General features: G+C 48.0%; 1 protein-coding gene across 1 annotated transcript; it reads right to left on the bottom strand.

The window, feature by feature from the left end:
• Window positions 1-50,608: 50,608 nt before the first annotated feature.
• On the bottom strand, window positions 50,609-131,209 carry OTOG (otogelin). Its single transcript, XM_049891415.1, has 56 exons — window positions 131,098-131,209; window positions 130,611-130,671; window positions 130,398-130,458; window positions 126,547-126,622; window positions 125,427-125,519; window positions 125,092-125,246; window positions 123,675-123,793; window positions 121,951-122,156; window positions 120,407-120,537; window positions 120,044-120,150; window positions 119,547-119,656; window positions 119,074-119,202; window positions 118,147-118,255; window positions 117,821-117,867; window positions 117,181-117,326; window positions 114,476-114,608; window positions 113,457-113,634; window positions 111,647-111,771; window positions 110,373-110,585; window positions 108,427-108,619; window positions 104,985-105,059; window positions 104,683-104,726; window positions 103,052-103,205; window positions 99,618-99,725; window positions 97,233-97,371; window positions 95,206-95,340; window positions 94,786-94,932; window positions 94,377-94,496; window positions 92,462-92,578; window positions 91,871-92,027; window positions 88,985-89,011; window positions 86,276-86,443; window positions 80,938-81,216; window positions 79,480-79,597; window positions 78,381-78,460; window positions 76,102-77,867; window positions 75,498-75,666; window positions 75,118-75,263; window positions 74,431-74,520; window positions 72,199-72,382; window positions 69,039-69,259; window positions 68,567-68,705; window positions 64,375-64,569; window positions 63,950-64,162; window positions 63,265-63,369; window positions 62,952-63,059; window positions 62,391-62,492; window positions 58,963-59,061; window positions 57,760-57,800; window positions 56,313-56,388; window positions 56,036-56,214; window positions 55,143-55,247; window positions 54,792-54,911; window positions 53,558-53,603; window positions 50,926-51,005; window positions 50,609-50,809 (listed from the first exon to the last, which is right to left on the bottom strand). Exons 1-56 carry the CDS (start codon window positions 131,207-131,209, stop codon window positions 50,609-50,611), a joined length of 8,757 nt encoding a protein of 2,918 aa, XP_049747372.1.
• Between the last annotated feature and the right edge of the window lie 1,783 nt (window positions 131,210-132,992).

Raw genomic sequence — 132,992 nt, 5'->3', positions numbered from 1 at the left:
CTTGGACTCCTGAGCTCATGCATGTAACCACCATGCTGTGCTACCTAACAGCCAAGGTAATAGTCATTTCATAAATCTGCCTTGATTTTGGTGAGCTGCCTTCTTTGAGCCCAGCACTGGGGCAATCGAAAGAATAGGATAGTTCTTGCTATCTCATAGCTTCCATTATAATGTGAGAGGCAGATGGATAACAGATAGTCACCACCCAGGGTGAAGAGAGCTGTGCCTGGGTGTTAGCACTGGGGTACAAGGACATGGAAAGATCTGGTTCTGGCTCTGGTTCTGGCCAGCTGGGTGACCTTGGGCAAGGCAGGTAACCTCTCTGAGTCTCTGTTGCCTCATCAGAAAGGTAGGGATAATAATAACCACTTCTCAGGACTGGTTGAGGAGTCAATGAGATAATGTACATATAGTGTCAGACACTGTGCAAGACAGATAGTAAGCACTCAATAAATGGTGGTTGTTATTATTAACAATACTGAGGGGTGGGAGGAGACTGAGGAAGGGGAGGATTCTGTAACTTATCTGTGTATGAGTCCTGTTCTTGCCTAGAGGCTGGCCCGCTATGCCCAGCCCTCTCTCCACCCCAAGTCTGTCCAGGCACCTGCTGTGGGTCCTGGCTTCCCTAGGCGGGGCCAGGGATGGGCCACAGTGATGCCAGGAGGGCGGGTGAGGACAGCCCAGCCCAGATCCTTGATGCTGGGGAGCCTGGTATAAAGGCAGGGCTGCTCCTGGCAGCTGGAGGCCTCCCTGGAAGGAAAGAGGGCATGTTTATATATGGGGGAGTGAGTGGAGGCAGGGCTGGGCAGACCTTTCTGTGCTTAGAAATGAAGCACCCCTGCCCCAAGCAGGCTCTTTCTAGGAGTCTGTGGTAGGGGTAGGTCAATGGTTCTGCCTGCCCAGTGCCTCAGTTCAGTAAGCATTCCCTGCCACATATCACGTGTCCAGACCTTGTCTGGGCCTTGGAGAAGGGGGTGACTAAGGACATCAGAGAAACCTATGCAAGGCATGATCCAAGGTATGCAAGGAAAGGGAAGGGGTGGGGGAGTGCTGAAGGGAAGGCTTCCCAGAGGAGGCACCTCTTGAGCTCTAGGAAAGGAGGGTCTCCTTCCGGGTAGAGGGAATAGCAGGTGCAAAGGCCCAGAGGCTCATCTGTGCAATTAGATGAGAAGAGCTCAGTTCTAACATAAGTTTTATTCAGGTCCAATTATTTTGGGGAAACCTTGGTGGCGTAGTGGTTAAGTGCTACGGCCGTTAACCAAAGGGTCGGCAGTTTGATTCTGCCAGGCGCTCCTTGTAAACTCTATGGGGCAGTTTAACTCTGTCCGACTCGACGGCACTGGGCTGGGTTTTGGGTTATAGGGTAGCTATGAGTCGGAATCGACTCGACAGCACTGGGTAGTAGTAGTAGTAATTATTTTGGTAGAGAATGGGCAGGCTAAAGCAAGTTTGGGGGTCCTGAGCTAAGCCTGGGTCGGGCTTGAGCGGCCAGAACCCCCCTTTTATGGCCTTCATCTCAACACAAGGAGTTTGGGCATCCTGAAGGGTACATAGCTTAGACACTGCTGCAGGGAAGAAACACCCCAAAGGTTGTTGTACTCCAAAAACTCTATCTCAGAGAGAACTCAGGCAGCAGGGCTGAGGAAGGTGGGAGATCTTCCAAGGAGTTGAGCAGCTGTAAGTAAGGCCCTTGCTTCTCTTCCCTTCTCCCCTTCTCCCTGTTGTTTTTATGTGCCATTTAGTCAATTCCAACTCGTAGTGACCCTATATGACGGAGCAGAATTGCCTCATAGGGTTTCCTAGGCTGTAATCTTTACCAGAGCAGATCACCAGGTCTTTCCCCGCCCCAGAGTGGCTGGTGAGTTCGAACCGCTCACCTTTAGGTTAGCAGCCAAGCACTTAAACCACTGCACCACCTAGGCTCCTTCCCCTTCTCCCTGCTGGGGTGTAATCAGGTGACAGCCCCCTAAACACACACTCAGTGTTCCATATCCACTCTTGTACAGAGACACTCACAATAAGGGCTAAAGTCCTGGACGGTGACACACAGTCAGCATAGGCACTGTCATATCAAAAAGGCAACTCCAGGTATCCCAGTGAGACCCCCAGGGTTCAGACCTGGGGTGACAACTGCTCACAGAGGCACACAATCAAGCGGTCCTCACTTGATGCCTAGAGCCCTGACACACGGCAGGACACCTTCAGGACGCTGCCCCTCGGCAGGCTCACTCCAGGGGCACGCTCAGGCCCGCGCAGCCGGTGGCCGTCAGCGACAGCCGCAGGGCTCCCCTTAGCCCACGTGCGCACGCCGCCCGCAGCCGCACACACCCGCGCACACGCCAGCGCGGGCTAACGAGCCCGGAGCCCTTCTCGGCGGGAGGGAGCCAGTTGTCGGGCGGGGCCGCGCGGTCACACAGCATTAGCCCTGCGGCCGCCCCGCCAGGTGCGGCCACTGCCCCTAATCCCTGGCCCCGGCCCGCTAAGCCAGGCCTGAGCGACGCCACAGCTGGGGGCGGCCGGCCACGCGCCGCCCCTCACCGCAGCCTCAGCCCCGCCCCCTCTCAGGCCACGCGCCCGCCACCGCGGGGCCCCTCCCCACAGCTCCCCTGGATCCCACCTCCCGAGCCCTGCCTGTGCAGCCTTGCCGGTCCCTACACCACTTCCTGACCCTGTGCTCGCATCAATCCCTTAGCCCCGCCCCACTATCCCGTTCCCCACACCCCATTTGCCCAGTTCCTCCCCCTATTTGCCCACCAGCCTCTCATACACCCACCTCCATCTCGTTTCCCAGGCAGGCTAGAGCCACAACCCCCATTGGTCTCTTACTGCAGAATCTCCAGTACCCAGCCCTACCCCAGAGCCACCCACCTGACAGTTTCCTGGCTGCCCCTCCACTGATTCATGACCGAACTCAACACCGTTACTCTTCACGCCTCTTATGTACCTGCTCTGCCCCCTTCAGCGGGCCCCTTGGCCTCCCCCCCGCTACCTGGATTTGTAAGGCCCCAGCCAACTCCCTCCTCCCCCTCCACACACATTTATAGCCTCCACCTGTTCCTGCTCTGCCCAGGCGGGAATCGCCTCCTCTTAGGGCAGCCACACTTCGGGTCTAATCCTCTAACTCTTGTTGGACCCTCAGATGGGTCCTAGGATCTTTGGGGGAATCCCAGGGCCCTTTGAGCCTTAGTTTTGTTCATTTGAACAATGAAGAGCTGTTATTAGGTGACTCCCGAGTATCTATTTGCCACATTAGCAAGGTCGTATTTGTCCAGTCATCTGGATTTTATGGAGGGCACCCACTGGTCACCAGCCCCCACCCCGTCCCTTCCCATCACTTACCTTTCAGGGTCTGAGCTGACCAAGGCAGCCTTAAGCCTCTGGTGTCGGGGAGGGGAGGAGGAGACAGGGTGGAATCTGGGTGCTTAGGGCTGGGCCAGAGCTTGGGGCTGGCTGTGGGGGTCTCTGCCGCCTTGGGATGCCCCCTAGAAGGATGTGTCTCTGGGACTGGCCTGCTGGGGGTCCTGTCCTTGGACACTACAAGCTTTGGTGCTGATGGACAGCTCCGGCAGGTGGGAGCTGTCTGGTCACCCCCGACTGCCCTGCCCACCTGTCACCCTTCTGCTCGGGTGACCAGCTGCCTGACCCGACCCACTGACCAACTTCCTGCAGCTTCCCAGTACCCTGGGCACTATGTGAGTGGGGCAACAGTGCCCTACCCCCTGCCCTTCAGCTTTTCTCAACAACCTGCCAGCTTAGAGCACACAGCACAGAAATATCACATGCAGATGCTCACTGCACACACAGGCACATGCCTAATACAGGGCTGCATACATGTATGCCCACATCTGGGCCTGCTTCCTGCTCCTGCAAGCTGAGCCAAGTTGCTTCTTCCCAGGTTGGAGAATATAGGCGCTGCTGTCCAGGTGGCAATAGAGCCCTGTATTAAAGTGAAGGCACTAAGTCTGGACTGCCGGACACCAGTCCTGGTACTGTGATATACTGTGTGACATAGTCAAATTATTCAACCTTAACCTTAGGTTCCTCATCTGTCAAATGGGGCCGATTAGAATAGTTTCTATCTCATAGGATTGTTTTGAGAATCACATAAGGAAATACACGGAAAGTGCCTAGAAGAGTTCCTAGTACAATGCAAGTTCACAATACATGTAAACTATTAATATTATTATCCAGTGAGATGCCTGGGAACACCCTAGTGGATTATGGTCTTTTAATTAGTCATCTCTGTCCATACTGTTCCAATGGCTGCAAATCAGCCTAATAGAATTTTATTCCACTTTCTACATTGGGAGAGGCTGTGTCAGTTCCCCAGATGGAGTCAAGATATGCTATTTCCACAGCCTGACCTAGATCCTAGCTATGATTGCTCATTCTGTGCTGTTTATACAAGGCTAGACCTGAGTTGTTTAGTGAACCCTGGGCTGTCTTCTGGGGCTCACATCTCATCTCTACTGAATCTGTTCTAAACCTTTTCCCTAGATCAACATCAGGATGCTATTGGTATGTCTCAGAATCCACTTTTTTCTTCCTTGAAATGAGGGCACCGTTTGCCCCCTCCAACAATCTGGCCCCTCTCAGCCCCAGATCTTCTCAAGGACTATCAGCAGCGTTTTGATAATCTCATCCCACATGCTCTTCAGCCCTCAGAGTGGGATTTCTTAGGGCTGAAAGAAAAGAATGTACTTAACAGAATTCTGCTCTAGAACAATCTCCCCCAACATCTCCTTCAATCTGCTCTAATCAGGTCTAATGCCACCCTTTGCAACTTTTGGGAAATGAATGAAGTAACCAGAGGCTCGTTCCCCTCTATGGAGATAATAAATGCAGATGGAACTGGGGAGTTCTTCCACTTCGCCGCCACTTTCAGCTCCAGTGGGGAGCTGTCTTTGTTCTACTTCCTGTTCTAAACAAAACTCAAGTAACCCCTTTTCAACGCCTTTAGCGTTTTTCCAAGTGTCATATTACACAGGACCTCTCCCTTCCTGACTTCTTTCTCTCAAACCCTCTCTTTGGTTCGTCCTTGGGTATATTAGTTGTCTATTGTTGTGTAACAAATAACCCCCAAATTTAGCACCTTCAAAGAACGAACGTATTATCTCACAGTTTCTGGGGGTCAGGAATACAAAAGAAACTTAATTCTAACTGTGGCTCAGGGCTTCTCACAAGACTGGAATTGAGGTGTTGGCTGGGGCTGCAGTCATTTCAAGACTTGACTAGGGAAGGATCCATGTCCAAGCTCGTGCATGTTGGCAGCCCTCAGGTCCTCACTGGATGTTGCCTGGAGACATCAATTCCTTGGCATGTAGGCCTCTCCATGGGGCAGCTCACAGCATGGCAGCTGGCTTCCCACAAAGCAAGTGAGTCTAGAGAGAGCAAGACAGAAAGCACACAAGACAAAGCTGCAGACTTTTTATAACCTAACCTTGGAAGTGACATCTCATTATTTCTGCTGAATTTCACACTCAAAGGGAAGGAATTACATTACATCAAGAGTCATGGTCTTTGGGGGTTAACTTTGAGGCTGCCTACCACATCCCATCTTGCTTCTCTCTCTATTATTACACCTAGCACAGTGCCTGGCACATAGCAGGCACTCAGTAAATATTTGTCGAAAGAATGAATGTGGTCATCAGAGGATACTCTGCAGTGGTCATATTTCAGAACATTTTCATTACCTTCTTCCCAAAAACATGTACCCATTACTAGCCACTCTCCATTCCCAGTTCCCCTCATCCCCAACAATCACTATCCAACTTTCTGTTTCTGAATTTGCCTATTCTGGACGTTTCACATGGGTGGAATCCTACAACATGTGGCTTTTTGTGACTAGCTTCTTTCACTTAATACAGTGTTTTCAAGGTTCATACATGTTGTATCATGTATCATGCATTTTTATGGTAGAATAATATTCATATATATAATTTAAATAACAAAAACAAATAATAAATTTAATAAAATGTATAATTTTGTTTATCAACTCATCAGTTTTTTCCACTTTGTGGCTGTTATGAATAAACAGAACCAGATATGAACATTTGTGAGCAGGTTTTTGTGTGGACATATGTTTTCAATTTTCTTGGGTCTATATTATACCTAGGAGTGGAATTGTTGGGCCATATGGTAACTCAATGTTTAACTCTTTGAGAAACTGCCAGACTGTTTTCCGAGTGAATGCACTAGTTTACATTTCCACTAGCAATGTATGAGAGTTCCAATTTCTTTATGTCCTTCCCTACTCTTGCTATTATGACCCATCTTTTTTTTAAAAACCATTCTAGTGGATGTCAAGTGGTATCTCATTGTGATACTGGTTTGTATTTCCCTAATGAGTAATGATGTTGAATGGGTATTGCTTTAAGCCTCTAAATTTGTGGTAATTTGTTACAAGGCAACATAAAACTAATACAGGTGCTTTGTTACACTCAGGTGGCAGAAGTGGAGTGGTCATAGAAGTCAAAAAATGGCATTCTCATAAGGAGGACCTAGACAGCCAAGGGGGTGGGGCAGACATCTGAAGTCAAGGTGTGGGGCTAAATCAAGAATCAGAGGAGTGACCTGGCTATGAAGGGATGAACAGGGCAGCAGAAATGGAGTGAACCAGAGGAGTGTTGTTGCTGTTGTTAGGTGCTATTGAGTCAGTTTCAACTCCTAGCAACCTTACGGATAACAGAACAAAAGGTGGCTGGGTCCTGCACCACCCTTACAATCGTAGCTATGTTTGAGCCCATTCTTGCAGCCACTGTGTCAATCCATTTCAGTGATGGCCTTCCTCTTTTTCGCTGAACCTCTACCAACCATGATGACCTTCTGCAGGGATTGGTCCCTTCTGATACCATGTCCAAAGTATGTGAGACGAAGTCTTGCCATCCTCACCTCTAAGAAACACCCTGGCTGTACTTCTTCAAGACAGATTTATTTGTTCATTCTTTTGGCAGTCCATAGCATATTCAATATTCTTTGCCAACACCATAATTCAAGTTGCATCAATTCTGCTTTGGTTTTCCTTTTTCATTGTCCAGCTTTCTCATGCGTAGGAGGCAATTGAAAATACCGTGGCTTGGGCCAGGCACACCTTAGTTTTCAAAGGGACATCTTTGCTTTTTAACACTTTAAAGAGGTCTTTTGCAGCAGATTTTCCCAGTGTAATGCGTCGTTTGAGTTCTTGACTGCTGCTTCCATGGGCGTTGATTGTGGATCCAGGTAAAATGAAATTCTTGACAACTTCAATCTTTTCTCCGTTTATCATGGTGTTGTTTTATTGGTCCAGTTGTGAAGATTTTTGTTTTCTTTATATTGAGGCATAATTCATACTGAAGGCTATCGTCCTTGATCTTCAGTAAGTGCTTCAAGTCCTCTTCACTTGCAGTAAGCAAAGTTGTGTCATCTGCATATCACAGGCTGTTACTGAGTCTTCCTCCAATTCTGATGCTACATTCTTCTTCATACAGTCCAGGTTCTCAGATTATTTGCTCAGTGTACAAATTGAATAAGTATGGTGAAAGATACAACGCTGATGCACACCTTTTCCAATTTTGAACCAACCAGAGAAATATTGGAATTAAATTGCTTGCGGTTATTGCCAGTTTCTATTGGATCAGCCATAATTACGGCTTTATTAAAGGCACCTCAAGTTCTGTGACATGTTTGACTTTTAGCCACAAGTCCCTTGTAATAGGATGTTCAGATGGATGGAGCCCCATCACTGCTTAAATGGATCTGAAAGATCTGGGCTGAAGATAGAAATTTGACCTGTTTTGATAACTGAATCTCCATTTCTCTAATCTAGCCAGAAAACTTTAGAAGACATCACATTCCTTCTTTGATTCATTAACTCATTCATTCATGAACGGGCCAAGTTCTGACCTAGGCACTTGGGATACTGCAGTCAACAAAATGCAGATCCTGTTGGGTTGACCTTCTAGCTGGCAGAGACAGTCACATAGAGATAATAAATGAGTAAATTATATACACTGTTATTAGCATATAATGTTATTTTAAAGAAGCATAGATCAGGACACTGGAGGAAGGAGACTCTTGTTGCAGTTAAAGGGTGATTGGGGAAGGCCTCATTTAAAAAGTGAGATTTGAGCAAAGACTTGAGGAGACAAATAATTAGGCAGGTAGATATCTGGCAGGAAAACATTACAGGCAGAAGAAATAGTTACAGCAAATGTTCTAAGACAAGAACACATCTGTCAGCTTTGAGAAACAGCAAGGAGATCAGTGGACACGGAGCAGAGCAAAGGGAAGAGTAGGAGATAAGTTATAAGAGTTAATGAGACCAGATCATGTAGGACCTTGTAGGTATAGCAAAGACTTTAGCTTTAGTTTGAGGTAAATAGGGAGTCCAGTGAAGGTTTTGAGCAGAAGACTGACAAAATTTGACATTTAAAAAAGGATTCCTCTGGCTGCTGTGCTGAGAATAGATGGGGTGGACATGGTGGGGTGGGGGAGGCAAGGGTAGAAGCAGGAGGACTTTTAAAGAGGCTACTGCGGTAATTCAGGTGAAAGATGATCATAGCTTTTATTCACAGTGATCCTTCATGGTGACAGTGGATAGAGTAAGAAGTGGTCAGAGTTTTTATATATTTGAAAGCAGAGTTAATAGGATTTCATGACAGATCCTATGTAGTAGGGTGGGGGAGAAGGCAAAGAGAAGATTCAAAGATAGGGTCAAGGTTTTTGCCTGAGCAACTGGAATGATAGAGTTGTCATCAGCTGAGATGTGAAAGGTTATTTGCAGAGTGGGGGCAATTTGAGGGGGAGATTAGGAGTTTAGTTTTGGGTAGGCTTGAGAGGTCTATTGGATATCCAAGTGATGACGTCAAGTAAACTGTTACATATGATCCTGGAGTTCAGTTGAGAGATCTGGGCTGAAGATAGAAATTTGATATTCTTCAGCATATAAATGATATTTAAAGAAAGACTGAATCAGATCTCTGTACATAAACGTTGATGGTTTTGACATATAGCATTGATTGTCCTTGCCGCCGAACAGACCCATTTTCTTTGTGCATGTGAAACACTTCCATCCTGTTTCCAAGGGGTGAGTCTCATTCCATTATGTCTTGGTGAAGTGTAAAAGATGGTATTGACTTTGCTGACTTAAAATCTTGGCTTCGTGGGGTTTACCACCCTAGTGATTTCCACATCCGAAGTCACTGCATTATTCACTAACCCCTCCTCCCAGGTGGCATCTCTGAAAAACTGGGCTATGTTCCTGTATTGCTCCTCTGTCTAGGTCATACTGGTGGATAGTTTTATCTGGTTGTCTTTCTTTCTTCCTTCATCTTCAGTTTGTTGGTAGATCGGAGTCAGATCTGGAGGTACTTGGTGTGGACTTCAACATATTATATGCAACAGGGAGCTACAGATGGTATCTTTAAGTTGGAGAGTAATTGAATTTTAGGGTCCATCCTGTAGATTGTGCCCTCAGAGGCAGGAAGCAAGAACAGCTGTGGAAGATGCTACCACCACAGCCCCTCAGCATGGGGATTTGGGAGGGGCCCTGAAGTGTGGTGAAGCCCCGATGGTACAGTGGTTAAGAGCTATGGCTGCTAACCAAAAGGTCAGCAGTTTGAATCTGCCAGCTGCTCCTTGGAAGTCCTATGGGGGCAGGAACCTAACTGACTCAGTGGCAATGGGTTTGGTTTTCTGGAGTGTGGTATCTCCTACCTTGTCAGCTGACTTTGCCCATTTTAGAGATGGGGACACTGCAGTCAGGGGTAGGTGTGGCATGTGAAAGATATGGTATTAGGAAGACAGGGCACGATGAGAAGCTGATATTTGGGTTCTCATCCTACATCACTCTGACCTAGGGATTTGGGATCTCCCACAGTGTGAGGAGGAAGATGACTGAGCTAGACACTCTTAGATGCCTACTACTTCCCACAAACTTCTGCCCTTTCCTTCTTCTGGGCTCTTATTTCCCTCTTCCCTCAGGCCTGGTTGTCCCTGTCTCCTCCTCCCCCACCCTAGGCAGAGAGGGGCCAATTCAGGGCCCTATGACTCAGGCATGGGGTGGGGGAGGATGTTTTGGATGCCGCTCTGCTGACGCTGGTGCCCTCTGTTCTTACATCCTCCTTAATTTACTGCCTGAGGAGGGGGCCAGGGCTCTGGAGAGGGGATTAGATGGTCCACACTGATCTAAGGCAACAGCTGCTGGGCTGGCAGCCGAGGAGTGAGCAGGAGGCGGGGGAGTCTCATGCTTCTACCAAGGCCGGAAGGGAACCGGGCGGGCATCCGGATGGGGCTGTTAGATGAGGGTGGCTCTGGAGAAGGATACCCTTGGTCCAAGGGGAAGGGCTGCAAGGTTTGCCTAACCAATAAAGTCAGCCCTACAAATCACTGGAAGAAGGCTGAGGTGGCCATCTGGTCAACCATTTTGCTAGCTCTCTGGAGAAAATTGGGAAGTGCTGTCTTTAGCTTCCTAACACCCAGAGAGGGGAAGACTGGCTCTGTGGCCTGGGCCTGAAGGACAATCTTATCTATTCCTAGGTTGCCACGTAGTCATGCCAGAGACCCCTAAAGTCAATGCTGCTGTATACCAGTTGGAGCAGCACCTTAACCCATGACTGCATTCTCTTTTCTGTCACTCACCTTCTATTCTCTGTTCTTCACAAGGCAGAAGACAGACCAGAGAGTGGCATGCCCATTTGATAGATGGGGAAAGTGAAACTCACAGAAGTCCCCTGCCTCTTCCCAGGTCACCCTTAGGGTCAATAGTATTGACTGGTTGGAGCCTAGGGTTCGTAACTAAATCACTTTGCCTCTTGAATACCAGAACACACACGTTGATATTTAGCAGTGGAGGCTAGCCTTTTTCCTTCCTTCTAGCCTATAATGGCAAGTGATAGCCTTATTTAATGAATAATGGCCCAGCCACAGGAGCCATAAGTCTGAACTCTTTGAATCAGTTAATGTCCCCTTTTGGCAACTTGTTTTTCTCATCTGCATAATGGACTATATCTTGACTAGCCCTATGACCAACCTTAAAAGCCTAACAGATTCTTGCCTACCAAGGACAGGAAATGCTTTGGGATCATTTAAAAAGTTTGAGTGAAGATTTGGGCTCTGGAGTCAAAATATCTGGGATCAAATATAATCTCTGCCACTTTACTCTGTTATCTTTAGTAAATTTCTTCCATCTTTGAGCTCAATTACCTCATTTTCCAGAGACAAGGGGTAATAACACCTCCCACATGTGACTGTTATGAGAATTGAAAGATGCAATGCATTTTAAAAGCCTACCATTGTTCTTGGTTCAAGTTGTTTGAGTTGTTAGGTGCCATTGAGTTGGTTCCAGCTCATAACGACCATATATACAACAGAACAAAACACTGCCCGGTCCTGTGCCATCCTCATAATCATTGTTAGGCTTGAGCCCATTGTTGCAGCTGCTGTGTCAATCCATCTTGTGGAGAGTCTTCCTCTTTGTATTCCTCATGGTTCATAGTAAATGCTAAATAAGTTACAGAAAGAGTAGTAGCAGCAGTAGTTGTTGATTGTGAACTACCTCTTGGTTTCTGATACAGGTAGCTACTAAGATTGGGTCAAGTAAAGTAGCTTAGGGCAGTGATTCTCACCCCTGGCTGACCAATCAAGATTACTACATTGGAGAATGATGCTTATCAAGGTTGCTAGGTGACCCTGAGGATCAGTTGGGGTTGGTAATCACTATCATAGAGGACCTGCTTTGACGGCCAGATAATTGACATATCAGTTGTTTGTAGGTAAACAGGTGCTCAGCCATTTAATAGTTTAAACACTTTCCCTGATTGGCACTATTCACTACTAATTAACTCCTAACAAGCCCTTCCTTCTCTGGGTCATGAGCAGGAATTCCCCACTGGGGGTTCCCAATTAATGAGGTTTACCCGGCTGTGGGGACCTCTGGGAAGCAGGCAGGACTAATTATGCTCTAGCCCTCCCTCCTGCCCCCAAACCCTGGCCAAATCCTCTCCCCGTCCTTCATCAATCTTGTCCTGGCCTCCAGCTGGCTTGCATTAGCTCTGGTTTTCCAGCCCCCATGGCTGCGGCTGTAGCCGAAAAGGTTGAGCCAGTCCAGGCTGGATGGATCTGTCACCCGATCCTGGGTCTGTGCTGCAGCCAGTCCTGGAATCTGGGGCAACGTGATCCTGCCCAGCGGGAGCCCCCAGCCAAGGCCCAGGACGCCATGGCGGGGCTTGGAAAATCCCAGCTATCCAGGGGCATCTGCCTAAGCCCCCTAAGATCACATCCACAGAGTCACATATTACCTCCTGTCTAAGCCCCTCACCTTAAAGAAAAGGAAACTGGGGCCCAAAGAAGTGAGGCACCTGCCCAAGGTCACCCAGCCTGTTCACACCAGAGCCTGCACTTGAACCCTAGCCTCCCAGCCTGGTGCTCCTCCAGGAGAAGTTCTTGGGCATATCTGTTGTCTGGGTGATGGTGTCTGAGATGGGGGCTCCTGCACCATCCCAGACCTCCAAGACAGAGAAGGTCAGGAGACTGAGGTTTTTGGACTAAGGCACATGATTAACTAAGATTAAAGATGTCAACTTTCAAGTCATTTGAAGGAGAAATTTGAGGAGTGGTAGGAATGCAAATATGAGAACAATTGATGTAAGGGCAATAATAAATGTTTACAATTTCTTATAGACATAGCCCCACTAGCACAATTCAGGAACACAATGGCTAAACTTGGCACATTGGGACACTCACCCCTGCAATCTGTGTTTGCTTAGTACAATGACCTGCTTGCTTTACTCCAACATATGAAAACCTAGATTACAAACCAGAAAAATTCATAGAGGAAAGCTAGCAATTTTCTCTTCAGTTGTTGAGGGAAATGTCAAAATAGTTCTCCAAAGACGGATCTTTTCTACATCATTCCTTTTTTTTTTATGCCTGAATTTTACATATCTCGTTCAGACCTGCTTTCTTTGTAGCTCCTAAATGGTCTGAGCCAAATCTCCATAAGTGGTTATGTTATGGTTCCATATGGCTCTCTGGCCTTGGCCTTAAAAGTGTCAGAATATCAGGCAGCTCTTGTCCATAGAAGGTGAAATGGCCCCGTTCCCTCAGAAACAGCTTGGAGCTCAGAGGTGGCTCCTGGCATGAGTCTTTGAGGGTGTGCAAAGTGTGCCAGTCCTTTAGTAAAAGCTGCACTATGTTGAGAATGGGTCTACCATGTCTCAAGGGCTTTGTATACAGCTGCTTTATAAGGTAAGTATTTTTCTCTCCATTTTACACTTAAGGAAACTGAGGGTTAGAGCAGTCAGGTGGCATGGCTAAGATTCCTAACCTAGTGGCAGAGTCAGGATTTGAACCCAAGTTTGTAGGATTCAAAAACCAGTAAGTACATTTATCCCCAGTATCTTTTGAACAAAAGTGTGGGATACTAGAGACGTCAGTTTGGGTGAGGTAAACTGGTTCACATTCCTTGCTTACTTAGAGTTTTTTTCCCCTATTCTCCCTCAGGAAGGACAGGTTTCAGGAAGATTCCAGTCAGTGTGCATAGCCCCTGGCACCTGAACCACAAGCCTCTGGCCCACCTCTGATTTCGATCACAACTACGGTGTGATTTCAGAACTGCTGCCAAAATGGCATCTCAAAGAGGAGCCAGTCTTTCTGAATTCTGTTTCAGGCTCTCTCCTGTGCTACAGGAGTTTGCTTACGGCCTACAATCGATGCCTGGAAGCACAAGGGAGTTGACATCTCTAGGAACAATTTTCAACCTGTGAGGGAGGGGAACTGGTGGGTGAAGACTCCACCTATCATCCCTGAGGTGGACACTCCCTGAAGCCACTCTGTACACTTACGTTTTAGGAGCTGTGGCAGAATGCTCCCATTGCTCCCAATGGCTACAGAAGTGACCTTAAGGAAATACGCCCTCATCTTGGCTTTTCCTGTTTCCCTGTTTCACTCTCCCTACTCCCTCACTTCCTCCTGGGATCATCTTCTGAATAAGCCACCCCCATCAAGTTCTTGTCTCAGGTTCTAGCTTTGGAGGCATACAAATCAAGATGGTATGCCTGTATCTGGAAGGCTGTGTGAATTGTGGAGCAGTAATGCAGGTATGTGTGAGTGGGTGCGTGGGAGAGGGGGCACGGGTAACATGGTGGCAACAGTAGAAAAGAACATGGAGCAGAGGGTAAACTCTTAGGGACACAGCAGCCAGGGCCTCTTTTCCTTCCCTGGAGAATCTCCACACAAAATACCTGAAGCTCTTGAAATTTCTGTCCAAAAGTGTGGTGCCACTTGGTTTGCGGGAGTCAAAAGTGACATGTGATCTCTTAAGATTTGTGGGCAGGGGTCATCACTCCATGGGGTGTTTCAGGATGAGGCTGTCCCTGTCACAAGTTAGGGATATCCTTCAGTCCTTGATGGTAACTTCCTCAACTGTTAATGGGGCTGTCTGAGGCAGTGATTTTCAGCGAGGCTTCCCTTTGGGGTGACTCTTGGCCATGGTTTCAGTGAGCCAGTTTCATTAGTCACAGGTTCTGGATCTTGTATGAGAGGGGCTGTTTTACCTGGCAATAACTTTGGACCTGATCTCCAGCCACATTCTAAGCCTCTGTATAAAAACAAAGGAGGGCATTTAAACAACTGGAAAAATCAATTTAAATGCTTACAGAGAGACAGTAAGGCCTGCCACTGCTGCCTCATTTTCATGAGGTGAGTCACTCAAACCGTTGACCTCATGGCTGATCTATGAGCAAAGGCGCGCTGGCAGTTACCGCTGGCACAGGAATGCCTCAGACCTGCTTCCTGGAACCCTGGCGCCAGTCAGAGCCCAGAGCAGCCTTTTGCCATTATGAACTCTGATTCCATCTCAACGACCAAGTTCCCAACTCAGGGACACAGGCCTAGCTGTGACTCCTTGATTGGCCAGTTTGACCAAATAATCCCATTTCTCAGTTGGCCAGTCACACCATCCTCCAGTCACAATATGCAACTCTCATTAGTCAGGTCTACATATGCTCTCCGAAAACCTTATTCTCTGATTGGTAAGCCCCACCATCCAGTCAACTGAAACTAATCTCTGAGTGGTAACTCTCACAAATCTTCCATCCAGTTTCTATTTAAAGGTTAATTTTTGCCATGATGTTCTGAATTTGTGCTACTGTCATAGGCCAGTCTGAAATGACCAGCCTTATGCCTCTTTCCCGTTCTACAGGGGTAAAAACAAAGGCTTTAGAATTGGATGAGATTTGGATTTGAAGCCCAGCCCAGCCACTTACTAACTTTAGAACTTTTATGCTCCAGTTTTAATAACTAAGAGTACTAGAGGTAGATGGGCTCACAGCACAGCTTTATTGCTTGCTGGCTCTGTGACTTCAAATACATTACTTAACTTCTCTGAGCCTCACTTTCCTCAGCTATAAAATAGGGATGGTAGTAGTGCATAAGGAGTCCCTGGGTGGTGCAAATGGTTAAACACTTGACTACTAGCTGAAATGTTGGCCAGTGGAACATACATAGAGGTGCCTCAGAAGAAAGGCCTGGCAATTTGGTTCTGAAAGGTCGTAGATCCTTGAAAACTCTCTGGAGCAGTTCACTCTGCACACAGGTCACTATGAGTCAGAACTGACTCAACAGCAACTAACAACAACAAATAGTACATACCTCAAAGATTTGTTGTGAGGATTAAATGAGATAATAAATGTGAATATTGGACCCATAGTAACTTCTCAGCAAATGTTAGCTATTTCTATTGTCTATTAGAGGGACCCCCACACGTCTGTCAGTATGTCATACTGTGGGGGCTTGCATGTTGCTATGATGCTGGAAGCTATGCCACCAGTATTCAAATACCAGGAGAGTCACCCATGGTGGACAGGTTTCAGCTGAGCTTCCAGACTAAGACTAGGAAGAAGGACCTGTTGTCTACTTCTGAAAAGAATTAGCCAGTGAAAACCTTATGAACAGCAGTGGAACATTGTCTGATATAGTGCCAGAAGATGAGCCCCTCAGGTTGGAAGGCACTCAGATACGACTGGGGAAGAGCTGCCTCCTCAAAGTAGAGTTGACCTTTGTGACATGGATGGAGTCAAGCTTTTGGAACCTTCATCTGCTGATGTGGCTCAACTCAAAATGAGAAGAGATAGCTGCAAACATCCATTAATAATAGGAGTCTGGAATAAATAAATTATGAATCTAGGAAAATTAGAAATCATAAAAAATGAAATGGAACACATAAATATCAATATCCTAGGCATTAGTGAGCTGAAATAGACTGGGATTGGCCATTTTGAATCAGACAATCATAAAGTCTACTATGGTGGGAATGACAACTTGAAGAGGAATGGCAGTGCATTCATTGTCAAAAAGAACATTTCAAGATCTATCCTGAAGTAAAACGCTGTCAGTAATAGGATAACATCCATATCCCTATAAGGAAGACAAGTTAATATGATTATTACTCAAATTTACACACCAACTACTAAAGTCAAAGATGAAGAAATTGAAGTTTTTATCAATTTCTGCAGTCTGAAATTGATAGAACATGTAATCAAGATGCATTGATAATTACTGGTCATTGGAATGTGAAAGCTGGAAACAAAGAAGGATCAATAGTTGGAAAATAAGGCTTTGGTGATACAAACAATGCCAGAGATCCCATGACAAAATTTTGCATGACCAACGACCTCTTCATTGCAAATGCCTTTCTTCAGTAACATAAACAGTGACTATACACAGTGGACCTCGCCAGATGAAGTACACAGGGATCAAATTGACTACATCTGTAGAAAGAGACCATGGAAAAGCTCAATATCATTGGACAGAACAAGGTCAGGGGCTGACAGTGGAACAGACCCTCAATTGGTTATATGCAAGTTCAAGTTGAAGCTGAAGAAAATTAGAACAAGTCCATGAGAGCCAAAGCATGACCTTGAGTATATCCCACCTGAATTTAGAGAGACCATCTCAATATTAAATTTGACACATTGAACACTCACTAATAACCGAAGACCAAATGAGTTGTGGAATGACATCAGGAAAATCATACGTGAAGAAAGCAAGAGGTCATTAAAAAGACAGGAAAGAAAGAAAAGACCAAAATTGATGTCAGTAGAGACTTTGAAACTTGCTCTTGAACATCGAGTAGCTAAAGTGGAGAGAAAAAATAATGAAGTGAAAGAGCTGAACAGATGATTTTCAAAGGATGGCTTGGGAAAACAAAGTGAAGTATTATAATGATATGTGCAAAGATCTGGAAGAAATACAGCCAGAATGCTCCTTAGAAGCAAGGATGGCAAGACTATGTCTCACATACTTTGGCCATGTTATCAGGAAGGACCAGTCCCTGGAGACGGACATCATGCTTGATAGACGGTCAGCAAAAAAGAGGAAGACCCTCAATGAGATAGATTGACACAGTGGCTGCAACAATGGGCTCAAGCATAACAGCGATTATGAGGATGGCCCAGGACCGGGCAGTGTTTCGTTCTGTTGTACATAGGGTCGCTATGAGTTGAAACCGACTCCACGGCACCTAACAACATTTAGAGGGAGGGAAGCTTGAAAAACAATAAAGACCCAGCCTTGTCCTTTGGTGGCTAAGGAATCAGTTCCAGAGGTCAGACAATGTGCACACATAGGTGATAGTGATCTTGTGGATGCAGCTGTTATCTTCCTGAGTCAGGACAACCCCAGCACCTGGTCCTACCTGGGCCTATCCCTTATGATGTGCAGGCAAAGTCTTCAGGTTGCAAGTCAGAGACCTGGGAGGGGCAGTAGGAAGTGGGAAAAACATTGCATTAAGACCAGTAGCTTTAAGAGACCCACATGAACTAGAAGTGGCAAGAGCATTGGTTGAGGCTATTAAATATGCTAAAGCATTTAAAAATTAGCATAAAAGCACTAGCAAAGAAAAAAATGCATACTTACATAGGATAAATTCTGTCTGCGGTATATTAAAATGCATCTTTATATTATTCCATTAATACAGTTTTCTGTCTGGACTCAAACACAACTACAACAGGATTAGGGTTGAGGTTAGCAACTTAGAGCAGTAACTCTGACAAAAGAGGAGGTAAAATCTGAGATGTATTAAATACATCTTTATACTATTCCATTAATACAATTTTCTGCCAGTTGCCCAATAACACTTAAATACCACTCCTAGCGTTTAATTGGTTAGTTTGTTGTTGTTAGGTGCCGTCGAGTCGGTTCCGACTCATGTCGACCCTATGCACAACAGAGCGAAACACTGCCTGGTCCTGCGTCATCCTTACAATCATTGTTATGCTTGGGCTCATTATTGCAGCCACTGTGTCAGTCCACCTTGTTGAGGGTCTTCCTCTTTTCTGCTGACTCTCTACTCTGCCAAGCATGATGTCCTTCTCCAGGGACTGATCCCTCCTGACAACATGTGCAAAGTATGTAAGGTGCAGTCTTGCCATCCTTGCCTCTAAGGAGCATTCTGGCCATACTTCTTCCAAGACAGATTTGTTCATTCTTTTGGCAGTCCATAGTATATTCAATATTCTTCGCCAACACCACAATTCAAAGGCGTCAACTCTTCTTCGGTCTTCATTATTCATTGTCCAGCTTTCACATGCATATGATGTGATTGAAAATACCATGGCTTGGGTCAGGTGCACCTTAGTCTTCAGGGTGACATCTTTGCTCTTCAACACTTTGAAGAGGTCCTTTGCAGCAGATTTGCCCAATGCAATGTGTCTTTTGATTTCTTGATTGCTGCTTCCATGGGTGTTGATCGTGGATCCAAGTAAAATGAAATCCTTGACAACTTCAGTTTTTTCTCTGTTTATCATGATGTTGCTTATTGGTCCAGTTGTGAGGATTTTTGTTTTCTTTATGTGGAGGCGTAATCCATACTGAAGGCTGTGGTCTTTGACCTTCATTAGTAAGTGCTTCGAGTCCTCTTCACTTTCCGCAAGGAAGGTTGTATCATCTGCATAACGCAGGTTGTTAATGAGTCTTCCTCCAATCCTGATGCCCTGTTCTTCTTCATATAGTCCAGCTTCTCATATTTGTTCAGCATACAGATTAAATAGGCATGGTGAAAGAATACAACCCTGATGCACACCTTTCCTGACTTTAAACCAATCAGTATCCCCTTGTTCTGTCCGAACAACTGTCTCTTGATCTATGTAAAGGTTCCTCATGAGCACAATTAAGTGTTCTGGAAGTCCCATTCTTCACAGTGTTATCCATAGTTTGTTGTGACCCACACAGTCGAATGCCTTTGCGTAGTCAGTAAAACACAGTATTCTCTGCTTTCAGCCAGGATCCACCTGACATCAGCAATGATATCCCTGGTTCCATGTCCTCTTCTGAAACCAGCCTGAATTTCTGGCAGTTCCCTGTCGATATACTGCTGCAGCCATTTTTGAATGATCTTCGGCAAAATTTTGCTTGTGTGTCATATTAATGATATTGTTCTATAATTTCCACATTCGGTTGGGTCACCTTTCTTGGGAATAGGCATAAATATGGATCTCTTCCAGTCAGTTGGCCAGGATGCTGTCTTCCATATTTCTTGGTATAGATGAGTGAGCACCTCCAGCGCTGCATCTGTTTGTTGAAACATCTCAATTGATATTCCATTGATTCCTGGAGCCTTGTTTTTCACCAATGCCTTTGGAGCAGCTTGGACTTCTTCCTTCAGTACCATCGGTTCCTGATCATATGCTACCTCTTGAAATGGTTGAATATCGACTAATTCTTTTTGGTATAATGACTCTGTGTATTCCTTCCATCTTCTTTTGATGCTTCCTGCGTCGTTTAATATTTTCCCCATGGAATCTTTCACTATTGCAACTCGAGGCTTGAATTTTTTCTTCAGTTCTTTCAGTTTGAGAAACATCGAGCTTGTTCTTCATTTTGGTTTTCCAACTACAAATCTTTGCACATGTCATTATAGTACTTTACCTTGTCTTCTCAAGAGGCCCTTTGAAATCTTCTGTTCGGTTCTTTTACTTCGTCAACTCTTCCTTTTGATTTAGCTGCTTGATGTTCAAGAGCAAGTTTCAGAGTCTCCTTTGACATCCATCTTGGTCTTTTCTTTCTTTCCTGTCCTTTCAGTGACATCTTGCTTTCTTCATAGATGATGTCCTTGATGTCATTCCACAATTCGTCTGGTCTTCGGTCACTAGTGTTCAATGTGTCAAATCTATTCTTGAGAGGGTCTCTAAATTCAGGTGGGATATACTCAAGGTCATATTTTGGCTCTCGTGGACTTGCTCTGATTTTCTTCAGTTTCGGCTTGAACTTGCATATGAGCAATTGATGGTCTGTTCCACGGTTGGCCCCTGGCCTTGTTCTGACTGATGATATTGAGCTTTTCCATCGTCTCTTTCCACAGATGTAGTCAATTTGATTTCTGTGTGTTCCATCTGGCGAGGTCCATGTGTATAGTCACTGTTTATGTTGGTGAAAGAAGGTATTTGCAATGAAGGAGTCGTTGGTATTGCAAAATTCTATCATTCGATCTCTGGTGCTGTTTCTATCAGCAAGGCCATATTTTCCAACTACTGATCTTTCTTCTTTGTTTCCAACTTTCGCATTCCAATCACCAGTAATTATCAATGCATCTGAATTGCATGTTTGATCAATTTCAGACTGCAGCAGCTGATTTTGGTTTACTGGGTGGCAGCTGACAAAAATCTTCTATTTCTTCATCTTTGGCCATAGTGGTTGGTGCATAAATTTGAATAATAGTCGTATTAACTGGTCTTCCTTGTAGGCGTATGGATATTATCCTATCTCTGACAGCCTTGTACTTCAGGATAGATCTTGAAACATTCTTTTTGACGATGAATGCAACACCATTTCTCTTTGAGTTGTCATTCCCAGCATAGTAGACTATATGATTGTCTGATTCAAAATGGCCAATCCTAGTCCATTTCAGTTCACTAATGCCTAGGATATCAATGTTTGTGTGTTCCATTTCACTTTTGATGATTTCCAATTTTCCTAAATTCATACTTTCCAGGTTCCGATTATTAATGGATGTTTGCAGCTGTTTCTTCTCATTATACATTGCATAATAATTGAAAACATCAGTGTGTTTAAAAAAGTGGGGTTGGGGTACAAAAAATTGCTGTTTTGGTCCAATTCAGCTTTTGGAATTCACGTTTTATTTTGTTGAAGAATGTTTCTTATGTGTGTATTACTCTAAAATCTTTGGATTAGGTTCTACTATGTCTTCGGTTTCTAATACACAAAAGTAATATACGTATATCTGGTCAGTACATTAGGAGGCCCTATGGAAAATGTTTGGTCATTGCCTGCCCTTTGCTGGAAGAACCTGGAAGTTAGTTTGAGCATCAGCTGCTTACTAGCCTTTGAGACCTGGCTGCTTTTTGGATGACAGTACATAGACATCTTTGTCAAAATTATATGACAGAGATCATACATATTTTAAAAATACCACCTAGTGTGTCTTCTAAGTGGTTTGAGTTTGTCCCTGTAGCATTTCTGCCACCAGCCTTCAGGCCTGAGGCTGAAGTAGGAAAGGAGAAGGATATGATGTAAGAGAAGTTCCTGTCAGATAGGAAGAGGAAGCAGAAAGCTTTGGTTGCTAGGAAATGATAAGATTAAGCTCAGGATACTGCCTGAGCCCTGAGATGCAGGGGAGAGGGAAGATAATAGAGACCCCAGTAGAAACACACACCCCCACAACAGGTTCAGGGAAATGCTGAAAGCATTTGTGCTGTTGTTGCATTCTCCCTGCCCCATCCACATGTTGTCATGTACAGCCTGAAGCAGTCTTCTTTTACTATGGAAGATATCCAGAAGTATCCGCATGACTGTAGGAAGCAGAGAAGATGATTGAGGATTAAGAACCAGCATACCTGCCCTAAGGTTGCCATGGTTTAGAGGTATGAGGTGTCCCATAACAAGAGGTTTCAGGTAGGCAGTCCAAAGCTGAGAGCCTAAGTGGAAGTTGTAGCAGAGTTTCAGGGAGTCAGCAGCTCCAACAGGAGCCCAGTAGCAGGATAGTACCATCTCCCAGAAGCAATCACCAAGTGAAAGCACAGACTGAGATACCCAGCCATAGACTCATCAACACTGGATAAGGAAGGACAGAGGCTCATGTCCAAAGACCGGGCGGGTGGAGTTACTCTCACCTCCAGGTGAGCAGGAGCCACGAGCTCAGACAGAGGCCCCACTTCATGCCATCAGGGAATGAGCATCCCTCTCTCTCAAGGAGCCCCTGTCCCACTCAGGGAGAAGAGAGGGAGGAGGATGTGGGGAGTGCCTTGAAGAACTGAGTTGCTACCCCAAAGAGAGTAAGTGAACTCAGAGTCTGTTTTAAACTGGAAGGGTTGGACTATAAAGTTTTTCCCCCCACCTTCAGTTGGCTAACCAAACCAAGCCATTGCCATTGAGTCAATTCTGACTCATGGCGACCCCATGTGCTACAGAGTAGATCTGCTCCATAGGGTTGTCTTGGCTGTAATCTTTACAGGAGCAGATTGCCAGGTCTTTCTTCCATAGCACTACTGGGTGAGTTCGAACTGCCAACATTTAGGTTAGTAGTCAAGTGCAAACTGTCTGCGTCACCCAGGGACCTTAAGTGTCTGGCTGCTGAACAAAAGGTTAGCATTTCAAATCCACCAGCTGTTCCTTGGAAACCCTACGGGGCAGTACTACTCTGTCCTATATATAGGGTCACTATGAGTCAGAATCGACTCGACAGCAGTGGGTTTAGGGGACTTTAAAACAAAATAAAAAAATACAGAGAACAATAAAGAAAATCATATTTTTTTGCATATCCGAACTGTAATGGATCAATTGTAATCCAGTTACAAAATATACAGTGGATGGTGTCATTGTCCTAAAGGTTATGTAAAAACCGACTGTTTTAAATCACGTTTCCAACATCGTAAAACTCTCTTGGTTGAAAGGATAATGCTTAAAAGATTTTTTCGTCATCTGCTCCAGAGTGTATGATGACTCTCTGATCTGCAGATTCTTTAGGGGAAGGGATTATAGTTCATCATTTTTCATCCTGTAATAGATACAGTAACTGCCCATCCAGACACAAGATTCCAGAGGCTAAGTATAGCTACTGGCTCTGTTTGCATTTCTTACTCCTGTGCCATTAAAAATGGTGAAAAATCCAGTGTGACAGACACACCAAAGTCATAAAAGAAATTCTCAAATAACCTATCAGAAGTGTTATCAATGTAATTATGGCTTTGTGTAAAATCATTAAAAAGCCAAACCAGCAAAAATTAAAACTGAATTTGCTGAGGTGGTTACTGTAAAATATTACAATCTAAGTACAGGTTTTTCCATAGTGTGTATTCTGTGGTTCCAACAATTCCTATCACTTTTGATTTTGGAAGATGTTTTTCTCCAAATTTAAAATAATTGTAAGGCCCCTTTCCGACTTGACGGCACTGGGCTGGGTTTACGGAAGTATAGGAGGCAGCCCCATGTGTGAGTGTAGTACAACTTATCCAAAAGCTTATTACCCTCAAACAGCTCAAGGTAAAAACAAACAACAACCCAGGAACTGCAAAATCAGAACATACCCTTTGTAATTTGCTTCATAGCAACAGAATATTGATTGTTAAATTGTCAAGAGTTGTTTTGTATCTTCAGTTTTTTCATGAAGTGTATTCTTGTTTTAACCAATAAAACCACAAAAGGATGGGCTATTACTAAAGTTTTGCACCTAATTATTGTAATAAGGAAACCCCGGTGGCGTGGTTGTTAAGAGCTACGGCGGCTAACCAAAAGGTTGGCAGTTCGAATCCACCAGGCGCTCCTTGGAAACTCTGTGGTGCAGTTCTACTCTGTCCTATAGGGTCACTATGAGTCAGAATCAACTCGACGGCAACGGGTTTGTTAGTTCAGTTTTGTGCCTAGTTATTGTCCTAAGCTGTTTATATTGTGCTCAGTGGTGAGAGGAGGTACAGTACACTTTGCCCGAGGATCTGTTTTTCCTACCAGAAAGAAAAACATCTTTTGTTCTTTTATTTTTTATTCTTTGTGACGTGTGCTCACCTGGGCAGTGGGGGTGACACAAGATGGAACCTGACAGGAGAATGACGTAGGAGGCAGCCACAGACATGGCAAAGGAAGCACTTTTATTGAGCTCTCACAGTGTACTGGGCCAAGCTCTTTATGGACATATCCCTGCCCACCCCCCCACCTTTTTTTAACTGAAGTGTAACATACATACAGAAAATGCACATGAGCGTACAGCTTGATAAATTGTCACAAAATGAACACGCCTGTGTAATTAGCACCCAGATCAAAAAACAGACTATGACAGTGCCCCAGAAGCCTCCTAGTGGCCCCCTCTGGTCATTCCTACTCTCTCAAAGACAACTACTATCCTGACTTCTAACACCATAAATTAATTTTGCAATTTAAAATTTTTTTTGAATAATCTTAGACTTAAAAGAAGTTGCAAAAATAATACCAAGAAATCCCGTGTACCATTTACCCAGCTTCCCCCAATGACATATTGCAGAACCATGATACATTATCAAAACCAGGAAACTGACATTGGTACAATAATATTAACCAAGCTCCAGGCCTTATTCAGATTTTACCAGTTTTACATGAACTCTTTTTTCTTTCCTTTTTTTTTTTTTTTTTTGGTGTGTAGTAATTTAGACTCATGTAATCACCATTACATTCATTGATGTAATCGCCCACAATGAGAATACAGAAACATTCCATCACTACAGATATAGAAATGGTACCATTTAGCATCCTCCATGTGTCTGTCAGTTTGTTGTACTGTGGAGGTTTGCATGTTGCTGTAATGCTGGAAGTTATGCCACCGGCATTCAAATACCAGCTGGATCACCCATGGCGGACAGGGTCTGAACTTCTAGACTAAGACACGCTAGGAAGAAGAACCCAGTGGTCTACTTCTGAAAAGGATTAGCCAGTGAAAACTTTATGAATAGCAGCAAAACATTGTCTGATATAGCGCCAGAAGATGAGCCTCTCAGGTTGGAAGGCACTCAAAAGATGACTAGGGACGAGCTGCCTCCTCAAAGTAGAGTCAACCTTAATGATGTGGATGGAGTCAAGCTTTTGGGAGCTTCATTTGCTGATGTGGCACGACTCAAAATGAGAAGAAACAGCTGCAAACATCCATTAATAATTGAATCAGGAGGGTTCAGTCCCTAGAGAAGGACATCACGCTTGGTAAAATAGGGGGTCAGCGAAAAAGAGGAAGACCTGCAACCAGATGGGTTGACACAGTGGCTACAATGATGGGCTCGAGCGTAAAAATGATTGTGAGGATAGCACAGGACCCGGCAGTGTTTCATTCTGCTGTACCTAGGGTCACTATGAATCAGAACCGACTTGATGGCACCTAATAGCAACAACAACAACAGCCCTATACTATGTTGTCATTTCTGGCTTCTTTCACTGAATATGATATTTGCAAGATTTATTTTGTTGTTGTGTGTAGCTGGAATCCGTTTATTCTCATCGTTGTATTCCATTGTGTGCATACACCCTAACGTATTTACCTGTTCTACTCTTAGTGGATATTTTGGTAGTTTCCAATTTTTGTCTATTATGAATAGCGCTGCTATGAACATTCTTGTATATTTTTAGGTGAATATTAGCACACACAACATAATGTGTAAGAACACATTTCTGTTCAGTATATACCTATGAGTGACATTCCTGGGCCTTGTTGTTACTAGGTGCCCAGGAATCAGTTCCGACTCATAGCAACCCTACGTATAACAGAATGAAACACTGCCCAGTCCTGCGTCATCCTCACCATCGTTGTTATGCTTGAGCCTATCGTTGCAGCCACTGTGTCGATCCATCTCATTGAGGGTCTTCCTCTTTTTCGCTGACCCTCTACTTTACCAAGCATGATGTCCTACTCTAGGGACTGGTCCCTCCTGATAACATATCCAAAGTACATGAGACGAAGCCTTGCCATCTTTTCCTCTAAGGAGCATTCTGGCTGTACTTTTTCCAAGACAGATTTATTCATTCTTCTGGCAGTCATTGAGTATACTCAATGTTCTTCACCAACACCATAATTGAAAGGCATCAATTCTTCTTCAGGCGTCCTTATTCATTGTCCAGCTTTCACATACATATGAGGTAATTGAAAACACCATGACTTTGGTCAAGTGCACCTTAGTCTCCAAGGTGACATCTTTGCTCTTTAACACTTTAAAGAGGTGTTTTGCAGCAGATTTGCCCAATGCAATCAATGTGTCTTTTGATTTCCTGACTGCTGCTTCCATTGGCGTTAAATGTGGATCCAAGTAAAATGAAATCCTTGACAACTTCAGTCTTTTCTCTGTTTATCATGATGTTGCTTATTGGTCCAGATGTGAAGATTTTTGTTTTCTTTATGTTGAGGTGTAATCCATATTGAAGGCTGTAGTCTTTGATCTTCATCAGTGAGTGCTTCAAGTCCTCTTCACTTTCAACAAGCGAGGTTGTGTCATCTGCATAATGCAGGCTGTTAATGAGTCTTCCTCCAATCCTGATGCCGTGTTCTTCTTCATATAGTCCAACTTCTAAGATTATTTGCTCAGCATACAGATTGAATAAGTGTGGTGAAAGGATACAACCCTGATGCACACCTTTCCTGACTTTAAACCACACAGTAACCCCTTGTTCTGTTTGAATGACTGCCTCTTTGTCTAAGTACAGATTTCTCATGAGCACAATTAAGTGTTCTGGAATTCCCATTCTACGTAATGTTATCCATAATTTGTTATGATCCACACAGTCGAATGGCTTTGTACAGTCAATAAAACACACGTAAACATCTTTCTCATATTTCCTGCTTTCACCCAGGATCCATCGGACATCAGCAGTGATATCCCTGGTTCCATGTCCTTGAACTCGGCTTGAATTTCTGGCAGTTCCCTGTTGAAGTGTTACTGCAACCACTGTTGAATGACCTTCAGCAAAATTTTACTTTCATGTGTGATATTAATGGTATTGTTTAGTAATTTCCATGTTCTATTGAATCATTTTCTCTGGAATAAACATAAATATGGATCTCTTCCAGTTGGTTGGCCAGATAGCTATCTTCCAGTTTTCTTGGCATAGACGAGTGAGCACTTCCAGCACTGCATCCGTTTGTTTAAACATCTCAGTTGGTATTCTGTCTATTCCTGGAGGCTTGTTTTTCACCAGTGTCTTCAGTGCAGCTTGAACTTCTTCCTTCGGTACCATCGGTTCTTGATCATATGCTACCTCCTGAAATTGTTGAATGTCAATCAATTCTCTTTGGTGCAGGGACTCCATGTATTCTTTCCATCTTCTTTTGGTGCTTCCTGCGTTGCCCATAGAATCCTTCAATATTTCAACTCAAGGCTTGAATTTTTTCTTTAGTTTTTTCAGCTTGAGAATGCCGAACATGTTCTTGCCTTTTGGTTTTCTAACGCCAGGTCTTTGCACATGTCGTTATAATACTTTACTTTGTCTTCTCAAGCCACCCTTTGAGATCTTCTGTTCAGCTCTTTTATTTTATAATTTCTTCTGTTCACTTTAGCTACTCAACGTTCAAGAGCAAGTTTCAGAGTCTCTTCTGACACACATTTTGGTCTTTTCTTTATTTTCTGTCTTTTTAATGACCTCTAGCTTTCTTCATGTATGATGTCCTTGATGTCTTTCCACAACCCATCTGGTCTTGGGTCATTAGTGAGTGTTCAATGTGTCAAATCTATTCTTGAGATGGTTTCTAAATTCAGGTTGGATATACTCAAGGTCATACTTTGGCTGTCTCAGACTTGTTCTAATCCAGCTTCAACTTGAACCTCTATATAAGCAATTGATGGTCCATCCTGCAGCCACTCCTGGCCTTGTTCTGATCGATGATTTTGAACTGTTCCATTGTCTCTTTCCACGGATGTAGTTAGTTTGATTCTTGTGTATTGCATCTGGTGAGGTCTACGTATATAGTCACTGTTTATGTTGTTGAAAAAAGGTATTTGCAGTGAAGAAGTCATTGGTCTTGCAAAATTTTATCATGCAATCTCCAGCATTGTTTCTATCACCAAGGCCATATTTTCCAACTACTGATCCTTCTTTGTTTCCAACTTTCACATTCCAATCACCAGTAATTATCAGTGCATCCTGATTGCATGTTTGACCAATTTCAGATGGAAGAAGTTGGTAAAAAAAAAAAAAAAAAAAATCTTGAATTTCTTCATCTTTGGCCTTAGTGGTTGGTGTATAAATTTGAATAGTAGTCGTATTAACTTGTCTTCCTTGTAGGGATATGGATATTACCCTATACTGATGGGGTTTTACTTCAGGATAGATCTTGAAATGTTCTTTTTGACGATGAATGCAATGCCATTCATTTCCAGCACGGTAGACCATATGATTGTCTGATTCAAAATGGCCAATGTCAGCTCACTAATGCCTAGTATATCGATATTTATGTGTTCCATTTCATTTTTTATGATTTTCAATTTTCCTAGATTCATGCTTTATTTATTCCAGGCTCTGATTATTAATGGATGTTTGCAGCTGTTTCTTCTCATTGTGAGTTGTGCCACATCAGCAAATGAAGGTCCTGAAAGTTTGACTCCATCCATGTCATTAAGGCTGACTCCACTTTGAGGAGGCAGCTCTTCCCCAGTTGTCTTTTGAATGCCTTCCAACCTGAGGGTCTCATCTTCTGACAATATATCAGACAATGTTCTGCTGCTACTCATAAGGTTGTCACTGGCTAATTCTTTTCAGAAGTGGGCCACCAGGTCCTTCTTCCTAGTTTGTCTTAGTCTGAAAGCTCAGCTGAAACCTGTCCCCCATGGATGACCCTGCTGGTATTTGAATACCAGTGGCATAGCTTCCAGCATCATAGCAATATGCAAGCCACCCACACAGTATGACAATATGACAGATGCATGGTCTTATGATATACATATGTCCATAAATATTGCAAATCAAATCTCCAATGTGGTTGTACCAATATATATTTTCGTTAGCAGTGCACAAGAATCCTGGTTTCCCCATTCTTACCAAACCTTGGTATTTTCTTTTTCATTTTAGCCATTCAGTGGTATTGCATACGGTGTTGTGTGGTGGGTTTGATCTGCACATCTCTAATGACTAGTGAAGTCGAGCATTCATTTATTGGCCACTTGGATATTATTTTTTGAGAAGTTCCTATTCAAGTTTTCAGTTTTTTCCTTTAAAAAAAAATGTGTTGTCCTCTTTTTTTTTTTTTTAATTGATTTGTAGGAGTTTGGGTATGAATGCTTTGTTGTGTCTATGTATTGCAATATCTTTTCCCACTCTGTGTGTTGCCTTATTACTCTCTCAACAGCATCTTTTGATGAACAGACATTAATCTTAGTATGGCCTAATTTATCAAAATGTTTTCCTTTTTTGGTTAGTGCTTTTTATGTTCTATTTAAGAAATTTTTGCCTACCCCAAAGTTGTGAAAATGAGAAGATGTTTTCCTCTAAAAGCTATGCTCTAAATTTTTACCTTATGCACTTTGTACATTTAGATTTGTATTATAACTGGCGTTTTTGTGTATGGTGTGAGGCAGAAGGTCAATCTTCTTTTTTTTTTTTTTCCTTTGTGGATAGCAAATTAACTCAGCACCAGTTATTGAAAATACCGTCACTTACTCATTGCACTGTAGTGACATCTTTGTTATAAGTCAAGTGTCCATATATGTGTGGATTTTTCAAACATATCTATTTTATTATTTACAACAACTCTTTGTAAGAGGTGGGAGCTCTGGATTCAGAACTTCCGCCCTCCGGTCATGCTCAGAACATACCTATCCTGAGACTGGCTGGAAGATGGAACACTTGTGTCACAGTAGTTAATACTGTGGGTTTGGACTCTGGCAGATCCACATTTGAGTCTTTGTTGTATGGTTTTGAAGAAACTGGTTAACTTCAAGCCTCAGTTTCCACATGTTTAAAAAGAGATAAGAATACCATTGTGACACTGTTATTTGAAAGGCTTAGCCAATTAAATGTATATCATCATCATCATTATTGTTGTTAGCTATTATTTTAAGAAAGGTGATAATTAGGATAAGGTGATTTTACTGCTTCATTTCAGTGCCTTAGTCTCCTCCCCCCCGCCCCGCCCCATCTCCCTCAGAAATCCCCTAAACTGATGTCCTTGTGAGGACAAAGGAATAAAGAAGACTTTGAAGGGATGCCTCTTGGAAAAGGCTGTTGCTTCTCATCCTCAAGACTTCTGCGTTCTGCACCATCTCTGCTCTAGGCTTTTTCTGTTCCTTCCCGAGATCATCTCCAATCTCCCAACTTGGTAACTGGTAAAGTGTAGACATTTCCAAGGCAGGCATGGGATACAGGGGCAAGAGCAAGGCCTGGCAGTCAGAAAACCTTAGTTCTTAGGCCTGGCTCAGTAGTTAATGAGCTGTGCAGTCTTAAACAAGCTGCTCCCCTTTCCTGGGCCTTAGATCCCTACCCACAGTGGGGTAAAATCATTCCATCTTATCCCCAAATTTCCTTAGCTCTCATATCCTGTAACTTCTTAATGAGATGTGACATCAGTGCCCCCTGCTTTGTGATAAGCTCCAGGATAAGTTCTCAGAGCAGTTGCAGAGGGGGCTACACACCTGAGGGGGTCTATCACTCCCCAAGGAAAAGGCAGATAGATGGACTGCTGTTCTTTCTTATTTAACCGAACGAAATAATCCAAAATGTAGATATAGTTTTATTCACAAAGTTGTTCACCACGGCATTGTCGACCTGTTTGAAAATACCCAGTTTTGAAATAATTGCTCTGCCTTATGCTTCATCTGGGGCAGGTAAACTGGTCCTCAGAATTCTAGATTTGGCACACAGAAATCCAGTGTAGACTTAGGTTCAAGGATCCACAATATCTGATGTAGACTCATTTATTTGTTCATCAAACATTTATCCATCACCTGTTTTGCTCTAGGCCCTGCACTACGAAGTGTATGTAAGAAGATGATTCAGGCACTATGTCTGCTCTCAGGGAGTTCACAGTCCACCCAAGGGAGCAGAAATATAAGTAGTGAAGTAAAAGTCAATACAAGTGCTGTGTAAGGGGCATGAGAAAGATGTCATGTGAGCCTAGAGAAGAGCGATAGTAATTTTTCTTGGAGGATTAGGGGAAGGCTTCCTGGGGGAGGTGGCATCTGGATTTTCCAGACAAAGAAGCTGGAAAATAATTTCAGGCGGTAGAAGCAAAGGCATGAAGAAGGCAGTACATCTGTGTAGTTGGATTGTAGGGTGTGTGGGATGGTAAAAAAAAAAAAAAAAGGTATAAGGGGGAAAGTACAGGAGAGGTAGGACAGCAATCAGGACAGTAGACTAAGGCAAAATGTGAAGGACCTTGAATGCCAGGCTAAGTAGTGATGAGCAGGTAATTTTTTTATTATTGTAAAAAATTTAGACAACACCACATTTGCCAATTCAACATTTGCCACATGTACAATTCAAAGAAACCAGTCAGAAAAGACCAAGAGAGAACAGTGTTCTGGGACATGGAAGGCATGAAAGAGAGGTTCCAGAAGGAGGGAGCTGTCAATACATCTTACAAGGCTGAAAGGTCCAGACAGTTAAAGGCTGAGAAGTGTCCGTGAAATTTAGCAAGGAGGACATCAAAAGAATATAGTTTCTGTGGGGTGATGAGAGTGGAATCCAGACTGCAAGGGGCTGAGGAGTGAGTGGGAAGTGAGGAGGTAGAGGACAGAGAGTGGAGACCACTACTTTGAGGAGCTTGGCTGGAAATGGAAGGAAAAGGATACGGCAGTAACTGGGCATGATGGAAGGATGAGGGATGGTAGTCACAACCATCTTCGCACCAACTTCAGCAAGTGTACAAGGTCAGAGTCTGCTTTGGGACCTGTTTCCTCTGGGCCAGACTTCCCACGGAAGACTGTGCCTAGAACAAATATCTGCTCCCTTCCCTTTTCCATGTGAGTGGCTTGTGGGCATGTGTCACATGTGCCAGCAACTAGAGCAAGGAGCTACCGGGTGAGGGCTCTGGCTCCTCACCTGGCCTGGAGACAGCCCTGCAAAGCCCCAAGTTTCCTGAGGAGCCTGGCCAGCATCTTTTTTTGAAAATAAGAACTAGGAGTTGGAGGCAGGCTGTAGACCATCAGGATCTGTCAGCAGCCTCTGCAAGTCTGCCCACCATCTGGGCTCTATCAAACAAGCCGGACTTTTCCTACATTAATCTCTGATGAGCTTGACCCAGCTTTCATTTCAAAGACTCCATGTCCTTTCTCTCTTCCACGCAGCCCCGTCTTTACATCCCCTCCCCAGCACGGGGCTAAAAATTACGCTTTCTCCCCTTCCTTCTTTCTCAACCCAGCTGGGGCTGGAGAAAACTTTGAAATTGGAGCAAGGCTTAGGATGGGGACAGAGGGGATGCTGATTTGCTTGTTGGCTTAGCTGGTGGGGAGGGACTAGAGTAGGAAAGGACCAACAGGGCTTCCAAGGGAAGGGGAGAGAACAGAGATCTGTTTGTGAACAACCAGCTCTGGCCGGCCAGGATTTACAACCTTTTTATTCCCATGACCCACCAACTACCCATCTCTCACCCAATCCATTCTCTCTTTGTTCCACATCCCCGGAAACCATTTCCTCGCACTTCTATTCTTCCTCTTGGTGTCTCTATGAACTAGGCCGACTCTTTTGGCCTGTCAAGGAGTGAGTCAGGGAAAAGGCTACTCTGTTATACCTGAAACCAGAGACTCCCAGGGCCACGAGACAGAGGCTTTGGGAACTTGGTCTTCTTCTATCTTCCTCCGTCAGCATTCATCCTACAGTGCGGGAGACCAGCACTGAATGACTGCCAGTGCAAAAGGGGATGTTCAGTTAACCAGAACAGACGGAGTTTCATATATCTCAGAGTCAAAGAATCCTGGAATGCCCAAGGTAGGAGAGACCTTGAGACATCTAGTCCAGACAAATTATGGTATGGAATACAACGCTAGGGCTCAGAGGGGAAGAGTGATTACACAGGAAGTTGGTGATAGGATCAGGATGAGAACCTGGAAGACAGGCTCTCATGTATTGATCTGTCTAGTGTAGAGTCTTGCAACAAGCAGATAGGTGCTTTACTGTCATTCAAGGGCTGAGTTGGATTCATAGTTAAAGTGGGCCAGAGTTGTCTTGATGGTGTCTCATGATAGGTCTGGGTACTACAGATTGGAGATGAGGGGTGGATAGGAGTCAAAGTCAAGGACCACTTTGTAAGAGGATTGGAAAATAAGGGGAAGGATAAGAAGTTCGGGATAAATGACAAAGTTAATGGCAGTCCAGTTGTATTAAGTTTCTGCCTGTGTGAGTCTCTCTGTTTGCATGAAGTAGAGATGCACTCAGTAATGGAAGGCTGATCATAAGGGAATGCCATAAATTTGGCTACAAGCAACAGAAAACCCAACTCAGACTGGGTCATACAATAAGAGCATTTATTAACTCACTAACATGAAGCCTAGAGATAAAGTAGGCTCCGGCGCTGGTTGATCCAATAGTTCAACCGTGTCATCAAGGATTCAGATTCTTCCCATTTCTTAGCTTAGTATTACTCCAAGTTGTAAGATGGCTGCCCCCAGGTCATATCTGCTAGCAGCAAATGGGGATTCCCCCCGCTCCCTGCCGCCACCTTTGGTGCAAAAGAGGAAAATAATCTTTGCCTAATCATGGAATATAAATCCATACTTCTCTTAAGTCAAATAGAGCAACTTGAAGTCACATGCCCATCCCTGGGCCCACAGCAGTCACCAGAGGAGCCCCGTGCTGACTGGTAAGACCAAGGGTTAGCCACCCACCACTCCTCTAAATCCAACTAGCCTGATTGTTTGCTAAAAATTGTTTTTGCTTTTTTTTTTTTTTTTGCCCCATCTGGCCCTTGGGTTCCATGGAATTTTTACCTTTTTAAATGATTACTTTTTTAAAAAATACTTTTTTTGTTGTTGTGATGAAATATATGTAGCAAAATATATGCCAACTCGACAATTTATGCATGTATAATTCAGTGACATTTGATTACACTTAATAAAAAATAGTTACATTTTAATGGGTGTACAAATACCCATGTGCAGGAAACCCTGGTGGCGTAGTGGTTAAGTGCTATGGCTGCTAACCAAAGGGTTGGCAGTTCGAATACGTCGGGTGCTTCTTGGAAACTCTATGGGGCAGTTCTACTCTGTCCTATAGGGTTGCTATGAGTCGGAATTTACTTGACGGCACTGGGTTTGGTTTTGTTTTTTTAAATACCCATGTAGTAGTTTCCATGTTGCTTCTTAGCTCGCAAAACCTAAAATATCTACTATCTGGTCCTCTAAGAAAAAGGTTTGCCGACCCCTGGCTTAGACTAATCAGTATCTACCCCTGAAGTTGGGTTGAGCTCAGTTTTATGTATTTTTTATGTATGTATGCATTAAAATATATCTGTAAGTTTATATGTAATGTTTCCAACCCCCAAAGACAAATAAAGAACGGATTTATAAAGATACTGATAAAAAAGGCAATAATAATGAAAACTCGAAAATAAAAGAGGTATTTGACTTACATCAGAGCTGACTTACAATGGAGTAGTTGGAACAGAACCCCATCATTAGTCAGGGACTACCCGTAAAATATTTGGAAAACAGACAGAAGCCATAACTAACCTAAACTTGGACACAATATACCATCACTTCTGCCATATGCTTGCTATTGGTTACACAGACTAACACTAGTACAATAGAGGAGGGAACTACACAAGGACGTGAATACCAGGGAATAGGGATCATTGGAAGCTGGCTACTACAGATGGGTTCAATAAATTGTTATAATTTTTGTAGTTAATGCAACTTTTTCTTTTTTGTTCAGCTGGAGCAAGAAGCAATGCTCTTTCCAGCTTTCTACAACCTAGGCGGAGGCAGGGATCCTGAGTCTTCCTATATTTAAATTTATACCTTATTCTTCCCACCTCTTTGTCCTGTTGCACTACATTTTGAGAGAATTCCTTGGCTATCTTCAATTCTGTTAGAAACGAGGATGGCGAGACTTCCTCTCACTTACTTTGGACACGTTATCAGGAGGGACCAATATCTGGAGAAGGACATCATGCTTGGTAAAGTAGAGGATCAGCAAAAAAAGAGGAAGATGGAATGACACAGTGGCCACGACAATGGGCTCAAACATTGCAATGTTTGTGAAGATGGTGCAGGACTGGGCAATGTTTTGCTGTTATACATAAGGTTGCTGTGAGTCAGAATCGATTCGACAACACCGAACAACAGCAACATCTTTCAGTTCGCTGTTCATTCATTCTGTCTGCAGTATGTTCATCAGCCATTCCATCATTTTTTTATCTCACCAACCATGATTCAATTTCCAAGAATATTTGAGAGTATTTAAAAGAAAAAAAAAAACCTATATTACTGTACTATTACAGGATTGCTCAAAGTGAAGAGAACTTAAAGCATTTACTAATGAAGATCAAAGACCACAGCCTTCAGTATGGATTACACCTCAACATAAAGAAAACAAAAATCCTCACAACTGGACCAATAAGCAACATCATGATAAACAGAGAAAAGGTTGAAGTTGTCAAGGATTTCATTTTACTTGGATCCACAATCAACACCTATGGAAGCAGCAGTCGAGAAATCAAACGACGCATTGCATTGGGCAAATCTGCTGCAAAGGACCTCTTTGAAGTGTTGAAAAGCAAAGATGTCACCTTGAAGACTAAGGTTTGCCTGACCCAAGCCATGGTATTTTCAATTGCATCATATGCATGTGAAAGCTGGATGATGGATAAGGAAGGCCGAAGAATTGATGCCTTTGAATTGTGGTTTTGACGAAGAATATTGAATAAACCACAGACTGCCAAAAGAATGAACAAATCTGTCTTAGAAGAAGTACAACCAGAATGCTCCTTGGAAGCAAGGATGGTGAGACTGCGTCTTATATACTTTGAACACGTTGTCAGGAGGGATCTGTCCTTGGAGAAGGACGTCATGGTTGGTAAATTACAGGGTCAGCAGAAAAGAGGAGGACACCCAATGAGGTGGATTGACACAGTGGCTGCAAGGATGGGCTCAAGCATAACAACAATTGTAAGGATGGTACAGGACCAGGCAGTGTTTCGTTCTATTGTGCATAGGGTCACTATGAGTCAGAACCAACTCGATGAACCTAACAACAACAAGTTACAGGGTTATTTATGCATACTTCAGTAACAAAAAGTTCTAAAATCAAAATAGTTTATCATAGTAAAGATTTATCTTTCATTTGCGTAAGAGTTTGAGCAGTCTGATGCATATTGGGTAGCTCTCCCAGAAGCTCTTCTCCAAGGGTAAATCAAGGATCCAGGCTCCTCCACCTTTTGACGCCCTGTAGTCAATGTTTGGTTGTTGGATCATCATAAAAAGGGAAGAGAGAGCATAATCACACATAAGGTTTTCATGGCCAGGCCTAGAAATGGTGCACATTACTTTTGGCAACTTCCCATTGGCTGGAACCCAGTTACATGGCCCCAACCTGACTGCAAGAGTGGCGGAAAATGTAGTTTTCCTGTATGCACCAGAAAGGGAATGAGATTGGTGAGCTGCTAATCAGTTTCTGTCATGTATTATTTCACAGATATGATATCCTCTTAAATTTCTCTGAGGAGAGTAATTAGAAATGTAAGTTCTTTTTTATTGCCTTCATTAGCTCTGTTTTTGGAGGAATTTCCTGTGCTTGTTCAGTTTAATTACTCGATTTTATGCTGTTGTACCATTCCAATCTGTCTATATTTTCCAGAAAATTCTCAGGGTGCATAGGCCATTACTATCCTTTCTGGTTTTCCAGGGCTACTGTGGTTTTGTTCTGTTTTTCCACTTATTCTGTCATTTCAATAGGATTTTGTTAAGAAGGCAAGTTAAACACCTGAACTTGGTAGAGCACCATAGCCAGAGGCCGTAATTTTTATAAGCTTCCAAAAATCTGACCCTTTGCTGTCAAGTCAATTCTGACTCATAGCGACCCTATAGGACAGAGTAGAACTGCCCCATAGAGTTTCCAAGGAACAGCTGGTGGATTCAAACTGCCAACATTTTGGTTAGCAGCCAAGCTGTTAACCACTGTGCCACTAGGGCTCCAATTTATGTATTATTATATTATTGACTTTTATTATCAGTATCTTTATAAATCCAATCTTTATAAGTCTTTGGGGGTTGGAAACATTACATATAAACTTACAGATTATTTTAATACATACATAGACAAAAAATGATGTCATTTGTGAATAAAGATAATTTTATTTTTGCCTTTCCACTCCGTGTGCCTTTAATTTATTTTTCTTACTTTATTCCACTACTAGAACCTTCAGTGCTTTGTTTAATAGAAGTGGTGAGGCCAGAAATCCTAAGTTTACAGTCTTAGGGATATGTTGCTAGATTTTGTTTGCTAGTATTTTGTTAGGAAGTTTTCCATACATGTTCATGAGAAATATTGGAATGTAGTTTTGTTTTTTCATTATGTCTTTGTTTGGCTTTGCTATCAGGTTAGAACTGGCTTTATAAAATAAATTGAGAAGTTTTTTTATACTTATCGCTTTTCTAAAAGAGTTTGTGTAGGGTTTGTGTTATTTGTTCCTGGAATGTTTGATAGAATTCACCAGTGAGGACATCTGGACCCAGAGTTTTCTTTGTAAGATGAGTCTTAATTATCAATTCAACTTTTTTTTACTTGATGGAGGTCTAGTCATATTTTCTATTCCTTCTTGAGTCAGTTTTGATAATTTATTGGTTTCTCAGAATTTTTTCTTTTGTTTAAATTGTCTCTTCGCTACCCAGAATTTATTCATAATGCTCTCTTTTAATTCTGTAGAGTCTACTGTGATGTCCTCTTTTTTATTCCTAATTTTGGTCATTTAAGTTTCCTTTTTTTTTCCGCCTTGGTCAGTCTCATAAAAGGTTTATTAATTTTGTTAATCTTTTAAGAATCAATTTTTTTGTTTCATTTAGTTTTGCTGTTGTTTTCCTGTTTTTCCATTTTATTGGTTTTTTATTGTTGTAAAAATATAGAGAACACGTTTTTGTTGTTAGGTATCATCCAGTCAGTTCCGACTCATAGCGACCCTATGTACTACTGAACAAAACACTGCCCGGTCCTGGGCCATCCTCACAATCGCTCTTATGCTTGAGCCCATTGTTGCAGCCACTGTGTCAGTCCACCTCGTTGAGGGTCTTCCTCTTTTTCATTGACCCTGTACTTTACCAAACATGATGTCCTTCTCCAGGGACAGATCCCTCCTGACAACATGTCCAGAGTGTGTGAGATGTAGTCTCACCATCCTTGCTTCTGATGAGCATGCTGGTTGTACTTCCTCCAAGACAGATTTGTTTGTTCTTTTGGCAGTCCATGCTGTATTCAATATTCTTCACCAACACCACAGTTCAAAGGCATCAATTCTTCTTCGGCTTTCCTTATGCATCATCCAGCTTTCGCATGCATATGAGGCAGTTGAAAACACTATGGCTTTGGTCAGGCGTACCTGGTCTTTAAGATGACAATACCCTGGTCTTCAAGATGACATCGTTGCTTTTTAAAGCTTTAAAGAGGTCTTTTGTATCAGATTTGCCTAATGAAATGCGTCATTTGCTTTCTTGGCTGCTGCTTCCATGGGTGTTGATTGTGGATCCAAGTAAAATGAAATCCTTGACAACTTCAATTTTTTTCTCCGTTTCTCATGACGTTGTTCATTGGTCCAGTTGTGAGGATTTTTGTTTTCTTTATGTTGAGGCTTAATCCATACTGAGGGCTGTGGTCTTTGATCTTCATCAGTAAGTGCTTCAAGTCCACTTCATTTTCAACAAGCAAGGTTGTGTCATCTGCATAACACAGGTTGTTAATGAGTCTTCCTCCAATCCTGATGCCCCATGCTTCTTCATATAGTCCAGCTTCTCAGATTATTTGTTCAGCATACAGATTGAACAAACTTGTCGCCGTTGAGTCGATTCTGACTTGTAGTGACCCTAAAGGACAGAGTATAACTGCCTCATAGAGTTTCCAAGGAGCACCTGGTAGATTCAAACTGCCAACCTTTTGGTTAGTAGCTGTAGGTCTTAACCATTACACCACCAGGGTTACCACAGATTGAATAAGTATGGTGAAAGGATACATGTACACCTTTCCTGACTTTAAACCACATAGTATCCCCTTGTTCTGTTCGAATGACTGCCTCTTGATCCATGTACAGGTACCTCATGAGTACAATTAAGTGTTCTGGAATTCCTGTTCTTCACAATGTGGTCCATGGTTTGTTATGATCTACACAGCTAGAGAACATAGCATTTGCCAATTCAATATTTTTTATTGTACAGTTCAATAAAACCAATTACAGCAATCATGCTGTATAATCACCACCAATTTCAGTTGCCAAGTTTTTCATCTCCATAAATGAAAGCTCAGTGCTACCTACACAATAATTCCCCCTCGCCCCATCCCTCCCACCCCTGGTAACCACTGTAAAACTCTAACCTCTACACATTTGTCTGTTATAGGTATTTCATATTAGTGAAATCATTTTATTGGTTTCTGATATGATTTCTATTGTTAACTTCCTTCTTGGAGTTTGACTTGCCCTTCACTTTATAGCTTTCTGAGGTGAAAGCTTATGTTCACGATTTTGGACCTACCTTGCTTTCTACTATGTGTTTAAAACTGTGTCTATCCCTCTAAGCACTACTTTAGCGGTGTCTCACATTTTTTTATGTTTTGTTTTCATTTTATGTCAGTTCAAGGTATTTTCTAATTTCTTTTGTGATTTTTCTTTATTTTTTTTAGAATTATATTGTTTAATTTCCAAATATTTAGGAATTTCCCAGACTTCCTTCTTTGGTTGTTTTCTGATATAAATTTATGGTGTTTGGAGAATGTACTTTACATTATCACAATCTTTTTAAATTTACTGAGACTCATTTAATAATGTGTGAGCTTGGAAAAAAAATGTTTATTCTGCTGTTGTGGGGTGGTGTGATCTATACATGTCACTTAGGTCAACTTGGCTGATAGAGTTGTTCAAGCTTTCTGTATCTGTTATGGATTGAATTATGTTCCCCTAATTTGGTCCTTGTACCTATAGCTGTGATCCTGTTTGAAAATAGAGCTTTTCTTTTGCTGTGTCATACTAGTATAGGGCGGGTCCTAAACCTAATCACTCTGGACTTATATAAGGCCAGAATAGACACAAAGACACACATACAGGGGAAGACAGACACCATGTGAGGATTGTCTATAACTCAAGGGCCACCAAGGAACCAAAATAAATTCCTGTTCTTTAAAGCCATTCACTTGTGGTATTTGTGTTACGGCATGACTGGGTAAGTAAGACAATATCAGTGTTGATTTTCTAGCTAGATTTTCGTCAATTTATGAGAAATATTAAAATTTTCACTTAAAATTGTTGAGTTGCCTGTTTCTCCTTTTAATCATGTCAGGCTTTGCTTCATAATTTTGGGGCTCTGTTGTAAGATGCTTTTATAATTGTTATATCTTCCTGATGTAGTCAATATTTTATCATTACAAAACATTCTTATTTGCCTCTAGGAATATTTCTTTTCATAAAGTCTATTTGTCTGCTATTAATATAGACTCTCCAACTCTCTCATGGTTATTATTTGTGTAATACACAATTGTATGTATATATATGTATATATATCCTGAATGGAAACCCTGGTGGCAAAGTGGTTAAGTGCTATGGCTGCTACCAAAAGGCTGGCAGTTTAAATCTGCCAGGCGCTCTGTGGAAACTCTATGGGGCAGCTCTACTCTGTCCTATAGGGTCGTTATGAGTCAGAATTGACTCGATGGCAATGGGTTTTTTTTTTTAATTGTATATTCTGAATATAAGTCACTTAACAGATATATGATTTGCAAATATTTTCTCCCACTCTATGAGTTATCTTTTCACTTTCTTGATGGTGTCTTTTGAAGCACAAGTTTTTAATTTTGGTGAAGCCTAATTTATCTATTCTCTCTTTTGTCATTTGTGCTTTTGGTATTATGTCTAAGAAGGTTTTGCTTAACCCAAGGGCATAAAAAATTACTCCTATGTTTTCTTTTAAGAGTTTTATAGTTTTAGCTCTTACCTTTAGGTCTATGATCCATCTGGAGTTCATTTTCACTTAAGGAAGGAGTCTAACTTCATTATTTTGCATGCAGATATACAACTGTCTAAGTACCATTTGTGGAAAAAGATTATTCTTTCCCCATTGACTTGTCTTGGCATCCTTGTCAAAAATCAAATGCCAATGATTCTTAACTGAGTGATAATATTTATAATAAGAGTCAAGATTAATCAGAACTGGTACACAATGTGGGTTCTCTTAGCAGTTGTGTAGGTGGGTAGCTGAAGGAGACACATACTATAACCATCCACTCACTGAGCAGTGCTGATTTGTGTGGTTATGCTTCTCTGCTGGTGGGATCACAGGGAGGTTTCCCACACATGATCACTTCTAATCCTCACATAATTCTTACAACTCTTGTAATTATTATTCCAGTTTTACAGTTGAGGAAACTGCAGCTCAGAGAGGTTCAGTAACTTGCCAAGGCCACAGAACTAGTGAGGTAAGCTATGAGGATAAGAACTTAGGTCATCTGTCTAATCTTTGCACTATGCTGCCTCCTGTTTGCTTTACGGCTTCCAGTACTTTCATATTTCTGGCCTATTGATGAAACTCTTCTGTATTTTCCACTATAGTTATAGGTATTTTCTAGTTTTGAAATTTCTTTGGTCGCTAGTGAGGGAGGAGAGTATTCATGACATTAATTTTTTAGTCTTGAAACTGTGGCCCATAACCTTTTTTTCCATATTACAGACTATTTCCTTAAGTTAAATTTCAAGGAGTGGGGCTAGTGAGACAAAGGAATAGATATTTTTGAGGGACTTCATACATACTTTAAAAATTAAATTGAATTTGCACAAATTTTACCAACACATTTCTACCAGCACTGTATGTGAGTGCAAGCTTCTCCTTGGTGTGTACTTTTTAGTTGGTGTCTCTGGAAGACCCTAAGGTCCTAAGATGTCTAATGGTGGAACTTGAGGCACAGTGACATATGGGCATGGGAGATATTTTTGGGAGCAGTCCCTTCCTGTACCTCCCAAATCCCTTACAGACCCCCTTTCACTTTGGGTGCCCCTCCTGCACATGTTGGGGGCAGGGCCTGGGCTGGGGGCACCTCTGCCAGGATCCTGCTGATCTATGTTCTTGCCTGACACTCAGCAGCTGTCGTGGAGGCGTGGGCTGCAGGCGCTGTTCCCCACGGGCCGTGTGCAGGCTGCAGGCCGGGGATCCTTTCCCGCCTAATCCGAGGGGCACTGGCGGTGGGAGGGAGACAGCTGGGTGTAACTGATCTGCAAAGGAATGGAATGGCGCAGGCCTCCCAGCACTGGGCTGGGCCGTCTGCAGGCCGCCTGCCCCAGCTGCCGAGCCTTTAACCCTTCCCTCTCTCACTTCTCTATCCCCTCTATCCTGGCAATGTCGCCCAAGTACTAGGAACCCCCTTGAGAAGTCGGATTCCCTGGCTGGATCTGCATACCCTGCAGGAGACATGGCACTAGACAGTTACAATGGGGAGGCCAGGGCAGGAGCAAGAGGCTTGGGTCCTACCTGGGGAGCTTCTTATGTTGGGAGGAGACAGGGACCTGCAAGGCCCAGTGGGTGACTCAGACAGTAGAGGCTGTGAAGTCCATGCAGGGAAAACCAGCACAGGCCGGTACTCAGGGAAGACTCCCTGGAGGTAGTAATGGAAGAAGTATTGGGTTTGGAGTCTGGTGCTGCCTCCACCTCTGCTCACTTCGTGGTGAGACCTTGGGTAAGTCACTGCCTTTCTGGAATCAGTGTCGTGCTCCTGAAAATGTGGAAGTTGAAGAAGATGACCTTTAAGGTCTTTCTATAACAGTAACAATAGCTCCATTCATTAATTGCCTACCATAGGCCAGGGACTTTATCTATAAAAATTCTCACCATCATTTTATCAGATGGTCATTCTCATCCCCACTTTAGTGATGAGGGAACTGAGATTTGAAGAGGATAAAGCTCACAGTTGTCCAGAGGCAGAGCTTGACTCCACAACCTAGGTTCTTCCACTGCATCCTGCTGTCTCTCTGGCTTCAGAGTTCCATAGACTGTGATTTGGCTCAGGTGGAACAGAGGCAGGATGGTATGGCTGACTGGGGAACAGTTGAGGCAAAGGCTTAGAGGTTAGCCCCAGAACCTACCGGAGGACATGTGGGCTATGTCCAGATCAGGCTCTTTGCTCTTGCTTTCCTCTTGCCCTGGACGGCCTGGGCTGGGATCTTCTGCTTCAGCTGGGCAGCCTCACACGTGGGCACATCCCTCTAGTTTGCCCAGCTCTTTCCCACCCATCATCTCACTGGACCCTCATGCCAACCCTGGGTGCAGAGCCTGTTGCTCCTCCTCACAGTGGGGGACTGAGGCTTGAAATTTGCTGAGGTCCGACAACTGGTAACTGACCAAAGAGACTAGAATTCTCTTTCCACAGTCCCTTTAAGTTTCCCGGGTGAAGGAGCTGGAGCCACCAGCCAAGCTACCAGCCACCCAGAAAGCCTCTTCATGCTTTTTCCTGTTCAAGAAAGAAAGTATGAGTAAACAGGTACAGGCTCACATCCCGCCTCCTCCAGCTGTGCAAGTTGCTTAGCCTCTGGAAGCCTTAGTTTTCTCATCTGTCATGAATAAAAGTGTGGGTGAATAAATGAATGAATGGTGAAACCAGGGCTGCCTCCCCCTCCCCTGAACACTGCATAGACACAGGATCGTATGTGAGGCCCCAGACAAGCAGGACATAGGGCTAGAGGGAGAGCGAGAGGCCAAAAGGAGGGGTTCCTGTGTGCTGGGGTTTTGCAGTGAGGTGGGACCCAAACCTGGTCAGAAGTCTAGGCAGGAATTTCCCAGGGAGAGGGAGGAAAAGGGCATTCCAGGTGAGGTAAGTGTGTGGAAGCAGGAATGGGTGTCTTGTGGGAGGATCAGGGACAAGTTAGGATTTAGCTGACTGGGGGCAGACACTGGCCCAGAGGCTGGTGGGGCCTTCATGACAAGTGGTGGCTGAGCTGCAAGCCCGGAGAATGGATCAGCTCTAGAGAATGGTTCTCCATGTGTGCAGGAGCTGGACCAGTTACCCACCATGTTGCCTACCCATCTCCCCACACCCTCCGCCCCCAAGCCCCTGGGCTGCCAGGACCTCTGGACAAGGGGCCGGGTGAGGGGGGTGCAGTTCCAGCTTGAGAAAGACAGCTGTGCAGGCCTCCTGCCTGCTGCAGAGGATTAACTGGCACCGCCACAGTATGTTGGGGGGCACCTGGCTCCCCGCCTCTGCCCACCCTGCACTTTTTAACTCGCTGTTGTCCGGGCTCTTCATCTTCAGGTTTAGGGGCATGCCATACTCATTTTCCAGTGTCCTGTGTTAGATAAAGATCAAGGGCAGGGTCTACCCAGCTAAAAGTGGCTTTATCCATACTGTCGCCTTTCATGCTGCCCATGGGCCCCAGACTCTCGGAGGACTCTGGCACCCTTAATTTGTCTCCACAGAAAACCCCTTCTCTCTACTGGCTCCTTCCAGGACATATGTTCAAATTACTGCCTTCCCCAAGCCATCAGACAAATAAGTCCGTCCTTGACTTTCTTCACTTTGACTTCATGCCTTCCTCTCTTGTCTCCTTCTCTGCCAAACTTCTCAAGAGTTGCCCTCATCAGCTACGCTTTCTCACCAAGACGAGACTGCCCACCAGACCCCCTCTTCTTCTTCCTGGGCACCCAGCTGGACTACATTTCCCAGACCCCCTTGTGGCTAGGTGTGGCCATGTACGTGAGTTCCGGCCGGTGCAACGTGCATGGAAGAGAGCAAACCACTTTCAGCTCGGCTCCCGATAAGACGTTTGGCGCATGCTCTCTTGGCGCTGGCTTGGTGCAGATGAGCTCAGCGACCGTGGAAGGCTGCCGCAGAAGATGGTAGAACCTCAGGATAGAAGGAGCGAGCCAGAGTCTCTGAATCATTTTGGACGCAAGGTTCTAGCTACTCAGGATTTTTTATAGGAGAGAGAAATAAACTTTTATCATGTTTGAGCCACAGCGAAGATCTAGTTTGCTCTGCATGAAAAAAAAAAAAGAAGAAGAAATTCGGTTCTTTCTCTCCTCTCCACTTCCCCACGTGGGACAATCCAGGAAATCAGGAGAGAAAAAAAAGGAGACCTGGAATTCAGAAAAGGGGTGAAGGGAAAAAATTCTTCTTCAAGGAGGGAGCTCTCCTGGGATAAAACCAAAAACCCATTGTCCTGGAGTCCGACTCATAGCGACCTTAAAGACAGAGTAGAACTTCCCCCTAGGGTTTGCAAGAGCGGCTGCTGGATTCGAACTGCTGACCTTTTTTGGTTAGCAGCCGGAGCTCTTAACCAATGCGCCACCAGGGCTCCTCCTGGGACAGGATGTGGCCAGTGAACTTATATACAAGCAGCAGTGTTTGACCTTCAATTTGAAGTTGTTCCTGTTCGGTGCTGTGATTGCTGTCTGCCATCGTCGCAGTACCATGACAAGTCTGTGAGGCCCCAAGGCTTTGTGTGGTCAGAGCCTTGGGAACATGTAGAAGGCAGGGCCACGTGGGTGAAATGACCATGGGGACCTGGGCTTGGGGGTGCGAAGGAGATGGTGTAGGTGATGACAGGATGTGAGTGTGGAGGAAAGGGTTAAAGGGGCCTGTAAGTGGATTGGCTCCCCTCTCAGTGAGGGCAGTAAAATCAGCATGTCGCCTCTAATTTGCTCTGGCCTGACCTTGAACATGAATCATTCCATCACAATGTCCTTATTGATTTCCACAGGAAGAGGATTAAGTCCAGAAAATCAGGGCGGGAACTTGAGCCTGCACCGCGGAGAATGAGATGGTTCTGGGGCTCAAAACCCCTCGTGTTTACAAATATGTCACGGGGGGCTGCAGGCCGGGCCACCACCCTGCTTGGCCACCAACTCTCTGAGTAGCCAGGCTGGTTTCCTTACCTGTGGAGTGTGTGACCGCAATGTTCCCTCAAGCTTTAAGTCATGTGCAGAGAGTGGGGAGGAGACAGAGGGGTGGGGGAGGTGCTCCAATGCCCCTTGGGCCCTGAGTCTCTGCTGGGTGGTCCACTTCATCCTCCTGCTCACAGTGTCTGCCCCTGGGACCCTCAGGACCAAACAGGTCATTCCAGGACCAAACCTGCCACCTAACCAGCTGGCCCAATGCCAGGAAGGGCCTCTTTGGTCCTGAAAGCCCTTCGAGGAAATGACACCTATATAGGTGTGTGTGTGTGAGTGTATGTATCATCCAAATAGACCCATAACTTCCTTTCTTCATGTAACATGTCCTGAAGAGTCCACCATGTCAGTACCCAAAAGGGCTACCTAATAGTCGATAGTGTGGCTGTACCAGGTTATTTAGCCATTCTCTCTTGATAGGCTTTAAAGTTAACAATTTTTTTTTTTTTTTTTAATTTAGGCAATGCTGCAATAAACATCTTGGCACATGCCTGTCTGTATGGATTATTTCTTTAGATGATGTATTATTTTCCTATCACTGCTGTAACAAATAACCACAAACTTAGTCACTTAAAACAACACAGTTTTTTCTCTTACAGTTTTGGAGGTCAGAAATCTGACATGAGACTCACTGGGCTAAAATCAAGGTGTTGGCAGTGCTGCCTTCCTTCTGGGGGCTTTAGGGGAGAATCTGTTCCTTGCCTTTCCCAGCTTCTAGAGGCCCCCGACATTCCTTGGCTCATGGTCTCTTCCTCCATCTTCAAAGTGTATCACCCCAACCTTTGCGTCTGTCATCACATCTCCTTCTCTGACTCTGATCCTCCTGCCTCCCTCTTAGAAGGACCTTTGTGTTACTTTGGGGCCACCCAGGTAACCCAGGATAATCTCCCCATCGCAGATTCTTAATCACGGCTGCAAAGTCCCTTTTACCCTGTAAGGTAATATATTCACAGCTCTAGGGATTAGGACATGGACATCTTTGGAGGGCCATTATTCAGCCTACCACAGATGCTTAGACATATAGCTTAGTGAAAAGGTACATGTACTTTTAATTTAAATTAACATATCCAAATTGTACTGATGAACACTCATATTGGTACTGGCTTTTTAGAGGGCAATTGGGCAACACTGATTAAGGTTTAAAATCTTCGCCTTGTCTTGTCTTTCCCACAGTGTAGATCAGTGTCTCATACTGGTTGGTGATTTGCCTCTTCTTTGTTAATCTCTCACTCCAGTGTCTTAGCCTAGAAGAGTTGGTTTCTCCAGGGAAATGAGGAAATTGGGGGAATGGAACTGGGAATTTTAGTCCAAGGGTTGGTATGAGAGGTTGGCTTCCAGGAGGAGCAGAGAAGAAGGGGTGCCTCGGTAGGAGTGTAGGTGAGGTGGGGATAAACATCCAGGAACACTGGGATTCCAACAATAGGGTGTCATCATCAGGAGCTACAACCACCTGTGAGTATATGGTGGGGGTAGGGCAGGTGAGAGGGGAACTGGAGCCCACTGGAGTCAAAGAGCACCAAGTCACCAAAACTGGGTCCCTAGGTGGTACAAATGATTTGCACTCAACTATTAACCTAAAGATTGGTGGTTCAAACCCACCCAGTACTATGATGGAAGAAAGGCCTGGGAATCTGCTTCTGTTAAGATGTTGTTGTTGGGTGCTGTCGAGTCAATTTCAACTCATATTGACCCCATGTGACAGAGCAGAACTGCCCCATAGGGTTTTCTTGGCTGTAATCTTTTTAGAAGCAGATTGTCAGATCTTTCTCCCATGGAGCCAATGGGTGGGTTTGAACTGCCAGTCTTTTGGTTAGCAGCCAAGTGCTTAACCATTTGTACCACCAGGGCTCCTCTCATTAAGATTACAACCGAGAAACCCTATAGGGTTGCTATGAGTTGGAATCAACTTAACAGCAATGAGTATGTATGTGTAGTAACAGACTGAATTGGGAAGCAGGTGCCTGAGAGGGAACACCCCTCTAAATGGAGACTGCAGAAAGATGTTAAGGCCAAGGCTAGCTGGTTTGACCCAGTGCCCTCTGCCCACACAACAGGTGACTCAGAGTAGTCCTGTTCAAAAGCTGTCTTCTCATACCTGGGCATAAACAGATGGAAGTGGAGATGAGGTGAAGGATGACCAGCCAGGTACACTCAGATTCCAGCAGTGGCTAAAGGACCACTTTATGTTTTAGTATAAAATTTGTGCTGTATAATAGAATAAGGATTTTACATCAGTTCTCTTTAAAGGTATATTTAAAATCATATTCTGCTGAGTTCAGGTTTCAAAATTTTCTGTGAAAGCGACTGATATGTAATTCAGGGAGTGTGTTGTGTCTAAGGAGATGAATGGTTACAAGCCATTGATTATCATCAAAGATGATGAAGTTTGGAAGCCTTGTTTCTGGCTGCAAAGATAGAAAATTAAGAGTATTAAGTATGCATTTAAGGATATAAATGTCCCTCTAAGTGCTGCTTTAGCTGCATCTCACAAGTTTAATATGCCATAATTCCATAATCACACAGGTCTAAATATTGTGTAATTTACATTCTGATTTCTTCTTGACTCACTGCTTATTTAGACGTATGCTGTATACAAGGCCGTAAAATTTCTTTCTCTTTAGAAAAAGGCAGTCCCAGGGGTCATGCTAGTAGGAAGGGAAGAAGCTGGCTTGTGAAATAAAATCAAAGCCTTCCAAATTTTAGCTTCAAAAGAGTGTTCTCCAGGTGAAGTTGTGCTCTTACACCTTAAGCACCAACTCAGGAGCTAGGAGTTTCTCCCCTTTCTTCCTCCTCCCCACACGGGTGACCCAGGAAAGCACCCTCCTGCTTCCCCCTTAGGTGTGTCAATGATGCTTTAAAGTTAAGGGTCAATAAGAACCCCATTCCTGGATTCTCCCTAACCCCAACACAGCTGACAATGGCTGCAAAAGCTTATTGTGCTTTGTGAGAGAACAAGGAAATGAACACAGAAACGCTGAGAGATCAACAAGAAACCCATCTTGAGGGCCTGCCCCACCAACGTCCGGTGTGGGAGGCATCCGTCCTGGACCCAAAGAGCTGGGGCCACTTCTCAGACCCCTCACCTGGGCACTCTGCTCCAAAGCTCCTAGTCAGTTCCATTCCAATCAATAGGCATTCACTGAATGGCATGGAGCGTGATGCTGGGCACAGGTGTACAGAAGTCAGGGTGACCTCCAGGGTCATAAAATAAAGTCTTCTTTCCATAGCTGACGCTCCTTAAGTTCAAAGCAAATGTGAAACCCTCAGAGATGCCAAGAGTCCTGATGTCTTCCTGTGGTTTATTGGATACATAAACAGAACACCGATACAGGAGCAAAGAGCCTGTAAGAACAGCTGGGGGACCATCCTGGCACAGATTCCTAACTCCAAGAGGTGCTGGGGCAGCCGCACATCTCCAGACACACAGGGCAGTGCTGGGGCCTGAACAACCTCATAAACATGTCCCTGGGACCCAGTGGCACAGAATGACATGGGCGGGGGCTGCAGTGGGGTGCAGAGGGGGCTCTGGCCTTGGCTTTAGGGAAGACGCTAGTTCAGAGATAAGTCTTGGGGCCTATGGGGCTGCACATACAAAGGCCCTGCATTTTCCATTGACAGATGCTCTCCCACTAAACAGTCCCGTGGAGCAGAGTGCCTGGATTTGCCCCCCCAGGGACTGACTCTACTATGTCTTCGGAGAAAAGGCACATTGCAAGGCCAGGAGCTGCACTTGAAGTTGAAGGTACCCATTCAACAACCCAGGGCTCCTGTAGGGGTGGGTTTATCCACCAACATTGGAGATGAGTTGTGCTGGATCCTTGCTGGGAAATTTACCCTCCCCACTCCAAGAGCCATCCCACCTGCTAGGAAGGCAGGTTTTATGGAGGGACGGAGTATCGTACAGAGCACAGGCATGGGTTTGCTCCTCTAAGCCCTTTCGTAAATTGCAATGTCAGTAGCAAAATATCAGGACTTCAGAGAACTTCAAGGTCACTGAGTCCACTTGGTCTCTGCGCAGAGGCATGCAGACCCCAGCCTGACCTCACAGACCTGGATGAGATGACCTGGACCCAGGGAACCCACCCTCTGGCTTTTACAAAGTCCTTCTGAGCATCTACATATAGGCTTGCATGTTGCAGTTGAAGCTTCCTTTCCTTTCACCTTGTCTGTAGTTCTGTCGTCAAAAAGGCCAAGAAAGAGAATGGGCCACTGTGTCCTGACCCTGTGCTTGATCTTGGGTCCAGTTCCAGCCCCATCTTCTCAGGAGAGCTCTCACCCCCTCTACCAAACCTGGCAGCCAGAGTCACAGATGAGCAAGGCTGCTGCCCGTGGATCAGGGGCCCATTCCCTGACCTCGAGCCAGGGATGGAGTTGAGTTCCCTGAGCCCTCAGCTGTGGCAATTTCCCATGGATGGGGGATGGGAAGCCCAGAGAAGGAGCCAGGATGGGTGGGTGTGGCCCCTCTGGTCACCTTGTGTGCCTCTGCCTACCATTCCACGCTCAGCACATACTAGATCTCTACCACCCATAATGGCCCCCTCCTTTGCACATGCACACACACTGGGCCAGCTGGACCAGAGAGTGGGAGTGGCAGAGGTGGTCCAGCCAGCCCCAGGCCCCAGGCCTCAGGACCACTGGCAGGCACAGTCGGTGGGCTCCTGCACTGTGTAGGGCACCCAGGTGGCATTGGTGGCGCAGAAGAGCTGCACAGAGCGCCGCTGCAGGCCCACCTCACGGCAGCACTTGCAGAAGCGGGCATAGGTGTTGATGTTGTAGTTGTAGATGCTGGCAGATGGGCACCTCCCATCGCAGGACACTAGGTTCACCTGGGAATGGACGGGCCAGTGAGGCAGCTAGTGTAACTCCCGTTCCCCAAAGCTGCCTCCACCCCAGCTTTGGCTACCTTCCCCCTAACCCCCACCGTGATGTTGGTGCCACGCACAGGAGTGTTGCTCCTGCAGTCGTTCTTGCGGATGGTCATGCGGATGGTCACCTTCTTGCAGGAGCGCCCATCCTCCTTACCTGGGGGGAACAGGGTGAGTGAGGCAGCCATGGCCAAGATGAGCTCCCTGGGGGCAGCAGGATGGGCCAGGCTGCGGCAGTTAGTGTCATGCTGGAGGGTCCCTCTTCCAGCGTTAGTGCCCATGCATAAGAGCCCCACCCCATCAGGGGAAAGCCTTTTAACCCACATGCCCTGGAAGGAGGTGGAGTCAGGGAGGCAGAGACAGAACATCATGAGCAGGTGAGACAGAGGAAGGTGCCTGGGATGGCGGGTATGGCAGGCCTCGGGGGCCATGAGATAGGGAAGGGGAGGATTTGAGGATGGGGCAGCCTGCCACCCACCCCAGCCCCAACACCTGTCTCTAAGCCCTGTCGTTGACCCTGGGCATGTCCACACCCCTCTCTAGCTTCATCCCTCCTACTCTGAAAAGGCTTTTAGCATGAAGATTCTGCAATTTCCTGAAGGAATGGAAACCCCAACGCCCAATACAATGCTTGTACATAGCAGGTTCTCTCAGTTTCCACATCTATCAGTTGGGGCCAGGGGTTTGCCTGTCTCACAGAGCTGTTCACCAGTTGCCCCAGAGTCGACTCCAACTCGTGGTGACCCCATGTGTATCAGAATAAAACTGTGCTTCATAGGGTTTTCAGTAACTGAGTTTTTAGAAGTTCTTCACTAGATCTTTCTTCTGAGGCTCCTCTGGGTGGACTCGAACCTCCAACCTTTGGGTTAGCAGCCAAGCAGGAAACTTCTGTTTGAATGGTGCTTCCCACAGACAAGCCAGTACTTGGTTTACTCATACCCTCACCTCCTCCAGCTCTTTGCTCCAGTTTCTCCTCTGTGAGGGCTTTCCTGATCCCCCTTCTTGAAATTGCAACTCTCTCCCTCCACCCAGTGCTGCCTCCCTGCCCCCTCCCCTGCTTTATTTTATCCAGCGCATTATCACCATCCTATCAGAGAACACCGATAACTACGTGGTTGAAGCTTAAGCTTCAGAGCCCCTCTTTTGCACAAGTTCCTTCCACAATTTGTTGTGATTTCTTTTCTCCTTCTAAATAAATATTCACATTCACACCTATATTTGGATTTGTAATTATACGTTTTTTTCCTTAATTAGGACACCCCCAAACTGCATAAGCTTCAGCACCCCCCATACTTGATGCACCCATCCTATTATGTGTTTTACTTGTTATTCTGTCTCTCCTACTCAGATGTAAGCTGCATGAGGATCGAGATACTTATCTGCCTTGTTTATTGCTTTGTCTATATGCCCACGACAGTGCCTGGCACATAGTTGGTGTTCAGTAAGTATTTGCTGGGTGCGTGGACTCTGTAACCCCAGGTGCCTGCTCGAAATGGTGTAGAATCCCTTCTTCTGGTTTCTGGGCCTCACCACAAAAGTTTCCTACCAGCCTGGCTGGAGGACTCCTGGCCAGAGCTATGTCCACTTTGTCCTACTTTCTACTCCCAGAAGGCTCCCTCTGGGCCCTGGACCGTGACAAGCTGAGTGACAAGAGGAGCAAAGAGGTGGCAGCATTGGGGGCCAGCAGGTGGGCGCCAGGTGAGCAGCCACTGCTGAAGCATACACATGCAAGCCCAGGGGAGGCGGCTGGCTACCCAGCATGCACTGTTGGCTGACTGCCTTTGCCAGAGGCAGGAACAGGGCTATCGCCCTCCCCCGCCCCAGAGCTGAGGGCCACCTAGAAAAGGGAATTGTTGGAAATAGCAACGCGGCTGCCGGCCTCCAGATCCACGGGGTTCTGAGAGGAGTACCTGGGCGGCAATGGACACTAACCCGTGGAGGAGAGGCGAGGCTAACGGGGACCACGGGGAAGCAGAGTCCCCAGGGAACCTGGGAAGAGGGGACATGGGTCACAGGTCACATGGGAGCACGTGGGGAATTCAGGGAGCCTGAGGTTGTGGATCAGAGATCAGCTAATGAGGCACTGGGCCCAGCTTTCTCATAGGATGTGTCAGGGATATAAAAGGGTCCCAAATTGTACGGCCCTCCTAGGAAGGGGTCTGAGGGCTCTAGGGGCATGTGGGAAGAGGCCCTAAAGCTGCCTGGGACATGTATGTGTGTGGTTGGGGGCTGCTGGCTCTGGGTGTGCCGGGACCCAGGAGCCAGGGTGTAAGGACAGACACAGAGCTCTCACTCAGACTCAGTCGGGGACCCTATAGGCCTGAATCCACCTAGGAGGTACTTCTAAGACCAGTGTTCCTGACCTCAAGAGAGAATTCATGTGGGGAGTATCTGGGCTGCAGGTCTTGGCAGGGACAGGAGAAGGCAGAGTGGCTGGTGAGCTATTGACCTCCTGAGCCCAATGCCCCCTGGCTGTCTCCAACAAGAAGCAGGGTCTTGTGTTGGGACAGGGGTGTGAGTGTGGTCTCTGCCGCCTGCATATTTGTGCCAATGTCTGAGCCCTGTGACAGGGGTTATCCCTCATCGGCTGTCCCCTGAAGAGCCACCATTGTAGGTGCCAGGCCAGGAAGCTGGCACTCTGAACCCTAGCATGACACTCTATTCCCCCACTAGAGACCCTCAGCCCTGGCTTCGACCACAATCACTCACATGTCCGACAGCACCCTTCCAAGGAAGGTACCACTGAGCCCCCGACCTAGAAGAAGAGGAGGGGAGGTGAGTGGAGAGCCCCTTGGGCCAGATGCCAAGATCCTAGCAAATAGGCAAAAAGAGTCTGAGGGTCCTGACTCTTATGCTCCCATGATGCCTTAGGGCAGAAGCTCCAGGCCCTGCTGTCCGTCAGCCCCTGGCCAGAGGGGCTTTTCTGTGGCGGCTGTCATGTCCCTCACCGCCTGCCCCACTGCCATCAGTGCTTCCCTGCACTAGGGACGGTGCTTTGAGTTAGCAGCCTGGGCTCTATCTCAGCTCTGGATAAGTCACCCTTCCTCTGGGCTTAGTTTTCCCATCTCTAAAATGGGGACAATTATCCTTTACAGCCCTTCTCTATTGTGAAACAGATGAAACAGTGGATGTGACATTCTTGTAAATAAGTGTGTGTGAGTGTGGGTCTGAATATGTCTGTGCATGGTTTTTTGAAATATGTACGTGAACATGTGTGTACGCACATGTGTGAGTGTAGGTCTCAGTAGGTGCTCAGTATGTGATTTTCCAAGCATGTATGTGACAGTGTGTGTGCATATATGTGTGATTTGAGTGTACACATGTGATCGTATGTATATGACTGGGTATGTGTGTATTTGTTTTCTAGGTAAGAATCGGAAATGGTCAAAAGTCCAATATTAATCTCAGGAAGTTAATAATTCAATGCTATCCCCAAGCCTTCCAGGAAATCCTCTTCTTTGAGGTGTGCCCGCACTGACAGCTATCCCTGCTAGTGTCACGCACCCAACAGTCTATCACAGGACTGGACCATGACATCTGTGTGGTGCATGTGTGTGTAGGGGTGAGCCTGAATGTGCACCTTGGTGTGACTGTGCAGAGTGTGTGTGCCAGCATGCTGAGTGTGCATATATCCCTGTGGGGGTTGTGGTATTTGTGAGCATGGCAGACTACCTGTGCTGGTGTACATCTGAGTCTGCCTAGACATATGACAGTGTATGTGTGAGTGCATCTGTGTGTGGTCACGTGATGTGTAAGGATTGGGGTGTGACGTGGTCAGAGCAAAAATGCAAGGACAGATGTATGGGTTGGGGGTGGTGATGGGGCCCGGGCTCTCGGGAATCCCTCTTTCCACCGCCCTGCAAGCAGGAACACCCCTCCCCCAGTAAGAAAGCTGAGGCCCCCGCCTAAGGCCATGCGGCAGGAGGAGGAGGCAGGCCCTGACCTTGGCGCACTCGGTCTCGTTAAGTGGTGGGCAGCTGATGGGTGAGCGGACGAGCACGGCGCCCAGGGGAGTGTTGCTGCAGTGGTGGCGGGCACAGTCTGTGATCCAGGATGCCCCAGGCTGGAGGGCACAGAGGTGGGGAGAGTCCCCATGGATGGCCTAAGTGAACTGATAGGGTACAGTTCCGAGGACAGCTGCAGTCCAGGATCTGGCACTGCCCAGAGCCCATCTGTTCCCAGCCCTGACCTGGGAGCCAGAGAGGGCCCTGGTCATAGATGTGTCTAACTCCTTGAAGTCTCAATTTCCCTGTCTGGGACATCTTCCCAGGTGGGCAGTTATGAGGCTGCTTACCAAGAACAGAGAGGTGGTGCCATTGGGGAAGGTGAAGAGGCAGGACACGTTTCTGCAAGAGCCACAGCAGGCTGCCAGGTCCCGTGGGTGTTCGTACTCCTGGTTCTGCAGGAAAGGGTGGGGTCCTTAGCCATGTGTCCACCTGACCCCTCCACTCTCTTGCCTCTTCCACAGTCTTGCTTGTCTCAGAGCCCAGAGAAGGGCCCCCATAGGTGCTTAGGAAGGGGAACCCCAGCCTCCTATCTCAGGCAGGCAGGATGTTCTTAATATCCACTCTCGGCCTCCCTTACTGCTGTTGCTGCTCCCAGCCCTAGTGGACCCCTTGAGAGGCAGCACTTCTAGTGATTGAGGGCATCAGCTTGGGTTCCAGATAGACCTCAATTTGAGTCCCAGTTCCCATGGAATTTTGACGTGAGATTGAACCTCTCTAAGGTTCAGCTTTCTCATCTGCAAAATGGGAATAACTCCAACGCCATTTATTCTTTCATTCAACTAACAGTTATTAAGCCCTTACTACAAGCCAGTCACTGTCCTGGGTACTGGGCATGCTGAATTGCTCAACCAATGGCAGCAACACAAACACATAATCCGAAAGCATAGGGAATGTACAAGGTGTTGAGTAGGTGCTTAACAAATGTGTGTTCTCTGTCCAATACCCACCCTTTCCAGGTCTTAAACCTGTGTTTTCACTCTTGCTGTTTCTCTCCTGGCCTCTCCCAGGCCCCTTGCCCAGAACCTTCTACCGAGATCTCTGAGGTTCCCTTTGATGTCACTTCCTATACTTGTCTGAGGGAGCTTGGGGCAAGGAAGGGCCTGGCTGAGCCTTCTGATCCCTGGAGCACCTAGAGCCTTCAAGGAGAGCCTCCCCACGCCGCATCCCGCATTGCGCCTACCGCCTCACAGCGGACGTCACACAGCACCGAGGTGGTGTTGATCTGGTAGAAGCCGGTCAGCGGGTGGAGCACGTCAGTGCAGCGGGAGGTGTGGCAGACACCGTCAGCCGAGAGCTCCACCACTGTCTGGCCCGGCTGCATCACCCCCAGCTCACGGCTCAGACACACAGGGGCCTTCACTGGAGAGGCATGCAGGGTGGCAACAGTCACTGAGAGCCCGGCCACCACACCCGCCCCAGCCTGCTGGCCCCAGCCCTGGCTCACCGACCCCACTCACCGCACTCGTACTTGGCGCAGCCACACACGTTTTCCACACTGCGCATGAACTCCTCGTCCAACTGGTACTTCTCCCACTGGGGCGGGGAGGGAGGGGGGGACGAAGAGGCTGCGGTCAGCACCCTAGTGGGGAGGCCTGGCCCCACCCTCAGGGGGCAGTGTACCGCCTGGGCCCCTGTCTGTGTCAGTCATCTCCTTGCAGTGGGCAGAGAGGGGCTGGCGGGCCTGGGGGCTCTTGGTACCCTACAAGCTCAGTCACCCTTCTGCCGCAGAAGGCAATCCAGAAAAGGTGAAGTGTGGCTCTCAAGCCTCCTCGCTGGGGAGCACTCCCTGACGTCCTCTCCCAGGGCCACAGGCTTCTCCTTTCATCCTGAGTACCCAATGGCCACATCAGTGAGGGGGCGTTGAGTGGCTATGGACCCGTGGCCCTTCTTGGCTCACACTTTTTCCCCTTCTTCTTCACAGTTACAAGGAGAAGAAGGTGGTAGGGCAGAGGACAAAATGAGAGGAAATGTGTATTGTGTGTGTGTGGGGAGGGAGGTATGTAAACCAAAAAAAAAAAAACAAAAACCAAACCCGTTGTTTGGAAGTGAATTCTGATTCAAAGTGACTCTATAGGACAGAGTAGAATTGCCCCATAGGGCTTCCAAGGAGTACCTGGTGGATTCGAACTGCCAACCTTTTGGCTAGCAGCCATGGCTCTTAACCACTACACCACCAGGGTTTCCTGGGAGGTATGTGTAAGCCAGAAAATGATAGAAGCATAACGTTGCATTTCTTATTTTTGCTTAAGTGCTCAACTACTAACTGAAAGGTCCACAGTTCAAACCCACCAGCCACTGTGCAGAAGACCTGCCTATGAAACCCTGTGGGGCAGTCCTGCTCTGTCATATAGGCTTGCTATGAGTAGGAACTGACTCAACAGCAGCCAGCAACGACAACCACGGTGGCCATGTAGCTTGGAGGTTAAGGGCATGGTTGCTGGAGGCAGATTTCCTGGTTTCAAATCTTGGCTCTGTGCTCTACTGGCTTCATGAACTTGAGCTTCTTTGTCTGTATAACTGAGGTAATCAGAATCCACCTCATGGGGTTGTCATGAGAATTAATGTCATATTACACATAAAAGGCTTAGAAACGTTCCTGGCATATAGTTAGCTCTCAGTAAACATCAGCTACCATCCTAATTATCATCTTCGCCATCTTCATCACTATCATCACCATCATCACTGCCATCTTAATCCTCCTTGTACTTAATCCTCATCACAACTCTGAAGCATGATCGTGCCCATTTTACAGATGAGGACACTGTGCTCAGAAAGCCAGTGGTAAAACGTGGAACAAGCATGCCAACTTGCAATCAAGGGCTTTTTGTAAAGGTAAGGAAATAGGGTCTCTAGGGGAGGAGGCAGGCAGGAAAGGAAAGGTGGGGAGGAGCAGAGTCTCCATACCAGATGGCACTGGGGCACCGGGATTGTGTCGCAGTCACATTCTGAAAAACAGGAGGGGCCAGGACTCACCTCACCAGAGATGTCCAGGTGGAGGGCCCCTGGGCCTCCCAGGCCCCTCACTGCAGGTACAGCCCCTTCTCTGGCATAGCCCCAGCCCCAGCCTAGGGTGAGGGAGTCGGGGGAGTGAGGAGCCAAAATCTCAGCCTCCCTCCATCCCTGAGTGGGAGCTGCAGCTCCCTTGGCTGGCTGGATGGGTAGAGCAGTAATGGGTCTTAAGCACCAAGCTCCGCACCCAGACTTGGGACAGGCAGGCAGACAGACCAGTCACAGGTTTCTTTTTGTCATCTGGGATTCATCCGCCTGTGGCCCTTCTAGAACAGATGTGAGGCTTCTCCAGGGATAAACATGGCAAGGGCGAAACTTCTAACCAACTTATATTTCCCAAATATATGTTCCAGAAAGCTCAGCATTGCCTCTCCAAGTCTTACCTGTGTGCAAGCTGTTTGCTGAGGCACCACTAACTGATATAAGGGATATACCAGCTCTAGCTTCAAGGACTAAGAGCTCAAGGTAAGTGTGACTGTTGAATACTCTTCTGAGTCACTCATTCAGGCAACAAATAGTTTTAAGTGCCTACTATATACTGAGCTTTGTTCTGTGCTCTGAAGACACAACAATGTATAAAACAGACAAAAAACCCTGCCCTCATGAAGTGTATATTCTAGTAAGGACTGAAAAAAGACAAGCAAAATATCTAGATGCAAAACAGCGTTTCTCACACCTTTTTAAAATAACATTTTTATATAGAACTCACTGGCTTTCATTATTGATCACTGATGTTCCCACCTGCTTCCCAAAAGTGTTTGAGGTGAATTTTAACAAAAAGTCTGTTTGCTGTCAGACAATTGCAATAAAGACGTTTTAACGAAGGAAAACCTTTTTTGAAACAAGGGACTTTCTCATGTCCTTCTTTTATCCTTGGAAGAAAAGGATGTGAGAGTGCTCAGCACTCAGAGAGTGGATACAGGTGGGAAGAAGGCAATTTGGTGCCTTCCTCTGGTGACTCTGGAAGGGGCTGGAGCTGGGGAAGTTTGACAGTGGTGGGGCCTAGTTCCCTCCCCACCCCCGCCCGGCCACAGCAGGGGCCCAGCCTGGATCTCCAGCCTTTGTTGGGGGTCGGGGGGTTCCTGGCTAGGGACTTACCACAGGACTTGTAGGGGCAGCACCGATCTGGGCTCCACACCTCTACCAGGGTCGTGCCCAGGCCACACTGCACTTGGGGGCAGCGGAAGCTCTCACACACTGGGAGGGAGGGGAGGCAGGAGACACATCAGCCCAAGGCCCCTTGAAGGGTGAATCCTCATGAATGTAACATAGGCTGAGAAGGGGTACCTCCCAGCTCTTCCTTAAAAAACCAAACCAGTTGTTGTCAAGTTGACTCTGACTCATGGCGACCTAGTGTGTGTCAGAGTAGATCTGTGCTCCTTCAGGTTTTCAATGGCTGAGTTTTTGGAAGTAGATCTTCTGAGATACCTCTGGGTGTACTCGAACTTCCAACCTTTGAGTTAGCAGCTTAGTGTGTTAACCGTTTCCACCAACCAGCTCCTCCACAGGCCCTGCTACTGCCCCCAGACACCCTCTGGGGCTGGAGTTCAGGGGAGGAGTCTGGGCTCTCCCAGTATCCCTGCAGAACTACTTTTCACTTGAGAGGTATTAACAACAATGGCAGAACTTTAAACTCGCTAAACTGGGCCTCCCTCCCCTGGATTCTCTGTCACCCTGAGAGCCTGTGAGACATGACCCAGTGACCATGGTAAGCTCTGCTGCCAGGGAATGCCTCCCTCCATAAGGCAACACGACTTTTCATACCCTGTGGAAACACCATCATTTGTAGCTGACCCAGAACTAGCCCTGCTTCAGCTGATGCTACACTCTGGGTTCCCAGTCCTTTCTTCTATCCTTTAGGCTGACTTCTCTTAGTTTAAGACCCCTCAATCATTCTCATTTATCGAGAGACAAATGCAAGGAGTGAGGGAATTCTCTGGGCACCATTTTTTGGTGGGAACGGGAGGTGCAAGCGTTGGCCCTGAAGGTGAGGGTCTTGAAAACTGTAAGATTTATTAATAAAATTATTGGCACAGGCAAGGATTATTGATTGGTGCTTCAAAAAAAGTGAGGTGGTGGGTGGAGGGGAGCTGGACATTTGTACAGTGTCAAAGTAACAGGTTACCTTCTGGTCAAAAGAAGAAAAATGTAAACATTAGATGGAAGGATCAGACTGTCATCACCCTAATCCAGGGCCAACATTAACATCAGTGCCCCAGTACCATCTGGTATGGAGACCCTGGCCCTCTCCGCCCTTTCTTTTCCTGCCTGCCCCCTCCCCCAGATAGTATGCATCTCCTGATTTGATGATGTTCTATGAAGCTCACATACTGTCTAGTCAGATATTTTAACTTGAATCCACTAAGCCTAGCTTCCAGTTTACAGAAAACACAGAGGATAGAGAAACGATGTCAACAGCTCCTAGAGAAAGCAACTGGACGAATCCAGAGGTGAGACTTTCTGTAGGACCACAGCCCAGGCTGTAAGATTTGGATTTACGAAGAGAGAGACCTGTGCTAAATTAAAAGAGACGTAAGAGACATAATTATGATGTGTGGTTCTAGATTGGATCCTGGATTGGACAAACCTGGACAGACATGGACTGGGTATTAGATGAGTTGAAAATTTATTAACATGGAAGGTAAAGACCATTAACTGAAAACAGCAGGCTAAAAGAGAGCATGTACAGTACGATCTCATTTTGATAAAACACATACACACATATAAAGGCACAGAGACTATCTGGAGGGACATGAACTACAGTGTCAACAGTGGAATATCTAGGAGGTAAGGAAGATTAGTGTTTTCATTTTTTTATGTTTACTTGGATACTGTACTTTCTACAATGTGCATAAAGTGCTTTTATGATAATAGAAGTATAATAAAGACTGTGAGCAGATACTACTATCAATAGCCTTCTTTTATTAAGCACCTATGCTAACGGCTGTTAAGTATTTCGTATATATTACCTCTGATCTTCACAGCAGCCCCTCAAGGTAGATACCGTTAGCACCATTTTACAAATGAGGGGCCCTGGCTCAGAGAGTCAGTAACTTGCCACAAGTCACACAGCTAGTAAACAGTGGAACTGGGACTCAGAACCACGACTGGCTGACTGTGTGGCCTGTATTCATTCCGTCTACCAGGCTACCTCTTGGGGAACCATGGAAGAGAACATGAAGAAGAGATGGGGCTGGAGAGGAGAGAGGATGAAGGATGGTGAACCTCTGCTCTGATAAGTTTTGTAAACACTATGTGACAAGTCACTGAGACTCCAGTGGGCACTGATTGGCAGGTGTGCCCATGTCATTTGGGGAATTGTCCATGGGAGTCTACCTTGGTGCAAAGTTGGTTCTCAACATTAAACCAACCAGAGTTGCCCTTGGGGTCCCTGGCTGAGTTCTCACCTATACTGCTCTGTGCAAATTGAGGCTTATGTGGGGGCGAGGGGGTTTCTATAATCAGTGTGCAAAGCAACTTTTGTAAACAGAATCATTTAAGTTTAACCATTTTATTAGTTGTCATCCATCAGGTTTACTTAAGGAGCCCTGGTGGCACAGTGATTAAGCATTAGGCTGCTAACCAAAAGGTCAGTGGTTTGAACCCACCAGCCGCTCTTTGGGAGAAAAGTGTGGCAGCCTGCTTCTGTAAAGATTTACAGCCCTAGAAACCCCATTGGGCAATTCTATTCTGTCATATAGGGTCTCCATGAGTCAGAATCGACTCGATGGCAACGGATAGGTAGGTAGGTAGATTTACTTAAAAGTCCATAATCCTAGCTGTACTATGTTTAAGTTCTCAGTGTCCAGTAAAAATATCAGAAAGGGCCCACTTTTATGTATCATTGCAAAATAAAAGAGCTTCAGAGGCTTTAAAATGCAGCACCTTCTTGTATAGGGATCCCTGGTGGTGAAGTTGTTAAGAGTTCGGCTGCTAACCACAAGGTCAGCAGTTTGAATCTACCAGCTGCTTCTTATAAACCCTATGGGGCAGTTCTACTCTGTCCTACAGGGTCCCTATAGTCAGAATCGACTCGACAGCAACGGGTTTGGTTTGAGTTTTGGTTCTGGTATACAGCCCCCATGAGCAGGAACTATGGTAACACAGTGAGGAAAGGGATCCTGAAGCAGGGGCCTTGGACTCAGTGCCTGAGAACTGCATGCTAGTGCTGGTGGGGGCTGGGGGATCTAATCATTTGTTCCTCAACCGAGGCCTCCACCTGCCCTTAGGGCCTCCATGGAGGGGGCAGTGAACCTCTTTATCAAGCCTCACAGCCATTTATATCAAAGCCAGGACCCTCTACCAGCCAACCCTCATGGTCTGGCCCAGCTTTTTCATGGCGCCTTGGGTTCATCATGGCTTCGCTCCTCTGTGCTTTGGAGTTCAGCATCTGGGGGCTCCCTCTCACTCCCTGTTTGGCTCCCATTGGTCCTGGGAGTGAGGACTTTGTGTAGGGGTCCAGTGGGCATATGGAGGTCCATGTTGCCCCCTTCCTGTTGAGGCCCCGGAGTCCAGCCACAACTCACCACAGTGGTACAGAGGGCAGCACAGCTCTGTGGTATTCCTGTCCACGGTGAGCACCTCCCCTTCCTGACACTCGGGGATCGGGTCTGGACAATCGCCACAGGCTGAGGGGGAGGAGGGGCCGCTGCTGTCACAAGCAGTTCCCCTCATGGAGGGCTTGGTACAGAGCAGGTTGCTGAGTGAGGGGAGGCTCCTCAATGACCCACGTGTGACAGGAGCTAAACTGGTGACAGCATTTCATGGCCTCATATGACCTGTCCTGGAATCAGAATCTGGAAGTTCTTCCTCACAGCCACCCAAAGTCTCTCACAGAAACCAAGCACCATCTCCGCATGCTCAGTAATCTAGGGGGATAAAGAGGGTCCAGTTTCCTCTTCCTCCTACACTTCTTTCCAGACAGTGATCTCACCCTTCTTCAGGTGCCCATCCCACCTGAAGACCCCCGCCCTGTCCTCCCAGCAGCCCAAGGAAGCAGGGGTGAAGAATGGGGGGCTGTGATCTGGGCATGCCTGCTGCCTGGAGCAGACATGGTAAGGGGCTGGCCGATGGCTGTGTCCACCCACCACAGAAGTGGGAGGTGCAGCATGAGTCTCCCAGGCGGCCTGCAATCAGGATCTGGTCCTGGCGGCAACTGGGGATCACGTCCACCTCACACAGGTCTGGGTCACATTCTGGGGGAGAAGACAGACTTTAGGGGCTGGGAGGAGAGCCTGCCTGGCCATGCTTTGACCCTTGCCCTAGCTCTGCCCTAATCTCTACCCAGAGCCCAGTAGGCAGAGGTGTCTTTCCTCCTTCACCCTAGGCCCTCTCCCCAGGCTCCAGGCCCTGCTCAGGCTCCCCAAGCTACTCCCGCCCCCCTCCACCCAGGTCTCTTACCACAGCTGTAGCTGGGGCAGCAGGAGTCCTCCTGGAAGTGGGTGAGGAGCCGGTGTCCTGGGCGGCAGGTTGGGGCGAGACCCTCACACAGAGTCTGGTTACACACTGGCCCAGGGGCCACAGGACCAGTCACCTTGAGGCCAGGATGGCTCCAGACCTCCAGCACTGCTAGACACCTGGCCCCCATTACTCCTCCAGCCCCCAGGATCCATACTCCAGGAAGGGGCCTTTACGGGTTACACAGAGGGTCCAGGACAGAACAGAAGAGCAATAGAAGCTAATATTCATGGAGATGTGCCACGTGCTAGGTGCTGTCCTAAATCAGTGTTAACTTACATAATTCTTATGACAACTCAAAGGTAGGTACTATTATTATCCTCATGTTACAAGTGAATCAACTTAGACTCAGGCTATTTGATGATTTGCCAGAGGTCACACAGCTACAAGGTGGTAGAATAAGAGTCCACCCAGGTGCCTGGCCCCAGCGTCCATGCCTTTAACCACTACCCCATGTTGCCTTATAACCCACAGCTGCTGCACAGACTGGGGTTCTCCGCTCCTCCAATCTATACCCCACAAGACACTTTGATTTCCCAAGCCTTGTCCAATCCATTAAGTCAGTGGGCAGGTCTGAAGTCCATAACCCCGTCTTACAGCTGAGGTTCAGGGATGTAAAAGAACTCACCACAAACAGCTCCCAGGCAACAGGGATCCTCAGTGGGCTGGAGCAGGGCCACCTCCCCGAAGCGTGGGCAGCTCTCAGGGCGGGGCCCCGGGCAGTCCAGGTCCACAGGGACAATGGTGTCTGGAGCTTGGCACTGGTGCTGGCAGCAGCCACTAAGCGAGCTGTTCCAGGTCTCCCCCAAGGCTCGTGGCACCCCCGCACTGTCAGTGCAGGCTGCAGGGGTAGCAAGGGGGCAGGAGACTGAGGAAGGTGAGAAGACCTAGACAGCCCCGGGCCAGGCGAGACCCCCTCTGGTACACTAACCCCTTGAAAAGCAAATCCAAAGGGATAGCATATAGGCCTTGGCCATGGGCAGAGGAGGGCATAAGAGACCTAGGGTGAGGCCAGCTTTGGGGAGCATAGCCCCAAGGAGGGGAGGAACCTACCACACTTCTCCTTGGGGATGCAGAGTGCTGAGTGGCGCCGGTGCAAGATGGTGCTCTCAGAGCAGATGCAGCCCTCGCCCAGCAACTGGCACTGCTCTGAGTCCAGCGGGCCCAGCATCCCATCCTGGCAGGTGTCTGGGGGCTCACAGGCCACCACACAGGCCTGGTATGTAGAGTCACTGGAGCACAGGAAGGCTGCAGGGGCACAGTGGACACCAGGGCTAGCTCAGAACCCAGCCAGGTCTTCCCTCCAAGGGCCAAGAGAGCGGGAAAGGGTGGGGAGGGGATCAGAGCATCATTGATGCCTCCCAGCAGAGACCACATAAATTGAGGGTTTGGGCATCATTGCCTGCTTCCTCTGAATCAGGAGTCAGCAAAATACATCCCACAGGCCAAAACCAACCTGCTGCTTGTTTTTGTAAGTAAAGTTTTATTGGTGCACAGCCATGCTCACTCTCTTACGTATTGTCTATCACAGCTTCCTCTCTACAATGGCAGAGTTGAGTAGCTGTAACAGAGATCACATGGCTCACAAAGCCTCAAATATACACTATGTGGCCTTTTACAAAAAAAGTTTACCAACTTCTGCTCTAGATCAGTGCTTTTTAAACTTTCTTGACTGTAAAAATTATATTTTACATTGTGATCCAATATAGACATAGGGCAGGACAGTGGTCCTGAAACCTGACCACAAAAACTCACCTGGGAGCTTTTAAAAGACCATTGCCAGGACTCCATCCTGGACCAACTGGATCAAGGTCTTTGGTTGTGGGGCCTAGGCGTTAACACTTTTGAAAGCTCCCCAGGTGATTTCAAAAGGGTAGCCAGGATTCAGAATTACTGATACATTGAAATAAAAAACTTTTTCACATAATAATAGTTCATCTTTCTGTGTGTGGTACACATTAGTATGTTCTGTCCTCTTCTAATGCATTTTTTAAGTGCTAGTGCTAACCTTAAAAATGGATTTCATGGCTCACCAATGCATCAGGATTCACCGTTTAAAAAATATTACTCTGGATGATTTTCATCACCTGTCATATGAGAGATGTGGTCTTCCTGTGAGCTGTTGCCAGCCTTTCTGAAATGTGTTCACTTTTATAAATCAAACTACTCAATGCTAATCTAATTGAGGGAAAGGGTGGGGATGAGGCGGATCTCAAGTCCATCCTCCAGGAATGAGGGGAGAGATCGAAAGAAGAGAAAGAGGGGCAAAAATTAACAGAAAGGAACTACAGACATACCTCATTTTATTGTGCTTCGTAGGTACTGTGTATTTTACAAATTGAAGGTTTATGGCAACCCTACGTCAAGCAAGTCTATCGACACCATTTTTCCAACAGCACGTGCTCACTTCGTGTCTGTGTCACATTTTGGTAATTCTCACAATATTTCAAACTTTTCCATTATTATTATATCTGTTGTGGTGATCTGTGATCAGTGATCTTTGATGTTACTATTGTAATTGTTTGGGGTGCTACAAACTGCACCAGATAAGACAGAGAGCTTATCTGATAAATCTTGTATGTGTTCTGACTGCTCTACCAACTGGCCATTCCATCTCTCTCCCTCTCCTCAGGCCTCCCTATTCCCTGTGACATGATGCTATTGAAATTAGATCAATTAATAACCCTACAATGGCCTCTAACTGTTCAAGTGAAAGGAAGAGTCATGAGTCTCTCATTTAAATCAAAATCTAGACATGATTAAGCTTAGTGAGGAAGGCATGTTGAAAGCTGAGATAGGCGAAAAGCTAGGCCTCTTGTGCCAAATAGTTAGCCAAGCTGTGAACGCAAAGGAAAAGTTCTTGAAGGAGATTAAAACTGCTACTCCAGTGAACACATGAATGATAAGAAAGCGAAACAGCATTATTGCTGACATGGAGAAAGTTTTATGGTCTGGTTAGAAGATCGAACCAGCCACAACATTCCCTTAAGCCAAAGCCTAACCCAGAGCAAAGCCCAAACTCTCTTCAATTCTATGAAGCCTGAGGGAGATGAGGAAGCTGCAGAAGAAAAGTCTGAAGCTAGCAGAGGTTGGTTCCTGACGTTTAAGGAAAGAAGTCATCTCCATAACATAAAAGTACAAGGTGGAGCAGCAAGAGCTGATGTAGAAGCTACAGCAAGTTAACCAGAAGATCCAGCTAAGAGAATTGATGAAGGTGCCTACACTAAACAACAGATTTACAATGTAGACCAAACAGCCTTAAATTGAAAGAAGATACCATTTAGGACTTTAATAGCCAGAGAGCAGAAGTCGATGCCTGGCTTACATCTTCAAAGGACAGGCTGGTTTTCTTGTTAGGGGCTAATGCAGCTAGTGATGCCAATGCTAATCTACCATTCGGAAAATCCCAGGGCCCTTAAGAATTATGCTAAATCTCCTCTGCCAGTGCTCTACAAATGGAACAACAACATCTGTTTACAACATGGTTTACTGAATATTTTAAGCTCACTGTTGAGACCTGCTGCTCAGAAAAAAAATCTTTTTCAAAATATTACTGCTCATTGACAGTGTACCTGGTCACCTAAGAGCTCTGATGGAGGTATACAAGGAGATTAATGTTATTTCATGCCTCTGACCACAACATCCATTCTGCAGCCCATAGATCAAGGAGTAATTTTGACTTTCAAGTCGTATTATTTAAGAAATACATTTCGTTAGGCTACAAGTACCATGGATAGTGATTCCTCTGATGGATATGGGCAAAGTAAATTGAAAACCTTCTGGAAAGGATTCCTATTCTAGATGCCATTAAGAACATTTGTGATTCATCAGAGGAGGTCAAAAAGTCAACATTAACAGGAGTTTGGAAGAAGTTGATTCCAACCCTCATGGTTCAAGACTTCAGTGAGGGAAGTAACTGCAGATGTAGTGTAAATAGCAAGAGAAATAAAATCACAAGTGGAGCCTAAAGGTATGACTGAATTGCTGAAATTTCATGATAAAACTTTAACGGATGAGGAGTCACTTCTTATGGACGAGGAAAGAAAGCGGCTTCTTGAGATGGGATCTGCTCCTGGTGAAGAAGATGCTGTTGAAATGACAACAAAGGATTTAGAATATTACAGAAGATTAGTTGCAAGCAGTGGCAGGGTTTGAGAGGACTGACTCTAATTTTGAAACAAGTTCCACTGTGGGTAAAATGCTATCAAATAGCATCGCATGCTACGGAGAAATTTTTCATGAAAGGAAGAGTCAATTGATGCAGCAAATTTCATTACTGTCTTATTTTAAAGAAATTGTCACAGCCTCTCCAACCTTCAGGAACGACCACCCTGATCAGTCAGCAGCCATCGATATCGAGGCAAGACCTTCTACCAGCAAAAAGATTATGACTTCCTGAAGGGTCAGATGATGGTTAGCATTTTTTAGCAATAATGTATTTTTTAATTAAGGTATGCACATTGTTTTTTTAGACATAATGCTTATTGCACATTTAATAGACCACTGTATAGTGTAAACATAACTTTTATATGCAATGGGAAACCAAAAAATTTGTGTGACTCGCTTTATTGCAATATTCACTTTATTGCAGTGGTCTGGAACTGAACCTGCAATATTTCTGAGGTATGCCGGTACGGTATTTTTACACAAATAACACGCACCTTCTACATTTGTTTTCCAACCACTCCATCCCCCTGGGAGGTATTTTCATAAGCGCCACTATGCCAATCTTTTTTACTTGTTGCTGTAAAAAAATTAGCATGTGCATTTACAAAAATACCTCGGAGGAGGAGGGAGCGGTTGGCACACAGAAGGTGTGTATTTATTTACGTAAAAATACAGTGATATTTACTGAATAGTAATCAGGTGATGGGTGTGTGTTTGGCACCCTGCACACATTATCTCCCATCATCTTCGAAACAACCCAGAGAGGAGACTATTATTGTTGTCCCACTTCACAGGTGAGGCAAAAAGACTCAGAGAAGTGACATAATTAAATAAATAACTAAATCATATCTAATTTATTAATATAAATTACACTAAGCTTTATTGATTGATTTTAAATCTTATTTATAAAATCTTTATAATCTATTAATTAATATAAATCTATGAATGCACGAACGAATCATTAAACCTGTAAAAACCCAGTCTTGGCCTGCGGTCTGTGAGCCTTTTTCCACTCTACCGGGGGTGGGAACCACAGTAGCAATGGAGGAGACCCCTCCGCCGCCCCCACCACACTCACGGCAGTAGTCCGAGCGCCGCCATTCGATGCATACGTGGAACTTGTGGCACATAGCCACGTACACAGTCAGTGCCACGCAGGGCTGCTGCACGTACTTGGTGTCCCGAATCCACAGCTCACAGAAGGACTCCGGGGGGACCTGGGCACATGTATCAGGAGTGCTGTCCCTGCCTCCACCCCCACCCCCACCCCGACCCCCACCCCGACCCCACCCCACCCCCATCCCGACCCCCACCCCCACCGCTACCCCTACCTCTACCCCTACCCCTACCCCTGGGCCCAGATCTTCCCAGCCCTGCCCAGAGGGAACCACAAGCCTGCGCATGCTCCCAATCTAGTCCCGAGCTCAACACCTCTGGGAGCTCACCCAGATCAACGCTTTCCTGCCCTTGCCACTGGCCCCTGTGCAGATAAATCCTGCCATCCCCAGCCTAGGAGGTCTCCCCCGACTCTGGACCCAGTGGGCACGTACAAAGCGGTGGCATGCGCTGAAGGTGCGGTTGGACACCATGCGCAGGCATGGCGAGCAGTCAGCTGTGGCGCAGCTATCCGGGCGGAAGCGGGTCTGGCCTACAGAGGTCAGGGAGCTGGGCACCTGCCAGCTGTCCAGAAAGGGAGCAGGGTCCTCGGTCCCACCCATCACAGAGCCGTCCTTCAGGGTGAGGTCATTAGCTGCATTCCCATCACAGATACCTGAAAGGGGCAGGATGGTCCCAGCAGTCACAACAATCGCCACCGCTCCCAGGACAAGCGCTCACTTTGTGCATTCCTCACAACAAGTCTTTGATGCCGGTATTAGTGTTATCCCCATCCATTCTACAGATGAGGGAAATGAGGCACAGAGAAACTAGGAAACCTGCTGTGTAAGAAAATGTCTTTGTTCTTAGGAAATACACACCAAAGCATTTAGGGATAAAGGACACAATGTCTCGAACTTAACTATCAAATGGTTCATAAAAAATGCATATATATAAACATAACACACCTACACAACACAATTCATACATGGGTATGTGTGTATGTATATATACATGTAGCAGAAAGAGAGAAGCACAAATGAGGCAGAATTTAAACAACTGGTAAATCTGGAGAAAGATATATAGGAGCTCCTTATACTAGTTTTGCAACTTCTAAGTTTGATATTGCATCAAAATAAAAAGTTACCTCAAAAAAAACTTGCTTTGTATTACAACCTTCCTTGCAAAATAAATAATTTTTTCAAGTTCAAAAATAAATCTGCTTTGGCAGATTGCTAGCTAGTCACCACCCCTGTTTCCTCTTCTTCCTGGTCTCTCAGCTGGCCCACTTTTCCCAGCCTCCCTTGCAGCTGAATGAGACCATGTGACTGAGTCCTAGCCAATGGAATGTGAGCAAAGTCACCACTACTAGGCCTGGTCCATAAAAACTTCCCATGCATGATCTTCCGTATTTCTTTTCCCTTATTGGAGTTAGAAACTCTGTGTTGAAAATGGCAGAGCCTCAAAATGGAAGAAATCTGGATCTCTGAATTACTGCTAATCATTTTGGACTTCATGTGAATAAGAAGTAAACAATTGTGTTAAGGCACTGAGAGGGGGACAGGGTGAAGTTTATCTGTTATAGCAACTAGCATGACCTTAACTGCCCTTCTGGCTTCATCTCTTACCTCACCGTCTACATATTCTAGGCTCCACAAGCACACTTCCCTGCCCATGGCTTTGCTCGTGCTGCTCCCTCTCACTGAAATGCTTCCTCAGAGGTCCTTCCTTCAAGGCCCCCCCACCCCCATGCAGCCATCCATGACCTTCCCAATTCCGTATGACAGTTATTGCTTTGCAGGTCTCCCTTTCACAAAAGATTTTAGCTCTCTGAGGGCAAAAACTGATTCTCACTGATCTCAGCATTTCCCAAGGCTCCTAGCAATGTGTCCAGGACACCAGGTATTAGTTCAGATAGAGATATAAATTAAGTGACATCTGTTCTGACCACCAGCCACGGGCTCTGTGAACATAAAGCATGATTTAATAAGAAATTCTCAGATTTTATCAGTGGTCCCAATGGCCAGCTTTTTGGTCTTGGCTTTGAGTCCCTGAGGAGTCACAAATGTGTCCTAGAGAGGAGTTGGCTCACTGGGTTACTGTTGACCACAGCACTCTTTGCCAGAAGGAAGTGGTGAGAAAAAGATTGTATTTGGCGTCTGTAAGGACAGGTGTCTGTGTAAGAACGGCTGCTCCGTGAAACTAGAATTTTGTCTGTTTTGCTCACTTCCTATGCCCAGTGACTAGGAATAGAAATAAGTGTTGCACAAGTGGACGAATGAGCCTGGAGCAGACTTACATGTGTCAGTGTGTGTGGAGAGTATTTTGAGTGCAGGGGCGGAAGTGTGAATGTGCGCATAGGTGCTGATTTATGTATGGATGGAGGACGTGCACATGTGTGTGGTGTGTGAGTGTGTATATAACTGTTTCTTTTTTCTCATTTCATTTACTCATTTATTTTTATCAAAGTTATACATGTATTTAATAAAAGTAATAGAAATAGATTTACAAGGCTTGTCATGAAAAGCAGCAATCTCGTGCCCCACCTCTCCCCACCCCTGATTTCTGCTCCCAAAGGCAACATCTTTCAGTGCCCTCTGCTGCTTTGGCGTTTGCATCTGTATTTCTAAACATCTTTGTACTGGTACTTCTTGATTTTTGTTCAGGGCTAGGTGTTATATTTTGACTTTCTACTAGGGAAGCGGGGGCTGCTTGCTTAATTTTCCATTCCTCTCACTACTGCATCCTCAGATTCTCTGGTGAAAGAATTTTTACTCTCTTAATACTTTCAAACACACTAGGTACCTAAAACGTGCATTTTTTTCTAGAGACATTTCTCCGGGAGCTGCCTTCCCCCTGCCCTAAGCTGCACAGCCGTCACCCGTCCTCCTGGGGCCTCCCTCAGCCTCATTCCTGTGCTGGAGCTGCTGTTTCCCCGATTCATGTCTTCCTCTGCATTGCTGTAAGTGGTTCCGTGTCACTCGTCATCACAACCATGGCAGTCTGTCTTGGAGTGCTCTGTGGGTGCCCAGGTGCTGTGCCCCTGCAAGGAGCAGCAGGCTACACCCCAGACTCCCCCGTACCATTTTTCCTATTAAAACATACCCAGCGCATCAGGATATGCTCTCTGCAATCACGCTGTGGTCAGAAGAGCACTAGTCCTATGTGTTGTGGCAGCTCTGCTGTGTGACCTTAGGAAAGCCACTTCACCTCTCTGAGACCCCTTTCTCTTCAGTTCAATGGAGATACTAATGCCCACCTCTCAAAGCTGTTGTGTGGATGACCCGGAACAAGTGAGATCAGAGTATGGAAGTGCTTTGTAAAGTGCCCAGGCGCATGCAGATGGGAAGGATTATCTGGCATTAGGAGGCTGTCAGGAAGCTGACAGACAATTCCGGCTAAGGTGACAACTGGCCGAGGCCAGAGCCCTGCACCATCTCCTTGCTGGCAGCTCCAGCCCCAGAACATAAGACGTTAGGCTTCCCTGCCCCAGCAGCCCTGCTAGTGTTACCCTCTGGCCTGGCATCCTGTCCCAGCCTTCCCTGGGTAACCCGTGTCTGGAGGTGGAGGTGAACCCAGGCAGTGTCCCCTCCGCCCAGCTGGACCCCACCTCACCGCACAGGCCACGGCCCTGGACCTCGCGGGCTTTGCTGGCCTCCAGGATCATGAGTCCTGAGCTGTGGAGCCACTGAATCTGGATCTGCGAGGGTGTCCGGATCAAGTACATGTGGCCTGTGTCCTCAATTCTGAACCCGTGCCTGCTCACGGGGGGCCACACAGGCTGTGAGTCCACCGTCACCTGGAAGGGGGTATTTGAGCACAACTTTTCCATCCGTCTGTCCATCTGACAAACATTTATTAGGCACCTGCTATGTGCCAGGCTCTGTTTCAGGCACATGCAGCCAGGATACAGTCCTAGATGACATGGGGGAATTTTGAAAATATTTTTATAAGAAACAAAGAAACAAGAAATGCAAGCAGGAGGCAAGCCGCATCTCAATGCCAAATAAACACAAATCCTGAGCCCTTCTACTCCCTGTCTTCTTTCCTGATTCAGCTCAGATCATTTCCTCTGGGAGATTTCCCTTAAATGCCCAGCATCTGCTTCGAGCATCCGTCCCCTAGGGTCTCCCCATCCCTGTGCTGACCACTGAGGCAGAATCTATTTGTTCCCTCATCAAAGTCTCCAGCAGACCGAGTTTTCCAAGGACAGAAATTATGTCTGATTCATCTCTGAATCTCAAGTACCTGCCCCTGGGCCTAACATAAATTGGAGCTAAATCAATGTTTATTAAATACACAGGGAACCCAATTCTCACAAACAACTGCATATTGACAAGATTAAGTTTGGTTGTATCATGGATTATTAGTTCTACTCTGCAAAAATGTGAGATGAAAAGATTAGAATTTTAAAATATTCATAATGACTTTGTACCATCCCCCCAAAGACTCACTGTATTTTATTAATCACTTTGAAAATTATCCAGAACATGAACCACTGTGTTGGAGTACAGAGAGACCTAGCCTGGGAGCCAGAAGACTTTGTGACCTTAGAAATGGTTAAGTGCTGGGTGGCACAATGGTTAAGTGCTGGACTACTAACAGAAAGGTTGGTGGTTCGGACCCACCCAGAGGTATCTCAGAAGTAAGATCTGGAGATCGACTTCCAACTGCCTTGAAAACCCTACGGAGCACAGGTCTGCTCCGCACACAGGGGGCCACCATGAGGCAGAGTCAACTGACGGCAGCTAATAGCAACAACGACATAACGACTTTCCCTCCTCCCTATAGAATCCTTATGTTTTATTAATCACTTTGCAAATTCTCTATAGAACATGAACTTCTTCTGGGTTGGAGTACAGAGAGTCCTAGCCCAGGAATCAGAAGGCTCTGTGACCGTAGGAGGAGCAAGGGTAGGCGCTCTGGGTGGGGGGTAACCCATGCAGGGGGGAGGCTATTGCTGGACTCCCCAACCTTCTTGATAGAGGTGGATTTAATGTTAATGAAACTTAAATTTCAGGGCTTTTCACTTGTACAGGCCCCTAGTGGTATGGGAAGACCCTAGTAGTATGTTCACATGGCCATCTATTTTTGTAAAAATTGCAAACATTATTAATTATTTTAACCATAATAATCAAGGCCATGTCTCGTGCCATTCCAACTTCCTCTCTGTCACACTACCCCTCTTGGTCTACTTCCTCCCCCGACATTAGGGTGGCCACCAGCATTCTAAACATATATCCACTTGTAATTAAAATCATTTTTCCATATACATAATTTTGTATTAGAGATCCCTGGTGGAGCAGGGGTTAAATGCTCGGCTGCTAACTGAAAAGTTGGTGATTTGAACCTACTCAGCAGCTCTGTGGGAGAAAGACCTGGCTATCTGCTCCCATAAAGGTTACAATCAAGAAAACCCTATTAGGCAGTTCTACTCTGTCACATGGTGTACCTATGAGTCAAAATCAACTCGATAGCATCTAACAACAATTTTGTATTGGAATCCCTGGGTGATGCAAATGGTTGATGCATTCAGCTGCTAACCGGAAGACTGGAGGTTCAAATCCACCCAGAGGAGCTTCAGAAGAACCATCTGGTGATCTACTTTTAAAAAAACAGCCATTGAAAACCCTATGGAGCACAGTTCTACTCTGACACACATGGGGTCACCGTGAGTCAGAATTGACTCAATGGCAACTGGTTTAACTTTGTATTATTTTTCTTTAAGAAGGCCCCCCTACCCCTGCCTCCACCTATGTGTAAGCCTCAGGCCCCACCACCCTGGACACCCTGCCCCTCAGCTGACTATTGTCCTGCCATAGAGGGCTGGCTTTTTGATGCACTTACCTTCCGGCTGAAGCGGTCGATGGTGACCTGATGTGTCAGATAAGTCACGTTCAGCATCACTGGACAGAATGGGGGCCAGTTCAGATGTCCCTGCAGAGAGAGCCCCACTCATCATCCTGGAGCCCTGTCCCGCTTCCTGTGCCAAGTGAGCAGATACAGCAAGTGCGAGTATGCTCTCCCCTCCCCACTATGCCAGGGGCACCCAGCGGGACTGTGCAGATGGTGCACAGAATCCCGTGGAACACTTCTAGCTCCACATGTAAAAAAAAAAGAAAAGAAAAGGCTGCCTCCTTCCACCTGGCTCATGGGGGCATCCTAGTAGGCAATCCCCTGCAGCTGGCCCCCACTGACCACAGGACACATCCTTGGAGTGTGTCCCAGCTCCTCTGCGCTTCAGTGCCTTCTCACCCTGCCCTAGGAAAATGGGACAAGCTGGGAATGGTGCAGGCCTCAGAAAGGGCCAGGAGGTGGCGCACTCCACTCAAACCTTTCCCCATGGTCACCCAGGGAACCCTCACCTGGTCTGCAGCTGGGAAGCTGCAGTCCATCCTAGGAGACTCCACGGGGAGCTGCTATGGGAGCTTCCACATATGTCCTTGCCTCTGGCACCCCTCAAAACCGAACCCACTCCCCCAAACCTAGTCAAATCCCTGGGTCCCTGTAGGAAGGGAAGCAAGGGGCAGTCACCAGGTTGGCACTTTTGCAGTCGAGGACGTGGACAGTGGTTATCTCATCTGGGCTCTGGCTGAGGATGTAGATGGCCTCCTTGAACAGGGCTACGTGGCTCCCATCAAAGGTCACGAAGCTCAGATCGGGGAAGATTGAGCATCGGCCTGGAGGAGTGGGGCAGGGGACAAGGAGAGGCCAAGGCTGCCATTGGCAGGAGCCCAAACCCTTTCCTGGGTGATTCCGTGGCCCTGGGAGTCTGGAGAATCACTCACAAGGGTAGGAAATCTATGGGGTCAGGGTTACCCTGAGCTAGGGAGCACACAGGCCAGGGGTAGAGGTCACTCCAGGGTAGGAGCACAGGGAGGATAGGAGAGGCTGTGGCTGATGCCAGGACTCACAGGCACACTCCCAGATGGGGCAGCAGCGGTCCCCGCCCACCCGCACTGCAAGGCCCAGGACCCCACAAGGAGGGGGTGCAGCGCCCTGGGGACAGTGCTGTGACTGGTTCACTCGGATCAGCTGGCCCTCCAGGCAGATGTGGCGGACGCAATCCTGCTCGGCAATTGGCTGGGGACAGAGTGGAGGGACTGCGTGAGTGTCCACCCTAGAGGCTACAGCCTCTCACCCCAGCTTGCCCCCCAGGCCATGAGGTCATTCCAACCTTCCCAGTGTAGGTTCTAATGGGGCAGAGGTAAAACCACTAGGGAATAAGACCCTCACTCTCCAGCCACCCAACAAGCCAACTGGAGCCTGGGGCTGGGCTTGGGGTGAGAACTGGAGACCAGGGGAATGAGTCTCAGATCTCTGCCTATCTGCCCAGCCTGTGCTGAGAGCTCCAGGGACACAGACATGTACACTCACTAGCTTATGCTCATAGAAGCCCAGGTACACCTGCACACACACACACACACACACACACACAAATGGAGAGACACACGCCATCTCACAACAGTTGCATCACACATACACTAACACATCACACACAGGAGACAAGTCACTCACGACACAGGTGTCAGATGTGTTAGCTTTGATGTCAGTTGCCAAGGCCTCGGCCGGACCGTCGGGAATGCTCTGGGCTGAGGCTGAGCGCCCAGACTGCTCAGTGGTGGCCTCACCCACTGGCTTTGCTGGGAGCTGAGGTCCTGCTGAGGTTCCACGGGCCTCCACCAGCTGAGGGAGCAGAACCAGTGAGCTCTCCCTGGAGGCAGTCCTGGCTGAGACGTGGCTCGGGGGATAGGATGTGCGCACTGGTGGCACTGTGACAGCCTGGGGGCCCTCAGCCTCGGTTGCCAAGGTGTCAAGAGTGAGCTCTGTGGGCCCACCCAGGGCAGAGCCATATGTCGAGGTAGACAGAGACACTTGCTTGGACAGGATGGCCATCTTCTCCGTGGTACTCTTTCCTGGGGTGACAGATACTGTGGAGGCTGTCTCAGCCACGGCCACGATTCCAGAGGTGGGCAGTGTGGCTCCTAGAAGCAGGCCTGGAGCTGTGCCTGTTGTCTGGGGGGCTGTGTGACTCGATGGGTGCACCTGGGCCACCACAGCTGGGCTGAGAGGCAGGGTTGGGCTGAGTGTCCAAGCAGATGGTGTCGTGGCCACAGCCAGAGATGTGGCCTGCTGCTGGAGTGGAGAGATGGTCACAGAGCTTTTGGGGCCAGGCGTGGCCACTGCGGCAGATGTGCCCACCTTGGCCAGGGGCAGGCTGGTGTCAGGAGGCAGGCCAGAGAGGAGCTGGGATGGCTGAGTTGAGTCCAGAGACACCAAGGGTGTGGCACCCAGCCCATGAGCAACTGTGGTCAGACTGGTAGCAGCCAGGGTCCTGGCAGGCAGAGCTGGAGGCCTGGTGGCTGTGGTGGCATGCTGAGCTGGGAGGGGCAGGGCAGTGGGGAATGGGCTTGGCTGTGGCAGGCCCACGGGCTGGCCATGCCCATGTTCAACCTTCTCTGTAGCTGGCACGACCTTTACTCTCTTGGTCGTGAAAAGACTGATAGGAACCTGCTTTGATGGTGTTCTAGCCATTGGTGGGGGCATGCTGGGAGTTGAAATGCTCTCGGCCAGGGTGGACTGGCGGGTCTCTGTCCTGTTTGAGACCTTAGTTATTGTAGGTGTCAGTAAGGCTTTGTGGGATCCTGAGGAGGTGGAGGGCCTGGAGGTCACTGCAGGGGAAGCCACAGGCCTGGAGGAGGGACTTGCTGGCAACTCTAGGCTAGGGAAGGGCTGTAGGGGTGTTGTTCCAACAGGCAAAGAGCCATGGCTTGGGACTGTCACAGCTTTGGTCAAGAGTGGGAAGCGAGGTGCAGGGGGCGACTGGACAGAGATTGTGATATTGGGGCTCCCTGCTAGGGTCACAGTCACCTTGGTTGTCTCCATGGCACCAGACCCTGTCCCAGGTATGGATGTCTGTGGTAGAAGGTGGAGAGATGAGGATTCTGGGGTGTGGAGGATGGCCAGGTGGCCAGCAGTCATCCCCTTGCTGGCCAGGGCCTCAGTGGGGTGGACAGGAAGGTTAGATGCAGTTAGCCCCAGTGGCTGCTGCAGGGTAGATGGGGTGGAGCCTGGAGACAGCATCGACCCCTTGGTGGCTGCCGTCGGTGGGCTCAGGGCTGTGGTCAGTGGGGCAGTTGGTAGGGCTGGCCTGTGGGTGGGGTCCCTGGGAGTTTCCTGTGAAAGCTGCAGCTCCTGGACACTGGGGGTGGGCAGCTCTTGACTGGGAGTCAGGGTCTCGTTGTCAAGTGCCTCTGTGGGAACCAAAACCAGGGGCTCCACACCTGGGGAAGACAACAGAAGAAGCTCAGACAGATGGGGGACTGCTTCCCCAGGGGGTTGTCATTAGGCAGGGTTGTGATGAGAGGCCCGTGGGCTGCATCCCTGGGTGAGTCGGGGGCAGGCTCTGCCAGCCAGCCAGTCTGCCTGACCAACCCAGGGGCCTCTGCCACATGAATTTTGATGACTTCAGAGAATCCAGTAGGTCTGGACTTTGCCCTAGACCTTGAACCCTGAGCCCACAGCCAAGAGATTCAGCTGTAAGTATAGCTGCCCAGTGCTCTTGCTAATGATTCTCAGCCAGTACCTTCCCCACTCTGAGTCTCATTTTTTCTCTCTGTGAAATGGGTGAATGGACCAGATGGGGTCCTAGCCTGCTCTAAAGAGTTCTCATTCCAGAGGACCTCTATGCTGACCCCGCTTCTCCAGGGCTCTGGAGGCTTTGGACAGTGCCTGGTCAGTCAGGCCTGGAGAGTTACAGGAAACAGAGAGAGGGGAGAGAAATCCAGGCCACTTACAGTCCTCCAAGTAGACACATCTCTGTGTGACTTCATCTAGGACCTTGGGGGCGGGACACACAGGGACACAACCTTCCACCCTGAGAACAGAGCAGGGAGCAGGTTAGTGGTCTGGGACGTGGAGAAGGTCGCTTCTTCTTACCTGGATGGAGCACAGGCCTCATCTTTTTCTTAATGCACACACTCATGTGTGTGTTTGTGTGTGTGTGTGCTTATCATATACACATGTGAGCCTCCATAGAGACATCTGTACACATGTATACGGGAGCACACTACCCAAATGTGTATGTTGCACACTCCTGAGAGGAACTCACACCAACAGGGCAACACACACGAACAAGGTTCAGTTATGCACACACTTGTGCACATGCTCACACATGCTCATGGGTGTCTCCTCAGAGGCGCATTCTCACACAGCCTCACGTCCCACTTGAAGCAGGCAGGACTCAAAAACATTCACACATACGTATACATATATACATACACACATACAACCCACAAGCATCAGAGTGGACACCTTTGTGCACACATACACCTGCACACAACACCAAACACACACAGCTCACCCATGTACATATGCACAGTTGTATGCCAAAACTAAAAAAACCAAACCCATTGCCGTCGAGTCGATTCCGACTCATAGCGACCCTATAGGACAGAGTAGAACTGCCCCATAGAGTTTCCAAGGAGCGCCTGGTGGATTTGAACTGCCGACCTTTTGGTTAGCAGCCGTAGCTCTTAACCACTATGCCACCAGGGTTTCCACAGTTGTACGCAGTCCACGCATATTTGTACACACTAACACTACACACACAGCTCAGGTATATGTACATCAACCATAAACAAATACGCACATATGCCCATATTAAGGCACATTCACCCTGGTACACACATCCCCACACACACAGCACATGAAGCACTCACACACAGGTATACACGAGCATACATAAACCTCAATGCACTCTCATACATATGCCCACGGACCACATACAAGTCCATTCACACATTCATACGTGCGTGAACACAGGTATGCTCAAACACGTGGATGCACACACCTTGACTCCATGCCCGCAGCCCCTCATCACCCCTGCCACCTCACCTGGGCACATCCCAGCAGCTGGCTGCCTGCGGATCCCGGCAAGTTTGAAAGCAGAGGCTGGCACAGGCATCATAGCGCCACTCACAGATGGGGTAGGCAGCCCCCAAAGGCTTGGCATCTGGAAAGGTGACCCATCCCAGAGTCCCTAGACTAAGACTGAGCACCAGCTCCAGGTCAGGTGCCAGGACACAGATGTAATCCCAGCTCTGCCTGTGCTCTCCCTGTCCCGTGGAGGAGACAAATGGACTCATGCAGGAAAAGTGAAGAAAAAATAAAAAGCCAAGCCAAGGGGAAACTGTATTTGTGACAGTTGGAGTCAGTGCCTTACAGATGGGGCCATGGCAACTTGGCGCAGGGGCTGAAGACTGGGGGGACATATGGAGGGAGTGGTTAGAGCTGGGCCTTAAGGGATGGCCAAAGAGGAGGCCCGAACCCCTGGTCTCTCCCTGAGGCTGCCCCACCACCTGTCCCTCTGGGACCTCGGTGCTCAGGCTCGAATTGCATCCAGTCACCTCCTTGTTGCCCCGCCCCTGGCAAGGCCAGTGCAGCCCTCCATGGAGGCAGGAGGCTCACCCTTGAGGGGTAGGGTGAGGCGTTGGGGGGGGGTTCCTTTCCCTATCAGCCCAAGACCCAGCTGTCCATCTGGCCCCAGACAGGAAGGGAGCTGCTCTTCTGCAAGCCCTGCCCTCCCCTGCCCTGTCCTCTCTTCCCAGAAGGCCTCCCTGGAGCAGCCTCCTTGTAAGCTGGTCTTAGACCTGGAGAGTGCAGCTTGTCTGACAACTGCCCTTGTTACCCTAAATAGCTAGGGAAAATAGTAAAAATATTAATAACAACAATAACAACAGCCAACACTTACATTGCACCAAGCACTACACTAAATATTTTCCATCTATTTACTCATTAATCCTCACGACAATGCTGTGCAAAAAACACCTGGTAGGGGATGACAAAGCCCTGGAGCCCCTTGGCCTTGGTTGAAAATTGGGGAGCTGCCCCATCTATGCCCAGGTAGAGGGGGGACTGCTGGCTCCTCAGCAGTCTGGGGCCCCAATGGGCAGTCTTTGAGCTCATGGAGCAAGCATGTGTTCCCATCAGCAAGAAACCTGAGCCTTGGGCTACGCACGCAAGCTGCGGCCAGGACTGCTTTCTCCTTCACTTCCACAAGGGCTGTGGTATTTTTAGACCATGTATTTGGCCTGTGGCAGGAGGCAGGGCCCAGGAAAGGGCCTCCAGGAGCTGACTGGGCCCCAGGCCACACTGCCCCAGGCTCTCCAGACCCAAAAATGGAGGCTGGGCCACTTCCCATCGCAGGGGTGGTGCCCCATGGCCTCCTGGGCTGGGATAGTGAGGATGCTGTCTTTTGGAGGCAACTGGAGGGCTGAGGTGGGGAGAGGGCAGGAAGGGCAGTTCAGTAGAGACAGCAGAGGAGCCGAGGGTGACAGCAGGGTGGATACCTACCCAGAAGGCGGAAGAGCGTGCTCCGTCGGAATGCCTCTGTGTGCTCGTACAGCCGCAGGACCAGTGTGGGGCCCGACACATAAAGGAAGGAGCCGGGCTCCGCCAGGGATTCCAGGGCCACCAGGCCTGCCTGCCATGTCCCCCGGTGCAGTGAGAAGGTGGCACGGTGGTAGAAGGCATCACTGCCCTGCCACTTAGCCAGCTCCACAGACCCATTGGCTGTGACATGGAGGAAGAAGTTGGGTCTGTCAGCTGCCTCCAGGGATACTACATCAGGGTCTGCAAAGAGCCACACGGGTAAGGTCAGCAGAGTGAGGGGTCCAGATAGGGCATTTGTGTGCGCACATGTGTGTGCATGTGTCTGTGCGTGTGTGTTTGAAGTACAATATCCAGGCACATGTCTGCACGCTCAGCAACTCACCGTGCAGATTAACAGGGCTCTGCTCCTCCGTGCCTGCTTGTCTCCCCTTAGCCCACCTACTTCTACCTGCTGATTGTCCACTGCTCACACCTTCTCTCCCTGAGATGTTAGTTGCTGTTGAGCCAATTCCGACTCATGGCGACCCCGTGGGTGCAGAGTAGAACTGCCCCATGGGGTTTCCAAGGCTGTGACCTTTCAGGAGCAGATCACCAGGCCTTACTTCTTAGGCACCTCTGGGTGAGTTTGAACAGCTAACCTTATCGTTAGTAGTCCAGCACGTAACCATTTGCACCACACTGGGACTCCTCCTGCCTGAAATAAAACCCAAAACCAGTTGCCATCGGGTCGATTCTGACTGACAGTCAACTTTATAGGACACAGTAGAACTGCCCCATAGGGTTTCCAAGGACGGACTGGTGGATTTGAATTGCCAACCTTTGGGTTAGCAGCCAAGCTCTTAACAACTGCACCACCAGGGCTCTATGGTTGAGATAGCGGAGGATAAAAGAAGTTGTCCTAACAGGAGGGACTTAAACCCAGACCTTGAAGGTGCAGCGTCTGAAGTCCTGCATTTCACCTTAAACATTCATGTGACTTTTACCTTCCACTCTTGACATCTTTATTTATTTTTTAACTGTTCTGTTTGAAAGTCAGCAAGATGTAGTAGTTAGGATAAAGGACTCTGGAGCCAAAGTCTGGCTCCTGTCACTCATTAGCTATGTTGTTGTTTTTGTCATTGTTAGGTACCATTGAGTCAGTCCCGACTCACGGCAACCCTGTGTACAACTGAATGAAGCACTGCCCAGTCCTGGACCGTCCTCACGATTGTTATGCTTGAGCCCTTTGTTGCAGCCACTGTGTCAATCCATCTCATTGAGGGTCTTCCTCTTTTTCGCTGGCCCTCTACTTTACCAAGCATGTTGTCCTTCTCCAGGGACTGTTCCCTCCTGATAACATGTCTAAAGTATGTGAGATGAAGTCTTGCCATCCTTGCTTCTAATGAACATTCTGGCTGTACTTCTCCCAAGACAGATTTGTTCGTTCTTTTGGTAGTCCATGGTATATTCAATATTCTTCTCCAACACCACAATTCAAAGGCATCAATGCTTCTTCAGTCTTCCTTATTCATTGTCCAGCTTTCACATCCATATGAAAACACCATGGCTTGGGTCAGGCGCACCTTAGTCCTTAAAGTGACATCTTTGCTTTTTAACACTTTCAGGAGATCTTTTGCAGAAGATTTGCCCAATGCAATGCCTCGTCTGATTTCTTGACTGCTGCTTCCATGGGCGTTGATTGTGGATCCAAGTAAAATGAAACCCGTGACAACTTGAATATTTTCTCTGTTTATCATGATATTACTTATTGGTACAGTTGTGAGGATTTTTGTTTTCTTTATGTTGAGGTGTAATCCATACCAAAGGCTGTGATTTTTGATCTTCATTAGTAAGTGCTTCAAGTCCTCTTCACTTTCAGCAAGCAAGATTGTGTCATCTGCATATTACAGGCTGTTAATGAGCCTTCCTCCAATCCTGATGCCCCGTTCTTCTTCATATTGTCCAGTTTTTCAAATTATTTGCTCAGCATAGAGATTGAATAAGTATGGTGAAAGACTGCAACCCTGACACACACCTTTCTTGACTAAACCATGCAGTGTCCCCTTGTTCTTTTTGAATGACTACCTCTTGATCTAAATACAGGTTCCTCATGAGCACAATTAAGTGTTCGTTTATTCCCATTCTTCGTAATGTTATCCATAATTTGCTGTGATCCACACAGTCAAATGCCTTTGCACAGTCAATAAAATGCAAGTAAACATCTTTCTAGCACTCTCTGCTTTCAGCCAGGATCCATCCGACATCAGCAGTGATATCCCTTGTTCCACGTCCTCTTCTGAACCTGGCTTGAATTTCTGGCAGTTCCTTGTTGATGTACTGCTGCAACCACTTTTGAATGATCTTCAGTAAAATTTTGCTTGCGTGTGGTATTAATGATATTGTTCTATCATCTCTGCATTCTGTTGGATCACCTTTCTTTGGAATGGGCACAAATATGGATCTCTTCCAGTCAGTTGGCTAGGTAGCTGTCTTCCAAATTTTTTGGCATAGGCAAGTGAGCACTTTCAGCACTACATCCATTTGTTGAAACATCTCAATTGGTATTCTGTCAGTTCCTGGAGCTTTGTTTTTCACCAATGCCTTCAGTGCAGCTTCAACTTCTTCCTTCAGTACCATGGGTTCCTGATCATATGTTACCTCCTGAAATAGCTGAATGTAACCCAATTCTTTTTGGCATAGTGACTCTGTGTATTTCTTCCATCTTTTTTTCATGCTTCATGTGTTGTTCAATATTTTCCCCGTAGAATCCTTCACTATTGCAACTCGAGGCTTGAATTTTTTCTTCAGTTCTTTCAGCTTGAGAAATGCTGAGCATATTCTTCCCTTTTGGTTTTATATCTCCAGGTCTTTCCACATTTCATTATAATACTTTGTCTTCTCTAGCTGCCCTTCAAAATCTTCTGTTCAGTTCCTTAACGTCATCATTTCTTCCTTTCACTTTAGCTACTCTATGTTCAATTAGCTATGTATCCGAGGGTAAATTACTGACTCTCTCTGAGCCTCAGTTATCTTATCTGTAAATCAGGAAAATAAAAGCATCCACCTCCTAAGATTAGGAGGTAGATGTGTGGGTTAAATGAATTAATATGGGCAATGCACTTAGAACGGCATGCTGCATGTGGTAAGTGCTCCAGGAAGGGTGAACTATTATTATTAATAGAAAAGTAACCTCCCCCCAAAATCTTCAAGTAAAACTGACTCTCCAGGGAGATGTGCCAGGCTGTGACTGTGTCCCTTCAGTACACCCTTCAGGAGACCAAGAACTCGCCACCTGCATCCCCCAATTAAGAAGTTTGGGCCTAAACAATTGCTGAATCCTCCTCTATGATATTTTCCACTCTCCATTTCTCCCCGTCACCATTCTTCCCATCATAATCCTTAAGGTTCAACTTAAGGGACACCTCCTCCATGAGGCATCACAGATTCCATCTGGAAAACACCTTCTCTTCTGCTCTATTGTTCCCTGGGTACAATACAGGGGAAGGAGCCCAGGATGAGGAGATGGGAGCTCTGCCCCCAGCTGCCCACGAGACCCAGCCCAATTGTCAGATGGAATCTGGATATCCCAGCCTCTGGGGATCCTTTCCAAGGGATCTCCAGATCCAGGTTACTCTGCTGCACACAGTGGGGTTCTGCTTGGCATGCTCATAAGACCACTGGAAAATCAATAGTCCTTCTGGACTAGGCCTGACGTCGCTTCAAATACTGAACGGAGAACAAAAAATCCCCATTAAGCAGATGGCCTACTCCACCTGGAAGGTTGTGAGACATTCTTCTTCGAGGAGGGACACACAGATGTGGGGATCTGAAACATCTAGGGGGAAGTGTTTTTTGGGTGTGGCAGGGGTACTTCCAGACCTCTTCTGCCGCCACCCCTGGATTCTCACTCTGGGTTCCCTTGTGCAAAGACGTGATTCTGCTTACCACCTCCTACTGTAGCCCCAGCTCACATCACCAAGAACATCACCCAGAGCCGGAGATGTTGACTGTGCCTGGAGCTGGGCAGGAGCTAGGGTGTCCCCCCTCCTTAAAGCCTTTCCAGGGCTGCCCACTGCCCTCAGAATAAAGACTCAACTCCTGAACTTGGCTTATAAGTCCCTTCTTGACTTGTTCTCATCCTTCAGGGGAACATCACTTATTCCAAGGGGAGTTTCCTGACTCCCCAAGACGGAGTTGTGGACTCTTCCCAAGGGTTCCCATCGATGTTTTAACTGCCTTTGACTGTGTACCTCCCCAGCTGGATAGTGGACTCCTGGTGGGCAGGGACTGTGTCTCTTACATCCCTGATTTCCAGTGCCCAGCTCTGTGCTTGGTGTGGGGTTGGAGCTCAATGAAAGGGGGAAAGTGGAGGGAAACAAGGGAAAGATGAAAGGAGGGAAGGAAAGAGAGGGAAGAGAGAGACAGAGAGATCTTCAGAACTAGATAAATTACAGACACTGAGAATCTGAGAGCTTCAATTTTTAGAATGGGATGGATTCTGAGAAGCCTCCTGGTTCCGGTTTGCAGCTGATGCAGGGATTGCCTGTGTAGACCATCCCTCTGATTAGGGAGATACTGACCAGATGGGGCCAGCAGGGTTTTGGGGGGAAATCCAGATCACAGTGATGCTGGGCATGTGCACACACAGAGACACAATACACACAAAGCGACACAAAAGAGCAGGCCCTAGCACTGGCTTAAACAAGGACTTGGAGGCACAGTACTTGTAACAAATACCATCAAGGTACCACCCCACACCAGGCAAGGCTCTGCACCCCTCACCCCAAGTGCTCCTGAACTCTGAAGAGAGGACAGTGCCTTCGAATCTGCTGGCATTCTGAGACCCAAAAGGCTGTGGCTGATTACAGGTGTGCCCGGTCTGTATCCCACCAGCCCAAAATCCAGGATCATAGCCTGAGCAATGAAGAGCCCATTCTCCCATTCACAAGAGAAGATACCACTGGAGCCAAGAAAGCAGCAGCTCCTCCTGGCAGTGAAAGTCTATTCATCTAGACTTAATCATGGAGGAGGAGGAAGGGGGAGGTGGGTGAGAAGTAGTTTCCACCTGGCTTTTCTGTTTTGTTTTCCTTTGTTTTAGGGAGAAAATGGAAGGTGTCTCTTTGTAGAGTATAAGGGCTAACCTAGAAGCCTTCAGCTGGGAAAGTAGCCAAAAGGCTGGCTCCTGTTGCTAATGAGATATGTTGGAGCCCCAAATTTCTCTGGCCCCTACAGACCACCCTTAAGGCCTCAGCTTCCTCCCCTCCTCCAGCACCCGTCTCCCTCCCCACCGGGCTGGATGGGGCCAAAGGGTGGGTCTTACCATGGGCCTTGGCCTTGTACAGTGCAGCTGTCAGCAGGAAGTTCACGATGTCCCCCGGTGCCATCTCCTCTGTCCTCACTAGGGCCATAACACCACCCATGGCCTTCCTGGCCACCAGGGCACCACTGGCTACCAAGCTGGCCAGCTGGTAGGGGCCCTTTCCTAATGCTGGAGAGAAGGGGCTCAGTCATAAACCCTAACTCCCTGGGCCTCTGCCCCCCTCCGATCCCCACCTGTCCTACCCATGTGAAGAGGCAGGGAAGAAGGCACCAAGGAGCTACTTTTGGTAGCTTCCCTCATCCCAGGCCCCAGGGGCATTGATTTCCATGAGAGGGAAGGGGCAGGAGCCCCAGGATGCCAGCCTGGACAGGAACTGACCCTCTGCACAGCCCCTGAGTCATCTCACAGGGAGCCTGCAGAGAAGGGCACCCATAGCGGGGATCTGGGTCCCAAAGTGCCTCTCCAGGGGCCTGAAACTTTACTGTTACAGCCATTGCTCTATTCAGAGTCAACTCTCGGAGAAGACAGGAGACCTGGTCTCTGTCCCCCTAGGGATAAAGGCTGGGAAGGCTTGGGCTCAATTTTAGTGTTCGTCTATTTATTTCGAACATGTGTGACTTTTGTGTCTTTTGGGTTCCTGCGGTTGTTGCAGTGGGATACAGGTTTGCTGGAAAACTGCAACAGCCTTGTAATTACCTTCTTGCCTCTGATGTGGCTCCCATTTTAGTGCCTCCTCCCCATGGTAGCCTGAGTCATGCTCCTAACCACACTCCCTGCTTGTAACTATTCAACGGCTCCCCATTGCCCTCAGCACAGAACCCAAGAGCTCAGCTTGAATTTGGGAGCCCTTTGCCCTCTAGCCCTTGCCTCCCTCCCTACCCCACTCCTACCCCCTACCCCCTGCTCCTGCCCCTGCTCTTGCTCTTCCTTGAAAGAGCCCTGCTGTTTCATACCCTGAATCTTCACTCATGTTGTTCTACCCTCTCAGTGTGTCCTTCCCTATTTTGGGCCTGGCCAATGCCTACTCAATCTCTGGGGCCCAGTGCAAATGTTGCCAAGGAAGCTTTCCCTGCACCCTCTCCCGCCACACGCAAACGTCGTCCCGCCTCCTCTGTGCTCCACCAGCCCTTGGAGAACAGCACACACCCATCGCAGCTCTTATGCTGTGGATCTGGACCGTGGGTCCACATCTGCCCCCCTACTAGATGAGAGACAGGTAGGGGTGTGCTGCTCACTGTTTAACAACCCGCTCTGAGAAAAGAGGGTGGGGGAGAAAGACTCAGTTTGCTTTCCATGGTATAAACACTCCCACTATGGCCGATTTCAAAACACCAGCTGAATGCGGAGATAGGCACACACAACCGACTCGAGAATCAGTGCAAGCCAGCCCCAGTACCACTCTGCTGGGTCTCATTTATCACTGATTTCTCAGCACCCGGAAAGGGCCTAGGACCAGAGAAAATGCTGGTGGAAGAACAGAGCAAGGAGTGGGTGGGTGGGTGGGCAGGTGGAGGATGCTGGAAACAGCTTGTCCTTTGCCAGTTACTGCCACCAAAATGCCACAGAAGGGAGAAAACGGCTCAGAGCTGTCTTGCTGAAATGTCTTCGGGTCCTACTGCCTGATGTCAGACAGACCCTGCCTGTCCCAGGGACTGTAATTCTACCATTACAGATTCATTCCCTTAGTGGTTAAAGGGTTTAGGCTATGAGACGCCTCTCAGGGCTAACATTTTGGCAGGATGGCAGCCATTGTGAATTATCATGTTATACCCTGGTCCGGCCCCCATCATCGCAGGTCCTCAAACTGGTATCCTTGTCTCTAGTCTGTCCCTCTCCATTTCATCCACCATACTCTTGCCAAGGTGATGTTCCTAACCAAAACCTGATAATGCAGGAAACAGAATAAAGCCTCAGGCCTACACCCACACAGGCCTGCTCTTGGCAGGACAGTGCCTGGAGGAGGGCCAGGGCCTCAGAAGTCAATGGTGAATGGTACCAAGGACCTGATAAGCAAATAACTCTGCCGAGATCTTACCAAAGCCCAGCTGGATAGAGTTTAGTGCAGAAAATTACTCATGGGCAGCCCTCCCCGCAGTGATTAAGTGGACTAATTGGCTCTACTGCTGGACATTAACCTCCCTCGGGACCTTTGGCCCTGACCTGCATTTTCACCCCAGTTAATTTAATCTAGAAACTGGAGTCTATCCTGTGCCCTGACTGAGACTTTGGCTAAATTTGAAAATGAATCTGGCAGGTTGAGCCAGGCCATAGGTTTTACACCAGCCATCCATTTATATTTGCCATTGCCAACTCAGATCTTCAGGAAACCCATGGTGGCATTTAATGGTCTAATAAGCTAGATCCTGAAGGTTGTGGGGCTGGCACACTGGTACAAATGGGTTTTTACTTCTCAGTGAAGCTGCCTGGGGTGAGCACTGTCCACAGGGAGGTGGTCCCTGCCTGACCTGGCCTGTGTACTGAGCAGGGGCTGCAGGAGCTGCCAGGGACAGAGCGTCAGGGGCATCCCTGTGCCCTGCACAGTCAGGGTTCTCTTCCTGTGATGGAGTCCCCAGATGGTTAGTGGTCCCTCTCTACCCACTGTCATGGCTCTTCCAGGGCCAGCAGAGCCTTGGGATGGCTGATGTGGCAACAGGACAGGGCTGGCACTACCCCAGTCCCCAAGTCCCCACTTGGGGAGGACAGACTTACCTTTGTTAAAGAAGTCACAGTCGTATGCTGAAAGAGAGAAAGAACAGAGACTTCTTAAGAGCCAGCCCAGGGCCTGGAATAGATGGGCAAAGCCAAGGCCCCTTACATCCCAGCTCTCCTTCCTTCCCCAAGGGCCAGGCCTGGCCTGCCTCCCAAACTCCAGGACTCAGGGATGGTCATTGAATTCGGATGACTTAAGGACTGTCACTAACCGAACCAAAAACCAAACCGGTCATTGTCAAGCTGATTCTGGCTGTCACTTAGAGGGAGGAAATTCAGTGACTTCTGTCTGCACCCCAGCACAAAGCGCAGGCCTGGCCCACAGAAGTCACTCAGCATGGGTTTGCTGAATGAGCAAACAAATGAGTAAATGAATGAATGGTGGACAGAAAGGTGTGTTTTTGAAGGGCAGGACTAGAGCCAGGGAATGGAAGCTACAATCAGAAATCCTGCAGAAAGTGCTGAACTCCCTGTCCCTGGAGAACTGTGAACACAAGGTGGAAGTCCATTTGTCAGAGAACCTTGGGTGGGAAGGGGACCAGGGGTCTCTGGGATATGAGGATTCTTCCAGTTCCAGAAGTTTCCCTTGCCCAGCAGGGGCCCCTCCACTAGCAAGCCTTGGACAGGCTCCTACAAGTATGAGCTCAGTACGCCCTCTAGTGGCCCAGACCAGCACCACAATCTATTCTCCTGATGCCCTCAGTCCTTTGGGCTAGGGGACCAGTGGGGGCCAGGAGTTGGAGAACTTACAGGGGGCACCTAAAGCCAGGAACAAGTCCACGAGGAGCCAACTGAATGGATTTAGGATAAAAGCTTAGGAGGGGCCTGTCTCACACTTAGGTGTGGTCTGGAAAGAGCCACTCACTCCACCCCACATTCCAAACCCCATAGTCAACACTCTATTCCTTTGCATTTGGCACTGTCCTCTGGAAAGAGCCAGGAGATCTACAACTGACCCACTGTGTGGCTATGAGCAAGTACCTGTCTTCTCTGGGCCTCAGCTTCCTCATTTATGAATTCAGAAGATTGAGCAAGAAAATTAGAAGATCTCTAAGTCTCTTTGGATTCAAGGGTCTACCAGGTTAGTAGGCGTTGGCCCAGTAAAGTCATTAAGAGCTATCTCTCTAGAGTCAGACCTGGGTTCAAATCCCACTTCTTTCACTCATCAACTGCACATGCTGGGACAAGTTACTTAACCTCTCTGAACTTTGGTTTCCTCCTCTCTAAAGTGGGACCAATACTAGTATCTGCCTCATGGTCTTGCCAGTGCCTGAGCTAGGGTGGGACACTCACCTCACATGCAAAATTTAAGGGGGTGCTAACGAACTCAGTATTCAAGATAAATAATATTTTAATGCAGTATTTTAAAAAATCAAAATTAATGGAAACAATCCATGATGAATAAAATATCAGCATATTCAGAAACAGAGCCTGGTTGAGCCATATTGGAGACTGAAGCAAAAGGAAAAGTCAGTAATATTGGTCTTGTACTTCTTCAAATTTTGCACCCAAAGTAAGTGTCTGGCTCATCTCACCTGCCTCTCCCCCAGTCCAGGCCCTGAATGTTAAATGAGTTGACGCACATAGGAACAGGGCCTGGCACATAGTAGGCCCTCAGTAAACACGTGTTTGCTTCCTCTTCCTGAGGGATTTTTATCAGAGAAATAGAGCAGAAGGTAGGCTGCATGAGGCCTCAGGGTATCTGGGGCAGAAAGGTTTCAGGGAAAAACAGGCAGAGAAAAAGGAGGCCAGAGGCAGATTCTGTTCCATCATCTGCTTCCTGGGAAAATCCTGCCCGGAGCCCCAAGGGCTCAGCAGCTCCTGCAGCTGGGACAGCACTCAGGTCCCCATGCAAAACAACAGCAAGCCCAGGAACAGTACAGAGCACTGTGACAAGTGTTTTATACGGATTCTCACTGAAACCTGACAGCACCCTATGAGACAGGTATGGTTATCCTCATACCTTTATTACAGATGAAGAAACTCAGAGAGTAAGGAACGTGTCCTGGGTCAGCCAGCTTGGTGAAGCTTGGGTCTGAATCCAGGCAGTCTGACCCCAGGAAAAAAAAAAAAAAGCCTGGGTAATAACCACTGCCCCCCAAAATGGGATGGTTTGCACCAGGAAAATCCACTGGTGTGCAGGAACAAATAAGTAATCAGTTAATAATTACAACCTGTATATATTTTAATTTTACCTTTTGAATAATTTTGTATCTGTTTTGTGATACACATTTACACTAATATGTATATACATATATGTATTTTTACATATGCATGTATATGTGTATGGTTATGTATGTGCTCAAAATATTTTTACTTGAGATGGGTGTGCAGTCAAAAAGGTCTGCAGACGACCCTTGCTCTCAATAAACTGATAACTTCTGTTGTCTTTGATAGGGGCCCACAGGTCTCAGTTGACAAAAGGCTTTTCATTCATTATCCTGTTCAATTTTCACAATATATCTGGTAGGGCAGACCTATTCCTATTTTTTAGATAAGAAAATTGAGCCCCAGAGAGGTTGGGTAACTTGTCTGAGGTCACACAGCTTGCAAATCGCAGTTCTGGGCCTGGAACCCAGAGCTCCTGACTCCTCTAACAAAGTGGTGAAGAGCACAAGTTTGTAGCCAGGCTATCTGGGAATGAATCTTGGCTCCACCACTAACCTGAATGACCTTACTCCTGCCCTAGGCCTTGGTTTCCCCTACTGTAAAATAGGAATAAATCGTCCCTACTTCACAGAGAATTAAAGGGGTGCCTAGCATATAAAAAAAAAAAAAATTACCAAGTGCTAAATAAACACGAGCCAGAGGGAAGATACCCCACGGGCCTGCCCACAGCAGAGGCCCCACTCTCGCCTGCTCAGATGATTGGACTGGGGCACTCACGGCAGAGGCGTGGGGTCCGCCAGTCAATGGTCACCCCGTGCTGGCAGCACTGATGGGCATAGGCTGACACGCTGGCACAGAAGCACTCACAGTCACCACCCCGGCTGCACCCACATGTGTCTGTCAGGCAGTTTGAGTAAAACCAGGTGACATCAACCTGAAGGAAGTCAAAATTCAGAAGTCAGATGTCAGATCTTGAATGTGAGATGTTCAGTTTCTCAGCTGATGCCATGCAGAGCTGAGTGCCAGCTTTCCTGTCTTCAGTGAAGGCAGAACATGCAACGTGGATGCCACATTATACGGGGTTTGGGTTAACTCTTCAGAAGAACTTTCTGGTGAGGATGGAAAGCCAGATTGAGATGGGCTTGAAAAGGGCACAGAAGATCTTACTGTCTGTCTGTCTGTGCCTGGCCATCTAAGGAAATAGGACAAACTCATCTGAATAGGCTGGAGCCAGCGGAATGAAAGAGGTAAGTCTCCAGCTCTAGATTTGAGGTGTCTTGTCCCAAGCATAGGCGAGTCTGAGAGCAGAAGGGACTCCAGGGAAGTGGGAGGGGAACTCAGGGGTGACCAAAGCTGGAGTTGACTCACCACAGGATGGCAGGTCTCAAACACCTCACTGAGCAGGATGCTGCATTCCTTCTTGGCAAATGGTTCTCGGATAGGATTCAGTACACATGTGTCCCGGGGGTCCAGGGTATCTGGGCACTGAGGGAGCAAAGGCAGGGCTGTTGCCTGGTGTGGCAGACAGATGCTTAGGGCGGCCCCCATAATCCCCACCTGCTCGTGTTGATGCTCTTGTATAATTCCCTCTCCCTGAGTGTCAGAGACACCTATGGCTTGCTTCACACCAACAGAACATGGCAAAGGTGATGGGACAGATGTAACTGTGTTACATGATTACTTGATTATGTTACAGAAGAGTGTAGAGCTCATCCTGCTAGAGTCTCTCTCTTGCTGGCTGTGAGGAAGCAAGTAGCCATGTTGGGGAACCCCATATAGCAAGGAGCTGTGGGTGGTCTCTGGGAGCTGAAGGTGGCCTCTGGGCAATAGATAGCAGAATAACCTGAAGCTCTCAGTCCTATAGTTGAAAGGAACTGATTGCTGCCAACAACGATGCAAGTAGGGAACTGGATCCTTCCCCAGTGGAGCCTATAGATAAGAAAACCTCCCTAGTCGATATCTTCATTGCAGCCTCATGAGACCCTAAGCAGACTCAGCTACGTTATGCCCAGACTCCTGACCCACAGAAATGGTGTCATAATACATGTGCGTTGTATTAACTGCTAGGTTTGTGGTAATATCGTTACATAGCAATAGACGATTAATAGGGATTTCCCCAATGTCTGCTCAGAGCTGAACCTCTTCATCAGGTCTACATTTTCACCGGATCCCTCCAGGTATGCCAAGGGAGGTAGAGAGAGAGAGGAAATGGGAGTGAAGCCGCAAAGGTTAGTCACCCTACTCAGTTTCTCTAAAATGGGAGTGGGGTAGGGCACAATTTTCTGAGGCTGTGGGAACACCCCTGTCCCACCTCAGGATTACACTGAGCTCCCCGGCCAAGCCCACCTGCTCCCCATACCCCAGTCTACACTGGCTCATCTCATCTACTTCCCAACAAGGAATTAAAAGCAGATGGAGACCTTAGTTTACTTAGTCAGGAAAGGCGAACATGTATATATGAACACAAGTCTCAGGATATTTCTCAACAAGCTTACTAAGCAGCCTCTTCTGACTGATCAGAGTTGTCATGTGAGGTGAATTTATTCACCCATCTCCTGGCACAATCCCTTCATTTCATAGAAGACCACAAAGAAGATGGAACTTACTCAAGGATCACCCAGCAAATGTGAATGATCCAAGACAAAAACTCAGGTCTCTTGCTCCCCATTCAGTGCTCTGTTTTCCTTTCTCCCATAGCTCACAGCTCGAGAGCCCCAGTCAGACATATCCTAAATCTCAGGGACACCCCCGCATTCCTGCCTCTGCTAATAGTGTCCTCCCTCTCAGAGGTCTTTCATCTGATACATTCATCTATCCAAATATGGCCTATACTTCAAGTACCAGCACTAGTTCCACCTTCTTCAGGAAGCCTTCTCCGATCCGATCACCTCAACCCATCTCAATCTCTCTTAGTCACTCCTCTGTGCCAGACCTAGTGCCAGGCCCTGGTGATACAGAGATGAGTAAGACGGTCATACTTAAATAAGCCTCACTTTCCCTAATTAGGTGGTCATCTTCCCTAGGACAGAGACTTTGTCTTATCCCTATTTTCCCACCAAGGCTTGATCCAGGGTGGGGAACCAGATCTATGAGACAGAGTGAAGAATGTCCTCAAGCTATGGGGCAGAGTCTAGGGTTGGTGATGCTGGGTCGAAGGCTGAGAGGGCAGTTGCAAGAGCAGCCTCACACCAATGCCCCTCTTCCCTGACTGGGGGCCAGGTTCTCCCAATGTTGGCAAGTACCATTCTGGGTAAGGGATAGGAGTCAGCTTGGGGACCTTTACCTCAACAGCGGCCCAACTGCTGCCAAACTCCTGGGGGTTAGTTAACTCTAAGTTCTCTGGGGTCCTCATCTCATTGATGGTTTTTAAGTCAAAGTTTCCACAGAGTCCTGTCAAATGTCCCTGAAAGGAGAAAGGAGGCCATAGTTAGTCACAGGCATTTCAGGGGTCAGTCATGGGCAGAAGGGTCACCATGAGCCCAGAAGCCTATCACGGACCTAGAGTAGTAGAAGAGGGAAAGGGGAAGGTAGGAAAGGAAGGGACATAGAGTCAGGTGAGGGAGATACAAGGGGAGATATGATGTTTATGGCTCCTCAGTGAGGGTATAGCTCACCCAAAGACACCCAGGGTCTTGGCTTAGCCTTGGGCAGGGAGCAGAGAGACCCTTGAGGGTCACTGCTCACATGTTTACCTGCCACTGAGGCCCAGCCTGGATGTGTACTGTGGTTCTTTGGTCCCATAAGACAGTGATGTGCTCCCGTGGGAAATGTACCACTGTGAAAAATCCCGCTCGCCATGTATGAACCTCCTGCTTCTCATCCAGGAAGCTCTCAGGACTCTAAGGAGACAGAGGTGGTCAGTCCTGAGGCCTGAGTGCCCCTCAAAGCCTGGATCAGCTGGACCTGGCTGCAAGTTGCTATCTAGCCCAAGGCTTCACCAACTCCACTGCCTTTCGTGCCCTTATACTGACCCCTGTGTTCCTGACTCTGGTAAAGAAATTTAGTCTGGGCTCCAAGAGAAAAAACCAGACCGTAGCCCTCTTCTGCCCCCCGCCTTCTGAGTAACCTGTAAATAGTTTATCTATACACCCTTCGCCTGTACCAGGCCTTACAGGATTTCCCGAGTCATCGTCAAAGATGATGAGTGAGTTCCCAACGTTGATAGAAATAAATTTTCTGCAGATGATGCCAGAGCCGTAGCAGTTCACATTCTGTACAATCACAGAGAAGCTGAAATCTGATGTGCTCTGAGGAGAAAATAAGTTAGTCCAATAAAGCCAAGGAGAGAAGAAACCCTGCTGAGAGGCACAGAGGTAGACAGAAGTGGTTTTGAATCCACTTCTACTTCTTACTAGATATGTGACCTTGAGCAACTTACTTCAGCTCTCTGGAGCTCAATTTCCTACAGTATTTATTATGTAGTGACTCTCCAAAATTTATGTGAGCAATTAACTAATTAATACATAAAGGAAATGATCGGAGTTGGCAGAAGTGGGAGGAGGCAGAAGCACTGTCTTACCTACACTGTTGATGGCAGCAGAAGTCTTTTTGGAGAGCAATTTGCCAGCACTGAACAGCATTTTAAATGTACATAACTTTTATACAACAATTCTACACCTAAGAAGCTAGAGATATACCCATGAATTATTCGCTGCATTATTTTAATGCTTAAGTATTGGAAACAACCTCAATGTCCATCAACAGGATATCATAAAGCAAGCTAGGGCACATTCTGTTTGCAGAATTCTATGCAGCCGTTAAAAAGGAAAAGTAGATCTATGCATACTGACTAGAGATAAAGTACAAGATAAGTGAGAAAAGCAAGTTTCAGAATTCTATTTATATAAGCTAAACAAAGGGTGTGTGTATGTGTATGACAGAGCAAGAGATGGAAAATGGCCTTGCAGGACTCACACCAGACTGTTAGGGCGGTCATTCAGTAGGGGAAGGGAACAGAACACACGTAAAGGGGATTATTTGTTTTCCATATTTATTTCAATATTGTTTAAAATGTTAGAGAAGACTATGTATTACTTCGAAATTAAAAAATTAAAATGGTTTTAAATAATCTTCATCTCATGGAGTCATTGAAATTATACAAAAGACCCCAGTACAGTGCCTGCCGCATAGCTAGGGCACACTCCATAAAAGTTTTTTTTTTTTTTTATCATTATTATTTTTGTTATTCTTACTATTAAAGAATGAGATGGACAGGCCCTTAGCAAAACCAAGGTCCCCTGCATGTGGCTGGCACTCTGCCACCTGCCCCATTGGTATCCCTTTTCTCCTTTTGGAGGGGATCGTGCCTTCACTGGGCCACCCCCCCTTCACCATTCCTCTTCTTCCAGGTGAGCTGATGGCCTTAGCATGTGATTCCTTAAGCACACCAACCCTCAAGTCAGACTTCCCGGTTGGAACCTGACCCCAGCTCACACTTACTAGTTATGTGACCTTGATTGGGATACTTAACTTCCCTAAGGCCAAGTTACCACATCTGTAACATGGGGTCAGTAAGCCCTACCTTGTAGGTTTGTTGTGAGAATTAAGTGAAATAATCTCTGAAAAAATGGCTCAGCAGGCCACCAGGCACATAATAAAAGCTCAAAAGACATTAACAAAATCAAACCTGTTGCCTTCAAATCATTTCCTACTCATAGCAACACTATAAAGGACAGAGTAAAACTGCCCTATAGGATTTCCAAGGCTGGAACCTTTATGCAAGCAGACTGCCACATCTTTCTCCAGCAGAGCAGCTGGTGGGTTCAAACCGTTAACCTTTCAGTTAGCAGCCAAGTGCTTAACCTCTGTGACACCAGGGCTTCTTAAAAAAAAGTGTTACCTCTTATTATTACAGATGGAAAAGTTCTTGGGACCCCATGGGGCAAAGTGTAATGGTGGGTGGATAGGCGGAGGGGTATTTTATGACTGGTGGGCTCTATCAGCCCTGAGCCTACTCCTTAGCACTTATTTCAGTCTCTAGAGAGCCACACGCCAGGGCTTGGGTCTCTTCCTCCCTCTAATTAAACATCAGACTGGGGTCCGTCCACACGCCTGTCCACATGCCACATCAAACTCAGCTGCTCTGGGTCCTCATGGCAGAGTATGGGAGCCAGCTAGGCAGGCACTTCCAGGAACTTACCTTGATCAGGTGCACTTTGCACGCCCCCACGAAGTCAAAGGGGAGCCCATCAAACGTGCGATAATGACGGTCACCATAGGCAGTGCAGGTGGAAGCACAGGGGTGGAGAACACACTGGAACGAGCCCTGTTGGCACTCGCTGAAACACATACATCCAGACCAGTTCTCAGGGCACCGCCCACACCACACCTTGAAACCCACAACAGAGCCATTGCCTACTGCACACCCACTGTGAGCCCCTGGGCTAGGGGGTCAACAAACATCACCAACCCCCAATAGAAGCCCAAGGACAGGATTGTGATTTCCATTTTACGTAGGAGAAAGCGGGGCTCAGAGAAGTTGAGGGACACACAGTCAATAAATAATGGTGCTGAAATTTCAAGTGAGGCTGGTCAGTTGATAGTGTTTGTTCCTCCAGCCACGTTCAGCTGTGCAGAGGAAGTAAAAACGCAGATGCAACCAAGGCTGTGGATTGCCAACAAGTACAGCAACGTGGGAGAGAAGCAAGAGAACTGGGACTGTATTCATGGAAGTAACTATAATGATGGACCATGGGCTTGGGTAAGAAGGGAAGGGAGGACATAAAGACGGTAAGACCCACCCACTGCCATCGAGTCGATTCCAACTCATAGCGACCCTATGAGACGGTAAGAAGCAGTGGAGAAAGGGTAGAGTCTGTGGATTAGAAAATCCATAGGGTTGAAGGATTGGGGGAGTCAGAGTACTAGAGGCAGTGGGTCATAAAGATAGAAGGTAAGGTTGGGTGCATGGAGGTGAGACATGGTTGCAGTTACTGGAAAATGACAAGATGTAGGGGACGGCCTTGGGAGTGAGTGACTAAGGTCTGGTGCAGAATAAGATCACTGGCAGAGAGAAGATGAAGAAACCGAGATTCCAGGGTAATAGAAACATCATCTCTAAATAGATATTAAAATCTCCAAGAACTAAGACAGGAGTAAGATTGGATGGAGTGACAGTGTGTTCAGAGCTAAAATCTTCAGGAGTAAAGGGGCATGATCTAGGGATACATGAATGACAGCAAGAATGAGGGGCGGGCTCTCTCCAATGACACAGCATGTACACACTCACTTATGCACTGACTCCATGTCCTCTCAAGCCTATGTATACAATCTATCACAAACCCGCCTACATGACTTATCACAACACAGTGTTGTAAATACTCCTACCTTGGCCAGCTTCATGCTACCAGCATGATATCACTGAGCACAGAGTTGGGGAGAGATGTGTAGCCAGGCCCCCACCCCTGTAAACAGATCATCTCAAACACTCAGGCCACACTAGCCCAGATGCACCTCCAGCGCACCTACCTGCCCACTGGAGAGCAGCTGGAATCTGGGACACAGTAACATGTCCTTCATGCGGGAGTTTTTACACATGTATTAAGAAGGTGGAATTTTAAAAAATGAGTTAAAAAGTAACGCCTTACCCACATGTCTCCCAGTCCCCTCAGAGAGAGAAGATGCTCACCCCATGGCAAGTCAGTCTCTCCCATGAAGACAGAAACCTCCTCACACCAGGGTTCTAATCTTAAGATTATCCCAGCCCCTTGGCCTTGGCTCCAGACTCTTCCAACACCTTCTGCCTCGGGTTTGATTTCTGAGCATGATGTGCTTACCAGGAGGGGATTCAACGTAGCACTTCCGTGGAGGGGCTGGTGCAGTGGCTGGAATCCAGTAACGTGATGGAGTGGGTCAGTCCCCAGGCCTGAGCACCCTGGGCTAGTCCAGGCCAGCTAGTTCTTGCTCTTGCCACATGCATGTGGCACCCATGTCAGTTCTGGCCTACCACAGCCATGAAATCCCACAAGCCTATGAGCATGCAGCTGCACAGAGCTCTGTGTCTGACAGTATACCCAGGACTTCTGGGATCAGACAGCCAGGGCTCCGACCTTGTAAATACACCCTGATGCATCTGGGGAAATCAGCCTTGGAGCAGATGGACTAGGCTCTGACCCTGCTGCTAATATGGACAGAAAGACTATAGCCATCCTCTCGGCCAGAGACACAGGACAGCATCAGCCCCATGTGAGACAGGGACTGAGGGCCAATGTCCAGATAATTGGATGGGTCTCCAAGATGGATCTGTGCCCACGTATACATGTTCATATAAATATATAAATATGGTTACAAGCATGCAATGGACACACATTCACATACATGTCTAAACAAACTCACATTCATGTAAAAAAAAAAAAGGCCCCTACATATTCTTTTATATGCTTATAGTTACATATATTCAGACCCCTATACAACACACAACACAACAGGAACATGGTGGAAGGCAGAATGTTAAACTGTGCTCAGGAGCCCCTCCCCATATCCATCTCTCAGCAAAAAGCAGAGCACGGGCAGTGACCTCACTTACCAGGTATGGCAGGGAGACATGACCTGGTCCCCAGGGAAATACTCCTTCCCCTTCCACGTGCATGGGCACTCCTCAGGCAGGAAACAGGCATCCCCGTGTCTGAGCAAGCTGCAAGGACCCAGCAAGCAGATGGTCAGGGGAGCACTCTCCCCATGCCTGCCATCTGTGGAAGGCCCCGCAGCCACCAGAATGGACTGAGGCGGGCGGTCTCTCAGCATTTATCCCGGAAGAGACTGGAGACCATGTTCCCACGGGCCTTCCTACTGCTGCCCAATGAGGTTCGGAGGCACCTGTGTAACTGGCCAAATCAGGGACAGACTGTGTCCAGCTTAGAAGTCCGCCGCCCATAAGGAAGCAGGACACAGCTCAGGAGGGGAAGAGGAATGCCAGCACCTCTTAGGCACCAGCTGTGTACCAATAAACAGACCATGGACACAGACATTGCCGCCACAGCCAGATTGTTCATGGAGCTCTCAGACCACAGACCCCAAAGCTACAGTGACCCCACCCTCCAGTCTGCTTTCCACGAACTCTGATGTACTACGACGCAGGAGCCAGGACTGTCTGAGAGCACTATTCACAATTCTCAGGCCATAGCTCCAGGCCAGATCCAGGCCTCAGCAGGGTCCAGTCTGGGGCAGGGGTAAGAACACAGGCTTTGGCAATAAGCAGTTTTGGGTTCAAATCTAGAATCTGCCCAGGACAAGTTATTTAACCTTCCTGTTTTATTTTGGAAACCCTGGTGGTATAGTGGTTAAGAGCTACAGCTGCTAACCAAAAGGCCAGCCATAGTGCTCCTTGGAAACCCTATGGGGCAGTTCTACTCTGTCTTATAGGGTCACTATGAATCAGAATTGACTCGACAGCAATGGGTTTGGTTTTTTTGTTTTTGGTATCTTATTTTATTTTTCAAAGTAATTTAAGTACACGGTTTAAAAAGGCAAAGAGCAAAAAAAAAAAAAACAAAAGGCCGAGAGCAAGAGTATTACAGACATCATTATGAAGTTCTGAGAACAGGCAAAACTTATCTATGCTGACAGAAATCAGAACAGCAGCTGCCTAGGGGGCTGAGGTGAGGGGATTGTCTGGGAAAGAGCATAAGGGAACTTTCTGAGGTGATAGAAATGTTCTGTATCTTGATGGGGTGTGACAAACAATATTATATAAATTTGTCAAAGCTCAGCAAACTGTATGCTTAGGATCTATGCATTTTACTGTATATAAATTATACCTCATTTTTAAATAATTAAAAGAAAACAAAAGTGAGATACCACAAAGCTCATTGGAGGCTCTGTATATAACGGAGGGCCCACTGATTTTGTTGGGGAACCCCCAAGTGTGTTTCTGTAGCTTTTTTTCTCCTGGCCCAGCCAATTTTCACAAGCATACTCTTTTATCTCCAGCCTTGGGGGGGGGGGTCACCATCCTGGGAAGTCATCTGGGAAAGAAGGCTAGGGTCCCAGCAGGTTTTTACTTCATCTCTCTGTTTTTAATATATATCTCACCTTCCTGCTGCCCCCAAGATCAAAGTGTCTCTGAATTTCTCCAGAGACTCTTATCACCTTTCTCTACCTGATCCAGGGAGTGAGGGAGGGATTTGGGGGATTTACCCACCCCTTACACAGACTTGAAGTAGCCCTGGTGGCACAGTGATTAGAGCGCTCGGCTGCTAACCAAAAGGTCGCTGGTTCAAACCCACCAGCTCCTCTGAAGGAGAAAGATGTAGCAGTCTGCTTCCGTAAAGATTCCAGCCTTGGAAAACCTGTGGGGCAGTTCTACTCCATCCTATAGGGTTGCCATGAGTTGGAATGGACTGGATGGCAATGGGCTTGGTTTTTTGTTTGGTACACGGACTTGCAACTCATCCTCCTGTCCCATTCCCTCCTTCCCTCCAGAGGCACCAAGGCTGTTTCTCCTTGGCCTTACCCTCTGCAAGCATCAGCTGTCACCCTCTGCTCTGTGACAAGTTTCTACACATCCACCCACATTCTTTTGGACCTATCTCATGTCACCATTATCCCCTCTCCTGTTCTCTTTGTTCCTTTGGGTTTATACCTTTTTTTACTACATTATCAACATTTCATTGTGGCTGTGGGGGGCAGCAGAGAAAAAAGCATGTGTTTAATCCACTGTGTTTTACTTAAAGCCACTTAACCTTTCTAAGCCTCTGTTTTTTCATGTGTAAAACAAGGATAATGACACCTTCTTCCCAAGGTCATTATGAGAATTTAATTATAGAGCTGGGCACACTGCCTAGCACCTCGTAGATACACAATGAATACTGACTGGTCCCTTGCCTTGCCTCTCTCCGTAATTACGTGAGACACCAGGGACAGGGTGGCTCATGGCCTCCCACCGCCAGCCCTGGGCCCTGTCTCTAGCCACTTCCTAAGAAGTCTTCCTCACCTTGCACCATTCACTGCTCTGACCTTGCCCTTCTTGCCCCCCCACCTCCCCTCCCCCACAGTCATTTCTCAGACCTGACTGCGTCCCTGAGCTCCCGCTGAGCCCATCCCTGGGAAGAGCATGCAAAGACTCCAGGCTTTGGCCTCTGCCCTCAGGTGCCTTCAATCTGTGTAGTACCCTCTTCTTACCTGTTAGCGGACCCTCTCACTCCAGGCCCCCTCAGAAGGGCATTTGCAAATGCATGGGATCCAGGTGAGGGAGGACAATGCCGTCTGCTCACCTAGAGTGCTTGCTCTGTGCCGTTTTACAAATGAGGAAACTGAGACTCAGGGAAGTTAACTAACTTGCACAGTAGGTGGTAGAATCAGGACTCAAGTCTTAGGGTCCAAAGTCTGTGCTCATAACTACTGTGCCGCACTGCCTGCTGGGCCCAGGGCCATTGGCTCAGCACCCATATATAACGAAACTTGGAGCAGCAGACAGTCTCAGAGGTCTGCAGTGGCCCCAAGGTCCTTGGGAGCAACACACAGCACCTAGAGATTCTTAGATACGTTGTGGAGAGAAGCATGGTGACCAGGGGGCTGTGGTTAGAACTTTAAAGGGAAACAGGCTGAGAGATGAAACATGGGTTTCTTCTCTCTTGGTCTTCAGCCCACTGGACCTCTAGAGCATACCAGACACTCCTCAGTGCTTTTACTTCAGTACCTCAGTTAATCTTCACAACAGTCTACTGAAGTGGTAGGTACTATTATTATCCCCATTTTATAGGCGAGAAAACTGAGCCTCAGAGAGATGAGGCCCCTTTCAGCGTCCATGGACACATAGTCGGTAAGAAGCAGAACCAGGTAGAACCCAAGAAGATTAGACTCACAAGCCCCTGCTCTTTCCCAGACCCCTCACTGGCCATTATATCCAGCCATGGGCTACTGCCTCCTTGCAAGTCTGTGTTAGGTTTTCCCTGACCCTCCCTGGGGTCCCTGCTTCTGCCAGCCTCAGGAAGGGGAGACCATGCCAACATGGGTACATACCCCTGGGGGCAGGCGCAGCCCGAAAGGCAGGGGCCATGGGCCGGCACGCTGAAGTTCAGCAGCTGCTGCTCACACGTCCTCTCCCTGCTGAGCTCTGGGTCTGTGTGCAGCTCACTGCAGTTCACGAACACCTGGCCTGCTGGGCAGGCAGCCGCTGGGAGAGAAGAGGGCAGGTGCCATGAAGAACCTGGACACTCAGCAAGATGCATGAAGTAGGCACTGGGGCTGTAGGAGGGCCAGGGAGATCTAAGGGCCCAGCATCTGGAACTTGAAGAGGTGGAGCTCCAATGTCTCCTCAGGCTGTGGCTGTTAGCTCCTGGGACATTTCTTGAGTTCCCAAGTACACATTACGGGGGAGGATAGATGTATACTGTCACACAACATGACAACCACCACCACCACTAGTACCCATCACTTAACATGTCCTCTGTACCAGGTACTATTCCAGGCACTTTGCATGCATTACCTTATTTCACAACCCTGTGATGTATCATCATTCTCCTCATTTTCCCATGTAACAGAGAGAAGGCACTTCCAATTTCAAAAAGCTTAATAAAGTGAGAGGAAGTGCCCTGAAGGGACTGGGAGGCGAGCCAGAAAGAGGATGGCCAAGCAGTGTGGCAGGGTGGCCAGAGGACTTTCATTAACAATAGGAAGAATCGATGTCCAGTTATCTGTATTTCTGTGACATAAGCCCCCTTTGCCTCCTGAGCCTTCAGTAAAGTCTGCTGTGCACATTCACGCATTATATGAATGATTTTTTTTAAAGGGAAATTAGTAAAAAGGAGCTGAGTTCCTGCCCGGGTTGTCATGGAGCAGAGAGAAGGGAACAGACATGAAGATGAAATGAAAATCCCAAAGTGGCAGAAATTCAAAGCCAAAAAGTGACCAAAAGAATGAAAGCTCTCTGAAGTTTGCACAAATCATGGGGAGGGTATAGGAATCTAGGTTATACACAGAAGCAAAAACGGAGGTTCAGAGAGGTGAAGTCAGTTACCTGGGGCCCCACGGCTAGGGTGTCTGGCAGGATTTGAACCCAGGGCTGCCTGACCCTGCTCTTAACCACCTGCCGTGTGATTATTCTCTAACCCCATCTATGTCAATCCCTTTCCCTACAGGCCTCCTCTCTCTCCAGGAGTCTCTCCCTGCTCCAACCCCCACTGCTCTACCCTGCCTCCAAGCCCCTCACAGACTGACCCACCATGGTTCCACCTCCACCCTATCCCTATTGCCTGGGTGTCTCAAAGGCCGAGGCTGTCCTTCCCTTCTCTGTGACCCCCTGTCCGGCACTGGGCTGGGTGGACAGTCAGCCTCAACAGATCCTTGATGGCCCAGACCAAAGAAATCTAGGATCCAAGGAAGGTCAGGGAACTGTCCAGACCCCAGGTGGCTGCCCTCAAGGGAGACAAAGTTCCAGGAAGCAGGAGGGACAGCCACTGCAGTGGGGTGAGGTTGGGATAGGGTTTGAGGATGCCACCCTCCAAGCCGGAGCCTTTCCCTAAAGGGCAAGGAACACAGAAGGCTTGGTGTGGGGCAAGACCTGGGGTGGGCTCTCCCTTCCTGATCTCTGCTTGACCTCCCTGCTATAACCTCACTATCCAGAAAAACCCCACCGTTCCCATCACCCTTACCTGGGACTCTGCTATCACAGCTCATTACTCCATCTTTGCAGTGGCTACAGAGAGAGAGACATGGGGATTAGCCCACTCCCGGTCACCGCAGAGCCCAGGCACAAAACCCCCAGTCACTGCAGGCCCTGGAGGCCCCAAGTCACTGCACTGAGGTCACTGCAGGGTTCAGACAGATAGCCCCACTCACTGTCCCTGGCTCTCTGAGCAGAGGGGAGGGTGGGTGTCACTTCATGGGAGGTTCTGCTCAGCTGCATTTTCTTCAGTCAGGAGCTTCCATTTAAACAGAAGACCAGGGAGCTCACCAGTGGCCCAGGGATGGGATGTCACTGTCTCCAGGGGGATAGTCCACTCCTTGAAAGTGGCAGGAGCACTGGTTCCTAAAAAACAGGGAGCAGAGAAAGGTGGGCAAACTCAGGAGCTGGGGCAGGGACTGCCAAGGGGCATAAGGACACAAGAGAGAAGTAATGGCATCCACTGTGACATGTGACATCTCCAGGGAGCAGGGAACCCAGCCTGGCACTAGAGACAGAGGTCAGGGCTAGGTCCCAGATTCAGGGGCTGTTATGGATTGAATTGTGCCCCCTACAAATACGTGTTAGAGTCCTAACACCTATACCTGTGGATGTAATTCCATTTGGGGAAAGGGTTTTCTTTGTGATGTTAATGAAGCTGTATCAGTGTAGGAAACTCATTGCTATCCAGTCGATCCCAACTCACAGCAACATTATAGGACAGAGTAAAACTGCCCCATAGGGTTTCCAAGGCTGTATTCTTTACAGACACATAGCAAGGGTCACTATAGGGTTGCTATGAGTCGGAACTGACTTGATGGCAACCAAAAACCAAACCTAAACCCATTGCCGTCAAGTCGATTCCAACTCATAGCAACCCTATGGGACTGCCCTATAGAGTTTCCAAGGAGCACTTGGTGGATTCAAACTGCTGACCTTTTGGTTAGCAGTCCTAGCAGTTAACCACCACACCACCAGGGTTTCCCAATGGTAACAGGTTTGTTTGGTTTTTTTTTAATCTTTACAGAAGCAGACTGCCACACCTTTTTCCCATGGCGAGGCTGGTGGGTTGGAATGGCCAGCCGTTGGACAGCAGCCCAAGCACTTAACCATTGCACGACCAGGGCTCCTATATCAGTGTAGTGTGTGTCTTAAACCTACTCGCTTTTTAGATATAAAAGGACAGCATGGACAGAGACAAGAAGTACAAACGGAAAGACAGATGCCATGTGGAGATAACAAGGAACAGAAGCTAAAAGAGACTAAAATCTTCCCTCAGAGCCTTCCCCTAGAACAGGCATTGTGAATTTGGACTTCCAGCCTCCTAAACTGTGAGAGCTATTAACCACTGCACCACCAGGGCTCCCAGCTATCAACCTGAAGGCTGGCAGTTCAAACCCACCAGCTGCCCCGCGGTAGAAAGACATGGCAGTCTGCTTCCGTAAAGATTAAAACACCAAAAACAATTTGCCATCGAGTAGATTCCAACTCTTAGCGACCCTATAGGACCGAGTAGAACTGCCTCATAGGGTTTCCAAGGCTGTAATCTTTACAGAAGCAGACTGCCACATCTTTCTCCAGCAGAGCAGCTGGTGGGTTCAAACCGCTGATCTTTTGGTTAGCAGCCGAACACTTTCATCATTGTGCTACCAGGACTCCTTTAGGCTCAGCAGCAAGGCAGAAAATAGGGTGATGGGTTGGAAGTCTATATACAGAGTAGGTCCCTCCCCACCTCCAGACAGACAGGGGACTCTGCTTCCAGGCTGAAAGAGTCAATCAAGCCTTTCTCCCACTTGTGGTATTTCTGTTACAGCAGCACTAGATAACTAAGACCCAGGCCATCTTCCCAGGCAAGAACTGGGGCTGGGAAACCAGTGACTTTTCCAGGGGAGGCTGCTGAAGACAGAGGCTTGGGAAGAAGCTCATTCAGGAGGTAGAGGAGGAAGGGGGCCCAGGAGAGAGACAGGGAGCACAGGAAGAAAATGGTGAGGGCAGAGCCAGGTGAGCCAGAAAAGGGACCGTTTCCAGGAGCAGAGACTCTGGTGATGTCAAATGCCCCAGTTCTTGACCTCAGAGACACTTGCAGAGAGCAGACCAGGAGGTGGAGGCCATGGCTGGGACACATATGATGGAGATACGGGACAGGGGAAAGGAGAGAAACAGAGCAGTCCCACCCATGAAGCTCAGGCCCACCTCTAGGTCTCTGCCTGTGCCTTCCCCGCTCCCTGCCTGAGATGTCCCTGTATCCTCTCCACCTTCAGGCTCACAAGGATGAGGCCAGCATCGTTGGTCTCCATACACTGCCAAGGCCAACCTCATCTGCACCAATAAAGGGAGAGACGGTAAAAACAGGACCCCGAGTACTGAGTCCGTGTCTCGTCAGGGACCAGGTGAATACCCAGCTGGTATTGGTTCCTGGTGCAGGTGTTCCAGTTGTTGGCACCCAGTGTCTGTTCTGATTGGTTAGTGCCTGGGACATACTGCTTCTTAAATATTTTGACACCACGGACACCAGGCTGAGCCCTGCACATGCATTATCTCACTTGTTCCTCACAGGAAGCCTATAATCCTACAATCCTCTATAGGGATTCTCATTCTGTCTGCAGGTCATCTCAGGGCAAAGACTATTTCCTCCTCACCCACCTCCCACAGCACCTGCTGATTACAGGCACACACAGCCTGGCTGCAGAACACTTGAGAACTAGAAGGGACATCAGAACTCATCCAACCCCAGGGCTTCTCAACTACCTTCTCCCCCTGCCCTAGACAGAACCCACGCCCATTGTAACAGAAGCTCCCTTTATTGGCAATTCTCAGTTAGTGGAGCGGTAGGGTGGGACATATATCTGGAGCTCAAGGAAGGATTGTATAGTTTGAAAAGGCCTTCGAGTGATTCCAATATACTCCTTGAGGGGCCTCCCACTTCCTCCATCAATCGAAAACCACAAATCAAATGTTACCCATTTTAAAGATCCATAAACAGCGACCTAGAGTGGTCCAAGGGCCTTGCCAGTCAACCCTGGGTTCATGTGGCATAACCACTGACCACTCTCCTCCTTGCACACTGTCCCCAAGCTACACTAAGACCACCACGGGCCAAGAGCCGTTTCCTCTGCCTGGCACACTCTTCCCTCACTTCTTTCAGGTCTCAGGTCAAATGTCACCTCACAGAAAGCCTTCTTTCCATGCTCGCCTCATCTTAAATAATAACAGCCCCTCTCTGCCCCCCAGGACTCCCTGATCTCACTCTTCTGCTTTATTGCTTTTGTTACCACTCGGCCTATTACGTGTATGCTTGTTTATAATCTATCTGCCACTCTAGAATGTGAGCTTCCTGAGGGAGGAACTCTGTTTTGTTCATTGCTGAATTCCCAGGGCCTGGCACTTAGAAAAGAAATGTCTGGCACATAGTAGGAGCTTAATGAATATTTGTGGAAGGGGAGGGTGGGGAGGGAAGAGAGACCTCTTGGCTCAGTGGAGTTGTTTTGTCTTATAGGGAATCTGGGCTGGAGTGGCCTGGAGAGCCAGAGCTGAGGAGAGAGGCCTGGGAGGAAGGTCCACAGGAGGGAGCCCACCTATCCACTCATCCACCCATTTTACCCACGAAGGTCTGGCCTGTAACAATGAAACAAATTAGGGACAGGAGAGGCCCAGTCAGGCTCCCCAGCCTCAGCTGCCCTGGAGATGCCTGGTCTCATCTCCACTGGACATAGAAGACAACTGGCCCACTCACCTGGGGACACAGAGGTCAGCCTGGGTGTCCAGGTAGGTGTCTGGTGGGCAGGCACAGCCTTCCACGCACTCGTCCCCACTGAGATGGCCACCACCATCAACACCACAGGCCTCAGGGCCAGCCAGGTCCTGGCAGGTTTGTCCACACATGGGCACACAGGGGCTGTACTCCTTGGTAGCCTTACAGGACAGTGCTGCAGCAGGAACAGGAACTATGCTTTGTCTCCTTTGTCCCCACAACTGTGCGGGGTGGAGTCATCATCCTGACGAGGAGAACTGAGACCTGGAGAAGTTAAAACACTTGCCCAAGTTCACACATCAGGTCCACGTCAGTGCTGGGATTTGAACCTAGGCCTGACTCCAGAGTCTCACTGCCTCTCACTATACCAGGAGTGGCAAAGCAGCAGGGTGGGCCCCTTACCAAGTTTACCTTGGACGCTGCTGTTTTCTTTTCCCTGCAGGACATTCCTCTTAGATAGTGATATTGGGGGAGGGGTGGAAGTCAACAGCCCCAGTGGCCCTGCACCAACCCTGGTTACACATGTGCACGATCATGTGACGATCAGTCGTGCCCCCTCCAGCAGCCTCTCAGGGCCCTCTATCCCAATACTCAGGGCTGTATTCTCCTCTCCTGGCTATAGTCCTACTCCCCCAGGGGTCTTCCATGCTCTGCCAGAGCCTATAGATCTGCAGAGACCATCAAGCTCAGCTGTTCTCAGCCCCAGCTGCACATCAGAGCCACCTAGCTTTTTAAAAAGTGATGATGCCTGAATATGACCAGTTTGGTTGACTCAGCTTCAAGAGCTGCACTGTCCAATATGGCAGCCCTGAGCCACGTGTGGCTATTGAGCACTTGAAAGGTAGTGAGTCTGAACTGAGATGTGCTGTAAGGATAACATACACACCAGATTCCAAAGACTTAATTTAAAAAAAGAATGTAAAAAATTTCATTAATAATGTTATATTGAAAAGCTAGATAGCAGATAGGTAGGTAGATAGACAGATAACATTTTTGGATACATTGGGTTAAAAAAAACATATTATTAATTTATTGTTCAATGCTGATGTCTGGACCCCAGTGCCAGATACGTTGTTTTAATTTTTCATTGATACTGGATACAGCCCAGATACGGGCTTTTTTAAAAAAGTTTCCTTAGTGATTTCAATGTCCAGCCAGAGTTAAGAAGCACTGATTGATCCGATCTGATCACCTCTGAGGACACTTTGGCTCAGAGAGTGGTAGGTCTTTGCCCAAAGGCACACAGCAAGACACCTGTAGAGCTGAAACAGAACCAGGCCTCCTGATTCCCATTTCAGTGCCTTTTTGATTTATTGAACAAACATTTCCCAAAAGCTATGGGAGCTGGGTCTGTGCAAGGGCTGGGAGCACAGAGGTGAAGAGATGATTAGGCCATAGGAGAGGAGGAACATGGCCAGAGGTAGGAGTCGGGATGGGTAGGGGCCATCTCATGCCCATCAAACCATGTGTGGACTCAAACCTTAGGGTCACAGGGATCTGTGATCTTTGGAAAGCTCACTCTGGCTGCAGTGAGAACAGGTCGTAGGAAGACCTTTTAGGTGGCTCAGACAAGATACAGGCAGGAGACGGCAGTGAGGTGGTGAGAAGAGGTTGAAGTTGGGATTGACAGGATTCGGAAGTGGATTGGAGGTGGCGGTAAGAAAGAAGAAGTTCAGGGGGAAGTTCCCAGGTAACAGGCCAGGTGATCAGGGGGCCGAGGGCCACTGGTAGAGATGGAGAGCACTGGAGCAGAAGCGGGTTGTGAGGAAGGGCCGGGGCTGGGGTGAGGCTGGAGTAGTCTGTGCACTTCCTGGTGGAGAGTTTAGGGGGGCCGGTGGACACTCAATCTGGAGCTCAGGTGTGAGTGGTGGCACAATCTGCAGGCTCCAGGCTGCAATCACATGGGCGCACAAGCGCGGGGCACTCACCACAGGTTGGCAGGTGGATGCGGAAGTCGACAGGGAGCCCATGGTGCCGGCACAGGCGGGCGTAGTGGGCGAGCGCGGCACACAGGCAGGGCTGCCCACAGCGGCAGGCGTCCCGGCGGCACTGCTCGAAGTAGGGCACGGGGCTCAGGTATGCAGAGCAGGGTGCGAACAGCTCCCCGGTGAGCACGCTACAGGACTGCACTGCATAGGTGGCTGGGAGCAGGAAGAACAGCATGAGGGGCAGCACCTGGTGCCCCTGGGTCCAGCCTCTCCTTCTCTCTTGACAGCTCAGTGGATTGTGGGAGGGGTGGGGAATGTGTGTGTGCACGAGTGTGTGTACAGCAGGGATGTGGGCAGGTACCTGAGTGGGTGGCTGTTTGGGAATGTGCAACTCTGTGGGTGTGTTTTAGTAAGTCCAGGCGTGACTATGTGGCTGTCTGTGAGCGCAATGTAAATGACTGTGAAGAAGTGTGTACGTCTGTGTGCATGCATATACACACATGCACAGATATGTAATCGTGCAATGCATTCCACACTGTGCTAGGCACAAATCTATCTTCTGGAGAGAGATACAGCAGTGAACAAAACAGACAAAAATCCCTGCCCTCATGGAGCTTACATTCTGGTGAGAGGAGACAGTCATTAAAGTGAATTATATAGCAAATAGGTGAAGTACCTAAGAAGAGAGAGAAAGCTAGGAAGGTGGATAGGAGGTATGAGGTGGGGCGGAGTGGTTGCCATTTTAAATCAGGTGGTCAGGAAGGCCTTGGTGAGGTGATATTTGAGCAAAAACTTGGAAGAGGTGAAGGAGAGAGTATACTGAAGGAAGAGCACCACAGGCTGAGGCAACGGCAAATGCAAAGGCCTGTAGATGACAGCAGGCTTGGCTGTGTAGAAAGAACAGCCAGGAGGCCAGCGTAGCTGGAGCGGAGTGGAGGTAGGAGGAGTAGGAGGTAGGGCCAGGGAGGTGAGGGGAGTGGGCAGACAGTGCAGGGCCCTGTGGGCCACTGTGAGGACTTTGGCTTTTGCCCTGAGATGTAAGAATGTGTGTAAATATGCGTGTGCATAGCAGTGGCAGGACATGAAGCTTCTTGTTTGCTTAGCCTTCCCCTCCTTTCCTGTCCCCTACCTGAAGCCCCTCCCCTTCTTATCATCTGTACCAATTTGGCCAGAAGCCCCATTCCCCACCAGGTCACAATGCTCCTCATGGCCTGAGTCTCCACCTCATTCTCCCTCAAATCAGTCCCACCCCATTCCACTTCTGGGTGCCTCACCAGCTTGCAGGTGCACATCGCATGGGTCCAGTGGAGAGCCAGGGGCCAATGGGGAGCAGGCAGACAGTGTTTTCCAAGAATTGCCAAAGAGTTGTGGGGTGCTCTCAGGCACACCCACCGGGGACCTGCAACCGTAGCACAGCCACATTCAGACACTTGTCCATGTGGACCCGGGTGAACATACAGACATTCAGGTAAGCACCCACCTGCTTGCATACACACACATAGACAAAGCATGCACACTCACACCCAGAGGCACATGTATACCCACCCAAAAGTACAACACATATAGGCATATCACTTGCATACACCCTCACTACACACACACAAAAGCACAAATATATGCCAAACATGCAAACAGCCAAGGGGATCTATAAAGCCACATTCAAACACATATAATTATGGATGTGCACACACACACGGAGACACGGAGACAAATATCACATTTAATAAGCTTTGAAAGGGCTCAAAATGGGCTTAGGACCACACACTGTCCCATGTTTCACCACCCATCCCCAGCTCTTCATGTCAGATAGGGAGAAATTGGCATATTAAGAGTACTAAATCTCACTTAATTAAGACTTCCTCCCCCCCCCCCTTCTTATGGGCAGTTCCTGAAGACTCCTTTACACCTTTCTCTCTAGGTGGGAAATGGTCATGTGAGAGGCAATAAAGAGAGAAAGGGAGAGACATCACCAGTCTCCAAGAATCACCAAATATTGTTGTAGATGGTAGAATGGAGAGAGATCCTAGTCCATAGACCTTATGTACTTGGCACCCACCATGCCCACATTAGTGATCCAGGGCAGTAAAAGCACTCATGTCACACACAGCAACATCCTCACCCAGAATAAACATTTCAAAGAGTAGCGAGGAGCCCATGGACTAACCCAGGGTTTGCCTCCACCATTCTGGCTAGCTGCCCTAACAACAGCCCCACCAGGAAAAAGAGGGTGGAATGCTACATTTTTTAAGGGTACATGCACTGAAAAGCTCTCCGCTTTTTCTTGTTTTTCACAGCAAATTTGAATTTTTATTTCTAGCTAAAGAAAGCCTCCCATGTTTCCTTCTGCATTGCCCAATGAATGTAACTTAAAGGACTGGCCAGAGCTTGCAGCCTTTAAGATTGGTCCCTTGTTCTCCTTTCTGGAAGATTTGATTACTGCCCCCAAGTTCCTAAATCGTGTCCATTCTCAAAGGGCGGTGGGGTGGATGGGAGCCTTCCCCTGAATATTGGGAAGCTCACAGGGTGCAAACTTGAAAACCTTCAGGCACCAAGAAAGGTATATGGGTTACACCCACTAGGTGGGATAGAAAGTGGGCGTGTCGGAGTCTTTGACTCATTGTGGCTTACACTGATGTAAAGGTGTTCACAATCAATGAAAGCAACACAAACATAAAAAAACAAAACTATGAGCCAAATTCAACCCAGTCTGAGGTTCTCCAATTTTAAGGCCTCACTATAAAACAGTATTTCTCAAGGTGTGCTCCTTAGATCTCATATACCCGAATCCCACTGGTGTTTATTTAAAATGAGACTCCTAGGTCCCATTCTAAATTAGATTATCAGAGGTGGGTCAGGAATCAGCATTTTAACAAGCTCCTGAGGTGATTCTTCAGCACACAAGACTGTGAACTACTGCTTTAAAGAAACAAGCTTAAATTTAAGTGTAGAGGAATCATCACTAACGGTGCAAGTCAGCGACGTAACAGCTCAAGGGGGCGACATTTCCAACCAGTGCTTCTCTATGTTCCACCCGACAAGCCCGCTCACCCTCCCCACTTCCGGTTCCAGGGCAGGAGCACTCACAGGAAGTCATCCTGCGTGTTGCCATTGAAGGTGCCGCAGAGGCCCACGGTGTCTTCCACCCATCGCTGGTCCACCTGTAGGTAGAGCCGGAGTCCTTCGCGGTCGTAGAGCACCTGCACGCCCACGTTGGTCCTCACCCGCAGGAACACGGAGGACAGCCTCCGGATCTCAAAGGCGTCTGAGCACAGTCGGTAGTGGGATGGAGAGAGGACGGCCAATACCCACCCCACCTACCCCCACCACTTCCATGCCCCATTCTGACTCCCATGTCCAGCCCAATTTTCGTATTCCCTGTAGCCCTGCCATGGGGCTGGGTTGGGTAGTCTTGAGGAAGCCTTGTTCAGGGATGAAGTTGGGGTCCAGAGATAACCTAAAATAGCAGCCCCAGCTGAGAAATTTAGCATTTGCTCTCCCTAAGGAACTGGAATCTTTCTTCCTTGAGCACAATGAGAATTCTGTAACTATTGTTTTCACAGTAGCCACCGGGAAGATCACAATAGAAATGTTAGATTCAGTTGTCACAAATTTACATTTTAGATTTAACTGTAGAATCGTAGCTATTTTTACAGCTATATGACTGGCATTTCTGTGGCCTTTTTATATGCCATGCATCGCCACTCTTCTGGATCTTGACCCCACCCCCCGTTTGTTAAAAGTTCTGTAGTGCTAGGTTTTTATATCCTGATAGTTTTGCCCTTTGAGCTGCCACAAAGCCTTTCCGGAATCAGGCAGGATGATAAGGAATTAATAAACAAATACTGAGAGTAAGGACGTGCAATAGCCTCATTCATATGGTAATGTTAGGAGAAGGCATAATACTTCTAGGATGCCCACTGTCATGTTGGAGTGGGGACAAGGCCACATTTTAGGAGTTCACATTTCTGGGGCCAAGGCATCTCCCGACCTGACGCACCCAGTACTACAATGCGAGCTCTTGCCCATGTGGCTGTGCCTTTGGCCAGAGGAACTTGGGAGAAGAACCCTGGGCAGCCAGCTCTCTTGTCCACTCTAAGCCATACCGTCCATGTAGGGTGGGGTGACCTTGTATTGGTCAAACAGGAGGACATCCCCCGCCTGGGTCAGGGTCACCTGCCTCCGAGGGTCCTGGTGCAGAATCACTGACACTGACTGGACACAGGTCCCATCCTGGTTCTGGAGAGAGGGGAAGGTCAACGGTGCAGCATTGGTCTGTCTGACCTGCTGGCCCCAAAAGAGGCCCCCAGGCGCAGGGACTTCATCCCATTTTGAGGCCAGGGGTAGGCTTCTCAGAGTGACAGAGCCCAAAGGACACCAGGGTCATTAAACCCAAAGCCCTTATCTGGGAAGTGAGGAGTGGGGCTCAGATTGGAGAAGGTTACTGGCAGAGCTGGGATAATAATAAAAATGACAGCCAACTCTCAGGTTGTCTAAAGACACAGAGCGAAAATAGATCCCAGATGGCCAGGGTCTAGCCTTGGAAACACCGGCCTCCCTCAACCCAAACCCAGAACTTCAACTTCATCCTTTTACAGGTGTTTATATATAGCTCTTTCTAGGTGTCACATCATGAAGAGTATCAAGCTCCACTGACAGTCAGGAAATGAACAGGTATTCCTTGGGCCTCAAGTTATTCATCTCTGAAATGGGTAATAAACATTGAGTCCATTCCTGCTTTCACAGGAAGACATTCACATAAGCATTCATTCAAAACATTTCGTCAAAAACATTATGTGTAGGGCACACTGTGCCAGGCTTTATGAATACAATGATGAACAAGACAAATATAGTGGCTGCCCTCATGGAAATTACATATTTGTGTGAGACACAGATATTAAAACAAGCAGTTACAAAGTTGGTTATTTAATTATAATTATGATCAGTGCTGCAGACAGGTGTAGGCTGCTAGGACAGTATATAAGGAAGGAACCAGGTTTAGTTCTCAGAGGTAGGAAAGACCATCCTAGGGAATAATGATAATTGAAAAATATATAATCAAAACAATAATGAAAGCCTTAATAACAGCTAATGTTAATATAGAGTTACTATGTTCAGGTGCTATTCTATTCTCTTTATATATATTTACTCATTTAATCCTTATAGCAATTCTATTAGGTAAGTACTACTAACTGCCCCATTTTGCAGATCAGAAAACTGAGACACAGGAAATGACATTTGACCTAAGATCTGAAGGATACATAGAAGCTAGGTGGGCAAAGGGAGAAGGGCAGGAGGGGAAACCCAGGCAGGAGGAGCAGTCTGTGCAAAAGCCTGACACAGGAAGGTGTTTAATGCATTCAAGGACATAAAAGAAGGCCAGAGGGACCAGAGCCAACCTGGCAAAGTGGTTTAAGATAAGAGGCAGGGACCATCTTAGGCAGAGCCTTGAAATATTTTCAGACTTTATCCTGAGTCTAACAGAGAGCCAGAGAAAGCATAACAGGAGGATGATACAATCAGAAAATGAGGAAAAGATCAGGGCTTAAAACTTCTCAGAAAGACATCATGCAACAAGCCACAACCTTCCTTCCAAGTTCCTACCCAGAGGGATAGCAAATCCCTGAAAGAGCCCAAGATTGAAGTCTTAGCTTCATCTTTTACTCTTTCTGTTTCTATCCCACCCACCACTCTCTCCCACACATAGACACATTTTACCAGCCACATCAGTTGCAATGTCCTGCTGTGTCTGCTTTAATGCATTCTAGAACATTCCAACTTCACTGCTTTTCTGTACCATCTGATCCTTCCAGAATGCCCTTCCTCTCCATCTATCTATACGTATGTATGTGTATATGTATATATACACACATATATATATTTTTTTTAATCCTTTTTGGGCCTAGATCAAATGCCACCTTTGCCATGAAGCTTTCCCTGATTCTTTCTTCTGACTTTTAGGGGCTGGAGCAGGGCCACCAGGGATGCAGGATTGGGGGATGGCTTCCCTCATTAAGGGGAGTGAACCCCTACTGTATTGGACAGGGAGGAGCTTGGGTACAGCTCAGACGAGGGTTTGGGAGGTTGGCTCAGCCACAGGGAGTGGCAGGAGCAAGGCAGGCACCCCTGAGAGACAACCCAACCCCCCAACCCACATCTACCCCACACCTACAAGTTGGCCATTTTCCCAGTTGTGTTCACAGGTTCCTGACACAGCCCAGGGGTCACCTCCTTCAGGAAGCGTTTCGTGATACACACACACACACACCCTGAGTAAAACAACAATAAAAAGTGCCTCCATGGAGATCCACCCTGCAGCCTCCATGCTATCAGCTCCCGTAACACAGTGGGCTGTGGGTTCACTTGTCAGCCTCACTCACCAACCTGTAAGGCCCAGGAAGATACAGCCATGTCTAATTCATCCCAGTCATCAATACCCAGCACAGTATTGGGCACAAATAGGTGTTCAGTGTTTGCTGAATGAATGAATTGAATGCATGCATGCATGCAGAGATGTTAAAGGTTTACATTCCAGTGACGCAGAGAAGAAAGTTGAATTAGACCCATTTTGGAGATTAAGAAAATACCTGAGGCCCAGGAAAGGGAAGTGATTCATAGCCAGCAGAGGTGCTAGAGCCAGAAGCCAGTCTCTTGCCCCCTGGCTCTGCCCAGAAAGAGAGGCAGCAGGGTGGGTGGACCATGGAAAGACTTGAGGCCCTACTCCAAATCTCCCAGCCTCTCTAGAGGATGTAGGGCAGGGGGTGGCTGGGTGGATTAGGTCTGAGAGCCACTCACCTCCCCCAGCTCTTACCAGGCCACATGGGGCATTCTGCAATGTCACTGTGAAGGTGCCAGAGGAGCGGCTCTTGGCCAGGATGTATTGACACGTGGCAGGGAATGTGTACCGACGGCCATCAAAAGTCGTAAAGTGGATGTCGCCGGTCACTGAGCACTCAGCTGAGGGACAGAGAAAGGCCGCTGACCCATGGGAGCTTCCGTGCAGGCTCCATCCATGAGGACAAGATGGCACCCTATCCTCAGGAACCAGGACAGTGAAAGGAGACTCAGCCCTGCCTTTGAGAGCCCTGGTCAGTGGGGCCACTGCCCTGACCCCAGAGTCCAATCTGAAAGGAGATACAGCCCTGCCCTGGGGATCTCCATCTGAGGGGAGACCAGGCTCTGAGCTCAAGGACCAGTCTCGATCCCCAAGCTGGGGAAGGTCCTCAGATATACAGGACCCTATGTAACCCCCTCTCAAACAAGGGGTGGGTCAATCCCTTAGATAACCAGGCACAGTGGCTCTGAGAAAACAAAAGGGGGCCGGCCTAGCCAAGAGAACTGCGTGCCCACCCTCCTCCCAAGCAGGCCTGGTCCCCAGAGGTCCCCCGCCCAAAAAGCTGTGAGACCAGAGGAAGGGGGTACAGTCTAAGGTAGGGGGCAGACAGACATACCAGGGCAGACAGCTGTGCTGCACACCCACTTGCCTGCAGTACATGTGCTGAAACAGAGACCAAGGAGGTGGTGGGTCACCCTGCCCAGGCCGTCCTCTCCCTGGCACACACCAGAGTCAGGCTGGCTAGTTCTGCTATACGCTTTGCTTGGGAGATAGCAGCCTGTGGAGCAACTGGCCTCAGCCCTCAGTCTCCCCGTCTCTAAAGTGGGTGGTGAAGATACCCCCTACACACAACTCAGAGATGTCATCAAGGCTCCCCCAGATGGGCAACCCTGACAGGAAGCCCCACAGTGGTGCCCCTCCCTCCCGGCAGTGGACACAGACCAGGCATTGCAGTCTTCCTTCACCACAGAGCCAGTCGGGTACAGAGTCCCATGGAACTCACAGGGACACTCAGCTGGTGCCACACAGGCCCCATCCTCGAAGATCAGCCCTAGGTTGACAGCAAAGATCCACTCAGCTCACCTCTGCCCCTGCTCACAACCCTTCCATGGCTCCCCATGGCCTGTGACAAAGATCCCCTCATCCAATCCCAAACATTCTCCAGTACAAATCCTTGGCTTCAGGCAGACCTGTCTACTCATTGCCCTGTGAACACCCCCTGAGCAAATTAATAATCCCACCTCTAGACCTTTGCTCAGAGAACCCCCCCACCAACTGCACACTGAATAGCCTCTCCTCCCCACCTCTCTCTCAGAAGGCTGTAACTGCATCTAGATCCAGCTTAGGTACCACCTCCTCCAGCAACGCTTCCCTGACAATCTTTCCCCCACTGAACTCCTATACCTTGTCTGAATCCCTAGCGAGGCATATGTCTAAGTGTGTTATTGCTGCAACCAGACTCTGATCCCTGAAGTCGGTGACTGTATCATTATTTTATCCCCACCTCCTGCCCACCAAGACTCCTAATCAGGTGAGCTGCACACCATAGGTGCACTGCAGATGTGTTCTCTGTGTGAGAAGCAGGGTAAGTAAATGTACATGGATCAATGCTTAAACAAATACATGTGTGCATAAATGAATGAATGACTTGTCCTCATCTACACACCTCATAAAGCTTAGTCTCAATCAAATTAAATGCCCTGATGAATCTCTCCAAGAGACTGCAATTCTGTCCCCACCGTCACTTCTCAGTTGTTTGTTCCTTCCTTTATTCATTGCACAAACAGGCTTCCTCTGAGCCTCTGCTTCATGCCTGCCCCCACCAGGCCAGGGTGATGCCATCGGGCACCCCTCCTGCCCCTACTGTACCATCAGGGCAGTAGCAGCCGTCCACACAGGCGATCTCACTGTCCACACACGATGCCCGGGGTTGGCAGGAGGCAGGGCAGCAAGCAATGCACTCGTTGTAGGTGAAGGCTTCCTCCTTGCAGTGCACAGCTTGGGAGGGAGAGAGTGGCATGGCCTGTCGGCTCCACACTGGCCCCAGCTCTGCCAAGACCTGTCTCCTACCCCGATCCCTGGAGTGGGGAAGGGATGGGAGGGCTTTGATCTTCCTAATCCTCTAGTCCCAGTGAAATTGGTGAGAGCGGAAGGGCTCTGAGAACTATCCTCATCTCACTCTGTGGCCCTAGGCCAGCCCCTCTCCCTCTGAGCCTCAGTTTTTCCATCAGTCACATGCGGATGGGACCTCAGGGTTAAAGCTCTGACAATGGTAGTTCTGAGTAGGACAGGATACTGAACTTGCCCAAGCCCCTCACTGCCCACCACCAGGCTGCACCTACCACATTGCAAGAGCTGGGTCCTCCAGCCCACAAGGGGGCGCCCTGCCTGGGCACATGCCCGAGCATACTCAGCCAGTGCCCTGCACCAGGTGGCTTCGTCACCCACCGATCTGTGCAGGGACATCAAGGGTCACACTGGAGCAAGGCCCAACCTCCCACCAGCCCCCCCAGAATCCCCTAGAGATTTGCAGGGCTTTGGGGCACCCCTCCTCACCACACAGCTGGGAGAGGGAGCTGGGAAAGCATCTAGGTGTACAGAACCCTCAACTGGAGGCAGGATGCTTGGTTTAATCCTAGCTGAGGGGCCAGGCCTCATCTCAGCCTCAGTTGACTAGGAAGCCCCGTTCCATCCAGGTAGATAAAAATTTCAGGGCTTGGGAAGTGTGTCAGTGTCTGGGGCTATCAGGCTCAGTTGCCCACATCCTGAGCCCTCACCCCATAGTGAGAGGGGTCTTCCCATATCCCAGTACCTCCCCTGCTCCTGGCTGCCCACTCACTGGCAGAGATCGCTGGTACAGCTGGCTGTAAAGGGTAGAGGGCTGACGTAGGCATGGCAGGCATCAAAAGGGGGCCGCAGCAGTGCCTCACACCGCTCGTACACACCCTGGGCAAGGGCCAGGAGCCAAAGCTGGGGACTAGTAGGGCCATGGATAGTCCCTCAAGTTCACCAGTGCCCCCACCCAGAGCCCCCACTTGGGCCAGAGGGAGAGAAAGGCGGGGAAAAGAAGAAAGGGGGCATGGGCACCCAACAACTCTAGGCCCCTGCAGCCAGTGACTTTCCAGGAGTTGGACGGGAAACTGAAGCCAAGCACTAGGGAGAGAGGAAGGTGATAGGGATGGACTATACCCAGGGCCCAGACCTGCATGGCTCCTGGGCTCTGCTGCAGGCATGGTGGGCGGGGCAGGGAGGAGGTCGTGGGCCCTGGAGGCTGGTTAGGGGCCTGCTCCTGCCAGCTGTGCACAAACTCTGCCACATCATCTGTCAGCTTCCCTGCAGAGAAGTGGTGTAATCATGGGGGGTGGGGGAAGGACAGAGACGGCAGAGGACTCCAAGGAAGGTGGGTAGAGCTGAAGCGATGCCAAGAGGTGGGCAAGAAGTTGGAGAATACAGGTTCCTGCACTCCATTTCCAATCTGCATTTCTTAACTGAGCCATTCTCCTGAAAAAACTGTTTGGACATAATACTCAAGAATGCTCAAGAACATACAGTGGCTCCCTACTGCTCCAAACTCCATCTCTGGGAAGGCAGCCGCATACAACCCAAAGAGAACTGGTATGTGAGCCTGAAAAAGTTCCCGTACCTCTCTGAGCCTCAGTTTCCCCACCTGTGAAATGGAGAGAATAATCCCTCCATGAGATTATTGCAAGGACTATGTGAGGTGACTCATATCTTTAAAGCATTTGGTATGTTGTGGGTGCTCGAAGTGTTAACTTCCCTTCTTCTGGCCAGAGCCACCATGATTTAGCCCAAACCCTTTACTTTTACTTCCTACCACTCCTCGGTATCTATCTTCAGCTCCAGCTGGGCCGTTTCTCTTTCTGGCTCCTCACAGGTCCTCTGCCCCTAAAACACACACACACTTTGCAGGGCCACTGCCACCTAGCAACGTGCCTAGGAAAAGTGGGTGCCCTATGAATGTTGAAAGAATGAATAAATAAGTGAGTAGCTAATTGTTTTGAGGACAGAAGGTCAAAGAAGTCAGTAAATACATCATTTAAAACTCCTCAAAGGAGCTTTGGTTCTGAAGCCCTTTGGGACCTGTTCAGCCTCAGCTAACCTGATTGCCTCCTGTGTGCTGAGTACCTTTCCTATATGGTCTCACTCAGTCCACATGACACCAGAGAGGTAGGAGCTTTTATTATGTATACCTTACAGAGAAGGAAATTAAGGTTTAGAGAGGTTGGTGACCTCCTCAAGGTCATGCAGTGGTAAATTGGAGCTTTATCCTTTAAAGAGAGTTTTTACATCCCCAGGAGCCCTGGTGGTGCAGTGGTTAAAGCAACAGACTGCTAACCAAAAGGTTAGCAGTTTGAAACCACCAGCAGCTCCATGGAAGAAAGATGTGGCAGTCTCCTTCCGTAGAGAATTACAGCCTTGGAAACCCTATGGGGTCGCTATGAGTCAGAATCTACTCAAAGGCAGTGGGTGTTCACATCCACAGGCTCGTCAGATCCTCACACACCCCTAGGAGGTAGGAACTCTCATTATCACTATTTTACAGATGAGGAAACTGAGGTCCAGGGTGGTTAAGAACATGACTGAGGCCACACAGCTGGTAGGAAGGGTCTTCTGGCCTCCCACTGAGTCTTTAGTACCATGATCCCAGGCCCAAGTCTCAGCCCAGCCTAACCTGTTCCCCACCCCCACCAAAACCTGTCAGATGTCAGCTGCCCTAGGCCTTACCATAGCTGGTCACCAGGTCATCCTGGGGGTCAGCATTGTTGTTCCCACACAGCCCATGGGTCCAGCCCAGGAACTCCGGGCTCATCTTGACGTAGACAGCTGAGGTGCCATCCCAGGCCAGGGTGAAGGCCACCCGATGCCGCACAATGACATAGCCAGCGAGCCGTTCCAGATGTATACTCCCCATCATATGTGGCAGATGGACCCTGCACAGCACAACCCAGAGCTCCCAGATGTCCACACCACCCCTACTAACCCAGTCCCCTCACCAAAGGACCTGCTGTCCAATACCTGGGGACCTATCACCTATACAGAATCTGCTCATCCACATGGCCACTGGTATCACGTTGTCTGAGGGCCCACATCCCTCCCCCTGGCTTCACGGGTACTTGGAAGTCTACCGATAGAGAGGGACTCTTGCCTTCTGAGGTTTTTTTAAATTGTAATTCCCCTGGAGGGAAAAATCTTAGAGTGACTGAATGTGTCAGCTCCTTTCACCCAGACAGAAGGGATGGTACAAGCAGACATCTACTTGGTTTATTTTTTTGGTGGGGAAAAAACGGAGTGGGAAGTGAAAAAGTCAAGATAGGAAAAAAGAAAAAATCTGGGAGAAAAAAAAGATGCAGAGCTACAGGACTTATGACTACCTTCTCATTTTTACTGGTACAGGGACCTCTGGCCTTTCTGGAATTTAGCAACTTTCAACCTAGCTGAAAATCAGGAAAATAAAAGACATCTCTAACCAGCCGAAACTGGTATCAAAAAGATCCATATAAAAACCAAAACCCAGTTGTTGTCAGCTCTGATTCATGGTGACCCCATGCATGTCAGAACAGAACTGTGCTCCACTAAGTTTTTAATGGCTAATTTCTTGGAAGTAGATTGCCGGGCCTTTCTTCCAAGGTGCCTCTGGGTGCACTCGAACCTTCAATCTTTGGGTTAGCAGCCGAATGCATTAATCGTTTGCACTACGTATACCAGCCCTGTATTCACAGGAGAAGCCCTTGAGCCTTCAATTTTACACTCAGCCCCCAAAAGTTTGGTTATACAGCTTTCAGATCTGAAGCAGGAAATGGGAAAGGGAGAAGGGGCCACTGACAGCAACACGAGTTGACAGGGGACAGCAATGAAAAGCAAGCACAGTAGAAAAGAGATGCAAGACAGATCTCACAAAGGGCTACAGTCTGGGGCCATTTAGCGTGGGACACAGTGCTCACTGCTTGAGCAGTTCCCCAGGAACCCCTGGTGATGTCCCAGAAAGATAACTGATATTGAAAATGATCTCGAGCCATTAGAAAATCGTGAAAGTGGGCTCAGTGTATGCTCTGACAAGGCAGGAGCTGTGTATAGTCCATTTGGGAAGATTTCAGTTAAATCATGAAAAAAAAATAGGCGTCCTTAAGTGGTAATTGATTCAATGACAACTAACAACAGAGTGGTAAACTCTCAGCTGTCTGGAAAACTCAGTTATTTGCCTAAAAACCCACTGTCTAGAAACCCACAGGGTTTGAGAGTTCCGGAAAACCATGAGGGACTTGCCCTTCTGCAAACCCCAGAAACCCAGCTGACCGTTCTAGCATGCTCCTGCCCCAGCGGTGGGAACTCTGCTGTTTTCCCCCAGAAAACATTTTCCTTTAGGCTTGAGAAGAGCAGATGCTCACTGATTCCCCCTCCACTGGTGCCAGGGAATAGGACAACACAGGGTAGGTGGTGTTAAGAGTTACCTCAGGCCTCTGTGGGTGACCTCCTTGGCCAAATGGATCTCTTGCTCACCCGCAAAGAAGAGACTGACAGACCTCGAGCAGGTGTAGGGGGAGAAGGCACACTGCGGGTCATTGTGCACCTGGGTGGGGGGTTCAGAGGCCAGTTTGCAGGGCTCCTGCCACAGGTCTGCCCCGGAGCTTCGGTTCTGGGTCTAGTGTGCCTTGTTGAGCTTCCATTAGGGCTGATCGCCCACCCCCTGCACGCTATGCACCTTCCCTCTGGGATCTCTCCCAGCCCTCACAACACCACAGTGAGGCAGGAACTATGATTATCTGCATTCTTGAGAGGAGGCAAGATGCACGAGAGGTTAAGTGACTTGCCTCAGGCCACGCATACAGCTAGGAAATGGCACAGCCAGGATTCAAACCCCGGTCTGAATGGCTCAAACCCTAGCACTCTTCAGTACACCACGCTATCTCCCTGTTACTGGACTTTTTGTTTATCCATTCCAGGTTGTCCCCCTAGTTTGAAGGCCAACATGTATATTAACACCATCTCACACTCATACGGAACATACACACAGCATATATACACTCACAGGGCACTCTCAGTGCACACATAAACACACACTGCACTCCTCTCACGTCCCTGGCAGACAGAGAGTCTAGCCCACCCCTACAGCACGTGCACACAGGCTTTTGTAAAAGACAGAGTAACTACATGGAATTCTGGCTACAGAGAAGAGCCCACCAGCCAGTTAGGGAGGGCAGGGGATCCAGGAAAGCTTCTTAGAGGAGGTATCCCTAGACTGAGTCTTTTAGCAACTCTATCATGCTCTCTCACTGTTCCTTTTGCCTAGAATGTTCTCCTGTCCCCTACTCCTACCCCTGCCACCCTTCACTTTGTTAACTCCAACTCATCCTTCAAGTCCCAACTTAAATGTCACTTCCTCCAGGAAGCCTTCCCTGATCACTATCCCTCCCAACAAGCAAGGTTAGGTTTCCATCACACGCTCTTCTGGCATTTGGCATTTCTTCTCTATAGTACTCAGTTGCACTTGAAATGATCCATTTGATTTGTTCTGTGTTTCCCCTGTTAGACCGTGAGCTCTGTGAGGACAGAGACTACATTTGTGCTGTTATCCACCAGGCCTCAGGCTCGGAAGAGTACAACACACAATATATACGTGATGAATGACTGACTGGATGAATCAACGGCCAGGGGCAATCAGGAGTGAGTGCGTGAGAAAATCAGTGCCCCAAACTGAGGACCAGGACCTGGAGCTATAGGGCCCCTAGTTCCTGCCAGGTACAGACCCTCCAGGTGGGCACCAGGGTAAGGAGAGTACCAGCCTCTAATTATGACAGAGCCCAGGCTGGCCCAGCCTCCTGGGCTAAGTGGAGTTTTCCTGGCCAGGTGGGGCTTAGGAGGCCTTACCTGAACTGAGAAGCTCTGCCCCTCGGGTTCATGGCGCCCCACCAGTGTGTAGCTGCCCTTCCCAGAGAGATAGTAGTAGAGACCATCGAACGTCTCAACGTGGTGCTGCCCCCACGCCCGGCAGATGCTGTCCCGCTCAGGGCCGACATTATACACTGAGCCAGGGAAAGAGCTTCCTTGTGTAGCCCCAGTGGGTACCCAGCCAGAGGCTGACAGTTCCCAGACTTCGCAGGGCCACCCGCATCCCGTCCAACACAAGACCCCTAGGCCTCAGGCCCACCAGCCTTCCCGGTACTCACACTCCCTCCCAGATGTGGGGTGGAGCCCAAACCCACCCATCTGGCAGCGAGGTCCTGTGGCATTGAAGCGTCTGCAGTCACAGAAGGCTGGATGCACACACTCACCTCCGTTGAAGCAAGAGAACAAATCTGCAAGGGAGACACAGGCGGCACCTCCCACTGAGCTGAGGTTGGCTGAACCCAGTAATGTACTTTTGCCCTCAGGCAGAGGCACCGGGCCCCAGCCCTCCCATCACAGACAGCCCTCAGCAGTTAGCCTTAATGAGGGCACCAACAGGGGTGCCTCAGACCACAGCTCTGACCCCTTCCTGGCAGGTGGGCAGGTCTCAAAGTACCTGCTTTCAGCATGCACCAAGTAGTCCCCAGGTCAGCCTGTTGGGGGCACTGTCTCACTCAGGCTTTCAGCTCCCTAGGCTGAGTTTATGGCCCTCAGGCAAGGCAGGCCGCACTGAGGATACAGAGCATGTGGGCTGAGCAGGAGGCTGTGGAGAGGTCTTCATGGACACTGCTCTTCCTCACTGTTCCATAGACAGGATCAAGGCAAAGGGCCAAGGTGTAAGCCAGGGGATGGGGGAGATGCCTCACATTTGGAAGATGGTAGAGAGACAGGCCACAGAGGAAGAGAAGACAAAGCTGAGCAGAGTGTGGTGAAGGAAGGGGCCACAAAGTGGGGAGAGGCCACAGCATAAGGCAGGGTGAAGGGAGAGGCCATGGACACAGGACAGGGTGAGGGAAGAGACCATCGACACAGGACAGGGTGGGAGGACAGACTATGGACACAGGACAGGGTGAGGGGACAGGCCACGGACATAGGACAGGGTGAGGGGCAATGCCACAGGAAGGGGAAAGAGGCCACAGACACAGGGTGAGGCAGAGAGGGAAAATACACACACACCCACATGCCAAGGAGGCGCAATCTCACTGGAGTCAGATGATGTAAGGGGAAAGCCACAAGGCAGAGGTCATAAGAACAGAGGACACCAGAGAGGGAGCTCCCCCCAGCCTGGAAGGAGAAAGCAGAGTGGAATTGGAGGCCTGAGCTTGGGAAGGTGGACAGAGACCCCAAGCAGGGTGAAGTCACAGGAAGCCCCAAGGGCTGCCCCTCCAGAGAAAAGCCCTCCCACTCGCAACTCAGGGGCCACAGTTGCACACTTACAAGCAGGAGCACACTTGGCCCGATGCAGCCGCCTCTCCCAGGAGGACATGGCCAAGGAGTCCAGGGCGTCCATCCCCTTTTAAAGGCAGGAAGGGGAAGAGAAGGTGATCAAGGGCTGACCTCAGGGCTGGATCATGGACCGCCTTCCTGGAGGTCATAGCCCTTCCCTTCCATCACCTGGAGGAAGGGAGGCCCCTTTCTCTCTGTGCCCCAGCAGCTTCATCTGCTCAGGACCATCTCTCAGAGGTATGGGTGGGAAGCTTTTCAGAGGAACTAACCAAAAAAAAAAAAAAAGCCAAACCTGTTGCCATCGAGTCGATTTGGACTCACAGGAACCCTATAGGACAGAGTAGGACTGCCCCCTAGAGTTTCCAAGGAGCACCTGGTGGATTTGAACTGCTAACCTTTTGGTTAGCAACCATAGCACTTAATCGCTATGCCACCAGGAGCTAAGATCTGGTTTTTACCTTCCAAAGTAGCATCTCTGTGGCAGACCTTTGAGGCCTGCAGCCTGAATAAGGCCCCTCCCTTCCATGCTCCAACATCCCCCAGCCGCTCCTCCCTCCCTCCTTCTGCTGTAAACCTTTGTGTCCTCCACAGGCCAACACAAAACCGGCTTGTCTAGAGAACAAACAGGGCTCCTCTCACCGCAGAAACCACATGAGGCAGAGCAATGAAACAAAGGCAGCCCCTCACCCCATCACCACCTCCCACCTCTACCTTCCATTTGGCCTCCTCCAACAACAGCAAAAATAGTGCCTCATAGATCACTTCTTACTTTACTCAGAGCTCAGCTGCAATCAGGACTCTTTCCCTGACACCCAAATCTGATGTGTAGACAGAGAAAATGTAGCTGAGAAACCCTATATCCAAACCCAAAATCCCAACATGTGGGATTTACCATCTGAAATCAGGACAGCCCTGAACATGATGGATGGACAGTCACCATACAGCTAACTGACTTGAACAGCCAAACTCTTGAAGTTTCAGTCCAAGGTGTCTAATGCCACCTAGGATTAGGATATGGGTATGGAGGGCCTCTCCCCTCTCTGAGCCTAAGCCTTCTTTTTTGTCTGACTTCTCAGAACTATGTGCCAGGAACTGTGCTGGGTGTTGTCCATAACTGCAGTGACCAAGACAAAGTCCCTACCGTCATGGGGCTTATGTTCTTGTTCCCAGGGCCAAAAAGTCACAAACTGCACTGTGAGTATCCATTTCACCTGTCTTCCTCCCTCATGGTCATTTTTGCATCCCCAGGCTGAGTCTAGGACTTGGCACATTGCAAGTATTCTGAACCCTTGATCCCTGGGGCCCAACTCCAGCTCTTTGCTCCTCCTTGGTGAGTGAAGTCTTTCTACCTTATGCCCTGACACTCATACCTTCCCTCTTCACTGTTTTTCTGACCTCCCGGGAGGACATTGGCCCATCTTTTGCCCGGTTTCAATGTTCTCACCCAACTCTGGCCCCTGTTTCCTGGGGCCTTCCCAGCTGTTCTTACCCTGCAGACCCAGGCCCAGCCCCAGGAGTCGGGCTTCCCACACTGGTAGTAATCTATCTTATAGGGCTCTCAGGGAACACAGGTCATACAGGAGATAAAAAAAAGTTAGGGAAAATGATCACCACCATCGTCTCATACCTCCGGAGAGCTCCTACCTCAACCTGGCCTTTGTTCCTCTCCACTCCTTACCCCTGCTCAAGTGTGGCATCTGTGAGATCGGTGTTATGAGGGCAAGACAGCCCATGCTGTGAAAGTCAAAGCCATTTTCTGGAGGATTCTTTAAATCCTGTCCAAACAATTAGTCTTCAGTATAGATGAGGGGTTCCTAATCCTTTTATGCCATGGGCTCCCTGGACAATCTGATGAAGCCTATGGACTCTTTCTCAGAATAATGTTTTTAAATGCGTAAAATAAAATACACAAGATCACAAAGGAAACCCATCATACTGCAATCCAGTTAGGAAAATATTTTTATAAAAACGTGTGATTTAGTGATATTTGTGTCTCTTTATTAACATATTAAATAACAAGATCTAAAAACAGTCTTTATCACTGCCAAAATTTTGAAGTAGTGATGAGCATAAATGATATTTTGAGATATCAGCAACAACTGTAAAGTGATGTGACAGTATCTGTGATTTCTATCAGTGACAGTCACAAAAAACCCAGTGCCGTCGAGTAGACACTTAATATTCCTGTGGTTTTTAGGCTATGGTAATAACTGAAAGGGAACCTACATCTCAGTTAGATTGAGGTTCATGTAAATAACAACCCTTTTTTTCCCCACCCAAGTTCCTGGATCCCCTGGTTTGTACCATCACTGCTCTGGAGAATGACTGAGCTCTGGGGGACGAAGCAATGTTGAAATGAAGGTTGGTCAGCTACTGGTCTGGGACCCCACTTTCCACTTTCCCCACCAATAAGGACATTCCAGACAGGAGCGCTCAAAGGCCTCCCTGGTTCACAGGTGAGCTAACTGCCTTACCCCCTCTGCCAACCCCACCCCAAGCAAGTCTCCTTGAGGAGAGCCATTCTGACCACTTATTGGCTCTGAGGAGTAATGTGAGAAACTGCCGGGGTCGCTTGGTCCAGATGCTTGTTCCCTTTACCAAGAAAAAGGGGGGACGCCTACCCTGAAATCCAACACAAAAAGAAGCCCGCTGGGAACAAGGTGTTTCAGATCAGGATCCTTGTATCACTGAAATGCTGGGATTCCTGGGGTCCTGTGGGGGCATTCATGGTGCAGAGGAACAAGGACTGGCTCCTCCAGGAGAAGCTGCTCCACCAGCTGACTGTGGAGCCCCGGTACATCATCCACCTACCTCAGTTTCCCTAAAAAAGAATGACTACAGTACCTTTCAACTCAAACTGTATCTAACTGTGATTCTAAAACTCAGGGCCTGGAAAAGTAGTCACATGAGAAACAAAAGACCCAGATAATTCATGTTGCAGAATAAGTGTGCAGCCCACCCACCCACTTTGAGGCCGTCATATCTATTTCTAAAAAAAAAAAAAAAAAAATTCTAAGGGGCAGGTAATTGGGACACTTCATTTTCCATCAGAAATGATGATCCCCCAAACTGCTGGCATAAGGGGGTACCTAGAGCTGATCCCTAGGGCCAGGGCAGAGGAAGGGCTTAAGCTGCTCTGGAGGGCCTGGCCATAAGTGAGCTGAATTTATAACAGGTTTGTAGCTGTGGCAAGGAGGCAACAAATGCAGGCCAGGATTAGAAGCAGAACCTGAGTCACCTGACCCAGAGGCCAAAGAAGTTTGGTGAAGGGAGAAAACAAAACACCCACCTCTCCTGCAGACACAGAGGATCCCGGGAAGGTGGGCAACAAAGAAACGGTCAAGACTCAAGATAGTAGCTCAGGGCTCTGCTTCTCAACTGACCCTTCCAGGCAACCCCCACCAGGCGGCCCAGTTTCTCTCTCAGGCTCTCAGGGCAGCATTCTTGGAGCATTGTTGAGGGTGTGGAGAGGGGCCTCTGATGGGATTTAGGGCCGTCCCAGGTCAGGAAGGAAAAAGAGAACTCCTCTCTCCTAATCCCTCACCTTCCTACTTTCATCTGGGAGATGGGAGACTCAGCTGTCCCCTGACAGGGTCTTAGTGTGCTCCCCCCAACACACACACACACAAATGAGCCTGCAACAGGGCCCCAAGAGATTAGGGGAGTGGGCAGAGTGTCTTGAATTTGCACATTTCAAACATGTATCAGGAACCTATTTGTTTCCTCCTGCACAGCTCCAGAGACAGCCCTCTTGCACCCTAGAGAGCTTCCTGGCAGCCTCAGACCCAGGCAGATACCAGCCCCCTGTCCAGTGAAGCTGCCCTTCCCCGGCAGTCTCCTACCTGGCCTCCCATCACTGCTGAAGCATCCCCTATGGGAAGGGTCGCCTCCTGGTGGCTGAGACTAGATGAGAAACAAGGCTGGCATAGGTAAGAGGGCTAGGATAGGGTGTTCCTCCCCCAGGTCCAGCCCCCTCCCCGCCCATCCTACCAACTCCAGAAATGAAGATGGGAGCAGTGGAGGGGGGAGGCAGCTACAACCGGGCACCTGCTCACCTGGGTTCCTGGGCTGGCTCTGGCTGCAGCTGTGTACTACCCCGCGGCGTGGGTGCTGCGGCTGGGGAAAGGGATTACTCTCCACTCAAGTTAGGCCTCCCTTGTTTGGGGCCCCAGAGCACCTTCCTCCCCCTCCCCATACACCTGCTAGGAACCCTCTCCCACATCACCTGGTATCCCCCCATTTTCTCTCCCTGTGGCCCTCTCAAATCCCCTCTCTCCCTCCCTGGCACCCTTCTGCAACAAGGGTCTCCCTCTTTCCATGCACTCCCTGGGTCCAGGTCTCTCCAGGTCCCCACCTTGAGTCTCTTCCACCCCGCCTAGCTCAGAACCCTTTCCCCTGGCAATGCCAGCCTGTCTCGCTTTCCCCGTCCCCACCTCCCTGTCCTACCTCAGACACCGTCCCCTCCCTCTCTCCAATCCGCCCAGGCCCCTTCCCCTAAACTTTTCTCCACCCCGAGCTTCCCCGAGTCCACACCTCTCTCACCGAGGTGCTGCACCTGCAGAGACTCCTGTACCGGCTCACCCCGGGGCAGCCAGACACAAGCGAGGAGCAGGCAGAGCGCGGGCGCCGGGGCGCAGCGGGTTTGGGCCCCCATAGGGGCGCGTGGGGGCTGGGGAGCCGGAACGCGGCGCCCGGGTTCCGAGGAGCTTCTCCCAGCGAAGGCAGGGACACACCTCCACTCCGCGGCCGACGTCCCCTTTGCTCTCACTCCCCAGAGCTCCCTCTGCCCCTCCTTCCAAGCTTGGCTCCTCCCCGATCTAGAGCGACAGGACCGCCCAGCTCATTACCATAATTTAGACGCCTGGCGAAGGCCCAGCCTTTGCCCCTCTTGGACTGTGGCTGTTCTGTCCTGATGGGGAGGCTGTATTCAGATCACTAGTGCTAAGCGCCCCAGAGGAGCAAGGAGGCAGTCTTTGCAGTCCCCAACTCCATTTACTGCTCAGAAGTCCCTGGCTCAGGAACCTGGGTCCTGAAAGCCCCTCACACCAGAGCTACAAGACGCTGGTGTGAGTCTGGTTCTATTCTCATTTTACTGAGACCCTGGGACATACCACTCAGTGGTCAACAGTCAGTGGTCAGTAGCAGAACGAGGACCAGCGCCTGCAGAGCCCTGGTCAGCCTCCTCCTGGGTCCCTAAGTCCCCACACTACACCCAGCATCAAGCTCCTCTACGGAATAGGATCAGCACTAGCTCAGGCCCCAGCTCAGGAAATGTTTGCTGGATGACAGAAGTGCCTCATACTCCCATATTATTGCTCCATCAAGGCCAGAGTTTGGCAAAAACAACTTTAATTTGTGAACAAGATACACTCTTTGTCCAGGAGGAACTAAAAAATGATGAAGTGAGCCTGAGAGCCCTGGAAACCTGTACATCATTCACGTGACCTATGCTTAGGGGACACTAACTAGATGCCAGACCCTGCAGATGATGGTGGCGGTGGTGGCGGTGATGATGATGGTGTTCGTCCCAGTAGACCCTGGGCAGGGCTATAGATTTGGGATGCACTTCATTCATTCGTGCACTTAGCAAATTTGTTCAGCACGTGCCACACACCGTTCCGGGAATACAGTAGATAAAGCACACACAGCTGTCCACATACAGGGTATTTGAAGCCATGGGCATAGATGGGAAAGCAGAGAAGAGAAAGCCAAGGAAAGAAGGAGAGAGTAATTAAGGAGTGAGTTTGTGGTGGCAGCGGTCATATGAAAGCACTAGGGTGACCAGTGGACCTGGTTCCCACTCCCAAGGACATTTGCCACTCTGTCTGAATGTTAAATATGAAATAAACCACCATGTGACATATTTAAGAAACGTAGAGGATCAATGAAGCAAGTTGCAGGGGAATAAATTTATTTTGTGGGGTCTTTTCTGGACTTTTGAAAATCCCATAAGTCCTTCCCTTTTATCTCCTACTTAACTAGCTAACAGGAAGGTGAAATCATAGATAGTATTTTAGGGTTCTTTGCCAGGAGGGATTTACATCTTAAACCAGGCAATAATCTAGTCCAAATAAAAATAGTCTGCTAGTAAAATTTATCTATTGGAGGATGGGATGCAGAGCAGGGGGTCTTCAGGGTGCCCCTGAAGTTACAATTGTGGGTGGTTACTTGATTTGAACTTCTCTCCATCACCTTGCGCCCTGCCCCCTGACACGGTACAAATGGGTCAAGTCCCCACCCTCGGTTAAATCCAGGGACAAGCTCCATAATTAAAGATTCCCACTCCCCATTCACACCTGCTTTTATCACCCCTCTCCTGACCCGTCTTCTCTCAATCTTCCCAGATCTGGTTCATCACTATTTCTCCACTTCAGTTTTTTTTTTTTTTAATGTGAAGAGGCTCTGGATCTCTAAGTTGATGCCCCCACAAAAAATCC

The sequence above is a fragment of the Elephas maximus genome, chromosome 7 (genome assembly GCF_024166365.1).
Source record: "Elephas maximus indicus isolate mEleMax1 chromosome 7, mEleMax1 primary haplotype, whole genome shotgun sequence".
In the NCBI taxonomy this organism is placed as follows: Eukaryota; Metazoa; Chordata; class Mammalia; order Proboscidea; family Elephantidae; genus Elephas; species Elephas maximus.
The sequence above is the reverse complement of the archived record's forward strand: the minus strand, read 5'-3'. Positions and strand labels throughout refer to the sequence as shown.

Bases quoted from the DNA above. Each gene is read 5' to 3' on its own strand.
- OTOG (XM_049891415.1), bottom strand. From the start codon at position 131,209: ATGGGGGCCCAAACCCGCTGCGCCCCGGCGCCCGCGCTCTGCCTGCTC. The intron at 95,341-97,232 runs GTAAGTTCCTGG...TTTTCTCCTCAG, and splicing joins GCAAAGTGCACCTGATCAAG to AGCACATCAGATTTCAGCTT. The intron at 57,801-58,962 runs GTAAGTCCCTAG...CCTGTTTTTCAG, and splicing joins CTGCCCCTACAAGTCCTGTG to AATGTGACTGCGACACAATC.